This window comes from Amphiprion ocellaris, chromosome 10 (genome assembly GCF_022539595.1).
Source record: "Amphiprion ocellaris isolate individual 3 ecotype Okinawa chromosome 10, ASM2253959v1, whole genome shotgun sequence".
Lineage (NCBI taxonomy): Eukaryota > Metazoa > Chordata > Actinopteri > Pomacentridae > Amphiprion > Amphiprion ocellaris.
The window spans coordinates 16,281,910-16,421,573 of record NC_072775.1 but is presented as its reverse complement, the minus strand read 5'-3'; the positions used below and the strand labels follow the sequence as shown (position 1 = coordinate 16,421,573).

General features: G+C 40.7%; 10 protein-coding genes and 1 long non-coding RNA gene across 20 annotated transcripts; 5 read left to right on the top strand and 6 right to left on the bottom strand.

Annotated features, from left to right (window-relative positions):
• Positions 1–1,929: 1,929 nt before the first annotated feature.
• On the bottom strand, positions 1,930–2,933 carry arl14 (ADP-ribosylation factor-like 14). The gene has a single exon (XM_023276547.3). It carries the CDS (start codon positions 2,931–2,933, stop codon positions 2,334–2,336), a length of 600 nt encoding a protein of 199 aa, XP_023132315.1. The 3' UTR covers positions 1,930–2,333.
• A 3,430-nt stretch (positions 2,934–6,363) lies between these two features.
• On the bottom strand, positions 6,364–17,120 carry ppm1la (protein phosphatase, Mg2+/Mn2+ dependent, 1La). The gene is made up of 4 exons (XM_023276575.3): positions 16,247–17,120; positions 10,753–10,927; positions 9,143–9,304; positions 6,364–8,855 (listed from the first exon to the last, which is right to left on the bottom strand). Exons 1-4 carry the CDS (start codon positions 16,643–16,645, stop codon positions 8,500–8,502), a joined length of 1,092 nt encoding a protein of 363 aa, XP_023132343.1. The 5' UTR covers positions 16,646–17,120; the 3' UTR covers positions 6,364–8,499.
• A 102-nt stretch (positions 17,121–17,222) lies between these two features.
• otol1a (otolin 1a) lies at positions 17,223–22,597 on the top strand. The gene is made up of 5 exons (XM_023276570.3): positions 17,223–20,317; positions 20,423–20,901; positions 20,983–21,072; positions 21,220–21,291; positions 21,437–22,597. The coding sequence occupies exons 2-5, from the start codon at positions 20,445–20,447 to the stop codon at positions 22,330–22,332; spliced, it is 1,515 nt and encodes a 504-aa protein (XP_023132338.1). The 5' UTR covers positions 17,223–20,317; positions 20,423–20,444; the 3' UTR covers positions 22,333–22,597.
• Positions 22,598–26,481: 3,884 nt separating this feature from the next.
• On the bottom strand, positions 26,482–31,975 carry tal1 (T-cell acute lymphocytic leukemia 1). 2 transcript variants are annotated; one of them, XM_023276573.3, is made up of 4 exons: positions 31,818–31,975; positions 29,998–30,570; positions 29,451–29,569; positions 26,482–28,534 (listed from the first exon to the last, which is right to left on the bottom strand). In XM_023276573.3, the coding sequence occupies exons 2-4, from the start codon at positions 30,531–30,533 to the stop codon at positions 28,005–28,007; spliced, it is 1,185 nt and encodes a 394-aa protein (XP_023132341.1). In that variant the 5' UTR covers positions 30,534–30,570; positions 31,818–31,975; the 3' UTR covers positions 26,482–28,004. The 2 variants fall into 2 exon arrangements, with proteins under 2 accessions (XP_023132341.1, XP_023132342.1); XM_023276574.3 differs by having other exon boundaries at positions 29,481–29,569.
• Positions 31,976–33,321: 1,346 nt separating this feature from the next.
• On the bottom strand, positions 33,322–53,872 carry si:ch211-13f8.1 (uncharacterized). Its single transcript, XM_055014304.1, has 11 exons — positions 53,187–53,872; positions 51,422–52,644; positions 49,984–50,050; positions 48,716–48,868; positions 47,069–47,332; positions 39,625–40,790; positions 37,864–38,014; positions 37,279–37,498; positions 36,577–36,689; positions 36,229–36,419; positions 33,322–34,229 (listed from the first exon to the last, which is right to left on the bottom strand). The coding sequence occupies exons 2-11, from the start codon at positions 52,608–52,610 to the stop codon at positions 34,036–34,038; spliced, it is 3,708 nt and encodes a 1,235-aa protein (XP_054870279.1). The 5' UTR covers positions 52,611–52,644; positions 53,187–53,872; the 3' UTR covers positions 33,322–34,035.
• On the top strand, positions 41,415–42,386 carry LOC129349887 (uncharacterized). The gene is made up of 2 exons (XR_008603069.1): positions 41,415–42,051; positions 42,166–42,386. It is a non-coding gene; the product is annotated as an uncharacterized LOC129349887 (long non-coding RNA).
• A 265-nt stretch (positions 53,873–54,137) lies between the features above and the next one.
• rc3h1b (ring finger and CCCH-type domains 1b) lies at positions 54,138–71,055 on the top strand. 2 transcript variants are annotated; one of them, XM_023276569.3, is made up of 20 exons: positions 54,138–54,293; positions 55,562–55,978; positions 57,786–57,906; positions 60,123–60,362; positions 60,456–60,631; positions 60,905–61,105; positions 61,289–61,421; positions 62,025–62,143; positions 62,420–62,532; positions 62,663–62,908; positions 63,140–63,351; positions 63,481–63,890; positions 64,004–64,162; positions 64,315–64,470; positions 64,822–65,044; positions 65,550–65,640; positions 65,777–65,873; positions 66,219–66,437; positions 66,772–66,875; positions 66,999–71,055. In XM_023276569.3, the coding sequence occupies exons 2-20, from the start codon at positions 55,748–55,750 to the stop codon at positions 67,153–67,155; spliced, it is 3,408 nt and encodes a 1,135-aa protein (XP_023132337.2). In that variant the 5' UTR covers positions 54,138–54,293; positions 55,562–55,747; the 3' UTR covers positions 67,156–71,055. The 2 variants fall into 2 exon arrangements, with proteins under 2 accessions (XP_023132337.2, XP_023132336.2); XM_023276568.3 differs by having other exon boundaries at positions 65,547–65,640.
• A 1,247-nt stretch (positions 71,056–72,302) lies between these two features.
• Positions 72,303–77,508, bottom strand: zgc:110366 (uncharacterized protein LOC550476 homolog). Its single transcript, XM_023276578.3, has 10 exons — positions 77,477–77,508; positions 77,197–77,322; positions 76,963–77,064; positions 75,788–76,036; positions 75,477–75,578; positions 75,109–75,200; positions 74,048–74,230; positions 73,895–73,954; positions 73,180–73,294; positions 72,303–73,065 (listed from the first exon to the last, which is right to left on the bottom strand). Exons 2-9 carry the CDS (start codon positions 77,261–77,263, stop codon positions 73,199–73,201), a joined length of 951 nt encoding a protein of 316 aa, XP_023132346.2. The 5' UTR covers positions 77,264–77,322; positions 77,477–77,508; the 3' UTR covers positions 72,303–73,065; positions 73,180–73,198.
• extl2 (exostosin-like glycosyltransferase 2) lies at positions 77,467–81,368 on the top strand. 2 transcript variants are annotated; one of them, XR_008603068.1, is made up of 6 exons: positions 77,467–77,616; positions 78,194–78,639; positions 79,130–79,200; positions 79,318–79,433; positions 79,523–79,985; positions 80,183–81,368. XR_008603068.1 is itself a non-coding variant. In XM_055014671.1 (5 exons), the coding sequence occupies exons 1-5, from the start codon at positions 77,612–77,614 to the stop codon at positions 79,923–79,925; spliced, it is 1,041 nt and encodes a 346-aa protein (XP_054870646.1). In that variant the 5' UTR covers positions 77,467–77,611; the 3' UTR covers positions 79,926–81,368. The 2 variants fall into 2 exon arrangements, 1 of the variants encoding a protein (XP_054870646.1); XM_055014671.1 differs by having other exon boundaries at positions 79,523–81,368.
• Positions 80,986–87,629, bottom strand: parla (presenilin associated, rhomboid-like a). Of its 2 annotated transcripts, none has more exons than XM_023276571.3 (10): positions 87,512–87,629; positions 85,499–85,697; positions 85,275–85,379; positions 85,036–85,168; positions 84,806–84,901; positions 84,468–84,617; positions 83,014–83,084; positions 82,812–82,913; positions 82,358–82,455; positions 80,986–81,563 (listed from the first exon to the last, which is right to left on the bottom strand). In XM_023276571.3, exons 1-10 carry the CDS (start codon positions 87,589–87,591, stop codon positions 81,413–81,415), a joined length of 1,185 nt encoding a protein of 394 aa, XP_023132339.1. In that variant the 5' UTR covers positions 87,592–87,629; the 3' UTR covers positions 80,986–81,412. The 2 variants fall into 2 exon arrangements, with proteins under 2 accessions (XP_023132339.1, XP_054870645.1); XM_055014670.1 differs by lacking the exon at positions 80,986–81,563 and adding an exon at positions 82,547–82,604 and having other exon boundaries at positions 82,367–82,455.
• Positions 87,630–90,442: 2,813 nt separating this feature from the next.
• Positions 90,443–137,978, top strand: fgf12a (fibroblast growth factor 12a). Of its 6 annotated transcripts, none has more exons than XM_055014672.1 (6): positions 90,443–91,314; positions 94,707–94,798; positions 116,129–116,239; positions 121,625–121,728; positions 132,741–132,939; positions 135,008–137,823. In XM_055014672.1, exons 2-6 carry the CDS (start codon positions 94,780–94,782, stop codon positions 135,121–135,123), a joined length of 549 nt encoding a protein of 182 aa, XP_054870647.1. In that variant the 5' UTR covers positions 90,443–91,314; positions 94,707–94,779; the 3' UTR covers positions 135,124–137,823. The 6 variants fall into 6 exon arrangements, with proteins under 6 accessions (XP_054870647.1, XP_023132350.1, XP_023132349.1 ...); XM_035951140.2 differs by lacking the exons at positions 90,443–91,314; positions 94,707–94,798; positions 135,008–137,823 and adding exons at positions 110,411–111,613; positions 113,002–113,049; positions 134,845–134,999; XM_023276579.3 differs by lacking the exons at positions 90,443–91,314; positions 94,707–94,798 and adding exons at positions 110,416–111,613; positions 113,002–113,049 and having other exon boundaries at positions 135,008–137,978.
• The last annotated feature ends 1,686 nt before the right edge of the window (positions 137,979–139,664 follow it).

Sequence of the window (139,664 nt, the reverse complement as noted above, 5' to 3'; positions counted from 1 at the left end):
CATGTAGTCATTTTATTGATTGTCAATGTGAAGGGTACATGGCACAATATAAAATGTTGGCTTTGCTTGCCACTTCCAGTAAACTGATTAGTCACAGCTATATAGTAAACTCAAATTGGTGCATATTGGAACGTTTTTAGTGATTTAACACAGATTAAAGCAGTTTTATAGCTTATGCTGGTGACTGTTGGTACACAAAGTTGTGCTTCTTCAGCATTTCTTTGACTTTTCGCAAAACTCCCTGTTGACAGGGGCAGCACTTTGCACTTATGGCATCACATACACAGATCAGCCTAAATGGACGTCCACAAAACCATCGAAGCCTTTTAAGGGATGACCTCATTTGACCCGTGAATGTACAGCATGAATATTGCAAATGGAAGCTCTCTGTGCTCTCGTCAGCTACAGAGATGATTCCAAGTTATTTGGGTTTGGTTGTGTCAGCACCTCGGACAGCTCCCTGCGTTGTTTTGGGGCGCGTTGAACTCTGTCCATGGTGCTGAAACATCCAATAGCCTTCCTCTGGTATTCAGGACCTCTCCCACCCTCAGGGTTTAGGGTGAGAGGGGTCCTTTCTCAATGTTTCCAACAGGACTTGTCGATTTCTCGGGCGCCTGTTTGCTTTCATACCAAATGAATAAGCTGTTGTAAGACTGTGTTTACGAGTCGCATCAATATGCCCGTTAAGTGCATAATAAATCAGCGGTTCCCTCTGGAGTTGATGCCAAGCTTATCATCATATTCAGAGACTGCACATGCACATCCAGCTGCATGATCATCCCCAGTTGGTGAGCGTTTTTGCGCAAATATATGGACTTCTGATTACTGCCCATCACTTTTTTTTTTTCTACAGTTTTTATTTGTGCTCTGGGTATGCGGTGCGCTGACGATGGCTCTGCGTCAGTGTCTCAACCCAGGCATCTCCCAGCGCATTAACCACACGTGAATCGTCTCGCCTACATCCTGTTTTCCCATCCACGTTCACTGGATCATTTCATCCACAACAACAGCGACCATGTTTTCCCACAGATGCCAAGCGCTCACTGTGTTCGCTATTTGCCTCCTTGCGCGCACAGTTGTTTATTCCATCCGGAGATGCGGACAGGACCTTTGCCGGGATGACGAGATCTGCTGCGCGCAAGGAAACAACACCGTCGCCGTCACCTGTTGCAGGCGGTTCGTGGATAAGACTTACTACAACATCGCCATGGTCACCCGGAAACTTTCCGGGATCCTTATTATGCTGCTCCTCTTCGCGGTGGGATACTTTGTGCACAGGCTGTTGTGCTCCAGATCCAGGCAGCGCACCCCGCCGCCGAACGGACAGCCGACTGTTACCGCATCACAGGAGCTGCTCGTGGAGAGCTGCACCCCGGACAGCTCGGTGGATGCTGGTCCTCGGCTGCCCACATACGATGAATGCACACGGCTGCCGACATATGAAGGGACAGTCAGGGACTGGAGGCCCAAGTCTCCCGTGGCACAATCTACATGACGGCATTTGGATAAAGTGGAGCTTTACGCGCTATGGATTCGATGTTTGTAGTTGTGTTTTAGAAAAGAAAAACATGCACATACTGTACTGGACGTGTTTTTTTCGCAGCCTCATGGTTTCACCCACTGCTTTACCGCTTTATTACTCCAGCTGTTTCAAGGGATGTGTGTCCGAGCGAGTGTTCAAGTTTGGTTCCTTTCTCTCATAAAGGCACCTTGTCATCATGGCTACACTAATGTTAATAAATCTAATGCTTTATAGATCCGTAGAAAACAATACTGACAGCTCCTTTGGCTAATGTATATTTTCCTCCAGCATGACCTTTGCTTTGTGTTTTAGCTCCTTACTAAATTAAGAATATAATAATAAAAATAAACCAATTTATAACCAAACCCTATACCTGTAGACTTCATGTATTTTAATAAATAAAAAAGTACAAGTAAATGCGCATTTATTAAAAGATTATCAACATTTACAACTTGTTTACAACCAAAGATCGCTGACGTTTTATTGCTCATCTCTCTGATACTGTGAGATTCATCTATGAACCCTAGAGTCGTAATTGTCATATGATATAATTCAGTTTTATAACGAAAAGAAGGTATGATTATGATTATGCACACCAGTAAAGTTACCACACAGGAAACGATGGTTTTGAAGCACACTTGCATCTTTATCCATCACTAATAATAGCTTCAGCTACAATATGTGCTTACAAGAATCACTAAATTTATCCAAAAAGTTGGATCTCTTTGAATAGTTTGAACAAACATGTTTCAAAATTCCTTCATCATATTGCCAATGGCTTGAAAGTTAAAATATTTCTTTTGAATACATTTTAATGTTTGGTCTTTCTGATGTGGTGCACTGTCTCCTTGATATTGTCCTTCACTGCTCCAGGCTCTGACGGGAGTCTGACCATCTGTGCCACTCGCCTGAAGGCCTCCTCAACTCCAAATCCGACAGTTGCGGAACAAGGCTGAACGAACCAGTCCCGCCCTGCGCAAATCTTTCTCATGTTGAATCCGTCCTTGATTTCGGTGACTGTCAGCGCGCCGTTCACATCCTGTTTGTTGGCGAGAAGAACCAGCGGTCGGCCACGCAGCTGGTTGCTCTTCAGGGTGTTCTCCAGCTCCTTGCGCGCCTCGTTCAGACGATCCCGGTCCGAGCTGTCCACGACGAACACGACCGCCGCGGTGTCCTGGTGGAACTTCTGCCAGTGTTCGCGCATCTTCCCCTGACCGCCGATGTCCCACACGGTTAAGGAGATGTTCTTCCCGTTCTTTCTCGCGTCAATCATTTCCACATTGAAGCCGATGGTGGGGACGGTGCTGACGCTGATGTCGTGTTTCAGTTTGTAGAGCAGAGAGGATTTTCCAGCGTTGTCCAGACCCAGGAGAAGGACTCGGACTTCTGGTTGAGATACCCGTTGTCCCATAGCTACGTAAATAGAGAAAGTCTGTCACCTCAAGTGGCCCAGTCACATCTTTCACACAGCAGGCCACCTTTTTGGCGCAGTGTTTGTTTAGTGCGTTGCCCGCGAGTTTAATAGATAAACCATTAGCTCCATGCTGACAATAACGCACTGTTGACCGATACGGCTCCACATCAGGGGGCAAAGTTTGTGCCTGAGGCTCTCCCTTGTTCCACACTTTTATTGCCATCATAAAGCTATTTGTCTATTTCATTCCACACTGAGGTGCACATTTCTTATCATGAATGTTATCCTAAGATATTTCACTGGCATAAGAATACATTCTGCTGTAAGTTATGTGTTTGAAGTACTGAATCTGAATATTACTATGATTTAAATGGAATAACATAACGTGCCATTTGATTTTTTAAAAATTTAGTTTTACATAAGTCCATGGTACCATAATGCAACAGATACAGATGAGATGACAGTGATAATTTGACAAGAAAATTTAATCACATATTCAATTAAGGCCGCAATAAATACGTATATGTGACAGTCAGTGCGTAAACAAGATGTACAGTACAGATGTACAGTAATGGACACCAGCCAAAGAAAGAAATACAGTTTCTCACTGAACCAAAGACAACAAAATGTGTGGGTGATTTTCACTTTTATACACAAACAGTCCTTGTACTCAGTTCATCACTTGCCAATAATGTTACTATCAGGCGGATGTTGTGCACGTCACATGCACCAGTGTTGTCCTCTCACAGCTTTATGAATGTTTCCACTCCTTCTCAAAAATAAAAGGAGCCATAAACACACTGCAGCTATGACACGCTTCACATACCGAGAGACATTCGAGACATTCAGTCCTGATCTTAAAGATGGATCTACAGTCACTCCTAGTATATCGCATCCAAACCAACATGACTTTATTGGAAAAAAAATTAAAACATTTATTTGTGCTATAGTATCACATATATTAAGTCACTGAAAAGAAATCTTTGAGAAAACTATTCTCAGAGTTAAGATTTTAAGAAGATTTTATATTATATAGTATAATATACACATATATTAACAAAAATATTTGTAGAAATTAGGAAAAGTCAAATTAAAAGGAAGGAAAAATAAATTACGGTTGGTCAGCCATGGAAGGGTGCAGATTTTACCTTGGCACATGTCGCCAAACTCCTTCATTCCTACAGCTGACTGTCCAAGCTCCCTTCTTTTATTTGAGCTACTTCAATCATTCTTTAAAAGACACTCTTAAAACTTACTTAAACAGTCACAATTGCTTACAGTCAAGTTGGAAACAATTCGATAGCTCGGTGTTTTCAAAGAAAACACAATCTCAATGCGCTCCAAGCGACCCTTCACCTTCGCTCGCCATCTTCTCTCTCAGTCTGACACTGAATATATGAATGTCTCATATGAAAGAAACTTAATTCATTCCAGTGATCAGTCCAGCCAACTCTTCCACGTCGCGGAAACCCTTTAATTCTTCAGCTCCAGTCGCTGCTGTGTGGATACGCCTTGGTACGCGCATCTTAGCGCCCCAACCCAAACCGGTGGCATCTGCTGCTCCGGAGACACAAAGGTGAAGGGCACAGAAAGCATCCGGTCACAGGATGCTTGACTGATTCCACAGCCTAAATCGGTTGCACATCGCATAAAGAATTCATTTTGTATCAAGATCTGCACCATTTCTCTCCGGGCTTCACCCACACGCCGCCGGTTGGGTTATCCATCACGTACACCAGTCCCTCCTCGTCACAGCGACTTTGAGGCCATGAGTGGGGTGTTGACTTCTCCGTTGACCGGGCGGAGGAGTGAAGACGGGGCGACGGGTTGGCCACCTTCTTCTGAATGCGGACAACAGAGGCTGGAGTGGAGCATGGATCGGATTTTTGACACACATCCACTGCGCCAACACGCAGGAAAACCACCCGGGCTTCAATCGAAGATTTGGAGCCGTGTTGTCCCATGTTGCTTAGAACTTCAAAATATTCCTTTACAAGATCCGAGGGTATTGAAATAAAAGCAGAACAGTTCTATTCTTGCGTATTTCTAAGTTGGCTGGATGACACGTTTCTTCCACTGTTGTCTACACGCACTTGTCTCCCTTTTAAAGTGCCAAATCCACATAAAACGGGTGCTGTGTTCCCGTAAGGCTGAAGGGTGACGCACTTGATATTTTGGTCACTAGACACCAAAATGTTGCAGCACTGGTCTTAAGAATTCGGACCAGCTCATGTTCGAACTATTCTGAGTCTCTCCACCTGGTGCAGACTGTCACGAAACTGAGCGTCACCGAGAGACTGCGCGCTCCCGGTGAAGGCTGCAGCGGGGTGCAGAAAGTTATGGCATGGCGAAGAGCTATTTGTGGACCCCTGGAAGCATCCCAGAAACGCTTTGAGGTGTCACGTGCTTTCCCCCCAATCTCACTGTGATCTCAGCACCCTGAGCTTTTTACGATTGTTGGTGATTTACAGCAAGCAGTTTGCGCACAAGAGTACAACTGGTCGAATTCCAGGAGAGGTGATCAAGAAAGCAGCACGAGAGAACATTACCAGCTGCTTGCCACTTTCTTATGCATCTGTTTTTAGTGTGCACTTGAGCAAGGCATTTAAGACTGAAATGCACCATAGAACTGTACAATAGGGTCAGTAACAGGTGCTGAAATGTAAAAATGCATTTGGTATTTAATATATAAAAAGTGTGGAAATAATCATATAATCTATATATAGATCTGCTATATATCCTTGACCCACACAGTGAGGTGATTTAGTATCTCTGTTAAGCTGTTGGGGGGGAATTTTGCTGGCATGGTTTGGGTCCACTTGACCCCTTTAGATAGAAGAGTCACTGCAAATGAATGCAAAGTTCTTCTGATTGATCTCCTTAATCCCGTGATGAAACATTTCTATCCTGGTGTGAGTGTTCTCCTCCAGGATGACAATGCGCCCATTCATAGGGCACGTGAAGCTGCAGAATGGTTTGTCAAGTATGAAAATGATGTGAATCATATGCTATGGCCTTGGCAGTAACTTGATCGCAATCCAGCTAAACACCCTTGGAGGATTTAGGACCAACATGCCAGGCAGCACTCTCTGCCGCCATCATCAAAACACCAAATGAGGGAGTATCTTTTAAAAGAGTGTTGTTCCATCCCAAATACAGGGTTCAGACACTTCAGAATCAATGCCAAGGTGCATGAAAACTGTTCTACCAGCACATGGTGACCCAATTTCTCACTGAGACACTTTATGTTGGATTTTTCTTTGTCACTGAGTACATAAAACACCCTAAAATCACTCAGAGTAAATATTTTAATAAGAAACCTTGAAAATAAATGGTTGGTGTTTGTTGCAATGATCAAACTGCTGCACAGTTAACGCAGGCCAAAGTGAATCAGGCCTTCCCAGATAATAAAGACTAAAAGGGGATATACATTTCAGATGAAAGAGTTTGTTTAATACTTGTAGTTTACATACAGCAAGTTGTTTTTTACACTGAGCATCCACTGAACCTGTACGAATCATGGACTGCCTCCCACAGTAAAGTGATGGGTATTTATTTTATTGTAAACTTCTACAGAAGGACAAAAAAAAAAGAACATACAGTATGCTGATTTGGCAATCTGCCGGAGACATCCAAAAACTCAATAATAAATAAGGCATTAGGTTAAAACAAACAAAAAGAAATGTCATTTCCGTCAACTGATCAAAGATAATGGTACACAGTGGTAAAAGTTGAACTAAAAACAGCAGTAAATCAAGTATGGTTTACTGTAACTTTCCTTGACAGGTTGTTGCTGTCGATGACGTCAGTTGTATTGCTTCAGGAGCAGATCATGTTTCTAATTGCTCGCATTCTGCCTGCAGCTGTACAGTTCGTGTTGAGTCATCTTTTAGTCTGTTTCTCATGGCAGAAGTGTGTCTGTTGTCGGTTGCACGTCCTATTTTTGTGTGCTTCCCAGGTCAAAGGCAGCCTCCAGTGTCCATTATTACACACTGTAAGTACTTTTTTTCATGAACATGGATAAGCCAAAGCACATGCCCTGATACAGATGGTGTAAACCACTTTGACGAAACAGTTCACATTAGCTCCAAAAACTTGAGTGAATGTCAGGTTGCAAATTATGTTTTACGCACTTAAAACCCCCTCTTGCATTACATTGGCTGATATGTAAGAACTGATCATTCCGAAAAATAAACATTTGAAAAGTGCATTTTTTTCAGAACTATGTGTGTTTGTGTGCATTTATATGTGTGTTGCAGGTTTGTGTGGCATTCCACCCTTATTTTTTTTTTCTGAGTATCACACATTTTCTGCAGACTTGAAAGACATCTTTAAAAATATGAAGATTTGGCCTTCAAAATAAAGTCTGGATGATCATGATTAAGGATTTGTGTGGCGAGTGAAACAAAAATATCCACAGAAAACTCTCAAATTAGTCTGTCACAGATCTGTCACTGAGAAATCCTACAATGGTATCAGTTTGTAATCAGTGGTCACATTTAAGATAGCCAACAAGTCCCAATTTACTCTTAGTAAGTATTTTAAATGTGCATTTTTGTTATTTCAGTGTGTTATGTTACTGAGAAATACCCATATTCTCACACTACCATAGTCCCCCCTTTTAATAACATTTAATTAACATTTACGCTGAAGACAGCTTCTTTTCATTTAAGATGTATAAAAAAGCCTGCCAACTAAAACTTTCACAAGCCCACAGAGCAGCAATGACAGTTCTGATTGGTCAAACTCCAATGACATGACAGCAGGCCAATCAGATCTCCTGCTCTTTTACTCCATATTTAAACTTCCTTTTTCCACTGGAATAACTTTTAAAATCCATCGTACCTGCATGAACTGAAGCCTAACTCAGCTGAAATATGATACTACGAATCCTTAACAGGCACCTCTCAAGTCCGCAGCGGTTGAGTGTTTTATACTCAGAAGCTATATTTGGGTGTTGCATCACTTAATGTAAATAAAGGTATGGATCCACTGGGGTCTTCTCATATTTGACAAATTATCATTCCAGGTCGAAAAATGTAATAGACGCATACAATACTTTAGAGCATCATCAAAATGCAGCAAGCTTGGTGGTGTTTTTGCAATTGCATTTTCAGAAACATCCTGTAGTTGCACAGTAATTGTTGAGTAGGCACTAGTTGAAGCCTCCCCTGAAGAAGCCGCCAGTGGAGCTGTACCATTCGTGTGCATGTATAGTAAACAGTAGTAAAGCAATCACAGTCTAGTGTGTGCTGGTAAAGAGAAAATCCACCAGTGTGTGGTAGGCTTGAACTTCTGTAGTTTCATGTATTCATCTTTCGTCTAGCAGATGGTTATAATATCTGCATTGTGTTTAAATGCCCTGTTCTCAGTTAAATAGAATAAAACAGACCCTCACTTTTACATGTGTTTGCATGTGTGTGTACATATGTCTGTATGTGTGTGCAGTTCTCAGTGTCCATACTTTAATTTCCCTTCACCTGTGATTTTGTACTTTCTGCTTTACCCAGAACATGGGGAAAATCATACTGATCACATTGTGAGCTCTAACCCTGACCCTCACCTACTCCCCTGTCTTGCTGCTCCCTCCAGCTCCACTTTTGAACTTCACCACCATGACGGTGATGTTATCGGGGCAGCCTCGGTAGAAAGATTGGAGGACGATGCTCTTGGCGCCGAAGTGAGGCTCGTCGAGACGCTCACGGACGAACCGCACCGCCTCTTCGTTACTGAAGGCATCCCACAGGCCGTCGGACGCCAGGATCATGAACTCTGGCTGCAGTTTGTCCAGGTCAAAGGTCATAATATCAGGATCGGGGATGACTACGTTAAGGTTTTTCAGTGGGTAGTCCCCTAGAGAGCGGGACATCGCTAGGATTCCTTGAACTCTCCAAGATCCATTAAAACTGATGAAGCCTCCTGGAAGTGAAGAAATAAAAAAGACAAATTTTACATTAATTTCAGAATAAAAGCAAAACCTGAAAGTCTACTAATGCAAACAAACAAACAAACTGTCTATTAGTCCAAATCATGATAGATTTTGCATCTTTATTTGGCCCAAGATATCAAATTCTGACACTGTACAAGGTTGAACATGGTGCTATTCCAGAATAGACCAACAGATGGCAACCAAGGATCCCAAATTCAAGAGGTGTAGTGCAGGTACAGTTTTATATTAAAAAAATGTTGTGGTTCTCATCCTGTACCTGCCCTCTTGATCCTCTTGCGCTCTTTAAGCTGATACGGCTTGTGGTCATGTGATAGTGCAACAGCATTCCCGTCTTTGTCACACAACACACCACGTGAGTCTCCAACGTTGGCCACTGTGAGCTCTCTATCTGACAGCAGCGCCACCAGACACGTTGTTCCTGTAGTTCAAAGACAATCGCAAAAACCAGACGAGGTTCACAACAATTTCAGTGAATGTTCTGAACAAGCACATGCTACTCACTGATAATCTTCCTTTTTTTTTTTTTTTACCCAGCTGGGAGTAACATAAGCTCAGGATTTATAGACCACAACACTTTTAGCATCCTATGATGGTTCACAAAACATTGTGTTAAACTGCTTTCCTGTGCACAAATATGCTTTTGTAGTTATCCTGTCCTGTGATGCCAAACCATGACAGGCATTTGCAAACAGTACTTGTGCCAGATTTACATAAAACAACCATTAAACTGTTTTGTTTTGGGTTTTTTTTAAAGATTCGTTTTGGGCATTTTGCCTTTGTTACATAGAGATGAGAAAAGAGGGGACTGGGCTGGAATCAAACTTAGGACGCTGTGATAAGGACTGAGATTTGGCATTAGGTGTGCAGGCTCTAACAGGTGAGCTACTGAGACACTCCCTAACTTTGGGAGCCGTTAAGAGAATACAATAGAATGTTAATGTCTGGTTAACGTGATGTTGATCCTTGATAATGAAACTGTCTTGCAACTTCTTGGGAAAAGTCCAAAAACTACCTCTGCTCTCTGGTATGAAAACATCTGAAACCATGTTATTTAATGTAATAAACATAGTGATTTATAAGGATGTGACTTTGCTTGGTCTCCACAGCTCAAAGTACATGTATGATGACATATAGAAATGCTTGATGTTAAGATTTTTTTTGAAGAAGGCAACAATAGATCAATGGTTTTCCTTAATAACATGGTTGAACTGTGAGTCAGTAGGGAACAAACAGAATTTCTGTGTCTGTGGGTGACCTTCTATTGCGTCTTCAACATCCTGAGCTGACATTGGCATACTGTCACTCAACAAATCAATAATGAAAAACAATAGTAGGTCAAATGCAGGAGGGAAGTGTTGTTTTTTTATTGGATAAATCTATCAAACGCCACCAACCGATCAATCTGAGCATTTCTCTGAAATTTTTCAGCAGCATAATGTTACAGCATAGTAGTCGCGCTCTCCTCAGTCAGCGTTTCCAGTGGGTTGTACCAAAAGAGCCCATCGACAAGGTAAATGTCAGCTAAGAAGCACTAAGCTGGGAGGATATTATACAGGAAATTGTGAGATTTTATTAGATAGGCACAGTGCCGTGATGCAGAACGTCCTTTGAGAAGCAGAGAGTAGAATGAAAGAGTACTCAAATTCATCATTTAACATGTACATTTCGACTGAGGCTAAAGCGCTGCGTGATTTATGCAAATGTTGAACCGTTGCATGTGCTAACACTTCACTATGCATCTTATCTGGCTACTTTAATGTCGCAAAATTCCCATCCAGCTTTCCCACAAGCGTTCAAAGTCTATTTTTCTAACTTCTCTTCTTCTCTCTCTCTTTCCTCACACGCTTCACTCCTCCCTCTCCTGACCTGCTTCATCGTGGTTGGCAGAGAGTTTGTCCAGCATCTCGCGATCCACGGCCAGGATGCGCTGCTCGAGGATGCTGCCGTATGACAGAGCGCTCTCTCTCTTCTCCCTCTCAAAGGCTTGCAGCTGCTGCTTCAGGGTCTCGGGCAGGTGGGCCTTCACATAGTCAGCTGCAGCCTGGGAGAGGAAGACACAGAGAGAGGATTAAACAGAGGACAGAGGGTAAGTGAAGGTGGCACAGAGCTTTCTTTGCCATCACTGAAAACGGTCAGAAACATCAAGTCCTACTCATTTATGCCAGTAATGCACAGGCAAATGCAAGGGATTTGTTTAACTTGCACAGTAATTTGCAAGTGTTGAACACAACCACGACTAAAATGCATGCAGGTGTATCATTTTAAAAAGCCATTAAAATAAAAGATTAATTTTGGCATAGCAGCGGATTTTGCTTAACTAGATTTTTTAGAAAAGTTTGCTTGATGTACAGTAATTTCAAAGCAGCATTAATCGCTGTTATTATTTTAGCAACATATTCAATGTCTGTGAATAGTGAAAAAATGTTGCTTGTAGCACTGAGGTATTCTCTGAATCTACATTTCTCCTCAACAGAACAGAGTTTAAAAGCCTTTCAGCTCACTATTTCGGTTTTTAATCATACATTCTTAGTGAGAAGGTTTTAATAAACCCACTGGATGCTTTCTGTGAAGCACAAAATTGCAGCATTCATGCAGTAAAGTGTCAGATATTTCCCTCAGAACAGAGCAAAATGGAGAGTGATTTTTGGCAGGTGGTTGAAAAAAGAACTTCAGATAAATGCTAATGTTGCTCGCTGTCTACTGTTAACCCAGTCCAGTTATATATTCATCACATTATACATGCAAATGTATGTTGGAACCTTTACTCTACTACGCTATAACAGAAGATGGACTATGAGAATCCTTACAGTGCAAGTAGTGAACTTCTGTTTTTGCTTTGTCTAATGATTTTAGAGTGTAATTTGATATGGCATACAAGGGTGTGGCGAGGTAACCTGGGGGCTCACACATCTCATCCAAACATGCATGAAGGTCACTGGCAATAAAGAACATCACCATCTTTAGTGTTTATATAAAACATCTGCTCAGTGACACACAGAAGATTCTTACTGATACAACACATCCTGAATCCAGAACTTGATCCAAGCAAAAATTCATTCATCCCACCCGCCATCAAGATTTCAAATAGCAACATGAGGACTATATGATTTTGTCAGTATCAGACACTATGACTTAAGTATTTATTATAGTATTTGACTACATATGTTTTCCCCCCTCTGCAGAAATGACTGTCTTCTTCTTTCTTCTTATTTTACAGAATCCGGTTGATTTAATCTGTGTTTTATTAACTGAAACTATTTTCGCTTCATTTTTTGTATGAATTTTTGCATAATGTGTGCTATATGATGCTGTAGGTTCAATCCCCAGACAAGTTTCCTTGTAGGGCAATAAAGTACATGTCTATATTGATATCTATGTATGTGCATATACTATATGTCTGTTTTTCTCTGCAGGTGCCAAGACATCCCATCTTTCCAGTAATTTACAGAGTTATTTTTATTTTTGGTGCTATTACTTTCTACAAAACATGCAGTTCTTATACATAAAACTGCTCGCACTACATTACTGTTGAAAAAACGGATTTCATCACACTCTCGCATTAATTATCCTCAGTTTGACAGGTTTAAAAAGACAGAATGAAAAATGTCTTTTACTTTTCGTGGAGGGTTGTTGCCAGGCAATGTGGTCCAATACAACTCTAATTTAAAGAAGTGCTTTTTTGGTTACATACAGCAGGTGTTCTGCACTGAATTATTGAACAACCTCCTCATCCTCCAGCCCACTTGCCCTCCTCCTCCTCCTCTTCCTCCTCCTGGCTTTACTTATCTGCTTCTTCCCTCATTTTCTCTGCCAAGATTTCCATTACACTAATGCTGTCGAATCAAATCTAAAAGGGGGGAAATGTTATGCCATTTTAATATCCCTCGGTTGATACAGAATACATATTTCATATTCGCAGTTCCTATGGAAATTAAGACACTGGGCCATTTGGTGCACATGCTTTATTGATCTGCTGATGTGTTTTAGACACCACTATTAGAATATATGTGACTCCAACTTGAGTAAATTTAAATCCTGAAATGTTTGTGTGATCATACATTTCAGTTTTAATACCTAGAAAAATAAGCCAAAAACCAGATAACCATTAATCACTGAACATGTGGTTTGTTCCTAAATCTCTCTGCTATATTTTCATCATAACTGCTTCCTTCAAATCAATAATGGCATTTTTTAACCAGCACAGATGACATTTAAACTGACAGCCACTAAAAGTACCCTCAAAATGTTTATCACAAAGTCTATGGAATTGGGAATTACATGCAGTGAAGGAATATGAGCTGGATGTGAGGTATTAGGCGAGGTTATAACGTTCCTAATTATCAGGAGAGAAAAAGCATCTCCTCCTGCTGCTGCCGTCCCCTCCCCTTCTTTATTTCCTTTCAGCTGGACAAGAGTCCTCCATCATTTATTTAATTGGAGAGAGAGGCACTCAGGGAGCTGGAATCAGGGAAGGAGCTCCGAGTGTAAATTTCCATTTGTAGCAGAAGGCAGAAAATGCCAGAGTGAGTGCAGCTACAAGCCTCTGAAACGACCCACGTGTTGTACTGTCTTGACATATATTAAGTGAAGGCAAAATATGGGACCAACCTTACTGAAAATGGATTCAAATGTAATCTGAATGTCTTATTGATATTTCTGCTTTACCAAATCCATTGCCACCCCCACCCAGACTCTGCATGCAACAAAATTCAATCTTATAAAGCAAAGCCTGTTTTCAAAGTTCCTGCTTCAACAGCAAATAAGTCACAATAAATCAAGCTAAAAGAGGAGCAGCAGCAGCTTGTCCTGACTTTTATAAGTCTGGCCCATAACTCACTGCCTCCATATAAACTACAAAAAAGAACAGAGACGCGTTTGAGAAATTTGCTGCATATTTTCAGTCAGGACGAACTGCACTGAGAGGCAGTCTGTTCTGTTTGCCCATATTTGGCTTGGCAGGATCGCTTCGTTTAATATTGGTGATGTGTGTGTGTGTGAGTGTGTGTGTGTTTATAATTGTGCCAAACTGCATAAAAATGCAGCAGCAAACAAATGTCCTGGGATATTCATGCAATTTTCCTGACACCTCATTAGCTTTGACAAATGACCCTCGACTCATTTCTCACTCAACTAAAATGCACTTCCAGTTAGGACCTACTGTATAAACTGGGAATTGCGTCTGTGATAGTGAGTGTTTTTCCATGTTGCAGAATGACGTCTGTTTACTGATGCTAATGACCCTATAATAGCTGAGACAGATGTCAGAGTGACCCACTCCATGTCAAAACTCTAAAGCTGGACAATAAGTGAAGAATATATAAAAGTAGAGGACAAACAAGTAAACACACACACACACACACACACACACACACTGAGAAATACAAATTTGCACAGAGAAAGAGATTGATCAGAGAACAGAAGGAGAGTGAGTGAAAAGGAGGAAGAATTAGAGAGAGATATCAGGATGGAGGGGAAGGATAAATGTTTGTTTGCAGGACAGAAATAGACAGAGCGGTCCAGATGGGTCAACACCCTCTACTCTGTGTTTGTCTCACTGAAAACAACCCAATGGCAACTCTCGCATGTAATCTTATTTTTAAAGAGTGAATGGGCAGTGTGACTTTGTATATTTCTGAATAAAAAAAATGCGCATCATGTCACAGCAGTTCTGTTCAGGTTCACAATGAGCAGGAGAGCATTTACTTTGAGTTCCCAACAGTTGCAGCATCTTTGGACAGCAAACTAAACTAATCCCTCTTTACTTAAGACAGAAAATCAATTTCCTGTGTCTAATGAAAACCTTAGAATAGAGCTTAAAAGATTAAAATCAATCAGTGACTCTTTGGATAAAATGTTTTAGTTTATTTAAGCAACAGAAAAAGTCAAAACCTCACTGCTTACACTCTTAAATGATGGTTTTCTCTGCCTGTCAGTTACAGTAATCTGGGTATTTGAGGGGGGCTGAAATGCTGCTTACAAAACAAGCAATTTGAAGGAATCTGATTAAAAACTGATGGACATTTTTCAATATTTCCTCACATTTTCTAAACAAAACAATTACTACACTAGTTGAGAAAATAGCTGGCCCTACAGCCAGTGCGTAGAGAAGCTATCATTTGGAATCTCCATTTAATGAGATTTCCGACTTAAGCTCCACAATTATGACTTAATCCGCATTTCTGTTTTCCTTTACAACAACAGCAGACGACATTCTCAAAAATTAGGATATATATAGACAATCTGCTCTGTCTTTTCTCATAATTCATTGCTCATCTTTTCATAGCTGCATGGCATTTGTTTAAGAGTCTCCAGGCTTCTAATCTAAGCATATTCTAAAACTACAATAAAACACGAGAAACAGAATTCACAACCAAAAACTTAACCGCTGTCATTCAGTGTTGCGTGCTGTCTAATGGAACTTGTGGGGGACAGCGGTGATGGCATGACAGATGGTGTCCAAGACAAGTGGTCTTCAGGCAGCAATGAGAAGCCAGTGACCCCTGACAACAGGCAGTGGAGGAGAAAGAAACAGACAAAAAGCGCACACACACACACACACACTGCAAACCACTGTGCACACACACACACACACACACACACACACACACAAAGACACACACAAAGCTCTTTGTGACGAATCCCAAGTCAAGTCTCTGATTGGCAGTGGGATGGTGGAGGTGCTCACCCAAGAGAATACAATGCCAGCGTGGGGAGGGGGGAGTGCTCTGTTTGAGAATGCAGCGAGCGTGAAGCGAGAAACACAAGTGATGTAAGTTTGTGCCAGTCAAAAAGGCCACTTCAGCTCCTACGGAGACCTGACATCTCTATGAAGAGTTTAGAACGGCCTCATCCTAAGTTTTCTCATTTTAAACCTTCAATAATATCTGTATGTCGACTCTCATTCACCCAGGTTATGGTAGTGTCTTTAGTACAAAAAGAAAGAAGACTCTTCCTCTTTCAGATGTCTGGAATTCCCCATCATTCTGGTAGACATACAGAAGCCTCTGGGATGATCTAAAAGAACTTACAAGAGAAGTCCAGTTGCTTCATAGTGAAGTTGCAGGGCTTTAATAACATCAATTCATTTATTAATTTATTTAATGCCCAGAATGTTTTTACTGATTGCTATGGAGATTTTTCATGAAACAGCATCTGCATACATTCTAATATTAAAATGTGTGTTTTTGTGCATGTTAAAATGTGTAAGCCTGATCTTAAAAAACTTCCAGTCCTGCCTTCCTGTCTCCTGATCTGATGTGATGCTGACAACTGCAGCAGCAGCAGCAGCAGCAGGTCTGGATGAGTCCAAACTAAACGCACTGCTCCAACACGGGCCTGTGGAACCTGTCTCCCAGCCTACCTCTCCTCCGTGACCGTCAAATATCCCGAATATGGACGGGTGGCTCTTGTTGGTGATGTCGGTGAGCACTTCGAAGCGATCCTCCATGTGATCCCTCCTGCCCTGTATGGAGTACACGGCTACGTTGTTGTTCTTGAACTCCCAGGTTTTGGAGAACTCCGCATCCAGGACGCTGAGGCCTCCCAGCCGGTCGTTCTGCATCATCTCCGCCACTTTCCCCTTCACCATCTTCACGGCATCGCGGCTCGACTTGACGATGGTTTTCACCTCGTCGGTGTGGAAGAAGTAACTCCACAGCGCCAGACTGATGCAGAGCAGGAACAATGTCTCCGGCCTGAGGAGAAAATAGCGCATGATCCGACCCAGAAGAGACAAGAGCGTCATTGTGTCTCCTATCATCACACGCAACCAAACTGCGGTCTGTCTCTCTCTCCTTTTGCACAATTCACTCCATCCGCTCAGCGGAACTATGAGGAAATCGATTCACTACCGCGCTGTCAGACAAAGCCTGAATTTCAACATTGAGAGAGCTTCTCGTCTGCTCCGAGCGCCTTTACGCGCTGTGCACGGCAAGCTGCCGGACGCCGGCCACAGGAGCACAGGACAAAAGCGAGCAGGCCACAGTCACTGAGTCGCTCCGATGTCTCGGTCCTATCCTCGGCTCTGGGAACAGCTGCAAGAGGCTTCTCCGAGTTCACCCGATCTCCCACAGCCCATTGTAGAGTGACGGATTTTTTGGGTTAGACCCACCCAAGGGAGAGACATGGGAGTCACCTGGGGGGCGAGAGTCGACGATGTGACTCGGAGGTGTCCTCCTTCTCCGCCACTGACCCCGTTTCTTGTGTCGGATATGTGTCTATTCAGTCTCCGCATCCACATACCATTTTTCACACACACACGCCTCCATTCTTGAGAATTGTCAAAACACAAAACGGGGACTGAGAGCAAGATCGGAAGAGTGATGGTTGGTTTAATAAAGCAAGACAGGACCAAGAATTACACTGATCCACGAGTTATGCTTTTCGACCAAGGGCTTTATTTTGAAAGGCTGCAGCGGAAACGCTTGGTATTAGCGGTAGCTCGACACACACTCATTCTTTAAACGTAGTCGGCGCTGACGAGACTGCGCAGCTGCAAACTCACACCATGGACAAGCAAAACACTGGACCAATGGCGGGGGCTGCGGAATGAAATGATGTCATCCATAATACATCATAGAGACATTTCACTCCAGATGTCTTCTGCTGTCTTTTAATGAGCAATCGGATATTAATTAGTAAAACAGAATTATCCAACGCAGAATAATATCCACACATAAACACAAAGTAGGTGCACTGCATATGCAACTAAATTTAAATTTGAATCTAAATTTAATGTCGCAATAATATCTAATTACAGACTGCACCATATTGCCAAGCAATTAATAGGAGAAAAGGCCTTTGTTCCCTATGTTCAGCACAGCATCCATTGCACTGAGCAAATGCTGCCTCCTGGTGGCTCTCTGGGGTAACAGACCATCCATCGTGTGCATATCTAACATCACAACAGTTACTCTCAATAGCTATAAATAATATCAAGCATGTAAAAAGTGGGGTTTTATTATCTGTGAGATGAAAGACTTTTTCTAATTCGCAGTTCATTTCAGTGGTGAGCTGGGTACAGGAAACCGGTCTTTTCAGGTTCAGACTTGTATGAAGGAGTATTGCCACTTTGACCTCAACTAAGGTTGTTGAACTATTGAGCAATGGTTGCAGTAATTGCATCACGTCAAAGTTGAACAATAGGGTGTTTGTTGCTATGAATAATAAAAAATGAACAGTTAAAATGTACAGTTTACATGCTCCAAACTAGAAATTTAACGCAGCTAAAGTCAGTGAATTGTTTATTACTGAGATTCCAGTCTTTTAAACTTTTCAGTACTTTATATGTTCACTTCTTTTTTAATCCTCCTGGGCAAGTAGGACACCAGAAGTGCATACATTTTTGGATAAATGTTCTGCCATTCCTCCGAGACTGTTTTCTTTTTTCTTTTTTCTTTTTTGCTGCTCTTTGCTGGAGGGGTTGTGTTGCTCTATTTTTCTCTTTAAAATTCTCCAGTGGTGTTCCATTGGATTCAGATCAGGCGACATGAGCCTTAAGTTTCACTATTTGTTTTATTTTTTACCAGTGTTCTGGTATATCCGCAGGTATATCTGATTCCAGCTATAAATGTCACCTTGCCAACACCTTTGCATTCATGCAGCCCCACATCATCTTACTCCCAGCACTGTGCTTCAATGTTGGAACTATACATTCACTGTGTGAGTCCTGGCCAGGTATGTGACAAACATGCTGGACCCCATATGAGCCAACAACAATGATATATTTTAATCTTATCTGATCAAAGAATGTACTCTCAATAATAATGAGGCTTCTATTCATGCTGATTAGCAAAATTTCATCTTGCAGTTTGGTTTGCAAGGTTTGCTTGTTTTGTTTTTTTTTTTGTCTTGGACACTGTCCATAGAGCTTGATGTTAAGCAGTGTCCCATGTAAATATTGTAAATAATCCAACTACAGTAATGACCTGAGTGACACTCCAACACTGGAACAACATACAGTACAGTTATGGTTATAGTTTATCTCTCCACCTGACTACACTCACACTGAGTGTAATTCATTTGCCAAAAAGACACTCTCCACACATTAAACAAAGTTGAGATTAATTCAAACGAAAGCATAATTGTTTTTTTTGTTTGTTTGTTTGTTTTTACAAATTTTCTATTGGTATTGCAATAGTAGTGTTAATGAGAATTCTTTTCATCACAATAATAAGGTAGTAACTTGAATCGCAATGGCATCTATTAATGACATGCAGTGGCTTAACGATAGTGAAATAGTGCGACCATACTACTACTACTACTCTACTTATAGCCTGTTTTGAAAGGTGAGACAATGCTCTATTCTAGCCTATAAATAAAAAGACTGCAGTTTGACTGAATGAGTTTGGTGGAAGTTTTGAAGAGTCATCTAAAAAAATGCTAAATCATTTAGAGTTCATTATTGGAACTATTCCATTTTCACTGAAAGCACTGATCATAGTGGGGACATCGAAGTTCTACATTAAATTTAATGATCTGATAGCAAAAATACCATTTATAATTTCAGTTAGATGATTAGGAAATATTGTAATATTACAGGCGATGATTAGGTGATAGTTTGTCATTGTTCTCATTTATATTTACCTCATTTATCAACAAGAATTGCACAAAAAACATGCTATGATAAATAGTAGTGCATCAATGCATTCAATTTGCCAGGACATATTGACATGAATCACCTCAATCTCTTCAAAAAAAACTGAAATCAGATTTTCTGTGGAATCTTGGAGGTAATGTCAAGGTCGAAACTGCATCTAACACACATCCTGAGACATGTGAAGGTTCACTGGTGCCAGGTTTCCGTGAGGTTTTACTGGATTTACTCTTTGGGTTTGTTAGATCAAGGGGGTGAATGGCTGGATCAGTGTGGCCATGCCGCCTGTTACAGGACATTGATCCTTCTCCTACTGTGTGCATGGTGATCCTTTTTCTGCTTTGAGGTACTGCCAAATGGTGTGATCACAACACGGTGTTGCACTTGGTAGCTCTCATATGGGACGTTATTCATTACCGACAATGCGTGAGTTTGTGTGTATAAACACTATGTGTATGTACACATGTTGGGTGAATGTGTGTCTGTCTTTGTAACGTTATATTTTTTTCCTGTTTGTGTACAAAGCAAGCATGTGTGTGAACAACATCTTAGCAGTGTAGAGACTCTTGGGCCCTGGATTCATATCCCATATCACAAAGAATAAAGTCTTGCCTTGTATACAACCTGCTTTATTTCATATCCCTCAGGAGTCACGTAATCTCTTCTTGCCAGCCCACCTACCTCCTAATAACCCCCACTGTTTGCTGTCCCTTGTTCTGTCATTGGCTTAGAGGTGCAGATATTGGGCTACCAGGGCAATAAAAGGAAGGAGGCAAGCATCATCAATCACTCGTTGGTGGGGATGGAGTGAAGAGTCAACACCATCTACATCAGCAGGTAAGACCCACTTGTTGCTTTTTTCTACTATGTAAGCCCACTGTGTTGCAACAGCAATGACAAATGCTGCTCCTGTTTTGTCTGTGTTCCTATAAATTCCATCAGATTATTGCGTCAAGCCTTCAGTATGTCGTCCGTTCACTTTGTCTTCCTGATCTTTGTGGCACTGATGGCCATGCTGGCCTCTGGTGCCAGAACCACACGTTGGCCCAAACCACAGAGCACCAAGAAGCCCCCTCGAGCTGGGAGCAGTGGTGGAGGTGGGGGTGGAGGATTTGTACGGACCACCACCACCACAACCACATCCCCTTCCAGCAGCCTGCACACAGACGAAACAACCGAGATCATGATGGATGCGTACTCCCTGTCCCCCACAGACAGCACCACCTACCCCAGCGACACTTACCCAACTGAGTTTCATACTGATGCCATAGCACCGCCTGGGAACACCCATGGAAACTATACTCTCGACTACAATGAATGCTTTTTCAACTTTTGCGAATGCTGTCCACCAGAAAGAGGCCCCTTAGGGCCCATGGGAGAGAGAGGGCCACCGGGGCCACCAGGAGAGAGGGGCCCTGTGGGTAAGATGGATTTTTGTTTCCAGGAAAGTTACCTTTTTGTGGCCAAATTTGTCCTTCTTCCTACTCTTCTCTGTTTTTCAGGGTTGCTTGGAGAAAAGGGAGAAATGGGGCCCAGAGGACCTCCAGGACCAGCAGGATTGCCTGGAGCCAATGGACTCAATGGCGACATAGGTACAACGGGACTCATCACCAGGAGAGTTCTTGAATGTGTCTCGGTTTCTCTCTCTCTATCCCTGTCTCCTTTTTTGCAAAACGCTGCTTTCTATAAGTTCGTTGTGGATGTCATTTTCTACGCTTTATTTATCAAAACTGCTACAGGTGAAAAAGGGGATCAAGGACCTGTGGGTCTGCCTGGTACTCCTGGGATCCCGGGAAAACCTGGAGAAAAAGGTGTGTGGTTTCCAACAAGAACATGAATAGAGATATGTATAGAATTAAATTGCATGAATGCACTCCGTGAAAAAACCGAATGGATCTTGTTTTTGAAAATTAAAGATGATTCTTCCTTTGTGAACATAACCTCTCCACATACTAGGTGATCCGGGGCCCCGAGGAGAAAAAGGTGAACGTGGCTTCAGTGGTCTGAAAGGGGACCCAGGAGAAAGAGGAGAGCCTGGCCTGAATGGGACTAAGGGCAGCATTGGGCGAGAGGGGCCTATGGGTCCCCCAGGGATTGCTGGGACAAAGGGTCAGAAAGGTGAACAAGGACTTACAGGCGAGTGTTTACCGGGTGAGAAAGGAGAGAAAGGTGACGTGGGTGAGCGAGGGGCCCCTGGTCTGAGAGGTGAGATGGGCCCGACAGGAGCAAATGGAACTGGTGGTGCAAGGGGAGAGAGGGGGGAGCCAGGGCCTCCAGGAGGGAAGGGGGATACTGGGGCTAGGGGGCCCCCAGGACCACCAGGTGGGAGGGGCATGGCAGGGGTGAGGGGGGAGAGGGGAGCTAAAGGTGGGCGTGGGCCTCGTGGTCCTAAAGGCCCTCCAGGTGAGAGTGTGGAGCAGGTCCGCTCTGCTTTCAGTGTGGGTTTGTTCCCCAGCAGGTCCTTCCCCCCGCCCGGCCTGCCTGTGAAGTTTGATAAGGTGTTTTACAACGGGGAGGGGCACTGGGACCCGGCACTCAATAAGTTCAACGTCACGTACCCAGGGGTCTACTTATTCAGTTATCACATCACTGTGCGCAACCGGCCTGTGCGTGCTGCCCTGGTGGTTAATGGGATACGGAAGCTGCGGACAAGAGACTCTCTGTACGGCCAGGACATCGATCAGGCGTCCAACCTCGCTCTGCTGCAGCTCAGCGAAGGTGACCAGGTGTGGCTGGAGACACTGAGAGACTGGAACGGAGTTTACTCCAGCAGCGAGGACGACAGCACTTTCTCTGGCTTCCTGCTTTACCCGGACTCAAAGAACAAACCTGCCGCTATGGAAAACCTGTGACTGCAACCTCTTGACCTTGAGCGAGCTCTTCTTCTACTCCCTGTAGACTCTGCACAGCCTTCAGCCCTGTACTGCACTGCTCTGTCAAATTAATGTGATTCAGCTCAGTCTTGCTGCTCAGTATCTGCTTGGCTTCTGTTGTGCTAATCAAACCAACTGCTTTGCTTGCCTTGCTGTATTTGGAGATGGATGAGGCTTGAATTTATTTCTGTATGCAACATTTCAATTCTTTGTAACACTGCATTAAAAATGACTCTGCTTGAAATTAATGACCTTTGAGATTCATTTACTTAGAAACTAAGCTATAAGCTAATTTATGAATCATTTGTCGTTGCAGTGAGGATAGATAAGCTCTCTGTCAGTGAGCCACATACAAGTTTGGCTTCAATTGAAGTAAATGTTATATAATTGCATTTGTATTCCACTAGAGGGCGTACGATGTTCAAGTTTGCAAAGAAGCACTGGAGATAATATTACACCCAGGCATTAGAAAATGATGGTAATTAAAAAAGTTCTACACAAAAACTATGAAAGTGATATTTCCATCATCATGTTGGATAATCCAAAAGAAAACAGCTTCAAAATACAAGCATAAAAAATTCAAGATGTTCTTGTTCACATGCTGAAGGCAAAACAAGCCGAGGTGAATACTTAAGCCGTCAATGCAGATACCATTCATGGAGCATATTGCAGAATTTCTGGTTGACTCTCGCACACTATTTTTTACACTCCTGCTTGTCATTCACCACAGCTCTGCCTCCGCTCCATTTAAAAGGCTGAAATAGGTTCATGATGTGAATATGGTAATTTACTAGGCCTGTAAGGCATTACAGAAAAACAGCAGTAGGCAAGAGCAGGAGTGAGATGCTTGCTGTTTCCTCTAATCAATAGCAAACATTATTAGCAGTAGCGTTGGTGAGAAAGATTCACAGGAATGCCGAAGACTGATATGATTTTAGAAATCCATCACCCGAACTGATGTAAAAACTAATGCCTGATTGATGTTACAAGAGCCATAAGAGCAGATTAGCTGCCTCAGCCCTGAACAAGGAGGATAACCCTCTGCAGCAGAGCAAGTGCACCATAAATTACACTCTAGTGTCCCCACATTGTATGATGAAAAATAGCATTGACTTTTACAAATGCTATATCTCATTAGGCTCTAAACAGTCAAGACCTCTCACCAGATTACAACTGATAATAACTCATTTTCCTTTGCACAACAGCAATCCATTTATAAGATAAATTGCATTTTGTATTCGTAATACTGAGAGGCTTTGAGGCATTTTTATGCTGTGACATTTTTGTTAAATGTAGGAATTAGTGGGACTGTGTTGCTCTGTATTAAAAGTTTTTTACTGGTGCTTTGTAATTGCTACATTTGGGGGTTCATGAATAGTTTCTCATTACCAAATAAAAGCTTGTGTCTGTCAAACTTTACTAGTAATCTTGAGTAACTGGGACAGAAATATTTTATCACTGAAAATCTGTATCTTTTTACATGTGAAATGAGAAAATGTAAGAGATATGCAGTAACTAATATCATTGTTACCCTCCATTTTCATGCAATAATTTGGCTTTTATATCTCTTTACCTTTCTATTTGTGTAATGTTACGTTACATACTGATTTTGCAAATCTTCTTTTTCACACAAAATGATCCTCAAATTCCATGACAGATGGATGAATGAGAAAATACGAGTAATTAGATCTTAATTGATAATGAAGTGTGTATTTAAGACATCAGTTCTGCATTTGTCTATGCATCTCTTCAACAATGTAACAGGATATCAATTTACTCTTTTTTTTAAATCAAAATTGAGTTTAATACCAATGTCAGATTATTATCATATCTTGAATGTTAAATTATGACAAAGCAATAAACTGATCCTATATCAGGGAATTCCACATCCATTAATCAATGCAATATACTATAGATTATTTAGGAAATAATAATGTCAGATTTTTTTAAATGCAAATCTGCATCAGACTTGGATTTTTTTAGTTTCTCTACCAAACATGTATATTTCCCCTGTTTACCAGAGAGAGATGCATAGTTTATGATTTACACTTAACCAAGACTGCAGAAGACTAAACCCTTACTATGAATTATTATCATCTGTCAGACATTTGAGAATGCTATTCTTTATCATGTAGAATTTACCACAATTAATGACAGCCTGTGTTTTTGTCCCTTATTTATTCATGAAAGAATAATAAAGAAACAGGACTTTTTTTCTTTCAAATCTCTATGGGTCACAAGAGATAAAGTCAGAAGAACAGAAATCTGCCATGCAATGATCATTGTATGATTGTAATTAAATACATTATGTGCATTTTGCAGTGTGCAAATATGGAATAAACTCTCAGATGAGGGGAGGTGATTATTTTTGACATTTATTATTTTTCGTTACTTACTGCAGCACCGAAAAAAATGCTTTCTTCTCTCAGCCGAGGTTGCATCTTTTAAGCTAAAACTCTCTCTCTATTGGAGAGGCTTTATTGATTTGAAAATTGATTGGAACATTCTGAATTAATTAAAAGTTAACTTTAATTAAGGGAACACAATATGTATAATTTAGAGAAGAATACTGAACAGACACATAACAATGAGACCTGTTAAAGAGGAAAGCCCAGAGTGACATCTCCATCTACTGGTGAAGGACATACATTTCTGCCACTTTATTTATGCTGCTTTTTTTTGGTGATGGTGATGTGTATGTGTGTGTGCGTTTGTTGAAATGTTATTTTGCTTGTTTGTTTATAGGCCTATCTGCGGATATGTGTGTATGAGTGTGTGTGTGTGGGTGTGTGTGCATTTATGTATTTTCTACTACTCTGTGTGAAAATATAAATAACTACCTTGGCGGTGTGTGCCGTGTAATCTGCTCCCAGCAGGCTGGATTCCCACTGTGAGAAAGACAGTATATTGTTCCTGCAGCACCACAGATAACAACTCATTAGCATACTGAATCATTTGGCTGCAAGAGCCACTCTGCCACCCATCTGCACTGAGCTGATAAACACACACACACACGCCAGCTCACACACACACTGATCCATGCAGCGCGCACACACATACATACACATGAGCTGCTCTCACAAACACACAAACATGTACACTGACACACACACACACACACACACACACACACACAGCCACAATCTTCCTCTCACTCCCTCCCTTTCAATCCCTCACATACACTCCCTGTATCCCTCTCTTTTGTGAGTCTTTTTGGAGAGTCAGGAACACTGAAGCAGGTAAATGTTTGGCAGGCATTAACCCGGAGAGCCCCTCAGTGGAGTCCAAGCACAGCCGGAGAAGAGCACAGGAAGAGGTCTCCGAACACCTGGATGTTTCTGATGCTCTCTGGAAGCAATTATAGCTTTTGGTAAATGTCTAAGTGTTCATTCTGTTGTAGTAGTGGTACTGGTGGCATCGCCCACTGTGTAAAGTTATAGAATCTAGGGAGGTGGACTTAAAAAAAAAGCTGCATTCATGCTCAAGCTACAACAATTTTGCTTAATGTATATATATATATATATATATATATATATATATATATATATATATATATATATATATATATATATATATATATATATATATATATATATATATATATATATATATATATATATATATATATATATATATATATATATATATATATATATATATATAATGACCACAGATGGGTGAACATAACTTTTCAGTTGCGTAAGTGAATAACTTATGGGCGGAGGAGTCTTGGTAGGTATGGCTGTTTCACAATTTGTACAGACACAACAGCGGGCAAACGAGTGCAGTGGAGGCTGTCAAAACCACTTTCACAATGGCAGGATATCCTGCAGGTCACTGAGCCATGCTAACCTCCACGGGAAGTTGTCACTTGTTGGGGGAAGTGAGGATTCCAGCGTCCATAGGAGGAGTTTCTTGGAGGAGGTTGTGGTTTTAACTAAACACTAAGGTGGGAAACAGTTGCCTGGCATGAGGCTGTCTGCCACCATGGATTTGTCATTCAGGTTCCGCAGTTATGAAATATTGTTTAACAGGGAGGCTATTACTTATATATGAAGAAATGAGGGCACAAGACTATTCTATTGAACTGTATTGAATTTAACTGAACTGAATTCCAACCACAGCATGTTCAAGTGAGATCAAATACAAGACTTTTCCTCTGTGTGTTTTATTCAGGGGTTTTGTATAAAATTCATCAATTTAACATTGGATATATTTATAGATACAGCTATCATACAACAAATATGTCATTACCAAACGTACAATGTCCCTTTACTGCAATTCATAAAATACCATAGTTACCAAAGGTACCAATATAGGCTACTAGGTTCTGCTGAAAAAGCAGAAAAACCAACAATATTGATCAATACTTAACTGTCTTTGTCAGAAAACTGCTGGTGTTGTTATGATATTAACACTGCGTGACAGTGGCGGTGTGTGTGTCCATGTATGCCTCATGTTTTTATGTCTGTACGTGTGCATGTGAAATGCGGCAATGAAGGGATTTATTTGTGTACCTTACTAAACTACAACTGCATTACAGTTTTTAAAAAAATCAAACAAACACTGAAACATTCATATCAAAAGGACTGCATGAGTCATTTCATGATTTCATTTGACCCATATTTTGTACACTTTAAGAACACTGCATGTCTTGTACCTCCACAGCAATTTCAAATAGATATATTCATTCCAGGCAGTGAAACTATCTGTTGCCGTATTTGGTGTCATTTTCTCACCACCAAAGTGTAACAGAAGTAAATGGTACCACATCTGATGCACTTTTGCTTTCCATTTTGAGTTTGCCTGATCTCTCCCCTCCCTTTTGTTCCTGTCTCCTAAAAGACACATTTTGTTAGTAAACCCATTGACAAACACACTATGGTACATCTTCAACCACATGACTTGAATTTGAGTCACTGTTATTACACTGTGCAGTGGAAATATAATGCTATTTACAATACATACTTAATCGCATTGGCACAATTTGAGTCCAGTCCATTGATTTACGGCCTCCAACTGAGGCAAACTTTCTTTTGTGTCATTATTCTAACACATCAAACTTGTTTGGCATGAATTTCCAGGTTTATTTAGTGACATTTTAGAGCCATTTACTTGCGGGACTCTACAGCTAAAGTGGATCTATTCTGGCAGCACCATATTGTAATTAATAGTGTCACGTGAAACATTGATTCTCAATTTTACACAATCTTTGAGCTGAGTGTCTGTTAAATGATTATTGTTTTGTTTAGGGTTTTTTGTTGTTGCTTTTTGCGTCTTTGTGTGATCATTCTTTCACTTTTCTGTGGTTTTCGTTTATAGAATATCCAGTCTTTGGAATTTTCAAAACATGTAAAATTATAATCCGCAGGTCAGTCAAAGACATGAGACATGCAGAATTTACAAGTCTTTTGCTGGATCAAATTCAACCAAGCTATTCATCAGTACTGCCTCAGGTGTTGTGTGGAGACAAGAATGTACTCATGATCCATTCTGGACACCAATATCTCACTATGTGGAGCTTGATTCTCCTTCCTACGCTGATGACTCAAAGCTAACAGGGTCCTGAGCATATCCATCTCTTTTTGTAGTCCCTCTCACTGCTTCCTTTCAGCCTCAGGTGGTCTGTCTGTGGTCTGTCGGCGTCAGCATCATCGGCGACTGGAGCCATCTAATGGGCGTCCATTGCGCCTCAGATCCCTAGCAGCTAGATGCAGTGGGGGCCCACGTGATGCTGTTAGAGTCCTCGGAGCCGGAGGTGAGTCCTGGTCCTCCATAAAGCTCTCCGGGCTGCCTTCAGCATCGCCGTCAGGTAGACTTCCACAGCTGGAGCCTGGTGACATTGTCTCCAGAAGATCATCCCTGGCCAAGCCCACCACCGTGTCCTGATGTGGCCCACCCTGAGGTCCCCCCTCGTGGGCCGCAACCCCAACCAACAGCCCTGTTTCCCCATCAGTTGTGTTGCCAACATTCCTCCCACCATCCTGATCCTCCAGGAGGTTGGAGAGGAAACTAATGTACTTCATAGCAAGCCGCAGAATCTCATTTTTGCTCAGCTTCTTGTCTGGGGGGTGAGTGGGGATGAGTTTACGAAGCTCGGCGAACGCCCCGTTTACATTCTGCTGCCGCCAACGTTCACGGCTGTTGGTGAAGATACGACGTACAATCTTTGGCTGGCCAGCTAGCAGAGGAAAAAGGAGGAGAAAAGACAGACACAGAGAGAGTAAGGAGACAAAGCAAGGATGCTGACAGTAACATCAAACATGAAATGCTGAGCTGAAACAGAAAATGTGGTTTATAAAACTGTAGAGTAACGCAAGTACAAAAATAACAGTGAAGGAAGTATCAGCGGGAGAACAGATGCACAACGGTTTTGACTTAACAAAAATCTTGCACTAAAACATCAAAGTTTACCAAACCTAAAGAATTAAGTTGCAAAATTGTCCTCCGTGTAATCAAGGATTTTAGATGATGGAACAGAATCGTGCTTTACTTTGTCTGTGATGTGATACAAGAGAAATGGCTGGTTTGGCAATGCAAAAGGTGTTGGGGAGACTGTGCGCTTCCTATTCAGCATTCTATGCACTTTTTATTTATTTAGTCATAATAAAATGCTCCACTGCAGGTAGGCACGTCCTCCCACCCCCAACAATGGTGTCTTCTAGGCTATTGTTGCCCTTGGAACACACCCAGTCTATCTTAATCCTTCAGCCCACTCTGCAGTAAAACCTTGGCATGGAGGCAGCAGCACCCCCATCCTCCACCCCTGTATATGGCAGTGAGTGGGCAGCAGTGGAAAGAATGTTTCAAATGAAATAAACCCCAAATCTGTCTGAAAAGGGAGCTTTTAATGGCATGCAGGTACATGTATTTGACATTCAGATTAGCAGCATGTATTTATGTCATGAATTATGATGTGTTTATTCCTCAGGGGTTAAACACTGTGATTTTTTTTCTTTTTTGCAAGGCATCTTCTGCAACAGACAGATTGGGTACAGTATAGATCCATGTCAGTGGATGAATGACAATGGAGATGAGGGAGGGACGTTCAGGGGACTATATTGGCAGAAGGAGGACACAGCAGAAGTGCGTCTTACCATACTTATAAAGATCTAAAATGCGCCTACCCTCGTCGAGTTCAACCTCATAAGGCGCCGGGCGGCGCTTTACCCTGTTGCTGGGGTACATGCTGTACTGCTCCGACTCCCCTCCGAGACTACAGCAACAGAAAGGAGACAAAAGATGCACAGGTACATGGGAATACATGAGTTCCATCATACATCATTTCCTTCATTGCTTCTAGCTCCTTATACCTTTGTACCAGGAACACACACACACACACACACACACACACACACACACACACACACACACACACACACACACACACACACACACACACACACACACACACACACACACACACACACACACACACACGGGCCAGTTCTCTATGTCACACATGCACATCCTAAATATTGTAAACACAATGTGACCTCAGATACACCACAGCTATTTTCCTCTGCCCTGTTCTTGTGAGTCACACTAATAGTCATCAAACTTCTAACTTGCAATGGAGAACACTCACAATGATGCTACATCCATGAAACGGCGTGATTTTTCTGTTTCTGACTGCACCTTTACCTGTTGATGGCGGCGAGAGGCTGCGCCAGGTTGTAGAGCATCGCCCGGGCCGGGACAGGAAACGCGTTTGGGCTCAGTTGGACCATTCGAGCGTCGTCTCGTTGCGGCGGCGGCAGCGGCAGCGGTGGAGGTCTGCGAAGTTCCGTGATCGGCACCAAATGGCTCTCAGTCCTCTGCTCCACCGCTTTTATAGCGTCCCTCCTGGAGAGCTCGATCACCGGCACTTCCCTTTTCAGGTCAAGGGCGTTGTGAGAGGCAGTTTCCTTGGCAACGCCGTTGATGATGATGCTGATGCTGGTCCCGTTGCTCGAGTTCTGCAGAGGAACGTCATCCGTCTCCTCAACCCCCTTGAAGCTCCCTCCTCCTCCTCCCCTCTCGTCCTCTTCCTCCTCACCCTCCTCCTCCCCCCTCCTCGGCTCCTCGTCCTCCTTGCATCCGTTCTGTCTGGAGATGATGGAGGAGTCCTCCCGCTTTCCAGGACCGGAGCCTGCGTCGGGACTTCCAGGACAAAGCTCCTGCTGCCGCTTTTCCATCATTTTTACCCCGTCACCACTCGCTAGAGTCCACTGTGTCCTAGAGGAGATTTCCCTCGGTTAATTTAGCATTATTTGTGGAAGTCACAAACTAGAATACCAGATATTACCACGCATTTGTGGTTCTTATAACAATCCATAATTTATCATCATTATTCTTAGCTTCAGTTCTAATTGTTAATATTCTAAGAAATTGTATTTTCTACTAAAGAATTTCTAGCAACGTAGCTACATAACATGAAACTGAAAAGTGAAAGGCAATTAGTTGCTGGTTACATGAATGGATTTTAAATAGATAGATTTCCTTGTATTTTTAAAAATACAGCAAGAAAAGCTTGTACACATTTAACACTAATGCGACTATTATATATAAATATAGTTTAGTTTTACATTATTCTGTGGGGATTTCGTCTAATATTTTAGGTGTATGTGCTATAATATATTTTCTACAGGATCATAGTACATTTCTGAAATTGCCAATTTCGCCATAAATTATGAAGTTTAAATCTATAATATTTTAAATACTGTGGTTTCTCAAGCCGTGCATGTTTTGTTTTGTTGTTTTTTTGTTCTTCATTTTTCCTATGAAGCTCTTATCTAACGATTACTGGCCTTCAGCAGCCTACGGTTTATACCGTTAAACTGCAATCACGCACATTGGAATATAATAAAAGCGATTTTTTTTTGTCTGCTGTTTTATTTTTTTCGGTGATTTTCTTGCAGAGAGATTGTGGATGTCAGTACTATAAAGAGATAACGACAATTCTTCGTCGAAATAAAATCCCCCTTTGATTCTTGCCTACAAGAAATCCAGTGAATCTTCAAAAAAATGTCTGGATCTGATCATTTTATTTCTATCCATCCACAGAAGTCAGGAGTATTTTTTTAGTTTTATCGTGTTGAAGGCCATAACGCTGCTGCCGAACATCAAAGGTTTGTCACAGAATACACCACACGCCAATGTCAGCTGTTTTACTGCTAAATAATTCGATAAATGTCTCAGAAATATGATTTTTTACCGAGATGAAGGCGGCTAATTTTAAAACAAAAACGCACTATTTATTATTTTTTTTCCTTTCCTGGGAATTTCTCCAATAGGCCTCGCATCCGTTATTCCAGTCCGCATACAGCTTCAACGAGCCGATCTGACAATAGCAGAAAAATATACATCGGCTAAATATTTCGCTCATTACAACGGTAAAACACACAGGGTGGCGGTCCAATTACAAGCGTTTGGAGCGACGAATGCGCCGATTTGAAATAAAGAGATGTTTTTTACGCACTTACCGTTTCCAGCCGTGTTGTTGATGTTACTGTGTAAGTGGAGCCATTTTGTGAGTGGGTCATCCATGTCTGAGGTTTTTTCTTTTTTTTCTGCCAGTTGTGGAGCAGTGTGTGTGTGTGTGTGTGTGTGTGTGTGTGCGTGTGTGTGTGAGTTATTCCTCGCCGCATCCAGCGCGCTCCCTCAGTACGGGGAGCGGAACACAGGCCGCAATGTGGCCGAGCGAGATAAGCGCACGGCAGCGGCCTCTTCATTCCTGATAAGCGCCTAAACCCATTATTTATGAAATGATTCATTATTATTTGGCTGTCGTGGGCTATATAGTCTTGTGGAGGGCAAAGCTTTAAAAAAAGCAAACAGGCACAGCGCAACGGCTTGTAACAACGTGAGGTAGTGTACTGTAGCTTGAGCTATAGTTGAGGTGTTTTAAATTTTTTTTTTTTGATGAAAGAAAACAAAGGTACAGGTTAAGCTTTTGACCTGTTTATATTTTCAACTTTTTTTTGCATTAAGCCCATTTATCCTACAATAAGATAACTCCTTTTTATCCTAAAAAAAAGGGCATATCAATTAATCCATATCCATTTCTGCGCCTTGAGGATGCAACTGATACAATGGATTCGCAAAAAAAGGAAAAAAAAAAAGAGGGGGTCTAATCATGATGACGATTCCTTAATTGAATGTGAAGTAGTTTCTTTATCGACAAATAAATAATATTAATAATGCTAATAAATGTGCGTTTGTGTGCGCCATTGTTTGTGCTGGGGAGGCCTTGGCCTGCGGTTCTTCCTCCCTCGGGGGTCCGCTGGGGGAGTCATGGCTCAGGGAGATAAAAGCCCATCGGCTTCTGGTCGCATCAGATAAAAGAGCCGAGCATCAACGGTGACATGCTATCAGAGTCCGTTCAGGACAGCCTCATTGGTAGCAGGTACATCCTAACGGATTTTAGACACAATTTGTAGTCAAGTCATTTATGAAATGAAAGAATCTACCAATATTCAACAGAATAACACGGTAAGTGATAGATAGATAGATAGATAGATAGATAGATAGATAGATAGATAGATAGATAGATAGATAGATAGATAGATAGATAGATAGATAGATAGATAGATAGATAGATAGATAGATAGATAGATAGATAGATAGATAGATCCAGTTTTAAGGTTACACAATGAGTCACGACCTTAAAACAGGGACTTTGAAGCAGAAGTCACGACCTACTTCCTGTGCTTGACAACAGATTTCCCCCGAAATAATCCCTCTTAAGTTTTGTTTAACAGCTAAGCATCCTCCACTGAATCTGTGCCATTCAGCCATAATTTTTGCCCAAATTCCTAATTTAAAACATGCAAATCAATAACCTTAATAAACCTCAAGAATTAAGAAAATAATTAATCTTGACTGGAAATGCAGATATACTCACTATTTTGGAATGCGTGTCATAATTGTAAACTCTGAGCTGCCATAAATGTGAATAATTTTAAAAAATGGATTGCATCCCAGGTGGAAAAGTTGGACAAAATAAAACATTTTTATTCAGAAGCAAACGGGCATCAATCATGTTCATGACAGAACAGGTGATACAGCACAAGCATATATTATAGGGACCGTGCAGACCGTGATGCACTGAAAAAATACAAGACAATTATTTGTTTTTTGTTGCTTGTGCACACAGTGCTTTAATGAGGAATGCACATGCTAAAATGTGGCCTACAGATCATCAATCATTTGAAAAAATATACAATATTAATGGATCTGTACAGAGTTTAAAATATGCTATGAAGAATTTGGAATGTTATGTGATATAATGAGAAAACAATGGAGTTGTATAAATCTGTCCCTACTCATCTAAATCTGGTCATAAAAAACAAACCTGTGAACAGAAACACATTGTGCTGGACTTAAATTATTCTAGTCTTAGCTACTGATTAGAATTATAATAAATAATCAGAGGTTCTTACTAACAGTCATTGGTGCTGCTGTATTTGTTTGGTTTTGTACTTTTGCTATTGCAGTCGTTTGCAGTGGCACATTGTCAAGCATTGGTTTGCATTATGAGAAATTAACCTCTAACTCTGATATTCCGTGTAAGTGTATGTGAAGCTGCACTGTAATGTATACGGACTATGTCACATCTATATGGTACAGTCAGTCCGCTGTGTTTGCAGTGGTCGGTTACTATCCAAGAGCGGGGGCAGTATGCCATGTCCGTGCTGCCAGTCAGCGCTGAATGCGTCGGGCCGGCATGATCCGAAGGGAAGCAGTGCTTTCCCGGGTCATGAGCCGAGTCACCTGGTCCAGACTGAGTCCAGCCACTGCTTCTCCGTTCACCTGCAGAATTTCATCCCCAATGCCAAGGAGGCCGACGTACGGGCCTTCACCACTACCGTCACCCACTTTCTCAACATATACACCTACAGAAAGGAGACAGAAAGGAGGAATGAAATGAACTGGAAAGGGAATCAGAATTCTTTTCTATTCTCAGGACACAAAATGCAGTGGTCCCTTGTCTATCATGGGGGGTATGTTCCAGACCATCCCGCGATAGATGAAAGTCTGCGAAGTAGCGGTCATATTGTAACCCTTAAATATTGGTCGACTCACTCGTCTCCAGGGCTGTGGGTCAGGCGGGTTACAATTATCTTAGGTTTTTATGCTCATATCCTTTGCTGTCTTCCATGCTAAACATCCCCAGCACCACAGGACAGATTTCTGCAGGTTTTATTCACCACTCAGCACAACAAACAGGAACCACGCTCTTATCAACTCGCCCACGGTACCACAATTAAATCAGCTGTACCAAAACAATCAGAATGCAGAACCAACATCTGGGACACCGAGCAGGGCAATAAGCAAAAACAAAACAATAAAATATCTGACCAAGTAATCAATGAAATAAGATCCAAGGCACAACATAAATAAACACCAAAATATTAAACAAAATAAAGTAAATGCAAATGAACACAATCATACACAAATCCAATGCTACAATATTAATTTTATTATTACTCCGCCAAGAAACGGTGGAGTTTTGTAAAGATTGGCCTACGTTTGTCTGTAAATCTGTCTGTCCTGTGCAACATTACTCAAAACGCACTGATGGATTTGGATGCAATTTTCAGGGAAGGTCAGAAATGACACAAGGACCAAGTGATTAGATTTTGGCAGTGATGCGGCTTTTAGTTTGGATCCACAGATTTGTTAAGGATTTCCCATTGCAAAATACAGTGGCCGGCATGGCGTCACTGTAACCATGACAACAAGAGAAGCTGTGTCAGTTGCCTGCTGATGATCACATGATTTCGATACGAGTACAAATCCACTTAAAACCGACTTATCGGAAATGATACAAAGACGTTTGATTAAATTGTGGAGGTGTTTCCGAGTCCCATCAGTTCCCACCGCCTACTACATATTTAGGTCACGTGATTCGGTATCTGTACATAATGTACACATGCATAACACACGCCTGTGCTCAGCGCAAGGTCAGGGAATGAACAGTCTTGGCGGAGTACTGCGTTCTCTGAGTGTTTTTCTTATTGATATATATTTTAAGGCTTTATAAACCCTCCCCACACACCGCACATCATCGCAGAGCAACACTATGCAGTGATCAGACATCTGTGTGAAACAAACAAGGCCAGACGCTGAATGCTGCTACGCACGAGAGACAATGGAGATACTAGGGTTGCTGAGCCAAACAGAGCCCAGCGCTGTACGCTATGCATTTTAGTTCAATTAAATATTCTTTTAATATGTTTTAATTATAATTCTTTTCATTTTTTTGGGCTAGAAAATGCTTATTTTACTGCAAAATTATTTAAAATAATGGAGCGATAGCAGAGCCGGTCGCTATGACTGAACTGTTGTGCTGCAATGCACCATGGGAGTTCAGTGTGTTGGGGGTTTAAATGTCATTATTGTGGTTTATGTTAGTGTTTCAGTGTTATTAGTGTTTGTGTTTTATTGTGCTTTTGTGGTATAGTCAGCCTAGTTAGTTTGTTTAAGTGTTATATTGTCAGGACTGTGAGTGTGAAGTGTAGTGTCTTTGATTTCCTGCCACATTTTAAGTTTTGCTGATGTTTCTGTGTCAAAATAAAAGCATCTGGCAGTTGCACAGTGCATAAAAGGCAGATATCTGTTCTCCAGCAGCATTTTTGAACGCAGCTCGCCACAATAATAAAAATAGAAAAATATCTATACCGCAAAATTCTGCGATATAGCGAATCATTCGTGACACCGAATGCAATTTAAAATCCGCGATACAGTGATACTACGAGAAGTGAACCGCAATATGGCGAGGGACCACTGTCAAGTAGTTTAACTGTTGCAGTCTAAACCAACCCTATAATTGTAAAGTCAAACTTCAGATTTTAGACAATACAAAGAAAATATGGATTTAAAAAAAATTACCTGTGTCTGGTCGACCTTTGCCCCTTGAAATGACAAAACCAAAAGGACCATTTGGGGGTTTGATGAGCTCCAGGAGGAGAGTCCCATCAGGGAAAGCCTGTGTGACCCGACCCACAGGACGCACCATTCTAGAGGCAAGTACATCTTCAACACTCAGTGCTCTGTGGAGGTCAAGCTGAGGACTATCAGGGCTGTAGAGGCAGAAATGTACTGTTTCAGTAAAAGAGGCACAGAAATATATGTATTTTATTCAGCAAAACAATATGCATGTTGGTGTTATTAATATATTCATCAGCATTTCTCCCTCTTGGTCTGTTTCTCTCTATTTTTTTTGTTTTTGACACCTACCTGGGTGCCAGGCCATACGGTATCTGCACCTCTCCAAGTATTGTTGAACGCTCTGTTCTTCTCTCTAAACTCTGCACAGAGGAGGCTTTACGCAGTTGGGCCAGTGGCAGCACCTAGTGGCAAATGAATGGCACTGTAACGAATTGTCATACTGGCAAAATTCACCAGAACAGCTTTTGGAACTGTAATGCTTTGTCTTTGCCACCCCTGTAAAACTATCAAGTGCCTGCTTGGCAGCACAAAAAGAACACAACCACACACATGCACACACACACACACACACACACACACACACACACATTATGCTAATGCAGGTTGTGATTGGTGGGAGCAGGAAGGGGTTTAATCCTGTTTAGTGTATTCTTAAGCTAAAAAGAGGACAACAAAGTTGGCTTAGATACAAAGTTGAATATAACACGTATAACTTCAAATTTGTGCTCCAAGTGTCAGGCAGTAACATTGGTAACACTTAACAGCTTTGGTTAAGACTGTTGCAGTTAACTTTTTAAGCGTTTAACTTTCTTCGGGGAGAAGTGGAAGTTTAAAGACACCGAAATTACATGTATTTTCCCAGCTGCCTCCTTTTTTGGAGTAAAAAAATCACATTTATTTGATGTATAATGGAAGATTATACAAAGACACTGACAGTACAGCACAGCAGTCATGTTTTGAACAAAACATAACATCAAAAATGTTGCTCACCGTGTGCAGGGTCTGCAGTGAGGGTGTCCTCTGTATGCGGATGGTGGGCTGAGGTCTGCGTGTGGGGCTTGGTGAAGCTGAACTCGCCCGGGGGGCTGTGGGGATACTGAGCTGCTCCATACTACTGGAGCGAGCTCCTTTCACAAGTCGACCAACGCTGTTCAGACCAATGGAGGAAAAGAAGCGGCGCAGGAAGAGCTTAGGCCGTCCATCCATTTTTCTGTAAGAGAAAAATTTTAACTTTTTTCAACAAGACAGCAATACAGATTTAACATTTATTCATATAAAAGCAGTTATATCCCAAATTAAACTACCATTCACCACATCTAGAGATGTTTTAGGAATAAGTGTTAAAATGATTACTTTGGTAGTGATTTAAACTGTATTCTATCAACGGTTTTAATGATTATAGCTTCTCATTACCAAAAGAGGGCAGGATTGTCTTTGTATTTGTAAAATATCTCCAACAACAACAACCCGTGGATTGTGGGTTTATGCTACCACCGTAAGTCATCAAGGTACAATCCTGGAAGGGTAAGGATTTATAATCTAAGTTATGACTAGGACACTTTTATCTTGGCTTACCTAGACCCATCAGAGTTTTCCTCCCATATCGCCTCAGCTTTCAGATGTTCAGCTCTCAACAATTCTGCTCTGAGATCTTCAGCCCGAGACATCGCCAGGCCACGCAGAGCCCGGCAGTCTGAACCAGGACCAGCATCTCCACTCAGACCTGCTAATGGAAAATCAGGATGGCAATGATGTAACTAATATATTTACATGAGTACTGCACTTAAGCACTGTTTACAGGTATCTGCACTTTACTTGAGAGGTTTAAAGTAACATGACATTCCACTATTGGTCAAACAGACGGTGATGACTGCATGTTAATCCAAAAATATAGGCATAATGTGTGTAATATTATAACAATATTTTAGAAAAAATTTGATGTTGTGCTAATTATAATTGAGTACTTTCACTAAAGTAAACTTCTGATTGCAGGATTCCCTCTGGATTAATAAAGTATCTATCTATCTATCTATCTATCTATCTATCTATCTATCTATCTATCTATCTATCTATCTATCTATCTATCTATCTATCTATCTATCTATCTATCTATCTATCTATCTATCTATCTATCTATCTATCTATCTAGGAACAGTATATTTTGACATTTCGTCATTACTTTTACAAAAGGACTGGAGTACTTCTCCCACCACTGTTTTTCAATATACAATATCCATTTATGTGAAACTTTATTATCATTTCCATGAAACATAAAAAGTAGTGCTGTCAAACGATTAAAGTTTTTAATCAGAATAATCAAAGGGTTGCTGTGGTTTAATTTTCATCAATCACAATTAAATATCATTCATTTTTAATCTATATTCATCGCGTTTCAGTTTGCATTCACAGACTCAAGAAAGAAGAGAATATAAATGCACTTAACGTGTTTATTAAACATCTTTAAAGGTTCATGTTAGAATCTCAGACTAACGCATGTTTCATGTTAATGTTATTTTAAGCTGGAAGTGCTTCGGTGAAAAGAAAAATCCTTCCTGCAGAGTGTGCATATTACTGTATGTCGGTCGACTATTCCGTCTTGGGGGTTTTTTTGTATTCAAATTTCCAACTGAGAGGGCCAACGTACTGTTTAGTAGGGCCCAACTGATATGGATTTTTTGAGGCCGATGCCGATTCCAATATTTGGCACAAACATTCCGATAACCGATTAATCGGCCGATTAATTTTAAAAAATGTATAATGAATAAAATAACTTCTTTTTTGGTCCTTTAACACTTATAACAACTAAAATATGAATTACAGGCAGAACATTTTACTGTTTTACAATACTTTACCTTTAGTATTTGTTTAACTTTACAACAGAGAAGAATTTTCAAGTACAAAAAATGCAACGAAGCATTACACCTCCGGGAAATTATAGAACATTAAAAAAGTCAGTCTATAAATGAGTTATGAAATACTTCTTGTCTTGTACTTCTTGTTGCTGCAGATTAGAGGTAGGTTATATATGTATGCTATATAATAAGTAGCATAATGAGTGAAGTTACTGGTAAAACATTATTTATGTAGTCCTCTGATGCCCTTTAAGATTAAATCACATTTTCTCTATGCCATTATTTTCTTTGCCATGAAGTCAGGACTCATACGAACCAAAATAAAATCCAGAGACGCCTTTCTCAGATGTCGAAACATGTCATCTTTGACAAGGTTGCATTTTAAACTTATAATGGTCTCAAATACACTTACGACTTCTCAACACTATTTCTCAAAGGCAGTAAGAGCTATTCATGGCTGTGTTCAGTCCCTGTGACCGCTCACCTGCTCCATCTGGAGTGGCGTCCCAGAGTTCAGCAGCTGGCAGGTCTGAGGGGAGTCTTGCGGTGGAGTACCTCAGAGTGGAAGGCCTGATACAGGGCACTGGGCTGCTAGTTGCAGGCACCCCCTGGATTAAAGACACCGGAGACTCCCGTCTTGTATCTGGAGAGTCCAGGAGGGACTGAGATCCGCTCTCTCCACCCTGATTTGAGGCCACCTGGAACTGAACCGTGGACTGACCTGCCGCAGAGCGATTTCTTGAACTCGATTTTAGGGCTGATTTGATAGGCAACGATGGAGGTGGTGATTCCCTTAGTCCACCTGATGCCTCCAGCAAACGAGGCTCCAGAGCAATAGGGCTCCCAGGAGCAAATGAAACAGCTCTGCTCAGGTTGACCCTGTTCCTTGGATTAGAGTTACGCCGCTGAGCCCATGACGGACCATAGGGACCGTGTCCAGATTCTAACCGACTTTCTCCTTTCCTGCTCCTTCTCCTAAGTTTCCCAAAACCTGATGACTTCCATCCTGTGCTACTTTCTTTATTTTCACCCAGCACGTAAGCTCCGGCAAAGGTGACAGTCAGAGGAGCTTTGGGACGAGTACTTGCTTCTGGTTTGTTTGATCGAGGAGGAGCTTTCCCTCGGGGTTCTTCAGAGTTTCCAGACAGCAGCAGCTCAGAATTCTGTGGATCTGATGGGGAGGAGACTGGCTGAGGTTCCCTGACTACAGAACCACATGTCTCACATTTCTTCACCAGCACTATTATCTCTTTAATGACTGTTGTGGTTTCAACACTAACACCCACATCTTCCTGCTTCTGTGAAGGTGGCATAGAGATGCTTCTGTGGCTTCTGCTCCTCTCTGAGCCACTACTGCTAGAATCTGTGTTGCTTTCTTTACTCTTGGACTTAGGCATCCCAGGCCTTCCACGTTGCCTCACTCTATCCAAATAGCGAGACTCTGCGTCTTTCTCTGATTCGTCCTCAAAGCGTACACGAGTGGGCGAACAACCATACCGTCTGGATCGACCTCCGGAGTCACTAGGAGAAGTGTCTCTTTGAGTGGGGACCAGGAGGGGCCCAGATGCAGCTTGAGCCAGAAGGTCTTCTTTGGTTTGAACAGCTTTCTGCACTGTTGTGGGACTGGGAGATTCAACTTGCTGCTTCTTCCTGCAAGGAGTAACAAACACGTGCATATTACAGACATTGTAATGCAGCAGAGATTTTGTCACTTTGTGCACTTGCACATATTGAAAGTGAAGTAAAATTAAAGTAAAATAGAACAAGAGAGAGAAGTCGAACCATAGTTATCTCTTAGCATCAAACTACACTGACACAGATTGCTGAACTGCTCTAGTCTCCATTTTTACATTCATATTCTAAATTCACAGTAAAAACATTTACATAATAAACTGTAATATATGGAGGACTAAAAGTGCCAAAATTAAATAAATAAATACATCATTAAATAATTAATTAAATATGTCATTAATTAATTAAAATTGGAATTAAATATTTCATTAATTAATTAAAATTGGAATTAAATATGTCATTAATTAATTAAAATTGGAATTAAATACTTAAATGTGTTATTAAATAAATATATCATTAAATAATTAAATATGTCATTAATTAGTTAAAATTGGAATTAAATATGTCATTAATTAATTAAAATTGGAATTAAATACATAAATGTGTTATTAAATATGTCATTAATTTATTAAAATAACAATTATTTTAAGTAAAAAACATATTTCATTATTTCACGATTTAATTAATTATTTCATGGTCCTTGTGTTGCAGTGGATCATGAATTAATTTTATCTGTCAACCTCGCCCGTCAAAGTCGGTGGGCGGATCCTAACACCTGATTGGTTACCCTGCACATCAAGTCAAGGCAAATCGATTCCAGATAATGGATTGACGCAGAGCTTGTGAACACATTCCGATACACTGGGTGGCGCTATTCACCTCTACGTTGGTTTGGATACTCAATAAAACAAAACTTTATTAGCAACCGCTAAAGACTCGGTCCTCTTTCCCAAATGTTGATACATGCGGTGCAAGACAAATTTTCCTTTAGCATTTCCTTTAGCATCTACTCGGCGCGCCACGGCTCGTCTCGGTTTAGTTGTTTTTCCATTACATTGAGAACCACCTCATCGTGGGTGGAGTCGTCATAGCACGGCGGTCCGAAAGTCCCTTACCGTCATTTCTGTGCGACACAAACGCAATGCAACAATGTACATGGAGGCGATAGTACACCTGCTGCTCGGTCTGTGGCTTTCTGTCAGATTCAGAGTAATAGAAGAGTCGGAGAAAGCTGAGAGCGACGAGTCGAAACACTGAGGAGACACACAGGAGAGTTTGGGAGGCGATAAAGCAGTATCAAGCCGAAGACAAGAGGATATGAACGAGACGACATATGAGGGTAAGCTAATGCTAGTTCGCTAGCTATCGTGTATCAGTCCTGTGAACGACCCTGTAATGGCTGCAGTTTGTCGCTATTAGATATTAAAATATGTATGCTGTGTATGTGTTTCAGATGCTCTCTGATGAGACTTCATGGGATTTACCTGAAGCAGCAGCACATGAGCCTGCAGTGGCACAAGGTGTAGAGGAGGAGGACAGAGATGTACAGGATGCACTGATGCACTACGTGTCATGCAAAGTTATTCTTCTTGTTATACTTCTGTTTTTCGGTCCCCGGACCGCTATTGTTTTCTTTAATGCAATTCTGACAATAAACTTTTGTAGATGTGTCTATACTATTGTTTGTTTGTGAAGGTTAGCAAGATTAAATAAAAAATTAAACGCCAAAACATTAAAACAGCTGTTTTAAGAAAATTCCAGTTTGATAAATCAGTATTGCTTTGGTGTAATTCAGTCACCAGAATTATGAACCATAAAGGAGTTTGTGTTAAAACATGTTAAATCCCATTAAACACAAATACATTATTAGGGAATATAGAATTGTTTGGTTCAGACTGTTGACTCTTTTTCTACCAGTGTCTTAACAGACAAAATGAGAAGTTATGATGCAATCACATAAGTCACAAAATAGTTTATTAGTCAGCAGCAAAATCAAAACTATTTACAATGTGCAAAGTACAAACTGTGGTGGGCCTCTCCTACAGTGGAGGACTAAAAGTAAAACTATATACAACTACAGGTGCTGGTCATATAATTAGAATATCATGAAAAAAGTTGTTCATTATTTCAGTAATTCCATTCAAAAAGTGAAACTTGTATATTATACTCATTCATTACACAGACTGATATATTTCAAATGTTTATTTCTCTTAACTTTGATGATTATACCTGAATACTAACAAAAATCTCAAATTTGGTATCTCTGAAAATTAGAATATTGTAGAAAGGTTCAATATTGAAGACACCTCTAATCAGCTAATTAACTCAAAACTCCTGCAAAGGCCTTTATATGGTCTCTCAGCCTAGTTCTGTAGGCTACACAATCATGGGGAAGACTGCTGACCTGACAGTTGTCCAAAAGATGAGCTTCTTCATGATATTCTAATTATATGACCAGCACCTGTAAATCTCAAGTCTTTTGGAGGTGGACTCGCTCACACTCGCCGGCTGCCCACTGCCTACCCAGCTACCCCAGCACACCCAGGAATGACTGGTTGAAGGCAGTATTCTGGGCCATCTCCTCCCGCTGCAAGGCCGCTTCATTCTCTCTTGCCTCGCTGAGGAGCAACCAGATGTTCTCATCATGCTGGGCATGACTCCACTCCTCCTCAGCCTGCATCTCCACAAGTACGCTAGGAAGGTCCAATTTTCTGTGGCCCCCTTTCCTCTTGCCTAGACCAAAGACAGAAAAGTGATCAGAGTCAGCTTTAATGGCCAAGTAAGTACACAATATACACGGAATTTGGTTTCGGCTGTTGGTGTCATCCTAGGAATATGGAAGAGAATAATAAAAAATAAACAATAGAAAGAGGAACAGGGAGGAAAAAGAAATAGTAAAATAGAGCACAATATAAACAGAAATGTACAGCTAGACTGGAATGTATGAACACATTAGCAAAATGGTAATTGCTATAAACACAGTAGTGGTGATTTTTGTGTACAGGGCTCTGTAGTCCAAATGTCCAGGGTGAGTGGGGTCTCTGATGATGTTTTCTGCAGTCCGTACTATAGGCTGTAGTCTGTTTCTGTCCTGCTGTGTGGTTGATCCAGAGGTGCACAGGACAGATCGGATGACTGCAGTGTAGAACTGGATCAACAGCTCCTGTGGCAGGCCATGTCTCCTCAGCTGTTGTAGGAAATACATCCTCTGCTGAGCCTTTTTCAGGAGGTCCTGAGAGATTGTAGTCCCCAGGAGCTGGAAGGACTCCACAGCTATGATGTGATGTGTTTAGCCACCCGTCCATCCATTTTCAATCATGATCATGTCTTTGATACTTTAATAAACTTCTGGCACTCTTCGCTTTAACCAAAGCACAAGCAGTAACTCCTCCACCACAAACAAAAACGACGTGGTGTGAACTTCATTTTGTCTTGTGCACATTTTGGAGTTGGTAAGAACAGCTGTGTTTTCTCATTTTTATGTATATTTTCATTCAGTTTCACAGCTACCTAGTGACTATAAGAAGAATGGTTGCAATACTACACTGCACCAGAACGTAAATTAATTAGAGTGACTTACTTGTTAAGTCAATGGAAAATAAATGCAGCTGCATGTGTTCTGTTTATGTGTCACTGCAGCTACATGTAGCTTTCATCAGGCGTTCCTGAGCTGGCTGCTGCACAGTTTGCATTTACACCTGCCTCAATTCTTGGTCGTTGGTCTCACTGTTCTGATCATGCTTGCAGGCATTTACACCTGCAATAATAATAATGCGAAAATCAGCCATGGTCTCTGTTTACCGTGTCTTACCGGTGATAAGAAGTTGCTGTGACGTGCTGGAGGTTGATGTTGACAGGGTCGGTGTCGAAGCTGGTGCTGGAGAGGAGCTGCTGCTGGTGGTGGAGAGGAGGCAGGGGAGCTGGGGGCTCCGCGACGGAGGTGGAGTAGGCTTCGCATGTGGAAAGGGATTCTTGAACAGAAATAAACACTCACTCTAAGTACAAGAAAAACACGGTATGCTGACTGAAGTATTAGCTTCTGAGAGCGAAACGTTAGAAATAGCAGCACGAAATACAAGCAGAGCACGGAGTTAGCGCTGATGGCTAACTAGCTAGCGCTGATGGCTAACTAGCTATCTTATTGTCTGCTACAGGAGACAACGACGTCACTTTCTAAAAATACTTGTTTGCTTAAAAGAAGCTTGCCACCAATGGAATAAATGATGTATAAGTTTCTTGAAGTCACAAAACACTCACCGTCCTCGAACGTCTCCAACATGCAGCGGCTGAGTCTCCCTCCTGTTGCTCGCCGGTGCGGTGCCAGTAAATAGCTTCCATTAAACCTCTTCCAACACCTCCTGGTTGACCCACGCCGGCCGTTGTGGTCCTGGGTGGACCGATAGTCACTTTTGAGCTTTTTCAGCTTCTCCCTACACTGCTTCTGTCCTCTTTATATACAGTCTACTGTATATGTGAGCGGCCATCCGCTCAGAGACCTCCTGATAAACTTTCTCCGTCCAGCTCTCTCTGTATTCTTTGGTCCGCCACCAAAGACAAAGTCTCGACCTCTTCATTCACCCACGGTACAGGTCTGGCTGTCACATTAAAATTATGAAGAACAGAGAGTTTCGTGAAGAGCAATGCACACCGTCGCTGTTTACAGTCATTTTTTAATGCAGGATTTTGTTTTCGTGCTGAAGTTGCTCTGTGTCGTCACTCCCTGTCCAATCAGTGGCCTGCACTATGTAAACGCCACATTATCGGCTCATCTCAGCTCGCTGGGAACCTCAGCCGAGAAAGTGCTGAAAATTAGTCCGTATGGAAACGCTCGCAAAGATGAGACGAGCCGTACCGTGCCGAGTAGATGCTTGTGGAATCGCGGCTAAACAAAGACGAGCGGAGCCGTGCCGCGCCGAGTAGGTCCTAAAGGAAAAGCGCTCGACACTCCGAGCATCGCTGCAATTTGACAGGCTGGTAATCCACAAAGAACGTGATGTTCCAGAACTTCCCTCGGTATGCCAAACGCCCTGGTCCCTGTGTGTGCTCCTGTTGCACCCTGGTACCAGAAAACCGGCGGAGTACTTCCTCTAAATTTGCAGTCACTCTACGGTCAACATCTTGGTCGGAAAGTGCGGAAATAACTTCAACAACTTCAATAAATTCCTCTGCTTTACACGCTACATGCTCGCGGTCAGCAGGTCCTGCTTCCACATACTCTGCAAGGTCTAAAATATCTCTCACGAACTCTCTAGAAAGTTCACAGCGACTCTCCCTCAACACAGCCTCCATGTTTAGAAAGACTTCTACTTCCGGTTTCAAGGCAGACAAAAGCAGTGGATTAGACTAGATTCACGTTAGTCCCGCCCACGGACTTTGACGGGCGAGGTTGACAGATAAAATTAATTCATGATCCACTGCAACACAAGGACCATGAAATAATTAATTAAATCGTGAAATAATGAAATATGTTTTTTACTTAAAATAATTGTTATTTTAATAAATTAATGACATATTTAATAACACATTTATGTATTTAATTCCAATTTTAATTAATTAATGACATATTTAATTCCAATTTTAACTAATTAATGACATATTTAATTATTTAATGATATATTTATTTAATAACACATTTAAGTATTTAATTCCAATTTTAATTAATTAATGACATATTTAATTCCAATTTTAATTAATTAATGAAATATTTAATTCCAATTTTAATTAATTAATGACATATTTAATTAATTATTTAATGATGTATTTATTTATTTAATTTTGGCACTTTTAGTCCTCCATAGTAATAAGGCATACTGTACACGTAGTGACCACGTCTGTCACAGAGTGGGCTTGTTATGCAGTCATGAATGTAGGATCCATTGCAAATGCTCCTAATCCTAAATTAAGTGAAATCTTCCAGCTGGTGTAAGGGGATTTCAGGGACAAAACTGCATTGTGCATAAACTATTACATAAACAGAATAAAGCAAACATTTTAGTGACATTGTCCGCTATGTGCCTGTAATTACAAAACACAGTCAGGTTCCAAAGGTTTAACTTATTGTCAGTTATGCAACATTAGCCTTGCCAAAACAGGCCAAGTGCAAGAAAACGATAGACAAAGCAGAGAGGAAGTTTTCCGAATAGCAAAGAGAGATGTGAGGGTCGAAACAAAGTGGTAAACAAACACATGAAACACACAGAAAACTGCAAAGGGAACTTTGTTTTTTTATCATACCACCAATTCATATCCAAGCACACATACGTAAAACTGCATCAGTATAGTTCATAGTCTTTAAAATGTAACTTCTGGAGATGTTAAATAAGTTAAAGCACACATAGGCATTTTATTCAACTCACACAGTGGATCTCTGATCAGAATGAGAGCGTCTGCACGGTCGATCGCCTTTAACATGACTGGAGCGAGCTTTGAGCCTTGCTCGCTCCAGAAGACGTTTGGCCTGCTCATGTCTTGGGCTTAGAGGTAGATCATCGCTGATTACAAGTAGCGACCTGATGATCAAGAAATAGAGAGAGAAAGATGTAAATGAGTACAGAGATAAAAATCTAGCAGATGAATAAACAACAAAGGGAATGGATAGAGTTGAGTGAATTTGGCTACATTGTCATCTGTTTGAGTAGACTGAATATTTGATGAAGTGTTCAAAAATGTAACGCTTATTTTGTGTTGAGAAATATCTGGCAACATCAGATTGACTTAACATAGAGTGAATCAAGCTGCATCTTCCTAAGCTGTCTTATGTAATATCAGATAGATAGACTAGGGCGTGGCCATGGCGGTGAGCAGCAGTGACAAACGTCATCCATCCATCTCTCCTTATGCCCAGCAGCTAAGCTGCTCTGCATTGTGCTTCATCGTCTGTACTCGTCTTTATCCCCTGGCCCAGTGATAAAGATAGCATGATACACCAGCCATGTGGATTATCCTTGCAACAGACTGAGAGTGATTCATTCTCTCCAGTGTGTCAAGACGAGAACATATTGTATTTCACTAGATTAAACTTTGTCAGTGTCTTGTTCAAGCAGTGACATGCACAACATAATTAGGACACACTTTGGGAATGTCACGTGCACCTGTTTCATTCTATAGTTTGTAATAATGGTTAAAAAAATACACCCTGTAAAAATAATTGCTGCTACCTTTGCAGAAGATACTACAATGAGCCAAACTATGTGTTACAAAACTCAGAAATTTGTATTTGTATTGCTAGGTTTCAAAAACATTCAAATTTAAAGTATGTTGCCTTCAAGGATTTTCTTTTCTGGTTTCTCACCAACAATAATGAGGCTGCAAATCTCTCATAAAAGAGCTTCATTTTATAATCTTATTTGGATAACATATCAGCAGTGTTATTATACGGTTATTAATATTTATATTTCTTAAGAATATATTCTATTTCCTACCTACATTACCTCTCATCTCTCCCTGCTGTAGGCATACTGTACACGTAGTGACCACGTCTGTCACAGAGTGGGCTTGTTATGCAGTCATGAATGTAGGATCCATTGCAAATGCTCCTAATCCTAAATTAAGTGAAATCTTCCAGCTGGTGTAAGGGGATTTCAGGGACAAAACTGCATTGTGCATAAACTATTACATAAACAGAATAAAGCAAACATTTTAGTGACATTGTCCGCTATGTGCCTGTAATTACAAAACACAGTCAGGTTCCAAAGGTTTAACTTATTGTCAGTTATGCAACATTAGCCTTGCCAAAACAGGCCAAGTGCAAGAAAACGATAGACAAAGCAGAGAGGAAGTTTTCCGAATAGCAAAGAGAGATGTGAGGGTCGAAACAAAGTGGTAAACAAACACATGAAACACACAGAAAACTGCAAAGGGAACTTTGTTTTTTTATCATACCACCAATTCATATCCAAGCACACATACGTAAAACTGCATCAGTATAGTTCATAGTCTTTAAAATGTAACTTCTGGAGATGTTAAATAAGTTAAAGCACACATAGGCATTTTATTCAACTCACACAGTGGATCTCTGATCAGAATGAGAGCGTCTGCACGGTCGATCGCCTTTAACATGACTGGAGCGAGCTTTGAGCCTTGCTCGCTCCAGAAGACGTTTGGCCTGCTCATGTCTTGGGCTTAGAGGTAGATCATCGCTGATTACAAGTAGCGACCTGATGATCAAGAAATAGAGAGAGAAAGATGTAAATGAGTACAGAGATAAAAATCTAGCAGATGAATAAACAACAAAGGGAATGGATAGAGTTGAGTGAATTTGGCTACATTGTCATCTGTTTGAGTAGACTGAATATTTGATGAAGTGTTCAAAAATGTAACGCTTATTTTGTGTTGAGAAATATCTGGCAACATCAGATTGACTTAACATAGAGTGAATCAAGCTGCATCTTCCTAAGCTGTCTTATGTAATATCAGATAGATAGACTAGGGCGTGGCCATGGCGGTGAGCAGCAGTGACAAACGTCATCCATCCATCTCTCCTTATGCCCAGCAGCTAAGCTGCTCTGCATTGTGCTTCATCGTCTGTACTCGTCTTTATCCCCTGGCCCAGTGATAAAGATAGCATGATACACCAGCCATGTGGATTATCCTTGCAACAGACTGAGAGTGATTCATTCTCTCCAGTGTGTCAAGACGAGAACATATTGTATTTCACTAGATTAAACTTTGTCAGTGTCTTGTTCAAGCAGTGACATGCACAACATAATTAGGACACACTTTGGGAATGTCACGTGCACCTGTTTCATTCTATAGTTTGTAATAATGGTTAAAAAAATACACCCTGTAAAAATAATTGCTGCTACCTTTGCAGAAGATACTACAATGAGCCAAACTATGTGTTACAAAACTCAGAAATTTGTATTTGTATTGCTAGGTTTCAAAAACATTCAAATTTAAAGTATGTTGCCTTCAAGGATTTTCTTTTCTGGTTTCTCACCAACAATAATGAGGCTGCAAATCTCTCATAAAAGAGCTTCATTTTATAATCTTATTTGGATAACATATCAGCAGTGTTATTATACGGTTATTAATATTTATATTTCTTAAGAATATATTCTATTTCCTACCTACATTACCTCTCATCTCTCCCTGCTGTCACAATGTTTGTCTGACTGTACACAAAACGGGTTCTTTGGCACTGAAGTTGCTTCAAAAACTGACTCCAGATTCACACAAGTGGAGTTGTGAAAGTGAAATTTATGAGGTGAGGGTATAAATAGTCCATAGGGATAATATGTCACCTTCCCTGCCAAGCCGTTGCATTGCTCACCTTAAATAGGGTTCAAGTTCCTGAGCAAGAATGACTGAGTCTGAGCTGTCCAGAACACCATGGGCACCTGCAACCAGCAAAAAACAGGGAGGAAAAATACAAATCTGAGCAGATCTAACATATATTTCACATGAAAAGCTGTTTTTAAAAAAAAGTATATATATTTTACCCCCATATAGCAAGGATCTCTAGTCTTCATCCAGATACCGTGCTACACTGCATTAAGTATTTATTCCCAGTGATGTCCGGTTCTTATTTAGTGCCTGCTTGGGGCAAACACAGCTGCCAAGAGAGCCATCGGCAGTGACGTGACCTACAGGGACATCTGGGTGTTAAAGTAATTGGGTCTGTGTATGGTCATAAGGATTTTCATAAACCGTCATACCATTAGATTTCGTGATATTTTCATAGGTTATCCACGACTGAGCCTTAATGTAACTCAGAAAAAAACAAAACAAAACATGGGTTATGCAACCACCAAGAGACAGATAAAAGCAGATTTCCCAGAGACGGGGGGGGGGGGGGGGGGGGGGGGGGATCACCTCATATTATAGACTTACCTGCATGTCTTGCACTGAGCGTCAACCACACACTCAAAATACACACATGGCACATAGATACAGTAATACAGATCTGTTACATACTTAATCTGTCATATTACCAGCGTACAAAGGCATCTATTAACACACAGACAGAGATGCAAAGGCTGGGACACTTCCCCCACGGTTCCGACTGCTAATAATAGCAACACCCTCGTGCACATCTGCACAGCTGACATCGGCTCGCCGCTGGGAATCAGCCAGGTTACATGCTGCATTTCAATACAACATCCTAAGGTAGACAGACAAAGGCTTGGATAAAGCATTATGAATGGCCGCAGCAACTGGGAAGCACTCTAAGCAGAGAATGTGGATAAAAATGTTAAAAGTTTTAAAAAGCTTGGGGAAAATATGCAAATGCAAAAAACACTATATCTTCTATTTCCATTCAAAATGCTCAAACCCGAGCCTGTAAACTGCTGCACAAATATCCAGCTTACAGTTGTCTACTAGACTGCACAAGGACGTTACAAGAGATAATCAAGAGCTATGACTAAGCCACTTGAAGAAAAAAAATAGGCGTGTATGATGATCTGTCTTCTCAAGTGTATGTCCATTTGTTTTTGCTTGTTACTTTTTTTTTTTTTTTTTTACAGACACAAAGCTAAAAGTCATAATAGTCATAATGCAAACCCAAAGTTGATAGTTTCATGGCATGGTTGAAAGCTTTACAACACTTTCAGACATCTTCTATTTTATTCAATCAGCTCATCAACAAACTAATACTGAAGCCACTTTAAGAGTGATTTTTAAGTTTTGACCTTTAAGTCAAACTTTTGTCTCATTTATGGTCTGTACATTTTACATTAAATACAAATGATTTCCCACAAGAGACTTACCTTTATGCTCCACTCTATATGTTGCATCTCCATAATAACCAGCACTCTCTCCTCCATGCTGTTCTCTCTCCTCTCTGCAGTTTTGTTGTCTTTCCCTTAACTTTGCATAAGCCCGTTCCTTCACCTTCAGTCTCTCATCAGCACTGGGCACTCCACTTTGTGAACACATGCTTTCCCAGCTGTCTGAACTGCACAGCTCTTTACTGGGATCAATCATATCTGTCTCCTTCTGCTCACACCTGTCCAGGTAGCATTCCACACTATCCGAGTGTTTAATTTCTGAAGATGCTTTGCAGTCATCCGCCAAAGTTCCCACGTCATTCCTGTTGCCTGTTTCGGCCGCTTTAGCCTTCCTCTGAGGCTCTGCCAGTGTGTCGATCTGAGTGTAGTCCTTCAAAGGTAAAGTGGAGGGTATGTTGTGAGGGCCGACCCCATTGAGAAGCAGTGTTTCTGGACGCGCTACTCTCCAGAAGCCCTTTGGAGGGGCCCAGTGTCGGGTTGAGGAGGAAGCCGTCGAGGAAGAAGTTGTAGGTGTTGTAGAAGCAGAGGTGGCAGCAGGAGTGCAGGAGAGCACAGGTGGAGGAGGAGGAGTGGACGGGTCATCTTTGCTACTGCTTGAGTTGTCAGACAGAAGACTCTCCAGACTGGTGCCCTCCCTGAGCCCACAAGGCTGCCCTGTCTGGAAGCCGGCCTGGCCCTCATCGTTTTCCGACTTCTTCTCTTCCTCTCCCCCCGGCTCTGTTTGTGCTTCAGCCGGAGGACTGTGGATCTCCAACCTCACCAGCACCTCGACTTCCTCCTCTTCATCACTACTGCTTAAGACCTTTGCTGCACCTGATCGCCATGCAGAAGCAGGCAGAGGTAGCTGACCTTTAGCTCTGGGTCTTTGTCTGAGGAGGACTTCAGACGAAATCTGCCCAACTGAACTGCTCACTGGCACCTCTGGGTCCAACCTGTCTCTGTCCCTGTCCCTACCTCTTGCCCTCCTCTGTGTGAGCGACTTCACCTTGGTCTGTAGTGAGTGCACGGCTGAACTCTGAGAGGGAGGGAGTGAGGTGTTTAAAGAGGGCGCTGGGAAAACCGGCTCAGGAACCGGGCCAGTGATGAGCCCCCAGTTAATGGGAATCCCGGTGGGTGAAGGGGAGCTGGATTTCGCAGGGATATTTTCAGAGTCTTTCTCTTCCTCCATGAGCTGGTCATGCACAAAAGTGTCCAGACAGATTCTAAAGATAAAGGAAAAAATGTTACCATTTTTGCACACAAGAAAGACAAAATAATTTCCCTTACACCTGTTCTACATGTCTGTAACTTCATTTCTCATGTACCAGGTATGAGATATGTAATGGGGATTCAGTCACGTTGCCTTATCCACTGATTACTTTGCAGGGCACAGGATAATCCTCTAGTATGAGAATAAGGGACTGCTGTCTGCAACTGAGACTCTACACAAATAAGCAATATCATATCTGAATATTGGTATTTTTGTCAAGCAAAATCAGTATTAAACTAAAATATTGACTGCAAATCTATCATGCATTCTGTTGAAAAAATTAGAAAACATTATATGTAATAATTCAACATTAGTTTATCAAACAATTTTAAAATCCTCTGTTACATACTATCAATAGTTATTCGAAACGCCTACATATAAGTCAATTTAACATATATAATTAACGTTATAAACAAATTAACTTCTCTCCACTCTCACATAAGAGAGATTAGCCATCTATTATTATAAAGCTGACACATACAATAAACACCGTACCTGGATATTTCGTGAGGACTTTAAAACACAATTCCAGCGTTGTCCATCACGAAAAAGTTGCCATAAATTCTGGTTTAACTGCACAAATTAAAGTTGTCCTCCATGTTAAAAAACCTGCGCCAACCGTGCAGATATGGCTGCACGAATCCTCAGGTCGGTTAACAACATAAGCAAGAACAACAAGGAACTGTCCCCACCGGGTGATAAAAATAAAAATGAAATCAAACAAGATTCCTCCACATCCTAGGTTGTGTTCCCACTCAGAGCTCCCAGTCCGAGCAGTGTCAGGCGAGCCAGCGGTCTCTTAGTCATGATTGGTCCGGTAATCCCTTCAGAAATCAGTGGGATTAGACAAAAATGGAATACAAAAATGCCTGCTTTAATTTCGTCCTTGCCTCGCGAACCCGCTGCCGAGTGATGCTCGCTGTTGCGTAAGTACAGTGCACTCACACCGATTCCCTCCAACCAGTAATAAGCCAATGAAAAGAGGAAGAAATAAAACTAAAATGGATCTGTGGGGTTCCGCCTGCATGGGGGTATTCCCATTTTTTGTGCAAATCCTGGAATGCTTCGAATGATCCTGATGTATCTAAGTACACTGGTGTATTTCACAGAATACAGGCCTATATTGTCTCATGAAAACAACTGTCAGCTGGTTCTTATTTGTCAATACAGCTGATCCCTCCCTCTGTCTCCATGTAGCTATCCCAGCTCTCCCTTTTATCTCTCTCTGTGTTCATACACACGCGTGCACGCACACGCGCACATGCACTCGTGCACAATCAGCCTAATTGAGTCTATGTTCTGATGTTGTCAACAGTCCCCAGATGTGCACAGACTCCAGCAGATGCTGCTCAGTTTATGGCTGCACATGCACTCTCCCACCAACAGAGGACGCCACGTGCACATACACACGCGCGCGCGCACGCCAACACACGCACATACACACATCTTGCTCAGCTAGCTGTAACCGGCTAGCGAGTCTGTCGTCGAGTTGACACCCTCCCCAAACCTCGGCAGCAGCTAAGCTGCACAGTCGACATGGCAAGAAAATATCGCAACAGTTTCCTAAAGAAAGATGAAAAACTTCCAAGTCTTTTGGAATAAGTGAGTAGTAGCGATGAATATGATCTGTGTACCACGCGGGAGAGTAATACGAGAAGTTGCATGTTAAGTTTTAGTTACAATAATGACGCATAGCGATGGTTAGTTGTGGCTAAGCAAAGATAGCTAGCTAAGGAGCTAATGGCTACTGTAGGGAGGAGTAACGTTTGTTCGTTAGCATGTTAGCCTTCTGTGCTTATCCTGACGAGATCGTTTGAGTTAGCTTCTTCTCTAAATATCACTAAAGCGACACTGCTGTGATTCTGAAAATTTAACAGCTATTGCATTGAAATGAGTCTGCCTGGTGAACATAGTTACAGTTTGAAAGCAGATGGGGTTCTTGATAGTTTACAATGCTAACGTTACATAATATCACTGCAAGTCAAACGGTTGTGTCTATGCTACGCCTCGGAGCTATCGTTTCCTTGACCAATACTCGAGCTAATAGCTACTGTTCTCGGTCGTGTAATGGATTAATAACCGTGACTATATTTAGAATAATATATGTGCGCTTGTCAACCAACATCAGACTTTGGATTATTAGGAAATTATTGTTTGATCAGACGACGTTTGCTCGCTAACCAAGCTAGCAAACTAGCCACCCATAGCTTAGATTGCTAAAAGTAAGCTAACGTTACCAACTATTAGCTGGCTAACGTATCGCTTCGTACGAGATATATAATTAATGGATGTATGGCGAAACATCGAGATGATTACAGCCAGTATGGCACAGTCATTGATCAAAATAAAATAAATATTTGTACTTTAATGTTAGTGTAATATTACCAAGATCTATTAGCAAACGTTAGCTTCATATCAAGTTAGATAGCGCACAGGGACTTGGTTGTTAGCCTCTTCGGTACCCTTTGTCCATAGTCATAGTGGTAACCAGCTCTTGTAAGTAGGCCACACAGCAGTTGTTTTGATCCATCTTCTCGTATGTTTCGTTCGTATCTTACAAAAGTGTGCTGTCAGCTCATATTTCTTTTAAAATACTTTCGTTACGGGTGAACGACGTGTACCATCGAGAAAAGAGAGACATATTTTAATGTAGAATCGGTTGTCTTTCCAGAAATCTAATTTGTCATCCCACTGCCTGGAATGCATTTCTCAACAACGGATGTGCTCATACTCAGCTCAGCCATATTTTCAGTGTGCCTAGATACAGTTAGGACAGAAGTTAAAAAGCATTACAAAGACACGTTTAAACATGTATGCACAGTGGTCATTGTTTGCCTAATTTTAATTTACTTTGTCTTTCTCTTTTACAGTATTCATCACGCGATGTGATCCAAAATCCACAATGTGTGAGGACATTTAAGAACGATTGAGTTCGGAAGAAAAAAAATTTGATTCCAGTGGAATCTTCCATATATATATATATATAATTATTATATTTTTTCTCTGTGTTAAAGCTTACATACATTTATACACACCCATCCCATCAACATATAACCATGCCAGTGCAAGCACCACAATGGACAGAGTTCCTGCTGTGCCCAATCTGCACACAGACATTTGAAGAGACTGTTCGCCGGCCCATCAGCTTGGGCTGTGGACATACTGTCTGCAAGATGTGCCTGAACAAGTTGCACCGTAAGGCCTGTCCCTTTGACCAGACAGCCATCAGCACAGACATCGAGCAGCTACCTGTCAACACAGCCCTGTTGCAGCTCGTGGGAGGCCAGGTAAGACGTGTGTCTGTATGTGTTTGTCATAAATTGCACAACAACTGTACAGAGCTCCCAGTTCTCATTATATCTCCAGAGCCCTTGTTGACGCTAAGTTGTGATTAAGGACAACATCTCATACATGTTTTTGAGTAGTGGAACTTTTTTAGGCTTGACAGAATGATGTCAGCAGTAATCACTATTTGTGGATTGTATTAGAGTGTTGCACTTTTGCTATTATGTGATGCACATAGCTTGGGGATTCCTTTATGAGTCACACTCAAGTCATTGAGCAATGACTTTAATGTTTTTGGTTTACTGAGTGCTGCTGGCACAATCAGTAAAGCTGTATTTGTCTGAAGTGGTGTTTGATCAACAGGGTGAGGCACAGCTAATGGTGTTTTGACTGTGTTGGCCAAGCTTGCAACATGAGACTGAAGTAATGGATAATGTCAGTGTATCTACTGTAATCCTGAACTGTCTGATATAGTCAAAGCTGAGATGTTTTGTTTGTTACATCTTTTACTGGTTTTACAGGCGTTTACAGGTTAATAGTGTACTATGTCTGATCAAATTAATATGCCCTGACAAAGATGGCAATTAGTAATCAGTACCAATGCAATGTGAATTTTGCAATTCTTGATAACCAAAAAGGAATACCAGCCCAATGAATGTATTGCGTATTAATTATAATAACAATAGCCTATAAACACTGTGAGCAGCATTCTACTCAGTTATAGACACTCACTGTATTAACCTAAACAAGCTAATATTAACCTTTGTGGACAATGCTTCTGGAGCAGTGTTACAACAGATTTGCAAACGATAATATTTCAGAGTATGAACATTCTGATGTAATGTTTTAATTATTAAGTTAACAACTGAAACTCACTCACTGTGAATTCAGTGTACCCATTATGATGCCCTGTTCCATAGGGGCTTGGATAATTTTGCGTTGTTGTTTTATTTTATTCAGAATGGACTGTGACATTGATTATATCCCATCTTTTGTCTGCAATGTGGTTGCTCTGGTCGTTATTTATACAAAAGATTAGCAAAAAAAATGGTATATAATTGAGGGTGCCAAATGATTGCTTAAATCAGCCATTGCTTTTTACAAAGTGCATGGCCAGCATTTCCTTGTGTATGGCAATACAAACATGATGTACAAACAGTTTTCTCCACTTACCTGCCTCCATTTTAAATTGTAGTTATTAGAATGGGAACAGTTCAGCAAGCCGTGACATACATGCAGATATCTGATCAAAAGCCTGTAATGCAATAACGTGGTTATTTAACCATCAGATATGAAATTTATTGTCAGCCATTTCCTTGATTTGATAGTCAAAGTATGGTCTGGGAAAACTAAATGGTTAGTGGACCTTTGCTAATCATCACAGAAACATCACAAGATTGTGCTCTAAAAGATAAAGGATTCCTAAAAAAAATGTTTCAGACTCATTTTTAGAATTGTATTGTACATTACAGATCGGTTCAAGTTAAGATTGTTTTTTCTAAAACTATGATTTATTTTCAGTTAGTAAATGTGTGGTGTAGAGGATGGCACTTAAACAGTTTCAATGGATATCACAAAACCATCTTAGTCACTGAGAATGTATGCTAAAACTTTGGCACACATTAAAATGTATCTAATATTAATTTGTACTCAGCACTGTTTAGCAATTTTATCTACAACATTAGACAATGAAAAGAAAAAGATGGCACTAAAGCCTCTGCCATTTTGTTGAAACATAGTTATACTTAAAGATTTCAGTTTTTGCTGTCAGCTGTCCTAATTTTTTTTCTCCTCCATGTTCTGTTCCAGGTTCCTAAGGCTCAGCCAGTTGCTTTAATAACCAGTCCTGAGGACTCACAGCATTATGAGGAAGCCAGGCAGTGTGTGGAGGAACTGGCCCTCTACCTCAAACCCCTCAGCAACACCCGGGGTACTTGAAAACATACAAACACATTCTCATTGCCTCTATATTTTGTTCTTCCTTTATTACGTTTTTTTTCTTTATCTGTTGACATACTTGCTGCCTTTAAATTCAAAGCTTGAGGTTGATTTTAACCTGGAAAATCCAATGTAAACACTCCATTTGTTTAAAATTTGAAAATGTTATAGGCAGGTCACTCTTAGTGGACTTGTGTCCTTCTTGAAAGGAGTGTATCTGTTTGTTTTTTTCATGGTAATGTCATACAGGGAACAAGAAAAGAATAAAATGTTGTCAGCAATATCCATAGAAAACCCCATTTGAAAAAATCAGCATATGTGAAAACTCATGAAATTGTAGCTGTCTGAAACTTCCACTGATCAATTTGTTAATATGACATAACTAGGTTGTTATGGGGACTCTGTTGTCCATGGAATTAGATTCTGTTTTCAGCATTAGCTAAAGGGGGATGACGTGTGTGTGTGTGCACAGAAAAGGCACACATGCTTTCTTCTATTAATTAGTATAAAAAATATGGCATTTAAGGTGATTTACTGCAAATATGTCAATATATTCAGCGCTCCATTGTTTCAAATTGTGTTAAATAACATTGTATATATATATATATATATATATATATATATATATATATATATATATATATATATATATATATATATATATATATATATATATACAGTGCTCCATTGCTTCACTTTCTGTCAAATATCTATAAAACTAATACCTATGGCCGAGGCTGTTTTTGTACTTCCTCAGAATGAGGCTTTTTGGGTCTCTTGAAAGTATTTTTCAGTTTTTGTCTGGGTTAAGGGATCAAACTTTCAGTGTAAGAACTGAAGAAATCACATTCCCGTTATCCATTTGCAGATGCAGTCAATGTTGACTAGCAGCTATGTACTGTGGTAACCTTGACAACCCAGCTGTGCTCTAACATGAATTTGTAAGAATCCTTACTAGCTAGGCTCCTTGCATGTTTGCTAATAACTTAGTTCAAGAGTTGCATCATCAAGATGGACAAATACCATAGATTATCTTGACACAATTAACTCAAATATGTCACCTTTGCACAAATTTGTGCAGTGGTGTTCATAATATTGACCATTTGTGAACTCTTGATTGATTTTAATCAGGAATTTGCCAAAGCTATCCTTTCAGCAAGGAAAGGTAAACAAGAATTCTTCCTCCTGCACATGATCATGTTTTTATTGAGAGTATTCATGGAGAGGAAGGACTATTCACAGAAGAGAATGTTGTGAGAGAAAATGAGTGAGAGGGTGACAAGGAGGGGTGAGCCAATCAGTGTTGCCCTGAAATAAAGTTTAATTCATTTTAAATAGGAAAAAGAGTAAAAAAGTAATATTTGACACTACTGTTGATATGGTGGTGAGGGCCACAATTACATCAATGTGTGAGAAACACCGAACTCTTCTAGTAAACACAGATAAACACAACCCTGTTTTATCATAAATATATTGCACATCTGTCAGCTGATTACATTTTTGCCAATTTGAATTGAAATTGTGAACATGGTGACATACTGCTGGGCTGAACGTCATGAAGGCTGTTAGCCATTGCCCTAAACCAACTTAATAACACAATTTCTCTGTGATTAGCCTGTTGTATAGAAAACCATGTGTGTCATGCCCACTTCAAACCAATATAAGGATTCTTATAGTCACAAATGCTGAATGAAGCCTCATTACAAATCTCGCTGTTGAAAACATCCCAATGTCCTGTGGTGCACATATGATGCTGCTAACCTGGCATGTTTTAAATGCATGCATGGTCCATTTACATTGTTAATGTTGAGTGAAAGATTATCAAAAAACTTCTGCATTCATAATAACTCTATTTGCCTTCATTTTACAGTTTAATATCACTCAACTTTTTGCTGTGTGTTGCACTGAGAAATTCTGCTGGCGAGTTGTGCATGTCTGTAGCATGACTCAAGAATGAACACAGTGATATCTGTGATTTCATATTTATAATATATATTTTTCCTGTTCAGTAGTTACATTTGTGCTCTTAGTCGTTTTAGAGAGCTGTCAATCCAATTTCTAAACCACTTTTGAAAGTTTGGAGACTTGCTTTGGTGGCACTGTCGAAGAATGTTGCATTGTACTGAGAGAGGGTTTGTAAAATCAGATATCTTGCATTGATGTAAACATGGTGCAGGGGTATATCATAATTCTCTCGTTTCTTACCAGGTGTGGGTTTGAGCAGTACAGCCCAGAGCATGCTTAGTCGACCCATGCAGAGGAAACTGGTAACTCTGGTCCACTGCCAGCTGGTGGAAGAAGAGGGCCGTGTTAGAGCCATGAGAGCTGCCCGCTCTCTGGGTGAGCGAACTGTCACCGAACTCATCTTGCAGCACCAGAATCCACAGCAGCTCTCTTCCAATCTGTGGGCTGCTGTCCGTGCACGAGGATGTCAGTTTCTTGGCCCAGGTAGGTAGTTGTTCATTACCATAAAAGTGAACCACTGAATCAGCCCATTTATTCTCAGCTTGGTTGTGATGGTTTATATGTTTCCTTCCCTAGCAATGCAAGAGGAAGCTCTAAAGTTGGTTCTCCTTGCTCTAGAGGATGGTTCTGCTCTGTCCAGAAAAGTTTTGGTTCTCTTTGTAGTTCAGAGGCTTGAACCACGCTTTCCCCAGGCCTCTAAAACTAGCATAGGCCATGTGGTGCAGCTCCTCTACAGGGCCTCCTGCTTTAAGGTATGTCTCTGGGTGCAAATCAAAAGAAATTTCATGAATTGTTTTGACGTTTGTGAGAAATATTGTAGGTTATATGGTGCTGCTTCATAATGGGGCCCATCTACTCCATATTATTACAACCCTGTCCATGTAAGAATGTGTGTGTTAAAAATGATTGTTTATTCAAGGTTGTGATGTGTATAAAACATTAAAATGGTATTAAAGGCTTTCTAACATCTAATCTTTGACAGGAAGTTTCTTTTAAGGCTAACTCATTCTTTTGTTCCAATGTAGGTCACCAAACGTGATGAAGATTCATCCCTGATGCAGCTGAAAGAGGAGTTCCGTACTTACGAGGCTCTGCGACGTGAGCATGACTCTCAGATTGTTCAGATTGCCATGGAGGGTGGACTGCGCATTGCACCTGACCAGTGGTCTTCTCTGTTGTATGGAGATCAATCTCACAAGTCACACATGCAGTCTATCATCGACAAGGTGTGTGAAATAACACTTTTTCTTCCATGTCTAGTTGTACACATTACAGAGAATGACTTGCGTGTTCAGCTACACATTTCTGAGCTTGATATATCGTAACTTGTTTGTACATACAAAAGCCTATCTGCCACAAAACTGATAAAGCATTTAATGGTTTTCTTTGTGTTTATGTCTGTGCCGTAGCTGCAGACCCCAGCATCTTTTGCTCAGAGTGTGCAGGAGCTGACGATTGCACTGCAAAGGACCGGAGACCCAGCCAACCTCAACAGGCTGCGGCCTCACCTGGAACTATTGGCCAACATTGATCCCAGTCCTGGTAGGAAGCAAACAAACTTCATACTTGATTTTATATTGATGCAAGAGCTGAATATCAGTTGAAAGTGCAGATTTCTGCCATGCACTGCTGCCGATTAACACTCAAAGTCCATGTGTGGTGTGGGTTAGTATATATTTAATAAAAATGGCATACGTGTATGCCCAGCTTTCCAGGCTGCATCTGCTACCATTGTACAGGTAATGGACACCAACTAGTACACTGCCAAAAGATTGCAGGTCAAGTTTGCACTTAAAAATTTTCTCCCTGGGACCATAAGAGTGTTTACAATCATACACTTCTGACAGTTAATGTTTGGCTCATGAGGCATACTGAAATGAGGAAATTTCATACCAAAACAAGAAGCACTGTGTGGTAACTGCCTTACCCTCTGACCTCCCAGTGGAGAGAAACTCAGTATTGCACACCAGACAAAAGCATTTATGTTCAAGGCTGTCTGCTGAGGACTTTGTTGGCAGTATGCGCTGTCAGTAGTGGTGCTTTGGAGCCCAATGCAGATACACCTCACATCTTAGACAAAAAAGTACAGTAAATGAAAATACAAAAAAAAAAACAAAGGTTCAATATCTTTATTTGTCTTCATAGATGCTCCTCCACCTACATGGGAGCAGCTTGAGAAGGGTTTGGTAGCAGTGAAAACAGTGGTACATGGCCTGGTGGACTTCATTCAGAATCATAGCAAGAAAGGAGCGGATCCTCAACAGGTCAGTGTTTTCCTTTGGACCACAAAAAGAGTTGGGAGTAAGAAAGGTTGCTAGTTCCTCCAGTCCCAAGATGGTACCAAGACATCTGATGATGTTTTTCTGTATCTATAACACACCTTTTGAATTTTGAGGTGTTTAATAATTGATACTGACAGTTCCTTTTGTTGGTACAACCCCTAGATGTATTTATTGTAATTACCAGAATAGTGTTAGACTGCTGGGCTTTAGCCTTTTTTTTAATCATACACAAATGTTAAGTTCTCTGTCTCTCATCAGCCTCCTCAGCACAGCAAGTACAAGACATACATGTGTCGCGACATGAAGCAGAAAGGAGGCTGTCCTCGTGGAGCCAGCTGTACCTTTGCTCACTCTCAGGAAGAACTGGAGAAGTGAGTCTAACAGATATCAACATCGAGAAATGTTCCTTTTGAAAATCATTTGTCTGATTTCTTCCTTACCTTTATCCACTGTCACCACGGTGTTTCTTATGGATTTTGTATTGTGTTTTGTTTTTGTCAGGTACCGTAAGATGAATAAGCGTCTTGCAGCTCGACTCCCCGGTGCAGGAGGGCTCTTGTCAGATGAGGGCCTTCCTCTTGATGTAGCAGTGACCCGGAAGCCTTCACCCCTCACCAATGGGAATGTTGCACCCTCTTTGCCCCAGCTCATTGCTCGTGGCACGGACACCGTCTCATACGAACTATTGCGCAAACCTGTCAAGATGGATGGAGGGAATCCCAGTGCCCCAGGATCACCACCTGATGTGTAAGTATGGTGTTTCATGGAAATTAATTTAGTTGGCTGCTTAAAGCAAGCAATGTTGTGCCATGGAGACAGGTTTTTCTTCTGATTGACAAGTTGACTGCACTGATTTTCTTCCTGTACTTTGGTGTTCGTGATGTTCAATGCAGTTACCTGCAATGTATATAACAGAGCAAGATAGCATACATCCTTTGAATGCTGCAAAGTTTTTTTTAATAACATTTGTGTTTGTAGCCTGGACCCTGTGCCCAAACCCGGTATGCCTCTGCCACCTCATGCCATGGCACACCCAAGGATTGCAGCAGATCACCTTTCTGGAGTGAAGCACATGCCTGTGGTAGCTAGAGGTTCACCAGTGTACCCCCAGCCTCAACTCCCTGAGATGTGCTATGACACTCGCCCACCACCTTCTGCCTCTCAGTATGAGCCCCCACAGTACCCCACAGGCAAGGATTAAACACACTGAATAATACATAATTCTGTGTGTGTGTGTGACAATGTGAAAATGTTGTACTTTGTAATTAGAATTAATAAGGAAAAGTAATTTTGATTATATTTTGATATTTGTTTCTCAGGGTACCCCTACCAACAGCCACCACAGTATGTTCCTCGGGATTACATCCGTAACCCTCCTCCCCCCGGTGAGTCAGGACCCCCTTACCAGGACCCTTACCCTGGCTATGGCCCTCCTGAGCGCCCCTACCAGGCCCCTCACTCTGGCCCACCCTTCTCCTATCCTCACCCTCCACACTATGACAGAGGTCGCCATGGGACCTACGCTGGTCCACCACCTCCCCCACAGCCTTACCCATCTCAGAGGGATGGCTTGGTTAGAATGAGTCCAGCACCTTTGGATGTTCCCCCACCATCAGCAGGACAGGCTAACTCACTCTACCACCAGGAGCACAGTTCCCGGGATAGATACCCCCCAGATGCTTACTATCAACCAGGTGCCCAACCTCCACCTATGAGGACTTATGTCAGGGTGAGTTTGATCATTTACGTAATTTGCCTTTTTACAGTTTTTGTGGTCCTGCTAGATACAAACCACTAAAATAACAGCCAGCAGCTCAGCATTGATATTTCTGTGTATCATAGGGGCCGTCATATAGTGGTTCACAGCCCAGCCTGGACTACCTGCATCGACGTCGGCAGGAGCTGTTATCCCAGCTGGAGGAGAGGAAGGTTATTTCCCCTCCGCCGTTTGCTGCGTCACCCACTCTTTCACATCCCTTCCCCAGTGATTATCCTCCTGAGGTTAGTATGAAGTCAATTTCATTTGTTTCTGATACTTTTTAATTCCAGGTTTCAGAATGATAAAATGACGAGATGGTGCGGTGAGTCAAAGAAAGTTTTGATTGACTGCAAATATATGAAAGTATTAATGATCACATGTTCTGTGTCTGCAGTATGGTGAGGAGAGCTCCAAAGCTCTAGTTAAATGCAGAGAGCCTGACTATGCAGGACAATACTCTCCCTGGTCTTGTGAAACTATTGGCTCGTACATTGGCACAAAGGATGTCAAACCCAAAGATGTTATGGTTCCTGGCACCATGGAGATGATGGTAAGTTAAGATGGATAACTGTTCATAATTACATCAGTATTTCTCGCTATAGACCTTGGAGGTGGAAAAATTGATAGATTGTATGGTGAATGATTTAGGACGGATACATTCAATGTAACTGTGCTATAATAGACTGCGCAATTGAGGTGATGTTAATTAACTAAAGCTATTATGCTATTTGACCTTATGTTCACCAGGCAGAATTAATTAATGTTCTTTGTGTTCTACTGATAAATCCAATATTTGTCAGTATATCAAGTGAGAAAAGAACATGAGGCTCACTCTGCCTCTTCCTGAGATCTCCTTTTATCATAACCTTTACTCTCTTTAATCTTCCGTCTTCCCTGCCAGAATGTGGAGGCTAAAGCTCTGAGGGAACCATCATTGGAGGCTCCTCGGAGGGGTGCAGAAGTAAAGGATGATGACCCTATTATTCCATTTGGTCCCCAGCCTACTGTGTCACGCTTTGGTGCCATTTCCCGCACTTCAAAAACAGGCTACCAGACCACTGGTCCTGTGCAGGCTATGGCAGCCACTCCCCAGAACCCCAACTCTAAACACATGGCCATGCCAGGTAAAAGACCATGTATATGCACAATCACCTATTAATGTCTGATAAATATTGTCATACTTCTGTTTGCATATAGGAAGGCTTCTAACGTAGCATTTGTTATTGCATTCTTAATATTTCTGTTTGACTGATGCATTTCACATTAGATATGATGTATTTCGTGGTAATAGTAGAATAAGTAGTGTGATGTATTATCACTCCTGATATGAACCTTACTATATACCTTTTCACAGCTGTATTAGGGCACTACTTATTAAGGTTAAGCAATAATTCATATTGTTGCTTATGAGCTCTCCAAAATACTCAATTCTGTTATCTTCTGTATGATGAATCACACATAAAAAATATCTTTATATATGCTATAATTACTGAAAACTATTAAACACACACCCATACCTCTTACAGTGAATTTTGCAACATGGTAATTTCACATAATTGTGGTGTTGAAACATTCCAGTCTGTCAATAGCATATTTCGGTTTTTCATTTTGCTGCTATGCCTACAGCAGAGTACACATATGGAAGCCATGGAGGATGGGGTGGAGCTTCATACCCCTCCCACCAGACTGCCTCCTCCTCTCAGGGACACTTCAGTGAGCGGTGAGCCCTTTGTCTTTTTTCTGTGATAATGCTAATCCCACTTTTAGGAAATGGCACACATACACACATGAAAATGAAAGTTTGTGGCCTGGAATGATTGTAAAGCAGTTCTTACTATAATTTTTTCCACTCACAGCCTGCCTATGGCAGCCTCGGACAGAGAACAGTTAAAGATTGAGCTGCAGCAAGTCAACCAGCAGATCACTCAACAGACCCAGATGCACAGCATGGAGGTATGTATGATCTCTGAAACTAAAATGAGTATTTATGAAAGTACAAAATTGATTTGATAGATTTGACCATACCAAAGATTTAGAAATGTCTGAAGAGTTTTTCCATTTCTGAGGAGATGATGTCATATTACATATTCATAGCTCCTCTATCTCTTCACATAAAAATTGATGGGGTGAAGAAGAAAAGCGGTTGGCATGCAGCTTAGTCACTATTAAAATAAAATCAACATTGAAACATAACCTCAATAATCAGGCTTTCCATTTTGTGCTGTATTTCTTCAGATTATTGCCAACAATCTCCAGATTGCACACTCACCCCCTTCACTTCCTGTCTCACTATTACAGGCTGCCAGTAACTCTTTACTCCTGCAGAGGGAGGCCAGTGCATTGGCAGGTCAGCCTGTGCAGTCCAGCCAGGTCCAGGCAGCAGTCGCCCCGCAACAGCAACAGCCCAAGTGGCCAGCAGGGGGAGCAAGTGCAACAGCTGTCTCCAGTGAACAGCTGAGCCTGGAGCTCCACCAGGTGGAGAGAGAGATTGGCAAGAGGACCCGTGAGATGGCTATGGTAGGGAGGCCTTGAAGCACCAGTAATGGTTGTTATAGCGTGGCAGTGTATGTTAAAAGAAGTTTGAATAAGGGGGGATTTATTGATTACAGCTCCTGTGATGGTTGATGGAGGAGAACATCCTACTGAGTCCCTCACAAAATGCATAATATCATATATTCTTGCACAGCACTTGCACAGACAAGAATAAGTGAAATGTGCCTTTGCTCAAGTCTTAAAAAATAACAGACAGTAGTTCAGTTTGATCAGATAGCGACATAATTTTGTCAAAACAGACTATGTTGGTGAGGGGCATTCCATCAACCAAGCAAATTTTCTCCACTTTGAAAACCAGGAAAACCAAGTAGCTCATGATGTGCAGCAGTACAAGATGAAACCTGCAGAGAATGGACAGCCAGAGCACAAGACTCAGCTAGAAGAGATCTCCCTGGCTCTTGGGTGAGTAAGAACAAATATTATGACATAGTATAGATTTCCTGAATATGCATTACATTATTGGTTTGACCCCTTTGTCGTCATTTCCTGTTCTGACTTGAGGTTTCTCCTGTGTTCTTAATTCAGCGAGGTGTCAAATGGCTCCAGCAGTCTGCAAGAAAGTGCAGTGGGCGGGTCCATGCTGTCACTGACAAATAAGACGTCTGCGCTGGGCCTGTGTTCTGACCCAGGTGCCACTGGTTCAGAAATGCAGAAGAATGGTGTTGTCCATTCCTGCTCTTAGGAAGTACACACTTACACACCCGTGCCCACACACACACACACATGTACATGCACGCAGCCACATAAACACACACACACACACACACACACACCACACACACACACACACACACACACACACACACACACCAGGATGCTCAATTGAAAAGCATGCACAGGCACACATACACCCATTCTATTTAGAAGATGAGCAGTATCTGCCGTGATGAATTTTCTTTCTTTTTGTTCTGTGAATGAGCTTTTTTTAATGACTTTCCTTGCCTGGAAACCAGGGCATATGATAACATTTCTTGTGTGTGTTATTTTAATTTTTTTTGTACTGGTATTAGATTAACAAGGCTCACAATAGATATATCAGGAGGATAAAATGGTGGTGATGCTGACAGTGTTATTATAACTTGATTCAAAAAAGGATACACGTATTCCATCCTCAGTAAACATAAAAGTATAAGCAAGTATTTGATTCTCCCTTTATAAGACTCTCGGTTTAGTTCTATCAGCATACATGTAATTGAGCAGTTGGAGCTGGTTAACAAGTACTATCACATCACAGACTCTGATAAACTTCTCTTAGGATCTCTGATTTATGAGGATAATGTAGGAAACAGCAGAAGTGTGTCGCTTGGTACTCACCCCAAAAATCGTAACAAAAAAAAAAAAAGAGGTTGCCCAGATCGAGATGTCTGAGGAGGGAAAAACTACAATGTTTAGCCAAAATGGACATGCAAGGTGTTTAGAAATGAGGTGATGCACCACATGCACTTCCTCACCTGTCACGAGAAGTATGATTTTTATTATTGAATTTTATGAACACATCATGTGTCTGTTTCATACTTGAAAGCAGTATATTATACATTTAATTGGAGCATTCTGTTTTAAAGATTGCAACAAGTCTATTTGATAATGAGCTTTCCATGTTTTCTATAAGGGAATCTACTATGTACTGCTCTGGGTTGTGATGTAAACCTGATGTGGTTTTGTTGCGATGCCTTTTGCCTGTGCTCCTTAATGTGCTGCATTCAGTACCGAGCCAATTGTTATGAAATTTTTCAACATTCACAAAAGTAAGTAGATTTTTTTGTTGTTGTTGTTTTGGGTTGTTTTTTTGGGATGGTGGGTGAATGCACATTACCAGGCTGAGAGAGAGTACATCTTTCTGCTTCAGGAGTCAGGTGATTATGTGTAAACTTGACTTTATGACATCAGGGCAAATAAAGATTTCCCTCCTCAGAGCTTCTCATCTGGCCACACAAATGGCCTCCCCATTGGGATTATCTTGTCATTTGTTCTCCTAACTTCTATGAAGTTGCCTTCCCTTGTGTCTTTTTTGTTTGATTTAGTTTTATTTTTTCATGCTTTACATTGTTACGATTTTGGGCGGTGAAGCTTACCTTGTGAAGGCTTTGTAGCGCTTAGTGGATGACATGCCCTCCTCTTTTTCATGAGATGGTTGAATTATGTGCAGAAGCCAGATTTAACATTTGTAGTAGAAGGGTTCCTGTTGTAGTGTTTTCAGCTACACAGTCAATTTGAAACTGTTTACAGCAGAAGATAGCAGTATTAATTACTGAGGAGTAAACGAAGCAAACTTTCAAAAACACCTCTCCTTGAATCATATTCGTTATGTTCATTTATATTGCATTGAGTATATTTAAGCATCTTTATTGATGCCTGGTACAATATTCATTTCTGTTCACTGTTATGTTCATAACTTGCTGTCATCATCACCATCATTACTACTGTTATTGCTCTTTCTCCATCATATAAATTGTTTACTGCTGATGCTCATGGAGCTCTTTGCCTTCCGTAAACAATTAGCATGACTGGCAACAGTTTTACAGCTCTGCTGAGAGCGAGTGAGTCCTTGTGCTTGAACGGTTGAAGGATAGAGAAGATGCTCTGGGTCAAGTTGTTTTAGTTCAATGTTGAGCCTTGGTTTTGGTCAGATGAGGTGTACTAAGAAACTGACAGTTTGACAAATCCCTGATAACTGATGAGTCATAGAACGACACAAATGTTTTTGTGTCCGACACCCTCATCTGAATAGTTTGATGGGCATCTCTTCCAGCTTGTCAGCGCCATAATAGCGAATGCTAATTTGGATTTGTTTTTTCCCTCCCCCCCAAACCACACTTAAGGCCTCTGGCTGCTCCTTGCTACATTTATTGTTTAGGTACACAGCTCACTTATACATATGAGTATGTATACATACATTAATATACTAAAGCACTATTAACGTGCCACCTCTTATTCTACTCGCTCAGCATTTATATTAAATGATCTCTACTTAGAATCAGCAAAATTTTTTTTTTTTTTGATTTGTTCTCTGTCCACTGGTTGCCAACACAGACTTTATCCTTTCCCAGACGAAGGACTTCTGTGTGCATTGATGTGTGTTCACTTAATCTTTTGTGTTCAAACAAAGATGTTCTTTATAGACTATGCTTCCGAAGAAGACAAAATCTGTAACTTTGGAAAATTTATGGAGATGTTTTGTGTGTGCTAGATTGTATTGTAGAAAATGTACCCTAAGTTTTTTTTTTTCTTTTCCTCTCCCTCAAAGTGTGCTGTACTGGGTGATAGTGTTGAGGTATTAGAAAAGTGTTGGGGTTTTTGCCCGCCATTGCCCCCAAAGAATTGGCAGGAAGTCTCTGATGAAAGGTTAGCCTTAAATCCTCTTGTAATGCTCCTTTACATTGTCTGTTTTTGGAGCATGAAATGATCTCAAAAAAGAAAAAAAACAACTAACACTGAATTGGCATGATTTAGGGTCAAACAGATGGACTCTAGCAAACTCCACCCCTTGACACCCTTTCAAAAACTGTCATATAAAACGGCAACAATGCAATAATGCAAATCTCTAAAGATTTGAGTTAAAAATGTATATTTTTATTGTTTTTTTAAGGTAATGTTGTTGACCTAGCTGGGTTTGTAGTTTTTGCTTTCCATTTTTTTTTGTTTCTGCAATAGTTGAGTGAAATTACTGACCTGCAAGTCTTAGTCTTCAATGCATCATCTGACCTGATGTGTAGTCAACAGCTTTAAGACTATCCAAGTGACTTTCACACCAGTATTTTTTTCTTTCACAACTATTTACAAGAAATTGGCCCATTAGCTAAGAAATTCAGTATAAAGTTAAAAAGAGGGAATGAGGATGTAGCCATAAATTGGCAACATTTAATGATGTTAATTCAATATGTTGTTTTTCACTCTTCTAAATGCAAGACAACCAAAACTACCACAATGCTGATTCTACCTGATAGGTCACTGCAGGACTGAATGAGCCTACAACGCCTTTAGCTTAGCAGAACTGGCATACTATGACGTATGTGGTGGTTTACTATATAGTAAATAGCATATATGTTCATTTCAATCTCCTGTGTGTTTTCGTTTCTGAGTGGAACTGCTGCCTGTACCCCTCATTTAACCAGTTAATCCCTCCACTCCCACCCTTGACCACTGAACTCTGTTACTGCTGTTTGAGGCTCACATTTTATTCCTGGGCTTTCTGGGGAAATTCGCAAATGGATTTTTTATATGATTACTCCCTTGTAAAATATCTCTTAAATTAAGGTACAGGTTTGATTTCAGCAAGAAAAAAAGTTTTTATATGTATATTATACTCCATTAAGGAATGTCTAGAATTATCTTCCTCCAATGTGGATGTAGCCATTATTACGCCATTTTATGACTTTGTAAGAGAATTCACTGTGTGAAAATTGGTTTGCATTTTTGTATAATACAATCTGCTTTTTTTTTGTTTGATACGAGAGGGAGGTCAAACTGGAAGTTTGAAGAGAGAAAAAAAGTACCTGTGAAATTGAGAAAACAAAACGTAACTTATGTACAACAGTGATTCTAAGCTGAGGGGGAAAGATTAAATGATATTGCTAACTCTGAATGTTTGTCTTGGTTTCTTTTGTTTTTTAAAAACATCATTCAAGAGTTCTGAGTTTAAGAGCAGTGTTGCGTGTTTCGTGGAAGTTTCTTTTAATTGTGACATCTGATGGTGAAGTTGTGATCCTCCTACAATGGTGTAAAGCGAATTCAAGGTGTGGTTGCAGGCACAACCAACACCGATCTTTAATCTGGTCTCTTCCATTTAAATTAAAGGTGGAGTCTGCAATTCTGGAGAAAGATACTTGATTATTTTGCTACTTAGTATATTTAGAGTTAACATGTACCAGATTTACCATCCCTCTCACTCCCACTGCCTCTTTCTTCCCCATCTTCCCCTCCTCCCACTCTGTCACGCACAGGACTCGCTGAAATAGTGCTCAATCTGAGCCACTTTGTTTCCTATTAACAGAACTAGGTCTGTGCAGTGCAGGAATATTGTTCTGCTTTCAGCAAACACACACAGAACAAATATCCAGTGAAACCTGAGAAAACATGAATCTGTCAAAAATTATTGTGGATTGAAATCACTGACTTCACCTTTAATACATTCACACATTTTTACCACTTTAGCTTGGCCTGGGAAAACGCCACATGGTATACTCCACAGTGGCATTTGGACATTTAATTTAAGACAGCAGAAAAACACACAATGTTTACAACTTGCTTTCCTAGTATAGTGTGTGATTAATCCAGGGGCTTTTTCTGTACAGTCTGCCTTAAATCTTTTTTTAACCAGCAACTGCTTTTTCTGAATAATAGTCAAATGCTAAAATTATCCATCTGAAGGTACTATTGTTTTGAGCAGACAGTCTTTGAATTGGACATTTCTGTCCACTTGAATGAATCATTCAATAACAGAGACCGTCTGAGAGGATGAAAATCTGCCTTTGAAAGATTAATTATTAAGCCCTCTCAGCTTTTATTGGACAGTTGACTGAAGAAACAGATGGGTAACATTAGTCACAGACTGGACTCAAATGTGGACTTTGCAGTCATGAGCACCATATGGCTGTCAATGTGTTTTAATCTATGGAAAGAATTGAGGTTATTGCATGTAGTGATACTGAGTGGGGAGTTGTCAAGACACAAGAATCTCTGGAGTTCCTCTGTAAACAATAAGCTGGTTTTATTAAGAGTGTTTCACATGCAACATTTTGTCAAGTTAAGTCCTGATCTAGCTCTACTTCATATCTGAACATTGCAAGATACATCCTGAAAATTTGAACACAAACTCACATGACAGCTGTATTTTTGCAAAGGCAAATATTTATTGAGATTTTGATTCACTACTATCATCTGTTACTTATGTTTGCCATATCCAGTCTGCTTTACAGAGCCTATAAAGCAGCATTTCAAAACTGAATCATGGGCAATTTCACTAATTTTCAAAAAAGTCTTTTGTGTCAAAGTGAAAACAGATTTGTATAATAAGTGCTTAAGTATTCACCCTCTTTAAAGTGACTCACATAATGTAACACAGCTGTAGCCATAATAGTACATATAGTAGTAGATAATAGTACAAAGTTGCTTGTACACACATGGACAAAATTGTTGGTACCTCTCGGTTAATGATTGAAAAACCCACAATGGTCACAGAAATAATTTGAATCTGACAAAAGTAATAATAAATAAAAATTCTATGAAAATTAACCAATGAAAATCAGACATTGCTTTTGAACTGTGGTTCAACAGAATTATTTAAAAAAATAAACTTGTGAAACAGGCCTGGACAAAAATGATGGTACCTCCAGAAAAGACTGAAAATAATGAGACCATAGGGACATGTTCAATCAAGGTGTGTCCTCTAATTAGCATCACAGATGTCTACAAACTTGTAATGTAGAGTCAGTCGTCCTATTTATAGGGTTACAGTAGTCACTGTGCTGTTTGGTGACATGGTATGTACCACACTAAACATGGGCCAGAGGAAGCGAAGGAGAGAGTCTACACGTAGATTTATACTTTTCATAGGAGGTTGCTGAGATGAATAAACTTCACATCATGGAGTCTCCTAGGAAAAGAGTTTCATGCAAAGAAAATGGACTAATTCAAATCATTGAAAATGTATCTCAGGAAGTTCTTCAACCAACTGTTATGAACAAAACTGGTTCCTGGTTAAACACACCTCATGTTCCCACATACTGTTACTCCACATTTGTTGGATCCCAAGAAACATGTCTTCCATCATGCAAACTTGCTAAAGCAGTCATGTCATCGTCCTCCAGCTGGAACCCAAACACCTGTGTGTGGAGCAGGAAGCAGTGGGTGAACTAAGCAAATGAATAAGTGACACGACTAATGACAACTTTGACTTGTAATGTCCAGCTTAGAAAACACGTCAATGATTTTACATTAAAATTGTACTGGAAATTACAATACAGCCAATATTTTTTCTTAGATTTTTTTTCAGATTGACACTCATAATAGTGTTGCCTTTGTAATGACATAAATCTTAAAGTGAATTCTAATAAGCCATTTTTTTTTAAACCTCATATATAGTTATCCATAGTGGCATCTGGGTGATTTCTGCCAACCAAGGCAACAGAGTTTAGACTGAACCATAGCTTCAGATGACACAGCTTTGACCAGGTTTAAACAGGTTTGAAAGAGAATCATCAGTTTTATGGTCTGCTTGCGGTTTCAGTTCACACATAATATAAAATATTCTGCTTCACTGCTTAAAAACTATTTTGGGGCCAGCGTAGTAACTTTAAAATGACCAATAACTACATTATATGCCATTATGCTTGGTCTGTCACATCATCTTAAATTTTATCAGTTTTGAATGCTTAAAAGCTTTCTGAACATTGAAAAGACTTAGCAACAGACTTAAAACTTACTTCACAGTTTTCTTGTACCCTGGTCTTTTTGGTGGATTTAGGGATTGTGACAACTCCATTCTGAGGAAAATTTAGAAAACAATGAAATTGCAGTTTTATTAAGAAATACACAGAAAGTTAAGTCTCAAAAAATAATGTGAACAATGTGAAAACCTGAATACTCCAGCGGATGCAGATCTGAGCAGGTGTCCGTTGGTGCTTTTCTGCTATCTGGCAAACTATGGGGTTGCTTATGACTTGACCCTTGGCCAGAGGACTGAACCCTTCAAACACAATCCCCTCCTGGTGACAGTAATCTATCAGCTGTTTAGGCTGCTGGAAAGGATGGTACTCCACCTGATGGGTCAAATCAGTATATCAATCAAACAGTCATGTTTGGAAGCATGTTGAAGATATAATTCATGTCTGATTATGAAAATGCACTCTTTGGGGACTGTAGAAAAATAACTAGTGTCGGGATAAGGACAACACAAGATTGTGGATACAAGCGGCAGAAATCTCTGCTCAGAGTTGAACCGCTGTTCCTCCATATCACCCTACGTTAGAAGTGTTTTGGTGTGTCCAACCAGGAGGCGATCCAGACCAGGATATACTGGAGATTTTAAATCTCATCTGGCTTGGGAACACCTCCGCATTCCCGCGTGAACAGCATGCAGCTCTGCCTAATGCTGCTGCCCTTATGACCCAGACCCAGAAAGGCAGTAGAAGATGGATGGATGATGGAAATAATCTCACAATGCAGTAAATCTGACTAACGACGAATGACATGGCATTTAAATCAGGAATGAGTAAATAATAAAACATCTTCTCTTGTTCTTAAAATACAAAACTATCCCCTTATTTCCTATTCCACTTCCCTAATAATGCCCATATAGTCCCTAACTGTATTATTAGTATGATGAGATGAAGTAGTAATCATATTGGTGACTAAAACTACAGTCAGTGGCAGGCCTTATCATTTTATATATGGAAGCTATTTATAAATACTGCCAGTGTGGGTACAGGGGCAGACCTTCATGAAGAGGGTGATTGCTTCTCACTGCCATCTCTAAATAAGTATTTATCTCTTCTTTTACATATTTCAAGTTATCACTAAACTGAGCCATTCCTCTCCCAAACTTTGCCCGAACATCTCTGTGTGTTTTCCAGCAAAATAAACACCTTCAACTGAATCGAAGGCTTTCACAAAAGAAAAAAAAAACCAAAACAAAAACCTGGTTAACATGTGGCACCACACTACAGTCTTCCTTCAACTGTTCCAGGTGGCGGATCACAAAGTTGCTCACCCCGATAGCACGGCATACCCCTGTAGTGACAAACAGAGGTATTTATGCTCTATAAAATACTCTTTTATTACTATATTTACTGTTGTCACAAAGTCAGTGATTACATGACTAGTGATTCTCAGCTACCATATTAGATCTGGTCTTTTCATGCAGTTATGAGTATAATTCTAGGGGTTGAAAACAAAGCAATAGTTCTATGTACTATCATCAATAACTGGTCTGGCAATCTGTTGTCAACCTTGAGCTTACATTTGTTTTACTGGAAAAAACAAAGTTATAATCAAGTCCACAATGACCTTCTTTGTACAGTTCCTCTAAAGCTCTCCAGGTCTCAGCTCTTATCTCCCTGTTGGAACAACCAGGTCTCTGTGGGTCTGGCCAGTGCATCAGGTAGAGATCTGAAAAAGGAGGCAGGTGAGGATTTAATGACTCACATAAGACAAGAAGAAAACCAACTGCACATAATGTTGGAGAATAAAGATACTATTTTATGGAAAAAAGGGCAAAGAACACTCATTACTAGAAAAAAACTTGGTCCATCTACCATCACAGGTTCAAAAGGACAGTACAGAAAACTCTGCTAGGTTTAAGTTTAACAAGACTTTACCAAAATATTCAACCCCCATCTCAGAGCAGGAGTCAAGGCAGGCCTTTTTTGCAGCTTTGTATCCGTAGTCCCCAGGCCACAATTTATTGGTGATCCACAGATCACTTCTTGGTAATCCACTTTCTTTGATAGCTTTGCCAAGTTTCTCCTCACAGCCGTAATGCTGTGCTGTGTCAATGTGACGCACGCCACAGTGAGTGAGTGCATACACAACAGCATCGTGACAGTATCCGCCTCTGTGGGATGTGCCTGACAGACAGAAGTTATTAGACACGATACAGTCAAAAAAAGAATATAAATTCATCCATCCATTATCTATACACCGCTTAATCCTCATTAGGGTCACGGGCGGCCTGGAGTCTATCCCAGCTGACTCGGGCGAAGGCAGGGGACACCCTAGACAGGTCGCCAGTCTGTCACAGGGCTACTTACAAAGACAAACGAGCACTCTCACATTCACACCTACGGGCAATTTAGAATAATCAATTAACCTCAGCATATTTTTGGACTGTGGGAGGAAGCCGGAGTACCCGGAGAAAACCCACGCATGCACAGGGAGAACATGCAAACTCCATGCAGAAAGATCCCGGGAAAGCCGGGACGCGAACCAGGGATCTTCTCGCTACAAGGCAGAAGTGCTAACCACTACAACACTGTGCAGCCCTTAATATAAATTCAGTTCAATCCATTTTTAAAAATTTAGTAAGTGTTGCAATTTTGCTGTTTGAAAAGTGACACCAATTTATATTAAATTCAGATCATTGTTAAGAAAGTGAATATTAATACATAAGTAAAAATCAATAATCATGGAAAAAAACTAATGGAATTAGCAAATATCCAATTGCCATGTCTGACTTTCTGCTTTCAAAAACACACAAACTCTGCATTTAAACAAAAAAAGACAAAACATTAGTGTGAATGAGTTTTTGATAAACTCTAATCCTAATCATCAGAATTTTTCATGAATTCGCTAAAATCAGTTTACAGCCTGTTTGGATACTTGCTTATTTATTACGATTTGATAAATGAATGGATTTTAAATAACTTTTGATTCACGCTGCACAATATAAAGCAGCACATATGTTTCTTTACAGATAATCTGAGGGTTATGTAATGCTTCTATGAACATTATGTCATCATATCACATGTTCAGCATTTACCAAAGTAAAACGCACCTAATCCCAGAATTGGAATGTGCAGACCATTAGAAAGTGGGACTGTGGGACATCTCACTGCAGTTAAAGACATGTTCCTCCAACTGGGCAACACTGACCAACCTGAATAAAAAAGAAGTGTTATTCTTAGTTTTCCTGCTGTAACAATCAAACAATCTTTATTCTGCATTTTGCCACTACGAACAACTTACATTACATTAACATTACTGTTGCTGAAGCATAACATCAACTTACCTGAACTTTGCTGTGTGCAGTTATAGAAGACTGTTCTTGCTTCTTTCCAACACAACCGTGTTAACATCTCTGCTGAGGGTGAAGATGAGCCTCCAAAGATCAATCCAACCCTCCCGTTTGTGGAGCCTAACAAAAATGGCGTCGGTTTACAATGATACAAACAATACGTAAGTAAAACATTTATGGGACACTGTAACTTCCAAAAGATAAGACTACGAAATCAGACAAGTCACATTTTATTTTGAAGTAGTTGGCAACAGTTGTAGTTGCTTTTTCCTACCAGCACGACAGGTAATTTCCACACTCTTACGGCGGATATTATCTTGTCAGCGCTCTTTGCTTTTAGACTCTTTGGTTAGAGTTAGCCAACATGGCGACTGTGTGAAGTGAGCGGATTGTTTGCAGTGCCAAGAAAATGAGGTGAGTTCTGATTTACGGAGGGAAATACAACATAGCCTTCGCTGTGAAATGTTATAAACTAGATATATTATGAGAGAGTTCGTTTAACTCAAGTCGTGGCTTTGTGTCTTTCTAAAGAAACACCGAGCTAACATCACGACAAAGTTAGCAAATAATTGTTTAATGCAACAAGGCTGCTTTGAGTAATGTGTAACTACTTTGCACAACAAAGTTAGCGTGTGCTAGGAAAATAGCTGGGGTTTTGGACCATGCCCAAGAAAGCTATGTTCGAAATCTTGATTTATAGCCTATTCTGCTAGGTTTTTTGCTCCTGTCCAGCTGTGGACCTCCTATATTTACCTACGGTTTCATTCACACTGCTGATAACAAAATGGTTCATGTGCTCCAGGCTTTCATCTTTGTTTGAACAGCCAATGTTTTCAGAATACCATACATATTGGGATTAACATGTTTTGTCAGAAGTTTTATATTTCCCTGCATCATAGTATGTGTTCAGCACATTTTATTTAAATCATGCTGGCATTCAGATGGAAATATTGGTTCTTCCTGCTAATCTGTGTGTTTTTCTGTAATTCAGGGTACCCCGTTGCTGTTTTGGGGTCAGGCGAACCTATCTGGTGTGGCCAATCCTGCTGATCCTCCTGGTTGGAGCAGCTTTGACAGCTCTGCTGCCACCTGCTGAGGACCAAGGAGCTGCTGGTGTCCTGGGAGTGCTCCGCAGAGCTACAGCATCGAAGGAGTTTCCGGCACAGAGCCTCCACACTGACAGCTCAGAGGAGGACAAATTCACTGTCATCATCCAAACTTACAACCGCACAGACGTTTTACTCAAACTCTTAAACCATTACCAGGCAGTGCCTCATCTTCAGAAGATTATCATTGTCTGGAACAACATTGGGGAGCAGACGCCCCTGAAGTTATGGAACTCTCTGGGGCCTCATCCGGTCCAGGTGGTCTTCAAGGAGCAGACTAGCAATCAAATGCGCAACAGACTACAATCATTCTCTGAGATTGATACAGATGGTCAGTTTATCTGTCAGCTTGCACAGTATTCACTGATCAGTAATATAAAAACAGCATGCAAATAGTCTCCTTTTCTGACTTACCAGTAATTCATGTTGTAGTGGTTAAAAATGGTTATATTTAGCCAATTGTACACAAAAAGTCACAGATGTGTCTGGCACAATATGATGCAAATGGTGGACACAGTGATCATTGGCTTATGATTTGTGGTCTTTGACCCCACTCTCCATCTGCCCACTATCATTTCCAATATAATCGTGTTGTTCCATGATGTCCATACTGCTGTAGAGATGAAGTATGTTGGAACAACAAATACTTATTCCCCATATGTTGAAAGTAATTGATAGCATTTAATAAAGTATCACATGCTGCATTTTTGTTCTGTATAGATTCTTTGATTTAGTTATTGAAAGAGTTTTATACTGACATATATTTTGTTTGTGTGAACAATTTTCAAGTGTAGTTAGTTTTTTTTTCTCTGATTCTTTAGCTGTGTTGATGCTAGACGATGACACCCTCATCAGTGTTCCTGACATCAGTTTTGCTTTCTCAGTGTGGAAGGTAAGAAGATTCAGTAACAATGAAAATACAAAACTGACATTTAAGCTTTATGTGATTATTTAATTTCACCATATATAATGCTGCCGACATAACCAACGGTCATTTTTGGTTCCACAGCAATTTCCAGACCAAATTGTTGGATTTGTTCCACGGAAGCATGTCTCAACACCAGGAGGAGTGTACACTTATGGCAGCTTTGAGTTGCAGGATCCAGAAACAGCTGGTGGTGACAGGTGAGTTGATGTTTTCTTTTGCTAGGTTTGGTTTGATGTGAAAAGCCTTTTTTTAAAAAAAAATTATTATTTTGATCCCCTCACTACAGATACTCCATGGTGTTAATTGGTGCTGCTTTCTTCCACCGCCGCTACCTGCAGCTCTTCCAGGAGCAACCTCAAGCAGTACATGCTTTAGTCGATGAAACACAGAACTGTGACGATATCGCCATGAACTTTGCAGTAGCATTATATTTACGGAAACACTCCAAGGCGACCAGGGTCAGTAGACCCTCTGGGGTCTTTGTCAAACCTGTGGATCTCCGCAACCTGGAAAAGGATGCCAGCAGTGGATACCAAGGAATGTGGCATCGCCCCGAACACCTTCTCCAGAGGTCCTACTGCCTGAACAGATTGACACAGATCTACGGCTTCATGCCACTCTGCTTCTCCAATCTGATGGTCTCCCAGTTCGGCTTCCCCAGCTACGCCAATCACAAGAGTAGGGGCTGAGGAGGTGCCACTTTGCTGACTGTTTTGGATTGAAGGAAGACGGGTTCAAGTATCAGGCTGGTAAGTCTGCGTTTAGCTTACATCACACCACACATCCGGGCTGAGAACTAGTTTGAATTGAGTGCTGGAGTGATCTGTGGATGGCGCCCAGTCATTAGCATCTGACATCTTCAGCCGCTTTAATTTTAGAAAGCTCAGACAGTCTCAAGGTAATAAAAACAGTTTGTTTTTTGGGTGCTTTTTACGATCCTCTGCAGTCTCATCATGACATCAGCGGGACAGTGATGGACTTTTCATTTGGAAGAATTTTCTGCACATGGTCCACTTTGATGAAACGTCCATATTTGATAAGGTAATCTGTATTGCTGCCAGAAGCGGCCTTTCCTCCAGCATGAACAAGTCCCTCAGTGGATTGTAGCGCATTCACTTTGAAGCCAGCAGGTGTCGGTCTTAACTCTAATCTCGCCTTGTTTGTAACTGTGATTTAAAGAACGTTTACATTTTCTGTTGTTCCATTTAACTGACATATCAGTGCAAGAAGATGTATTCTATAGTAATGTTTGGCCCCCAAAAAAACTCCCCACCACAGTGTGAATCTGGGAATAGAAACAAATGTTACTGAAAGTAATAGGTATATTTGAAAGCTATATTTATATCCAGTACTATGCATGCCTAGACAATCATTTTTTAAAATGTATGCATATATGTTTGTAATACTCTATCATGTGATTTTAATTGAATAGAGTTGTCCTTTTTTTTCTAAACAAAATCTGAGGATGAATTCATATAATGAGGAGTAAATGAGGATTAAATCTGGAAACAAGTGAACAGAGGTCAAGACACTGACATATAGTGATTGAAGAATTAAGTGAGGGCTTCCTGGAAAACAAATCAACAGAAAATTTTTTCCTAATTTTAGAGCGTGAATGGATTCTAATTTCTAGTAGGTAGAAGAAGGAATAGCAGTTTGTCCAAAATAATTAGATATGTTTTTATAACAGATAATCCCTGCAATTTGCAAAAATACTGTAACCTCAGTTGTAATAATGACAAAAGATCATCCTGTTAAAGTTGATTTAATTACTGAACTGCATCATCACTCTGGCATTTCCATTCAGTGACAGACTAATGCAGTTCTCTTTGATAATATAAACAGGAAAACATTGACATTATGTGTCCAACTTAAACATCTGGGAGGTAGGAGAGTGATATTTTCATTTTGTAAGTGGAACAGCTTTCAGGGAAACAGATGTCATCAGTCAACACAGTAAACATCTGGACAATAAAATCTGATGTGAGGTCTGACCTGTTTTTAAATTTCAAGTCTCTGCATGCCATTGAATCAGCAAATGCTCATTTCTAACTTAGGATGGAAATCTATATTTATTAATGAATAATAACAGCCCACTCCATCTCAGTGAATAAAAGTGTCCTTGCATACTCCGAGGTAATTGGAGTCCAGTTTTTTCAAAAAGGATTCCAGAGTCCTATTGTGGTCCGGGTCCGCTACCACCACTGACAGCAGGCCCACCTCCAGGCCTGGATCCTCTGCTGCCTGGGGAACGCATGTCGTGCCACAGCTTCACAAGGGGCTCCCTCTTCCTCCAAATTAGTTTGTGACCATATGCCACATACCATCTGCAGGATGAGATATATGCAGATGGTTAAAATTTACACACATTTACAGCCCAATAACATTAACATAAGACTTCTACTAAGATTTAGGCTGGTAATTGTATTGGATTTCTTACTAGTTAGTGTCAAAATATCGACTACAGAAACATTTCATTAACTAAAATGTATCATTGCAGCATACAGTATACTGTTTTAGCTGTTTATAAACTGATCTAGATATGAATAAGCTTTTAGAATTGACTTCTTTCCTCCTCAGCGTTAATATGTATTATAGTCAGGTAAAGTAGTATTTAATTTTTGTAGGGTTTCAATGCATAATGTATAAATTACTCAGGTAAAATCACCATAAATAACAGATTAGGGTCTTTACCCCAAAAGTTAAACTTGATAGGTTAATTTGTAACAGCAATAATAATCTTTACTTTATATTTTTGATTATTTAGTTGGGATGCAAAAAGACTAAAGCACAGAAGTTCAGTCTTGACCTTATAGTCATTCAGCAAAACAATCTTCGCTAAACACCTCACTAGCTTTTCCCAGAGCTTTCAGCTGCATCTCAGACTTCATCAGGAGTTATCACATGACCAAACTTCCATAATTAGGACATTTGATAACAAATAAAATATGATCTAATGGAGATATAGAAAATTGAGCAAACTCCACCTGAAACTGTGAGACGTTTTTCAAAGCTCCAGAAAATGAAAGCATATCTTGTCAAACCTTCACTGTATTTCATACCATTCAACCAGGAAATATATATTAAGAACAGAGGATAAAAATCAGATGAGAGAACTCACACTCCAAAGAGGACACCGCCAAGGTGAGCTGCATGGTCAAACAACCGCCATCCCATCAAAAGCCCTGCTGCATCTACAGCCACAAGTGCTTTCAGAACCTAAAGGCAAACCAATCACACAAACCTAAAGTTACACACAATGCACCATAAACAGCTATTCTCTACCGTGCATTCAGACATGCATACTTACACATTCACTCATTCATACACTTGTTTGTTTTGTTCATGCACAGATTTACATCTCTTCCCTGCAGCAAAAACACAACATGAGGACATTGACGTGATTTTAAATGTATGAATAAGCAAACAGTATGTTCAGATTATGTTCCAGAGGTGCAAATCTAGGTAGCATGAAATCTTATAGTTGAAAACGTGCATTTTGCGTAGTCAGTACGACGAATGCACACAAATACAAACTCCATTTACAATCACAGTTTTAGATATGCATCACTTACATTTCCTGCCGTTATAGTGACCATAGGAAGGAAGATTATGCCGAGTTTGGCCTCTGGCACCTTTGCACAGACTGCAGCAAGTACTGCCATGACGGCGCCTGACTGTAGAGCAAACAAAGTTACAAGTCAAAAATTGGTCTTTTATTTGTGTCAAGTTTTAAAACGATTTAAAAAAAAAAAAAAAAAAAAAAAACGATCTTACCGCCCCTAATGATGGATAGAGACGCCCAGTGGCTGTTTTGCACATGTAACTGACCATAGTGGAAATCACACCTGAAAATACATACAAATGACAATTAGATATTGTTCCTTTTTCTTGTTTAAAAAGATATTCTGTGCCCCCTTTTTTTGTACATCTTATGACCTATTTTCTCAGTCAACTTTCCAACCAAATGCATTACAAAAGGGATACAACAGTTGTTGTTTACTGTTTTAACAGGTGAAACAATGATATAAATGGAAATTTTAGTCACATTTGAAGCAGCAGAGATAGTTGAAGTGTCTGGAATGCTGAAAGTAGCTAAAATATCAGTTGAACTGCCATTAAAGAAGTGGAAAATTCAACTGAAGATAAAGCAGTGGGAGGTAGCTGATGTGTATGCACTGTAAGCAGCTGAAGTTACACCGACAGTTTAAGCATAAGAGCAGAAAGAAATTAATTTCTTTGTGTTTTTGCTTCAAGACATTCTCTAGTGAAAATCAAGGTTTTTTTGTCTTTGTTTTTTGCTTGTTACCATGTCTATCTGGTGCTTTTTATATATTGTAAGATATATCATGAGTAAAATGAGTAAAATAATGTCCTGGTTTCCAACTGACGTGTATGTCTAAATTACTCCAATTTACAGCTTGCCATTTGCAGAGGAGTTTCATGTTGTTTGAGCAGAGTTGTCTGTGAGCTGGTGTGAGTGCAGTGAGTGGGGAGAAGTGGATGGAGACTTCATAGATCTACACCTTCTAGAGTTACATCTAAGCAATTTTAGGGCGGGGGGGGGTATTTTCATTGAAAAGCTTCTAAATATGTAATATTGATACAAAGAGATGAATTTTACGCTTTAATAAAGTTTAAGATGGATTTTTTAAAATGTAGCATGTTAGTAGATGTGTAATTATTGAAATTGCTGTTTGGGAAATGCTAAAGCGGTTAAAATATCAGTTGACATGTAATGGGTGAGGAGAGATTAAATGAAGGCCTATGAGATCACATTGAATTCGATCTGAAGTGGAATTAAAATGACAACAGCAATGAAGTGGAAGCAGTAAAAGAAGGTAGAAAGTTTTAGAAGCATATTGTTACCCAGACCTGTTAAGCACTCAGTGTGTCTTCTTAAAAATTGGGTTTATTGTGCTCACTAGAGAATATGTAAACAGTACAACATGTCGCTTTAGTCCTGTAAATGACACTCTTAAATGTAATTTAGGAAAGTTTACATTTTCTGAAGGAAATATAAGTGGACTGACTATAACAGTTAAGGGTGCATGTTCAGTATAATGACATCATTTCTAACTTGTGTTACTTTAAATGACTGAACGCAAGTCTTAAAATATTTTTAAACCCATTTTAACAGACGTAGCTGTTATAAATTCAGCACTGATCAATACTGTATTCAGAAGTGTTGAATGTCATCAGATGCTAGTCCTATTGTTTATTCCACTCACCAGCAGACATGTAGACTGCAAGAAACTGCTCTCTCCCTAACAGAGAGACAATTCCAGAGGAGAAAGTCCATAGGACATACATGTTGGCCACCATGTGAATAATGGAGTAGTGGCTGAAGGAGGACAGGACCATTGGAAGGCACCGTGTTTCTGGTGAGGGAGAGAAACAAGGATTTGGACATTTGTGCTTTGGAAACACAAAGAGAACTTGATCATAGCCTGTAAATCAAGCTGAAAATCTTCCTCTTGCAAGAAACTCAATGCTCTTGTTATCCTCAAGTAACTACTTATTACTCTTTATTCATTCTAATTTTCCTAAAAAAAACAGTGATACTCACTGGAGGCTGGGTTTGACGTGAAGTACTTAATCATGCTTCTCTGCATTGAAGGGATTCGCCAGCAGCACAGGACTGCAGCATTTACTGCAATAATACCTAGAAGCCATGAATAAGCAAAACTCCTGACTGTGAGGAAATTGTGGATTGTATTAAACACAAGCAAAGATGTTGACATTGGCCACATTTGAAGAACAACAAGGACGAAATGAGTCCGCTGCTGAATAAGCTACCCGTGACGGTCTTCTGTCCCTCTGTGAGGCTGCTCCAGAAGTCATCCACCATGGACATCAGAAGGATGAGCTGTCGCTGGAAGCTGGACAGCTGGCTCCACCAGTTGTGCCAGTATGTCATGTCCTGGGAGCCCTGGTAACAAATGTATCATTCATCAAGTCACTGGAGGAAGCTTCTTGGTTGAACTGGCAATACAGGTTGATAGCAGTAGAGGAAATGTGTATCATTAAATCCTCACCTGCATTAATTTTTCAGCCTCCTCTTCATCTTTTGCCATCTGAACTCTTGCCTTCAGGGTCTCGTATTGGAGAATGGCCGCCGCACCAAAGGAGCAGCCTGTAAACTGACATGGAATCAGACAACCGAAACCATCCTGCTGTCCTGAACATCATTATAGCATGCACTTATTTTCTCACTTCGCATAAAAGAAAGGTCATTCTATTAGAAAGCTGAGGGACCTACCCCCACTGTGAACATCAGCGGTGAGAACAGTGTCGGTCTGGGGACTTTGGGAGGTGGAGGTGGTGGTGGTGGAGTTGGCCCCGGTGTGGCAGCCTCAGAGGATGAGGCGTTTGTTTCTTGGCTGACATTTCCTTTCTTTGTGTCTGGCCTTTTGGCATCCCGACGGAAACCACACCTCTGCTGGTTGTAGGGGTTGAGTCTGTCAGAACAAACAGGACAGTATTAAAACCTACTTTATACATAGTCAGTTTCAACAAAATTAAAATTGCAGCATATAATATTAAATTGTAAATGTTAAATTGTATTTATTCTTTTTAACATGGGGAATACGTATTTATCGTTCCAACTCGTGGCATTCCTGTGAGAGAACTGACATCATGAAACAACCAAGGGCGACTGTATTGGAAATGACAATGGACAGATTGAGAGTGTGGTCAAGTTGTCGATGTGGAGTGTTGTCCCACTCTTCTGAAGGGTTTGGTGAAGCTGGTTTACAAGGTCATGTTGACATTCAAAGCATCATGTGAAAGATTGTCTGTGCCATAGATGACAAATGGTGGAGGTATGGACGTTGTAGACACTAGTGGAAGGAGTGTGTGTACTGGTGAAGCTCTCTGATCGTCGTCCTTTAAAGCCACTCCTGATTAGAGTGTGGATTAACTTAGTGGTCGACAGTCTGTTACCAGCTGAACAGCTAAAAAGCTTGTTCACAATTGTCTGAATTTGACCTTTTTGTAATCATAACGATAGAAATGTAAATAATTACTTTTCTGTAAGTCAGAGGCCATTTGCAAGCAGGATTTGTATTTTTGCTCAGTGTATACACATGGAATGACTCTACCAGTTAAACAATATCAGGCAAAAAGTAACATAACAGTCCTGCTTTGAAAACCGAGAACCTTGAATTGTTGTTTTTGTCATATGATTTATAAAACTGTTCCTAGAGACACAATACGATGTCAAAAATATAGCAAGAAATCTTAAAATTCTTTGTTTTGTATGATTTATAGTCTGAAATTAAAACACATTTAGTTTTATATCACTTAAGACAAAGGTTTAATCCCTCACAACTGACCAGCTGGGGTCAATGAATATGACTGATTTCTTTATTTTCATGTCATGCCCACAAGCGTGCCCAACCCTCATAGGTTTACAAGACACCAACATACTAGCATTGCAGCAATACATCCAAAACACACAGATTATTCTGCTGCTCGGAGTAGCATTAAACCTCCCAATATCTAAAGCTAATGGCAATGTTCCTGATTCTAAGTGTGCACACAAGGATATCTGTGTTTTGCTTAAGATCCCACACTATATCTATCCTTTATAAGACAGTAAGTTCGTAATTTTGGTTTATGCCCAATATCAAAAGACCATTTTTCTCTAAACTTAAGAAACATGTTATTCCTAATCTCCTGAAGATCACAGAGTAACCTATTATGAAAAATAAATGATGAAATAAAGATTTCAGCACATTTGCCCAGGAATGACCACTGGAGATGTCCCAATTAAACATCTTTTTTTGTGATATATTGTAATTTCTGCAACAAAAAAATGAGTTAAAATAATCCAATCAGCCATGAAAAGAACTGTTTCTGTATATAGTTATTAAACTATATATTATAGTGTACAAAGCTACTGCTATGACCAAACCCCTTGTTTCCTGATTATGCAAGCACCATCTACAAAATACCAGAAGATATAAGCTGTGTAATTGCAGGAGTGCAGCATGTCTGACCCTGGTTAGCCCCTTGAAGCTCTGTAACAACAGCTGTGCATCCAGCAGGGAACAAAACACAAATAACCCTGATGGTGGTAGTACTGCAAATGTTATTGTTTCTTTCTGTAAATAACTGACACATGAAGCAGCTTCAGCTCCGTGGATCTGCGTACAATGACAGTGGGAACGGTTAGGTAACACACACTGCTGATCGTGAAGCAAACACACACCAGTCAGAGTTATTTTGTTTGATCAGACCCTCCGAACTGAGCGACGCTGTATTTGCTCACCTGGAGCTTCGTGGAGTTGTGTTGTGGGGTCTGATGAACTCTGTTTTGGCCCATTTCATTACAAATCCTCTCCACGCCATGTTTGTGATGACCTCCTGCCCGAGGCTCCTCCCACTGCCTCTCTGGAGCTAATGCTGCGTTCACGGACCCTTCGAAAAGCTGCGATTTCTCGTGGTTACTTCAATGTTCGTCCTGCCGCGTACATTTGCACCGTGTTTCGCCCTGTACGCATAGTTTGCTGTTTAGATCTTACCAGCATATAGAACGTGTGTTATTATATTGTTATTACCAGCTTTTTGTTCAATGTGCTTGTAGAGAGGTGCCTGAAACCAAAGACGCCAAATTCATTGTATGCTTAAATATACATAGAGGTGCAGTAAAATAGGCCTCTCTTTCAGTCTTTTTTGTCCCCATAGACAGAATTTCACTTCCCTCTAGTGGTGTATTATAGTACAGTTTTGTCTAGCCAGTAAAATCACATTGAGTGGTGGAAAGTAACCAAACAGTATAATTGAAGAAATGAACCAAAGAACTTTTTGTCATTAAAGTTTCTATGCGTTTTTCTTCAATCTAACATTCTGTGCACATACATTTAAGTCACGTGTTATCATTACTTAACAAGATCACTTTTCCACTCTTCCAAGACGATCAGTCAAACAAACCAATATAATGGGAATAATATTCTTTACTTCAAGAACACTTTCCAAAATTAAAATTAAAACTGTTTCCCAAGTCAGAAAATTAGCAAATTTTAAAATACAGATGAAGACATAACATGTTGTACAAAAAGCATGCTTTGGAAAAGGTTTTTTTTTTTTAAAGAGAAGGACTGTTTAAATGAAAAAAATGTAAAAATCAAAATGTGTTTGAGAAGGAGACCACTCAACACAAGAGAGAACTCTCAGTCAACCTGATTTCCTTGAGGACAGCCTCAGGGTCCTGATTGGAAAAACTCCTCCCCCTCTTTGTTTTCAGGTGAGCTCTGGAGAAGAGAGGATCACGAAGTGCATACTGGTGCATGTAGCACTAAAAGGTCAGAAGTATAAAAAGGAGAGAGGCCACAAAGGGCAATAAAAATAATCAGTGAAATCTGAAATTCTCTCCAAATGTTTCTGATAAAAAGTAGGAAATGACCTTAGACATTTGCGTTTGTTGTGCTTATTCTAGCTATTGAGTATTAAAAGGATGCAGGTTTACTCATGAGTATAGCCCATACAGAGAGTTCTAATGCTGTTGTGTTCTTTCAGCTTTGCAAAACAAATCGCGCTGCAATAATGAAGCATGTAAATATGAATCCAAACCGTGCTTTGGTGACATCTGGTGGAAAAAGTATTTTGTCCTCAAGAACACAGAGGTGAGAGGAATCTGGCAGGACCTTTTTTTTTAATCCACTCTTGGGGTTTCACCAGCACCTCCTTCCAAAAAAGTGGAACCACAGAGCATTCCCATATGACATGTGAAAAAGTGCAACTTGCCTGCTTGCATTGTCTTGCATAAAGCCACCCTAAATCATTTCTAAGTTGTGCAGTAGTATCCCCCTTAAATGGAGGTATTTCAAGTATTCTGTCTCGTCTTTAAACTCAAACTGGTCAGCGAGCACCTGTATGTGTTGTGTCTACGGCAGCTAAATGAAGAGGGGTTGTTCCTGTAGAAGAATATCTTTATGTTGAGATTTCCACAGCATCTTATGCTCCTCAGTCCAAACCCACTCAGAATGCTTTATAATGGGTTTTCCGTCTCAATCTATCTGTTATGCCCGTGAAAGAGCCTACATGGGTTTGAAATGAGCCATCATATGTGTCTCTATTTTTATCCAATCCAAGTGGGAATCATATCCTGCCCAGTGCCCAGGAAGCCTGGCCATTTAAAAGAACAGATTAAATATTTCCATATATTGAATTGCCAGTGCCGTGCAGGAGTATATCGCTTTATGAAGCTGTTCCTCTGCCTTTTCCCATTTCAGAGATAGTTTGATTATTTTATTTGTTGTTGATTGATTATTCTGCTCACATATTATTATTACTCATTAGGTATTAATAGCGCTAACATCATATGTAGTTAAAATGAGAGCTAGTTGGTTTTCTTTATAACCAAGGTAAAATCTAAGGTAGTTGTGCCTTCTTTTTTTCATTTAGCTGTTATGTTTTACTTTAATTTGCCTTTTCATTTGTACTTCTCACTCGAGTGTATCTACATGACATCCAGTGACTATACAAATCTGATGTCACATTTATGGCTTCTAATCAATTTGCACGATATACTGTACAAAGTAGGCCTTTTATGAACAGGAGATATTTTGATACATCACTGTAAGAAATACACAGATGTGTTATTATAATTAATAATGAGTGAATTCCATTTTGCTGCTTTGGCTTCAGGGTCCTGGTACTGTACATGCTGACTCACTGTCACAATGTCATAGCGTACTGGAACACATAGTCACTGTCAATGCTATTAGTAACACCTTTGCTTTTCTATGATGGCAAGTGAAACCTCTGACACGAGCAAGCCCTACTGTTATAGTTTTAACTACCAAACATCACACAAAGCAGTCAAAATATAAATGCACTGATAATAAGAACCTGTAATCAAAACTGAAACTATGTGTAATTACTACTTTTAACATTGTGAAAGCTGATGAAAGAATATTGAGAAAGTGAGAACACGTGTTAAAAAAAAAAAAAAAATCACCCACAACATATGTGTGAAAATATAATTAAAAGCAATTCTTCCTGTTCTTTTTTTCTACTTCTTATTGAAACCTTTAGGCAGGCACACCAGAGTTTGTTTTTATGAAAACAAGAGAGAAATAGTGGATGCCTTGGACAGTGTCTGAGCAGTATTGATGGCACTAGGTGTTGCTATTGGCATCTGGACAAGTTCCACGAACTTCTCCCAGGCTTGCCGGTGAGTCCAGAAATAGGTGAAGAAGGTAGAATTTGCAGGGAGAAGGCTGCACTGCAGTGTCTGCGGAGTAGGGCTCTCCTCCAATGCAATATCTGCACTTAGTGGGCTGCTCTGACACAATATTGCATAGAGAACGGCTATAATAGAGCTGGAGGGAGGAAACTTCAGCAATAGGTACACAAATAATTTATCTTAACTAAAGCAGACAGTGCATCTTGTGGACGCATTATAATACAAACTCACTTCTGCAAGAAAAATTATGTGTTCATACTGAGAAGAGAGGTTTTAGCTGTTTCGGGGCAAAGATACAGTGCACAAAGACAGCAGAGCAATATGCCTTTGCCACTGTATGAGGCAAGGACACACTGCCAAGTTAGATGATATCCTATGGGTGCAGGTCTGGGGCAGGGGAGGACACAGGGATGTGGGAGAGGAGTTAGAGGAGGAAGAGAGCAGAGGTGGGAATGACAGTGATAGGACAGGATAAATCGAGGTGGGGGGGCCGAAGAGAACAGAAAGAGGGAAGAGAGTAGACGGAAAGAGGTTGAGAATCATAAATTATTGAGTGGTCACTGAAGTAAACTTAGGTTGAAGCTGTTGGTGGTTTTTATTTTAATTAAAGAGACATATGATGCTGCAACTCTGCTATGAAACAGCACACCCCCCAAGACACACACACATTCATCCCTCTCTGAATCTGTAGAGGACTTTAGGTTCCTTTCTGATCAATGCACTTCATTTTTCCCCAGCAGAGGTGTCCTCTTTCAGGTCCTCTCATCGATTCGCAGTGAACCGACGCCAGCCAGGATTCGCCTGTGTCGGCAACCGGGGCAGCAAAGGCCTCGGCCACGTGACAGGAAGTGTGACGCCTGAAATCAGAACGACTTATCATTCAGGTAGGGCAACCTCTCATCCTATACTGCAACTATACCCACATGGAGAAATGAATGAAGCATCTCTGACATTTTCCTTCCACATTTGTGCTGTGATTTGGATCCAGAGGCGGACGCATGATGCTGAACGTCATTCGGCCTTGAGGCTTCTATTTCAGCACAAAGGCTAGAACCATCTTATACCAGCAGCACAGTCTTTTTATACCATCAGAGGAAACTCTAGCTGTTGTCATAGCGTCCCATCAGGGTGCTGACAGGGCGCTTTCCAAGACACTGATCAATGGGCCAGTTAGGTAATACCACACTTGTTTTCTGCTTTTTTTCCTGCGTGGTTTTTGAGACTTGGTGGCCAGTGCATGATTGTGGTATTCTATGGTCAGCTGATTTGCAGAATTGTGCTGTGTGAACTGGACAGTGAGTGGGATTTCAGTCCTGATGTTTGTTTTGCCCAAAATACCGCAGAGGACAGCAACGACATGACAGCATCATCAGCCTTGCACTTCTCCAATTGATTAAGAGCATCACAATAAATGTGTTTATGCAAAGTTTATTTTTCAAATATGGGATGAACAAAGTCATCACAGAACAAGAGGGGCACTTGAATAAATGTGAGAGCAGCACACTCTACCTTTGTGTGCATATCTGCCCTGGCAGTTCACACTGACACGATTTGATTACACAACACTGACAACTTCCTCAGGAGCTTTTTGTACCAACCCATTACACTGGAACATCTCATTCTGAATGCGCAGTCTTTGTATATACTGTACACAATATCTATCAGAATTATACTGCAGTATAATCAAATAACAGGCACAATAAAGCATCAAATGCTCAGGACACGGCTATTGATTGGAATCATTCATTAAATATTTATGGATCTCAGCAAAATATCATATGCCTTCGCTACCAGTAAAGCAACATGGTGCACTATGTGGTCAGCAAGTGTGTGAAGGAGTTGTAGGGTGAAAGACGAACTTCATTACTGTTAATTTAGCAGAGAATGGTTAAAAACAAAGAATGCATGCAGGGTGGACTGGTGCTTTGAGAATGGTTGATAATTATCAGTCATGAAAGTGTGTTCTCACTGGCCTTAATGGGGGGGTTTGCCAGAGTCTTATATTTCCCATTAAGTGGCTCAACATAACCTTGAAAAATTCAGTTGTGCAGGTGACTGTGGCTGTTCGGATTTGATGTGTCTAAGTTTGCTGAGTTAATTGTGAAAGCCTGGAAAAGAAGGCAATATGGAGTGTTTTGTTTGTGTTCATCATGTTTGTCCATCATTGCGGTTGTCAACAAAAGTTTACAACACACGATCTTGTAAAGACCATTTACTGTATGTCATGACAGTCTTGAGTTTCTAGTGACTCCTATAACTCTTAATTTTTTATGATGCAATGACTGAAACACATTCTACTTTGTCACAAAAAACAATCTTGCATTTTGGTTCTTTCATAGATTTATTGTAGGTCTTCTGGAAATGTGACAAAATATGCTGTCAAAAACATACATACAGCAATGCTAATATTTGGTTAAATGCCTCTTAGCCATTTTTACCTCATCTAGGCAGTTTTGGTAGCCATCCACAAGCTTCTGGTTGTATCTTTGACAAGTACTCTTGAGAGAATTTGGCGCAGTACAACTTAGTTTGTTGACTTTCTGACATAATCTCAATCCACAGGTTATCAATGGGATTTAAATCAGGACTCTGGAGAGACCAGTCTATAACCATAATTCTTGCCTAATTTAACCATGTCTTTACTACTTTAGATGTGTGTTTTGGGTGATTGTCTTGTTGGAACACACAACTGCATCAAAGATCCAATGTACTGGCTGATGATTTCAGGCTTTCCTGAAGAATGTGGAGGTAATCCATGCATTATTCCATTTACTTTGTATAAAACACCAGATCCACCTGCAGCAAAACAGCCACAGAGGATAATGCTGCCCCCACCATGCTTGATGGTAGGTTTGGTGTTCTTGGAATTAAAGGCCTCACCTTGTCTCCTCCAAACATTCTGGTCATTGTAACCAAATAGCTCATTTTTTGTTTCATATGACTGCAGACATTTCCTTCAAAATACCTTTTATTTGTCCATGTTCTCAGCAGGAAACTTCAGTCAAGCCTTTAAGGTGCCGCTTCTGGAGGAAGGACTTCCTTCTTGCATGGCAGCCTTTTAGCCAATGGTGATGTAAAACACGTTTGACTGTGGTAACTGACAGCAGCTTCTAAATCATTGCAGACCTGCTTTTTGGTGATTCTTGGTTGACTCTTGATCATTTGTAGCAGCAGGTGAAAGCTTCTGTTTTCTTCCTGATCATGGCAGCGACAAAATTGTACTATGCACATTATACTCATAAAATAATAGTATATAGAGATCATTTCTGGATCTGTAGCTGCTTTGAAGTGGCTCCTTGTGATTTATGTTCGCACAGTTTAATGCTGCATGAAAAAAAAGTTCTCCTAACTTGTTCATGTGAATGATTTGTTGTGCTCCTAGCTTTCACACTGGAGTGTTGTTGCAGACGCTAATAAGTGTATCAAATGGAGCCTATTTAAATTGTGTAAGAGGAGTCACCAGCTGTAGTCAATCGCAATCACTCATTAGAAATTAAGAGTCCATGCCACTCAGACCATTTGATTAACACAGCTTTCTACACCACCAAAACTCATAATTCAACTTGCTGCATGTTTTTGTCACATTTTCAGAAAATAAATTTTATGAAGATACAAAAGACACAAGTGTTTGAGTAATCCCAACAGAGAAAATTAAGAGTCATAGGAGTCATTGGACAACAAACAAATGCATGTAAACTTTTTGTTCGTGTCTCTTGAGCACAATTGGATTTCTTTGAAAGCGTGATCTAAAAAAATATCTGTCATGTTTTAACAATTCTTTTACATTCTATGAACAAAAAAATGATCATTGCCAAGTTTCTAAAGCCACATTTAAGTGGAGGAAAAGCTGCACAAAATCCTGTCACTACAAGCACCAGGACGAAGTGAGGTCTCACAACCAGTTAATTCCTCTGTTTCTGCATCAAGACACAATGCACACCCTGCATCCGCTCACCCCTGCAAAACACACACACACACACAGACACAGACACAGACACACACACACACACACACACACACACACACACACACACACACACACACACACACACACACACACACACACACACACAAAGTCCCACCCCTCCCTCACTCTTCTCCTCTTTACCTGAGCTCTCAGTCCACCTTTCTCAGAAACTCTCAGAAACACCAAGGGGTAAACACGAGCTCCCTGAAGAGCTCTGCATCTCCATCACCTGAGGTCCCTTGTTGGATCTAATCGACAACAAATCACTTTAAAACAACCAACTTGCCTCCTTGTGCTCTTCTTAAGCAGAGAGCGCGCACCGGGCAGACGCATTTCCTCCAGCCTACGTCGGCAGCGTCCAACTTCAGCACCTCGAGGGGACATGGGTGATAAAAACGCCGGTAAGAAACTTCCACGTGCTTGTTTCTGAATAACTTATGAGCTCATTTTTTGTTTTGGCTATTGCCTGGGCGCTGCGTTGCTTGTTAGTGGCGTGTGGATTCTTTAAGAGCAGACTGCGGAGCGCCCCCAAAATAAAGGCTCATTCATAAGTTTCAGTTGCATGCAGCAAAAAACACCACATGCAATAAAGGCAGGAGGAATGCACTAGAGTCTGTGCGGGAACTTGAGCCAGAGGATGCGTGTAAAGGAGCGTGTAGGTGCGTTAACTAACCACAGATCAGCACATGCTTCAGTGCTGCAGGGCGATGCTTGTGCTGCTGATGCTGCTGCTGCTGCTGCTGCTGTAGTATCTCGGCTTCCTTGCACCGTCCCACCGGGTAGTTTGTGCACCTGTACAGCACTAAACATTCCAATATCACTCTTTTAGGAAATCAAGCAAATACAACTTGTGTAAATATTATTCCCGCATGCCACTGTGTGTTTCACTGTGTTGCGCATGGCAAACGCTTCCGTCTGCCTGCTCCCCAGCTTTCCTTTTACTCCATCAGTGCTGTCAGCTGATTTACACAAAAACTGCTGGCTCTCCACTTTTTTTTCGGCGAGATGAATGTGCTGCTGTTTTCCGTGCAGCGGCGGCCTCAACCATCAGCATGCGTGTTGTTGACAAAGCTTTTCAACTCTGCCAGTAAATGAGTACAGAGCCAGTCATTTATTTAGAACCATAGAATGCAGGATTCTGCTGCATGAGAATCTCTGTTGCCTCTTAGTCACATACTGCCTAAGATATGCAGTCTTGCTCGGAAACACTGTGGCAGTGTAGCATTGCTGAGCTCAGTAGAGCTTTTTTTATTATTATTATTATTTAAAAGATGCATGGGTTAAAGCACAAAACAAGCACATTCTCTGCATAAAATATATTTGGATAAGGGACAGAGTGCCCTTGTTTAAGTAGGGTAACCTTCTCACATGGTCACCCTGTCCTGTTTTTACCTGAAAAGCAAAGTGTTACAGTGAAGCAGAATCCAAAGTCATGTGAGATATGCCAAGGTAGCTGTGCAGAGGCCCCCGGTCTCCTGCACTGTTTACATTTCTGTTGCATCATTTAGGCTGGAGAGGTTCACCCTCCTGAAACCCCGTTCTAGGAGCCGCACACTTCATGGCCTCATTCACTCATGCAAAATGAAGCCTTCACTGTACAGCAAATACAAGATGCTTTATGTTTCACAGTATATGCATCTTTGCATTTCATGAGAGGCAGAGTAGCATTATGACTCATTCCCTGTCATTTAGTTGGTCTTTTTTTCTTTTCGTTCATCACTCTTCAACTTAACTTTTTTTTCATGCCGCATTAAACTGTGGAAGCATAAGGCTGGTGGTGACAGTACAAATCAGTTTAATCTGTCTTAAACTGTCTGTCTCTGAATATCCACAATAAAAAAGCTTGTTACAGTGTCAGTCTGACCTTTTAAGGCATCCTCCTTCAGACCAAGAGCTTGTATTGTTTCCTCTTGGTCTATGAGGCTGTGACAGACACTGCGTTTGCATTTCTGGCTGATATATTTACTAATTTAAGTCATATTTATTTCCTGCCTTCTGCAACATAATTTAGATGTCTTACTTATTAACAGTGTTTGTTAACTGTATTGTGTGGCTGTATGTTTTGGATGTGTTGGACTTAGTGGATATTTTGTTATTTGTTATTGGTGCATGGCTGAGGATCAATAGTTTTCCAACCTAACGTACAGTGTCAGTGGTCTTAAAATGGGCCTTAAAGGGGGTCCTGCTTTGCTAGATGACCACAAGGGCTTGAATATGTATCAAAAGCTTGTTTTAAGGTGATGATTTTGTTTTCATGGCATGTTTCTCTGAATTTGTCTTGAATAGAATTACAACACATCAGATGTGGGGTTATGTAATTGTTGAGTGGAGGAATAGGGGGTTAAAAAAGGACCCCGGGTAGATTAATCCAGCTCCAGGAGACAGACTATATATACTTTTGGTTAAACACTGGTCCTTGATTTGTTACAACAAGCCCTATCAGGCTGTACACACCACATGACAGGCCAATGCAGAGCCCTGTTCTGTTGGTGGCATTTCTCCCTGACCCCTCTCTCTTTTAAGAAAGAAGGAAAAGCTCTTTACAAACAACTACAAAGACGCATTTATTGCAGCTGCTGATTCATTTTTTTTCTTACATCCATCTCCCCAAGTCTCAGTCGCCTCACCTTCTAAATCCCCTCTTTCTTCATCCTGCTCATGACAGCAATCTCAGCCTCTCGTTTCCCTCGTGTTTGCAGTCTTGCCTATCCAAACACAAACGTGCTACTCTCTCCATCATTTCCTTTCATTCTCTCATTCACTAAGATGTACACGACAAATTCTTAGCAGTATAAATGCTGAGAGCTGCTTTGTCAACATTTTCAAATGCATCTGAAGTTTTGCATCGGTGGGTGTTAATTTACTATAGATGTTACTGAAACCTGAGTGATGTCCATTTTTCATTGGGATGCTGATGCTTTATCTGTGACAAATATCTTGTTGCTGTGTTGTTGTACTCCTACTGAGCCCCGAACCTCAAGTTTGCACACTTGTCATTTTCTAAAAGATTTTTGGCAGCATTAGTTGGTGCAACCATTAACAGTTTTGAAGTGTTGCTGATTTTTGCAACATGTCTTGCTTTAGCTTTGCAGAATATGAGAATGCTTTCTGACATTTCAGCAAATGGTAGTTACCATCAGCAGTGTGCTGTTGTACAAGACTGTGTATATTTTACTCCCTTCTGCTCATTCAGATCTCTTCTTCATGTTCTTTTCTGCATCGGCTGCCGTAGTTGAACACCAATCAGTATTGATGTAATGCCAATTATTTTCCCTCACATGTAGAATAAATGTGAAAATTCAGTTTGAAGAATGTTAGTGTGCCTGCAGGGCAACAAATATGGTTGTTGTCAAAGCAGTTCAGAGGACTGTATCCATGTTTTTTCTTTAAACTTGAGCTTTGTCTGTCTTTGTGTCAGCTTCTGTTTTACAGTCTTAATACAGATGTAGGCAATATTTTGGTTGAATATGAAAGTGCAAAGCATCCCCCTGTGTCAGCTGGGACATCCCTTCCACAACCCTCTGCAGAATAAAGCAGGTATAGCAAATGGATGGATGGATAAAAGTGCAAGGTAGTGAGATTGTTGTAAAGGTCTGCTATACATTAAAACACAGAGGTAATGCCACTTTCGGAAAAACAGTAACAGACAGGATGTTTTGCGCAATGGATTATATATCTCTCTGGAAAATTTCAAGACTGTGATCACATTTTTATTATGCAGGAAAAGAAACTGAATTAAGTCGTGTTGACCAGAATACCAGCACCAGAAAAGTATCACAGAATCCTGCCATTTACAGTGATATGCCATTTTAGTATCGGTGCTTAAAAAATTACAGTGTTGTAGCAGAAGCTATAATTTACGTGGGTTACGTCGCTGTGCGACATACTGGGTGTGTCAACTTCTTTCTTGTTTTAATACATTTTATATTTCGTGGTGTCACAATGAGAGGCATCCACAGACTATTCACAAGTCTGGCATTATTTTGCTTACAGCTGACAGGCAGGGCGATTTATTATTTTTTTGTATGTTCAAGTAGATGGTTCGCAAATGTGATAAAGCAATTATAACATGCCCATTCTCTGGATATAAGTCAGACATGTGCACCATATTTAGTGAAAAAAGTGTACTTGCTTCATCATCAGAGTTTGACTAAGCAATTAAGGGCAATCATAACTATTTAAATTTGCTTTATCTTTTTAGCTAACTTCCCAATGTGGCAAATGTTTCTGTATGAAAACACAACATTTATACTGGTAACTCACAATACTGCAAGATGCTAAAAGTCAGGTGGTCCCAAGTATACAAATTAATAGCACAGCTTCTAAATAATTAATTGAATTTTTGCAGAAAGAGGGAAAGCGACTGTTTAAAATGTCAGCTAAAGTACTGCTGTACTTAGCTCTGCAAGGATTTAACCTTTTGTAAGCAGCAGTGTGACATGAAGGTGGAGGGATGTGGACGTGTAAAGAGCTGATTTCCCCCAATTCTGGTTGGATATTAAAATGTATGAACACACGCTATGAGTAGTAATTACCTCATGCTGTTTTATGTCTCCTTTTCACTTCCTTCACTGCTTTGCATTGACATTTTCAAAATATTTTTGGGTTTTCTTTTTTAATTGATAAAAAAACACAACATTTTTTAAAGTTCCATTTCAATCATCTATTTTTTCATTACTTTTCTTGATGTGTAAGGGTTTTGCTGTTGCACTATTCAGTATTTGCATCAATTTATTTAAGCAGGGACTATGTCAATGTCTACATTTTGGTCCTGTAACAACACGAGCAACAACCAATCTGGCACATACAGCAGAAATAAAAGACACAAAGAGGGTATTGGAATTATAGAATTTTGCTAAATTGGCTAAGACACACAACAAAACTAGCAAGCTAGTATAGGGACACGAAGAAAAGGATGCCTCAGGGAATTTAAAAATGATCCTTTAACAGAGTGACTTCAACTCCATTGTTTACATTATTCTCAGCACTGTGTGCAGCGCATATAGCAGTGCTGCAGAGTTTGGTTATACCTTCATGTTAAGTCACTAGCTAATTTGTTAAACAAGTACCCCTTCACTTTCTGTTTTGACAAAATTCCAATATATGCATAAATAATATTGATATCAGAATATATGCCTAAAGTTGGTATCAGCATTTGCTCCAAAATTCCAATATTTTGTCACACTACCGTGAGAATATTCTACATAACATAACTCTTATGTACCACGTATTAAATGAATAAGAGTCTCTTTTCATATGTTTGGTAGCTATCTGTTCCTCTCATGCACAATGACCCGCTGCAGGCAGCTCTGCAGTAAACACTTAAACAACTGAGTCATCGTCACTGTAATTTTATTCTTGAATTAGCTTTCACAGTGTGCTAACTAAGCACTGTGCCTAAATGTAATGTCAGTGTTTTAAAGCTATCATTAATAGATTTATTAATGTCTCTTAAATAATTTAGGGAGGCTTTATGAAGTAGTTACAATCCATTAAACAACTTTTGGGCTACTAGATTGTGGAAAACCCTGTTGCAGTTTTAGATATTTATGTCACCAAAGAGACCTTTTACCTTCTAGAAAATGCTGCAGGACATTTGGAAATAAATCCCTTAACAAAACTGCTAAGTAACAACTGAAACTGCAAACCAGTTAGGGTTCAAACATCTTGCAAACTCATCTGCAGCTGTTTCATTTGTTGGTGTGTGAAACTAGAAAGAGTGAGGCATGTGGTACTTGTGAAATACTGATGATAGGAACAGTTTTTATTTTCAGGTTTTTCATATTTCAGCTAATAAGCTCAACATTAGTGCAACATTAACAAAGAATGTTGGTGAAGGTTTTCTAATGAGGTTAGTCAGTCATCCGCAGTTTTCCAGCCTATGTTAATAAATCATGGACTTGCATTTGTAAATGTTAAGAAGAAGTCTATAAATTGATTTTGGTCCGGATGCTATGCAGTCAGTTTCTAGAAAGTAAGAGAGCGTGACTAGAGAATTCTCTAGTAAAAATGAGACATCACTAAAATTATGTGTCAAGATGGAGTGGTACTGATACTGTATTTTTCCACTAAACAGTAGTTTTGTGTCCTAAACAAAACCAAATAATCATGCCTCCTATTAATAAAAAAAAAAGATTACTCAAAAAAACACATTATTATTTATTTATTCGGGGAGTTTTATTAAGATAAAGATCTGAGAACAAATTAAACATACAGAAAGTCACAACAATAACATCTTGCACTAAAAATATCACACACACATACAGTCATATTAAAAAAAAATCACAAATGGTGTTTGTAAATATAAGCTACTAAATCTTTAAAATCTGTCTGAACATCTCAAACTTAGTGCTGCAGCTCATTCCAGTAGTGAGCTGCAAAGTACTGGAAACCAGTTTTCCCCAGTTCAGCGGTAGTCTTACTCACAGGCCTATCTTGTCTGTGATCTGGTGTCGAGGTTGTTAGCTCTGATCTCAACCTCAGAAGCTTAGAAAACACATGCATGTTGATGCATTCCAACGTTTCATGTAACTCACAGAGGTGCGTGCAACGGTCGTCTGCAGCCTCGACCTGAATAACATTGTGGCTGACGGCATCTAATGGTTTAAGCGAAGGAGAAACAAGCTCTGTGTTGGTGGAAGAATGAGTGGTATGAGAAATACAAGTATTTCTTGTCATTTTGAAGTTTGGAGCTCTAAATTAAGTGCAAATGTCTGCAGTGATCAGTCTAAAATTTGAGATTACAGATCCGAGTTGGAGAATAACAAGCACGTATGTACATGAGAAAATAGCAGTGGACCTATTAGTTATGCCTAAGAGGAACCTTTATTAACTATCTTTGGACTTGATTGAACAAACTGGACTTTGTCAGATAGATTTGAACCAGCAGAAGCATAACAACCCACAGCTGTTGTCATCAGTAGTATCAAAACAACAGCACAGTGTTGCTGAGCATGATTAAAAAAAAAGCACAACAAATGCAATAGATCTTGTGTTATAACCATTGTCATCATTATTATTATCCCACACTGCTAGGAAGCAATGTAGCTTTGAGTTGATTAATGTTTCTAGGATTTTGGATGGACAGAACAAACTGATAGCAGCTGATAGTTGTTAAACTCAGTGTCACCACCTTTATGCGACAAATACACCTGAACATTCTTCCACACTGAGGGCATTTTTGACATTTGACCAAAGTACAATACATTCATATATGATCCCTTTGACTGCAGTTTCAGTCAATGCTCATATCTGTTTACAAGGTGAACATTTTAACCTCACTTCTGTTGACATATATCGGAAGGTGAAATGAGAGAGGGCTTGTCCAGCATCTTTCCATGGTGTCATCACACACAGACCTGAGTTTGCTTAAATACAGACAGGATGCATCTTTTTTTGGATGAGGTACAGTTACAACATATGTTGGAGAAGGGTGGAGACATATCACATGGATATATGAGTGATTGGAAGAAAGGAAATTAGTACAAAATGTAAGTCCTTAATCTGTTATTTTAGCATCATAATTGTGTAGCAATTGAGTGTAAGACTTGTATCTATTTCATAGATAGGTTCTCTGCTATTGGGAGTAAAGGATCCACCTTTTATGTTTTTGTTTGTAAATGAAGCGTGTATCCAGAACTTCATCAGTTTGCATTCTTCCTTAATAGATCATCTGTAAATGGGAAGGCAGCTAATTTTATCCATGTGTAATGCATATTATCTTCTTTTTTTCATTAAATGTTAAGACTGTTTTAGCAGTTTAGAAAACAAAAATGATTTATTCAAGTGCACTGACTGATCTATTATCTGAGATCTGAGAGGACAATCTGCAATTTTTAAAAGAGCATCATGCTTTAACCGTTCTGTCAGTGTGCACTGTGTCATATTGATAACATGAAACAGAGCAGTGCTTATTTGCTTTGGTAACCATCTGAATTTATTGAATAAGAATTAGAGAAATTAACAAATGATCTTACCTTGAACCGGTATCTTTTTCTTAAGCCTGATGTGTTTTGTCTACTTTCAATTAAAATGTATGCTTAAGAAAAGGCAGCCTGAGTATTCTGTGGTTCAAATTCAAGTTTAGTTTGGATCACAAATCCTAAATGTTGCCTTATCTTAGCGCTGCTGAGTTCCTCTGTGTGCCCTCTGTGTCATAGCCCCATTTCCTCTCCTCTCTGATCGCCTCTGCAGTGGGGCAGTAAAGTGGGAGCCCGATCCACAGTACAGCACCATCACCATATCTGTGACTGGGTCTGATGCCAGCTCCCTGGCTCCCTCCAGCCATTCTCTCTTTATTCTTCTCTGACCTTTTCTTATTTGCATGGATGCTGTTGTTGAGGCATTTTGCTGACCTAATATGTCCTTTTATGTACATTGTATATATTATACACAGTGAGGGCATGTTCCCAGGGTAGTTGGTGCCATATAATTTGTTGTCCTTGTGGTGCAAGGTTATACAGCACAGGAATAAAAAAAAAAAAAAAAAGATGTACTGTAAAATACTTCAGTTGCAGCAGTGTGCTGAATTAGTGCTGCAGGAGAAGTTGTGCATTATGTTTTTATTTGGCCTTGAGCCAAAAGAACATTCTCTTTCTATGCATGTCAAATAGCTGTGTTATGTCTTGAGTAAATCTTGTTGATCGGATTTCAGCACAGATCCTTCTCTCTCCGCTACTTGGTCATGTCTTTGTCTGTTTTACAGCTTATTTTCATTTGGGTGTTTTATGTTGTGGCTCCCTCTAGTGTGGAAAGTGGCACAGAGTCCTGTTAGTCTTGCAGCTCAGGACTGTTGGTCATTGTACGCCAAAATTCATGAAGAGATGTTGAACTTTGGGTTATGGATCATGAGTCATAACTGAAATATGATCTTTAGAGCACATTATAAGTTAATTACATCTTAAGTAGCAGTACTGGTGATATTTGTCATGATTGTAAACATTTTTGAGTTGCTACAACTCCATGGTTACATTATTTCTCAATGTTTTATTTGGGTTAGCTCTGCACATATGACACTGTATAAGTGTTGCCTGTGATTTGCTCACAACCCTGAGCCCTAGAAATGTCCTAAACGTGATGAGCGACACAGCTGACTTGTCCCTTTCATATAACAAGGCATACAGCTCCAGTGATCACTCATTAGTTAAAGTGCTGCTGTAGTAAAACAAAGTTTTGTCTGAGTTCTGTTCTGTTGTTCTTGTTCGTGTCACTGTCCCGTCTTACTAATTATCTATGTTCCTTTTTTGTTGGTTTTTTTACACCATGAAACACTAATGAACTTTTTTTTAACATAAAGTGCTTGCCTAGTTGCTCAAAATAACTGTTGTAACTTCACATTAAGCAGTTACACAACTACACCCTTGCACTTTTAATACTACCTTATACTTCCATTCCACTGCAATCCAGGGGGAATTGTGTATTTTGTTTACTCCACAATGTCTGTTGCACAGCCTTAGTTTGTTTTACGATTTTAACATTTGATGACCATTTATTGTAATAACAACTCAACCATAGCCTATCCAAAGACAAAACTAATCATAACAAAACAAAACAAATAAATCAAATCAGATTCCTAACTTTCTTATTGCATTTGGATATTCTCCATAAAATAATACCACTGCAGCCTGTATATCATAGTCAGGTAAAATTGTATATCTGGTACCTTTTGTAGGTTTTAATTCCTAATATGTAAATTGCTTGGGGAAAATTGCACCATAAATGATACTGTAGGACTTTGACTCCAATATTTGACATGCTAGGCTACTTTGGTAATCATTTTTGTTGGAGGACACTGTGAGGTTTAGTGAAAATAAAAAGTAAATGAAAAATAAAAAAAACTTTTTCTACTATATTGCATTGAAAGGATCATATTTATTTGATTAAATTTGCTTTATACTATTTGTATTATTTGGCATTTTTTTATTTAAAAAAACTTTGTTTTCCCAAGGTATTATGAAAATAAGGTTCTTATTTTTCTAATTATGGTGATTATTATTTTTTTAAAAAAAAACTCTATCTTGACTAACTGCAACATTAAAATGCTGCTTAAATATGCATGAATCATATCTCTATGATATAATAAAGGCCCAGCTGTGATGCTGGAAGGACTCTGATGTGTCTGACACCTGCTCTTCCATAACGCAGTGACTGAGCCTTAAACTTTCTCCTGCGCGTTGAGAAAACACCGTTGACTTTAAAGCTGGTGGGCTGCAAGCTGACGTAGGCTTCTGCGTTGTCCTGCTGGTTCCCGATAGGTTTGGAGAAAAACAGAAGAAGAGAGAAGAAACTATCGGCTCCTAGAAGGTTTCCAACATCTGTGCGGCCACATCGTGCAGCCTTCACTGTCATCTCCGCATTACCTCACTCGTGGCCGGCCTGCCACTTTTACCCCTGCAGTTTAACTTTGGCGTGCAACCTCCCTCCCTCTCCATCTCTCTCCCTTCCCTTCCCCTCTCCTCTCCTGCTATTACGTCCGCAGCTGGTAAAGACGCGGAGGCAGGACGGGAGGGGGGCGGTGGGATGTACAGTTAAGAGCACATTGTAACGTCCTTGCGTTGCCTGCTGTGGCGGAAGAGGAGTGTGCCGTGAACGCGGATGACCGTCGGTGGACGAGAAGAGGATAGACAGAGAGAGATAGGGCTAGAGGAAGAAAGAGAGAGAGAGAGAGAGGGTGAGAGAGAGAGAGAGAGAGAGGGGGGATCACTCAAGATGCCTCGTTTTAGCGTAATTTGTCCTGCAGACTGTGCCCTTCCGGCGTTTTGAGGGCTGCTGTGAAGCCTGTAGAGAGAGAGAGGCTGCTGGCTGGCTGGGCTACGCTATGCTGCCTGACCCTGCTGTGTTGTGATAGCGTTGTCCGATTGTTTGGATTGAGGAAGGCTCCCATCAACCCAAATCAATGAGGATTCTGAGGCCATTCCTTCAGAAAGGAGCGCATATGCTGCAGTGTTTCTGTGGACAACGATCGAAGTCGACCACTATCACCAACGGTGAGAGACAAAACACAGCAGCACCATAGCTGCCTTTTGCTTTGCATGCTTTCTCTCTTGAGTGATGAGGGAGAGGGAGGCGAGAGAGGTAGAAAAGAAAAGATGTATAGGGAGAGGAGAGGATGGAGGAGGAGAGGGGGTGAGTGGTTTCATTAAACACTCGAGTGTGTGAGTAACATCTTTTCCGAGTCTGCAGTGGAAAGCGAGAGGCTCTCCTTGTGCATCTGTCCCGAGTTTTGTGTGCAGTCTTGTTGCCTCAGTCGCGAAGGGAGAGCTGTCGGCAGTCAGGGAGAGGAGAGGAGGGATACTTTACCACACCGAGCTATATTTGTAGTGTTCAGTGCTGCATCTGAAGCGGGCCAAAAAAAAAGGACAATGCAGGGATCAAGTCATTAAACTTCAGAGGCCCGGAGAGGCAGCGTTTCGGCTTTTCGGGCCCCAAACAACAGCATGCAGTGCGTTTCAGCACCACGGATAGCGCCATAACAGGCGTACAGGGCCAAACTTTCCATGGCCTTTAAGAGATTTTTATGAAACCCTAATTGATTGATTATGTTTTCTGTAAGAATATCTCTTAAGTTAGTTTGAAACTACCCGATTCGAGTTGGAGAACAGTCCCCAACTTCACTTTGGCTGTAATGCATATCATGATACAGTCAGATAACTCGTCAGGCATTATCTCCAAACTGGACTTACTTTCTAACAGTCCACGACAAACTATGCTACACCTACAAATGCAAAAACTACATGACTTGCACATGCAGGCCGGCACACCGCCACCACTGACCAGCCTTTGGCAACCAGCCTAAGATCCCTGCCATGTCCTCTACTCATGTCTCAGGCAATTCACTGCATTGCCACTGCTGTTCACTCATAACACAACTCTGCCATCTCCACAGGCGTTGAGGAAAACAAGAATGTCATTTTACTGCGAGACAAAATGCAAAACACCTTCTTCTGGCCTCCTCTAGCAGCTAGCTGGCGCGGTTCTCTCAAATTCAGGGCAGACAATTAGAAACTCCATTAAGCACAGTTGATTCCTCTGAGGTGGTTGGACCAAAAGCAGCATGCACACTGGGATCTGTGGGGCTCAGATATAAAGTCCTATCAGTCCTTATCCTGCATCTCTGTTCACTGTTACATGAACCTTCTGACCTCAATCAAAACTTTATGAGTCAGCTCATAGATGTTGACGAAAAATGATTAAAAACAAGGATGCAAAGCGAGAATGCATCAGTTTAGCTGCTTTAAAATGAAGCTGTATCAAGCAGAAAGTTGGCTCAAAATTTGCTTTTACTCCAAACTTGCATTTACAGGTTCATTATGGCTGTTTGTCAAGAAGTCCTAAAGAAGAGTTGGAGGGATATGTTTCAACTAAGAGCTAAAATATGAAAGCATGCTTCTTGTATTTCAAGCAGACATTGCCCCGTCAGCGATTACTTCACTGACTCTCTGATTCTACAAGAATATTCTCCATAACTGTGCACATTTTTAACCGACAGAGCAAATTACTGGTAAAACAAAGAGCTATCGGACACCTAACTGTCTAGAAAAAGGAGTCCAAATCAGCATTCTGCATGCCAACATCATCTCCAGTATACTTTTGGCCAGTGAAAGTTCATGGAAATCCAGAGGAGCAGAGAGTGTTTTGCACTTCAGGTTCAGGCACTATGCCAGAATTACCTCCCAGGGATTTCCGGTGGAAGATGTTTTTGAGTAGGCTTAAATGTTTGCACCTGCTTTCCTTTGCAGTGGTAAGACTTGCACCTGGCTTTTCTTGTATCACAGTTAACCCTCTGGGGTGTCTCCTGTTGTGGAAATGCACTGCCTGGGGCAACAAGTTTGAAGATGGCAAACACAGCTAGTTGTTACAAATTCTGTTTTTACCCTTTTAGCTATTCATAATATCATGTGGTAATACAGCAGCATACATATTCAAGTAGACCAGGTGTTCTGAAAAATGATATGGTTTTATCTTCCTGTGCTGAATTTATACATTTTTAATATGGTAAGAAAATCCAAGGCACCAGCATAATGAAACCAGCGGTCAAGAGCACAGAGGGTCCCCAGTGTTGTAGCTGGGGTGTTTGAATTGCAGGATATTTATAGTTCGCACTTTATTTTTAACCTTAGCAGGTTCAAAATGCTATACATTGTTTGTCATTCACCTATTCTCTCTCACATACTAATGGTAGCATTTCTGGTGGGTTGCATATAAACATGAGTGGTTATACAGGTTAGTTGTAATAGCAATATAATGTTTTATAGTTGTCATTTCGGTAGTTTTCAGTCACTGTTTACTTGATAGCACATCAGATTTCAGTTTAAGTACTTCTGGGACAACTTTTATTTAGAATCTTGTAAGATATCAGCATGCATTGTTCTGCAAAATGAGCTTTAACGCAGTAAATGCTGGTTTTGTGTCTGTTCGAACATTTGTTTGGAACCAGAGCGTCTTTGCCTCATCTTTTGCTGCATGAAATGTAATATTTAAATGGCACTCAGTTTGTTGTTTTTATCCCCACAGTTTGGGCTTTACACTTTAAAAGCATATTCCCATCTGATTTCCATGATGATTTGTGTTACAAGTGTAGTAGTGAGCATTGTGAGCCATAGATCTGTCCCATTTCTACTCTTTGCCTTCTGCAGACTTGGCAGAAGAGTTCAGCAGACAGCACACTATGAAAACTAGTTCCACCTATTGTGAGTCAACAAATCTGTGAGGTATTTCAAGGACACACAGAAGTGACTGTCTTCAGAGGATGGAAACATCCACTAGTTTGTCCCCTGAACGTTCATTTATTCTCCACTTGGGGGCAGCAACCATAAAGAAATTGCTCTGAACAAGTCGGTGGACCCTTTGGCAAAGCGACAAGAGACGCTGAGGCTTTGGTTTGTTTCACTTCATTCAGTTGTCATGCTATGTTGTGATATTTCTTCATTTACCAAGAAAATATGGAATACAAGGCTGTTTAATAGGATCAAAGCAAAAATAGTGCAATTATTACATTCAACACAACATATTTGCTTCACTTTTTCTTAAATTTTACCCCCTCTTTCCTGTGAAAACAACATTGCAGAGCAAACACATTCAAAGAAATGTACAAATCACAATTGCTAACTGAACCAGCCAACCTGCACAGTCAGAATCATTTCAGCTGACAATTTAAATAATTGCTTTATATTATCTGCAGTGCATTTCATAGCAGGAGTGTTTTATTGCTTGTGGATATATCTCTACCGGAATGAAGTGAACATCAATTGTCTCTGGTAGCAGGTGGAAGCTTAGCAGATCCTCATTAGGGAATACTTTATCTTTTCCTGACAAAGATGTATGTCCATGTCTGTAGCGCTCTATACACCACTACCAGGTCCCTCCCATTTTTGAGAAAACTCCCTTTATACTCCCGACCACTAGCTGATTTTTTTTTCAAACAAGTACACAGTATATCATGCTGCTGCATATCATTCAGAATGATTAATGTTTTATTGAAATTTTTATTGATATTTCTTTATACCGCAGTGGCATATTAATTTATACCACTCACTGGAAACTCAATGGGAATACAAAGCTGGATTAGAGGTTTTGATTTAGAATCTGACTGTTGGACCCACAGATTCCAACTATTTTTTCTTCCCAGCTTGTCTGACTTATTTTGGGACAACAATGGTTTTATCTGCTCTCCATCTCTCTCTGTCTCTGTCCCTGTCTCTCTTTCTCACACACACACATTCAGAAACCAGCAAATAACTAACCAGGCTATCAGCACTTCACATTCAATCCTTCATCCATCATATCCAAATCTTACATAAAGGAGACAGACAGTGACAGTCAAAAGCAAATTTCTCTCTCTCTCTCTCTTTCTCTGTGTGTGTGTTACTCTCTCTCTCTCTCTTGCTGTCTCCACGGATTCGGTTTGGAGAGAGAATGTCAAACCAAGTCCTAGAAAAAGCCTCTAAATGTTTCATGTGGTTTCATCATGGGGACGAGAAATGTTTGCTGCTTGTGTTCTTCCTCCCACTGTGTGATTGAATGTGGTGTGTGAGCTCTTTAATGCAATACCTGACACGAAACCAGAGGCACGCTACATGGAGGTGCATACAAATACATGTCTGCAGGCTTTTTCATTGATTTACCTTTTCTTTGGCATAGTAACAACCTTAATTGAAATGAAGACATGGCGGTTTTAAATTGTGAAACTGTGAAAAGAATCCGTTGGTTTGCATTAGTCCCTAATCAGATGTGACATATAGGATAGAAATATGCTCTCGTTTTGTATATGCACATAAACCAAAGGGCCAAGAGGTGTTTTAAAGGCAGTTTTCCATGTTTTAGTGTTTTGGTGTTTCTTGTTGATGACATTTCGATATATTTCATTTCATTTCCATCATCACATTAACCCCTGTCTTGTTGTCTTGTGTCACTGCATCTTCATCACTGCTCCTACTGTGTGCACAAACCTGTTGCAGGTAATCTCTTTATCCAGACTTAATATGTTCTCCATAACACGTGTGTACACGGGGTTTTACTAAATAAAAATGCGTGCAAATGCCCCTTAAGCATAAGCTGTGAGGGTGAGAATATACACTGTGCAGCATAAGCTAAAGCTGATTAAGATTTATCTGTTTTCCATGCAAGGAGGGGGCTTTCTTAACAGTTTAACGCAGCCTTCTTGCTGAAGTGTAATTGAAACAGACAATTGTGAGATGACCCGCTCCATTTTAGACGTGCACCCAAAGGACTCACGTGCACGAGCACCCATTTCTCCCCCACCCTTTGTAAAATCCAGCTGTTGCCCCCCACCTTTTTGCTGGTGCTTTATATGCACAACTTTCCTCCCATAGAGATCATGCATCTTCCCCTGAGAATTCCTAATACGAACCTCAATCACGTATGATTGCGTTAAAAGAGTTGGAGAGGGGGAGTTGGAGGGGTGAGAGAGAGAGAAGAGGGAGGGAGGGAGGGAGGGAGGGAGGGAGGGAGGGAGGGAGACAGCAAGGGAGAGAGAGAGAGAGAGAGGGAGAGAGAGGGGGGGAGGCTATGGACCGCGACCATTCACTCGCAGCATCCATTCGGGACGCGCTGGAAATAATGCTCCGGCTACTTATTATTTGCGCGCTACAACAAAAAGCACTTTGGCGTGTGTCAGCCTCAACTAATTGTTGCTTTCCAGACGAGAATCGCTCCCTGCAGACTTGAATTACATCTCTGCAGCATCCTTTGCAGAGTGGCCTCTGCTGCCGATTCCATTTTCTTTCTTTCCCCCCTCGTTGCATTTAAAGAGGGTGCCATCGACGGAACCGGAGACTGGGCTCACAGATCTGGACTCTCTCGTCCTGCACCAGCATCCCGGACTATAAACCAGCGGACGCTCTCATTCATAGATGGAGTAAATAATTAGAGGGGAGGGAGGAAAAAAAAAAAAAACAAAGTTATCCAGTTACGCACAAGCGGGGTTTTTTTTCTTCTATTTTACGCGTGTAATCGGGGTGATTATTAGAAGGGATCCGGAGGGATAAGGCTGGTGTGCAGATGAGGAATACGAAGTCGTGCTCGTCAGACGCGGCGCTGTTCACCTGGAATACCTGAAGCTTCTCCAATGACACGCAGCTGCAGCAACTTATAAACACTGTTGCATGTTCCCACGGCTGATTTCTCGGCCCCCCGTGGCCCTATAGCATTCTAGATTCATGTTTCCTTTTACGTCGGAGCCTTCAGAAACTCGCAGCAGCTGAATTACATGTCCAGCACCACCACCACCACCACCACCCCTCCTCCTCCTCCTCCTCCTCCTCCCCTGGATGAGGATGCTGCCTTGAAGCGCAATGATGCCCGGGACTCGAAGGATGTTCTGATCAGGATGACATTTGGTTGAAACACCCCGAAGCACAGACTAAACGTTCCTTTTTAAAATTATTATTATTGTTATATATATTTTTTATTAGGATTATTCATTTCGTGCGCTGAGAGGCTGCATCAAGATCCGACCTCTGCCGAACCAGACTTTCGTTTTTTTTAGACTCGGTTCGGGGAGATGGCCGCGATCGCCAGCTCCCTGATCCGGCAGAAACGCCAGGCGAGGGAGTCCAACAGCGACCGAGTGTCGACTTCCAAACGCCGCCCCAGCCCCAGCAAAGACCCCCGCTCTCTGTGCGAGAGGCATTTCTTGGGGGTCTTCAGCAAAGTCCGTTTCTGCAGCGGCAAGAAAAGACCCGTTCGGCGGCGACCAGGTCAGTGCCGTAGATGTTTTTTCCCCCCTTTTTCCCCCTCTCTTCCAATCCGATGTGTGTTATGTGTGTGTATGGAAGCGGTTTCCCCCAACCCCCCCAACAACACCGCACCCCGCCCCTCTTTGGAGCATTATACTGCAGTCGAGGGCTTCAATCTGAACAACCGAGAGGAGAAGGTAGATTTTCCTCCGCGGTGCGTAAAAGGAAAGGGGAAAAAAAATCCACCTGTTTCCATTAGGTCTTCTCGTTTTGTCTGTCGATCCACCACTGCACGACACAGCCCCCTCCCTCAATGTATAGGGGATAATGATGTATATGCTGTGACGTTCCCCCCCCCCCCTCATTCTGATAGTGCTCTGATCAGAATAATCAATCACCCTGAGGCAAAAATTGATGCCACTGTTTCCCCCAGTTGTTCTCCTGTCCCAGCAGCCCCGAATAATATATTTAAAGCCTTCGATTTGCACACTTAATTTTTCACCCCCCCCTTCCTTCTCCCTCCTTCCCCCTCCAAACACAAAATACACACGCAACTTGAATACACACTCAGGAGAAGAAGGGAAAAAAAGGCCGCCTTAAATTGCTTAATTCAATATTAATGCAGATTGGGGCTACAGAGGGAAGATACAGAAGTTGCACCGCAGTGCACCAAGGCTCTTTTGAGATTAAATGTTTTTAATGGTTAAATGTTTATTGCAGAGAGGGGAGCTTTTTTACTGCAGTGAAGGGAGGTATAGCTTTAGTGATTAAGGGCTACTCTTGGCCGTATTGATATATACATAGGGCTCCCTTTCCCTACTACACCTCATGGTATAGCACCCTATTTTTTTTTTTTTTTTTTTTATTCTACTGGTTGTGTCCTGGTGCACAGATAACAAGTCAACAGTACAAGTCAACCTTCTCCCTCCCTCCCCTTTCCATCCAGATAGGTACTGTCATTGTAGATGATCGACAGTCAGAGCCCCAAAGCCTGGCCAGACAGACGGACAGATGAGGAACGAGGCAAAATCGGACATCAATTTTTTAAGGTAGAAAAGGAAAGGCAGACAGTCACCCAGCTAGCCGGCCAGACAGACAGACCAAATTAAAAAAGCCTCGCAGAATCTTAGTTGTCAGAAATTGTTTAAACAGAAGGCGTAAGCAGACAGACAGACAGACAGGCAGGCAGGCAGGCAGGCAGGCAGGCAGGCAGGCCTCCAGACACTGTTGGACAGGTAGGTACAGCCACCCCCCAGACAGACCGAGCTGTATGTCCTCTAATTGATTCTATTTCCACTTGATGCCTTTGCCATATATTTGCTTATCAACAGCCGATACACTGGAGCATTGATGAGTTCTGCCTGTTTAAAAGACTGTTGTTTTTCCTTCTATCCTCCCCCCTTCGTAAGATGCACCCTCGAAACCTCCACAGGTGTCCCATAAGGGCTGCAGGCTAGGTCAGTAGCTCAGCCTCCATCCGTGTGTGCTGTGTTTCTTCTCGTCTCCACCCCATCTCGCGCCCATGTCGACTTTTACAAATCCCTCCCCCCTCCTACCCGGCCAGGGAGGGAGGGAGGGGAGGTGGGGAGGGAGGGTGGGAGGTAGGGGCTGGGGGCTTCAACACCTGTCTGACAGCCGACGACCCTCTCCCTTTTGCTGATCCTCTTCTTCTGTATTTTTCTTTCTTTCATCCCTCCTTCTGTGTGGCTTTTCTTGGATTTTTTTTTTCCTGGCTTAATTTTGTACCTGTCTCTCCCTCTAGCTCACCAAAGCTTCCCTCTAGCCAGTTGTCTGCTGCACCTCTGTCTCTTTTTTTCTCTCTGCCTCTCCTTCACTTTTGTTTCTGCCTCATTCTCTTTATCAGTCAATGTCGGATCAGTCCTTATCCTCGCTCCTCGTTCTTTGTCTGTAAATCTGTGTAGTAGAGGTTCCTTTGCTGTATAGTGTATCTTGGTGTATTCTTCCCGTCCAACACTATATCAGAACGGGTGATCATTCACCATCTCATGGTCATGACGCCATTTGTCAACGTACCTAAATGTTGTTGTCCTTCTGTATTGGTATGAAGTAAATCTATTGACGTTCTATAATGGCCCATACACTCACGGGATGATCTCATGTATGTTACCACAGATTTTTTTTCACGCACTAACACATGTTGCAAGCTCTGGAGTTTGCCTTGTAGCCAAACACACACATGCAGACACACACACAGTACACGCTCTCCGCTAAATGATTGGAACTGATGAGCCGTCAGCAATTGCTCGGCCCGTACGGAGGCCTTAATTTATGTAAGTGTAGTTATCACATGTGATTTACTGATGTGTACACTCCCGTGTGCTTTCACACACACACACACACACACACACACGCACACACACACACACACACACACACACACACACACACACACACACACACACACAGGAGCACACACATATTCTCCTCACCCCTGCCCGTGATGGATGATGAAGGGCCTGTCCCAGGAATTGATGGCAGTAACCCAGGGGTAGGTGAGTTGGGGATTGATGGTCAGGATGATGTACAGTTGAGCAGACATGAACCCACTCTCACTGGGGGTCACTACTTAGCCTAGTCTCTCTGTGAGCTCTCGTCTCGACGCTCTTGTCTGGGTACAATATAAATAGAGCTCATGCTGTAATTATTGCAGTAATCAGCTTTCAAGCAAAGACTTAACATCTGTTATTACTGTTGAAGACAGATCTAAAACTATCTCTCTCTCCTGATACCGAGTTGGAAATTGTTTCTCCCCAACCAAGTCATTTGGGGTGTTTTTGTGCCTGACTGGACTGAAATGAATTGCTTGTCCTCCAAATGTTGTTATGACCTTGGAGAACGGTCAGCCTCACTCATGTTACTTTATTCCAATCACATACATGATTTATCAGAGCATGTATGCCTGTGAAGAAAGCATTTTTAGTCACTCAGTATTTACTTAGGCACTTAAAATGAAACTAAGCACCAATTAAATTCTGACAAAATGCATAATTTCTTCCTTTTGTCAGACAAGCTGAGAATAAACAAAGATTTGTAACATCCAGCGTCTGTGCCGCTGTCGGCTTTCAATGGATGGTGTCTCAAAATCTCAGCCTTTGGAAAAAGCAAATAACAACAGTTTCATTATTCATAGTGAACCTTTAGAAAATAAGACTGCATATATTTACTGTCTACCTTTTCTTTTATCTGCACTGGAAATGAGTTTCATTGATCTCAAAGCGGTTTTCAAGATACATCAAACAATACAATTTATCCCTCAAGCGTTTTCTTGTTAAAAGTCGCAATCCGGGTCTGATTTTTACTAACGGTGTCATCCGATTCTGTCTTCTTCTTCCTGCTTTTATATACAATCAAAAAACCCGCTGGACATTTGACAGACCGTGGAGACTGTATGTACATTTACCCTCAGATAAACATAGCTTTCCCAGGAATTGCCGGAGGGTGAGAAGCTTTCTCAGCCCTGAGCTAATCCTCGTTTCCACCTGCTTCCCTGAAATGTGGAGTGCTTTGAGCAGCACTCTGGCCAGGTGCCAGAAGTCATACCCTCCAAAAGTTGGAGGTCGGTTCAGGGTTATCGTAAAACTCCAAGAAACTTTAGGTCAGTTTAACCTAAGAAATACCAGTGGGATCATTTGGAGTGAAGCATGTCAAAAGCTGCCTGTTAAAGAGAGTAACTTCATCCAGTGTCAATCACATCATCTCCAAAATGCACAGTTGCTTCATACCAAATAAAGAAACCACTGGCATGTCAGTGTGCATTAAATGTGATTCTAAAAGTGTCTCCAAATGGTGAAAACAGTCACATCCCTGTACTGGATACACTAATTCATTATGAGAGGGGACAGCATTCTCATTGATTTTCTGTTATGGTGTTCTCATTGTAAAAGCCTTCGGTCGAACAGCCCTTTTATGGGATTATGTGGTGTGATAGATGATTCATGACAATCTGTCCATCCTAGTATTACTGATATTCAGCAGCTGGTAAGAGTTAAGCAGAATACTGAAGTGTATGTTTAATTTTTTTATTTGTGGGCAAATGTGGAGGCTGGATTGAACCATGAGAATGATTAGACTGCTTCAAAAAGTGATTCATTCTAAATGAGTATTTACTTTTTATGTTTACAAACAAACTGTATGAATAATTATTGAATTCAGTTTTGCAGTTTTAAAGAAGTTAATATATATGGCAAAAATGGCTTTAAATGAATTATTTTCAAAAGATTGCTCCCCTGGTACTCTCCATCTTCCACAGCCAAGTTGCCACATTTTAATCAACTATACATAACATTGTATGTCTTTGTGGTTTGAGCATTTAAAATAGCTTGATATAAACATCTGGGGGTGTAAAAATACAGAGGTATCTACTGAACTGTATGTTGTCACAATTATGAGACCGCTGTTCTGACATATTCTTGTTGGGGATGGGGCTGTGGTTTGGCCGACGGTTTGTGTGCATGTGTGCGTGTTTTCTGTGTGTGCGTGTGTGTGTGTGTGTGTGTGTACGTGTGTGTGTTTCAGAGCCACAGCTGAAAGGCATCGTGACACGACTGTTCAGCCAGCAGGGCTTCTACCTGCAGATGCAGCCGGATGGAACCATCGACGGCAGCAAGGACGAGAACAGCGACAACAGTGAGTGGAGCATTATGGAGGCTACAGCTTCCAGCATAAAACATTTAATGGCTCTGAGTCAGTTGGTTATGTAATATATTACCACATTTCGTATGCTTTATCATTTTTAATTCTTATATAACCGACGCTGTTTGGGCAGCCTAAAGCGCACCGAAATTAGTTTAAAATGCCCTCACTAAATTGGATTATCTATATAAAAATATGTACAGTTTTTAAAGGGAACTGTTCAACAATTTCCACAAGGCAGAAAGCCATCTCTTCTACATCTGGTTATGCAATAGTATGTGTGGATATAAATGTGTGAAAACCTACTCAAGTGGTTTATGTATTCTTAGTCTGGCTTCTCAACATTGTACACTGCAAATGGTGGAGGTTCCGGTATCATAATTTGTACTCCTAGGTAACATAAATTCCACGATCCCTACCAAGGCCTTACTAAGTGAACCATTTCTACTGTGTACACTGCGTGATTCCAAGTGCCAAATTGTGCTGATTGATACAGCTCCAAATCATATGTGATTATCACAGCAGATTTTCCTTCCTGGAAAAACCCATCGCCTGAAACAACTGTATTCCCACAGCTTCACTCCTTGTTACAAAGCTCCCTCCCTGAGCCACTACTTTGCTATATTTCACCACCAATCGACTTTCCATAGTGGACTGCAGTGGATAAATAGTCTCCAGGGTACAGTCCCTGAAAGCTCACAGCCCCCCCAGTCCACCCGTGTACGAAGAGAAAAGGGTGAAAATCAGCAGAGTCTAAAACATATATGCTTTTGTAAGACTTTCCCATGAAGGTTCAAGGAAGAGATATATGTCAGCGGAGAATGGTCGTCAAAGCGATAATGATGACACTCGGAGACTGGAGTGAAGCCAGACAGGAAACCAATCACGACCTTTCTTCTCTGAAACATCCTGCCAATCTTAAAGGAAGCCAGAGCCAAAGCTGCTGGACCGTAGCAGTCATGCGGTGAAAAGAACGGCCTCTCCCTGTCACTCGTCGCTTTATATTTTAGCAGCCAATAGATCCTTACTGAGAACTACTTATAGCATAAAGAAAGGTCGTCAGGACAAAATGGATTAGTCAATGAGGGGAAAAAGTATGAAAACAAGATCCACGTAATGCTTTTTCCTCTGTGCACCTTGAGCAAATAGCTCTTTTTGGGGCCTCCATTGTGTACTAAAGGGGTTTTGGCTAGTGGGGTTTTTGTTGTATGTGAGGGTTTCCCCACCTCTAGGTAATCCTCTAGTTAAGCAGTCCCACTGGCCAAAGGATGGAGGAATGCAGTGAATAATTCAACCACAGCAAACTAAAAATACCACCTTCTCCGTTTGTACCCAATGAATAATTCTTTATATGAGATGCCTCAAGCTTACAGACAGTGCGAGGGAAGACACAGAGAGAGCAGGAGATGCTGCAAGAAGACTCTGAAATGTTTCTGAGCTGAACATGGAGACAGGAAGAGTATTAAAAAAGGGGAGAGTGATTAAGAGTGAGAGAAATGGATGAAGATTTGGTATTCAGGTCTTGCACGGAGCTATCGATTGTCTGGCTGGATTATTAGAATAATAGATTACCCCCACCCTTGAACCATGCCACCCTCTGACCTGCAGCATCCTCAGAAGCAGCAGCAGATGGAATACAGTAATTTATTTTCAAGGGGTGGTTCGCTGGAACCGATGTGAACGAGGAGCATGATGCAGCCAGCATACTAGGTGTGACCTGAACCCAGAGAGCACGTGGATTCCATTTCTTATTATTTGCTCTATTTCTGCGTGGAATGACAATAAGTGCTGGGACAGAGCAGAAAATATGGGGGGGAAATGCATAAAAAGAGATAATGGAATTCTGCCTTAATCAAACCATGGCTTTTGGAGAGTGAGACCTTATTAGATGTTCAGCAAAATGTGAGAAGCTCTGCATAGAATACAAGAGAAGGCTGCTGCTTCCAGCCTCGATATACGGTACAAGTATGTAAAATTACTGAAGGGTAAGCATGACTGACTGGCAGAGCTACGCTTAACTAACCGCAAGGGCTGTGTAACACCATCCAATTAATTAACACCCATGTTCAAATTTGAACAGTTATTAATTTGATTGTCATCAGTTGATCGCCTGCAGTAATTACCTGCACACTCTGAGGCTGCAGAAAGATACTGCTGGTTATGAGACACCTGCAGTATCAATCATTCACACTCTCTCCCTGATGCTCTGAGCTTGATGGATGGGATGAAGAAAGACTTTTATTAACTGAAGCCACTAATTTCAAGCACTTTCAAGGAGGCGTGAGGGAAACATAATATTAAGTAATAAACTAATAAACACATATAAGCACACTCTCTCAGCTTTAGATTTGTGTTTCTCTCTAGATTTGGAGACGTGCCCCTGGCATTTGAAATTTGCCTCGGTGTCTTTTAAAACCTTTCCTGCAGGGTTTATTTCCTGCTGCGCCAGTATTCCTCACATGAGACACGCTTCCTTTGGCCTACCTGCAGGATTTGCTTGTAGCCGATTACACCACTGGAAGAGCTGCCGTGGAAGGATTTTGCTTTATTGGGTTGTTTGAACCCATTTCATCTGGCCCCTTTGACGACAGAAGATCCCTGCAAATCTTTTAACTCTCCCTGCAGCGGCCGAGCTTCTGCCGTTTTCTCTGTGAGAGATAGGGTTGAGGTTATTACGGCCGAGGAATCGACTTCAGAGTAGCCATCAGGTACTCCAGCGGCAGTCAGTGCAGCTGTAATTATGGAATCCATCAAGTGCAGGAGCTGAAAATAGAAAAGCTGCGCATTTAGAAGGTTGCCGAATGACGGCTCTTGTCAGTTGTTTAATTTTTTGGCAGGCAGATGAGATCATGCACAGCAGATTGTAATTATAGCAAAATAGTGTAGTAGGATGCCGTATTTAATTTTTTTCCCTCCCACTTCTCAGGCCAGGCTGAAGTGTGGATGGTGGATGACAGACATAGGAGAGGTAAAGGCAAAGCAGCCATGAAAGTGAGGGAACAGAGATGACCGAAAGTAAGAAACACAGAATCAATGCTGCTAAAGGACTCATATTCTGTCATTATACCACAAATATCTGGACCTCAAGAGTATCTGTAAGAGTGGCCGGTGTGTATCAGCCACACCGGTGACCCGAGGGCGGGGTTAAACCATTGGCAGGCGAAAGCAGCACGTCGATATTTATTGAGTGAAATTGAATCTGCTCGTAGGACAGACCCGTGTTGGCACGTCTCCTCTTTTCCCTGCCAGCTTTATCTGATAGTCCCCATCGGCACTTGCAGAACAATCATTCCAACAAAACAGGGAGTCCGCAGTACGTAACGCGTGTCCTGACATTCTCACCAAGACCAGAGCCAATGAAAGTCACAGTTCAGTCCTCAGACACAGAAGAAGCTGCAGAGATACAGTATGATGATGATAGATGAGGGTCTTATGTGGAAACAGTTTTGGTTGTTTCCCATCAGACATTTCTGTCTGTGCTGTTTTCATCGGCGCTCTTACACTGGAAAAACTGCCCCTCTCAAAACAAGAAAAAAAAACTTATTTCAATTAACTTTTACCTTGAAATAAGTGAAAAAATCTGCCAATAGAACAAGTGAAAAATGGCTTAGGAAGATTTCTTGAAATAAGATATGATATTTAGAGTCTTGAAATCTCAAAATTAGCTGGGAAAACTTATTTTAAGCTATATTTTTTACCAGGAATGTCAAGCTTAGGTGTCTTAAAATAGCCAGATATGCTAAAAACAAAGCAGTTTTTCACACAATATAGATTTTCGCTTTGATGTAACCTCCTAATTTGAGACATATGAACCCTCCTGTTGTCTTCATTTACGGGCACCAAAAATTATTGTTTCTATTATATTCTATAATATTGTCTGAAAAAAATAAAAAAAATCAGCAAAAAAATACTCAAAATTTGCAAAACCTTCATATGTATCTCAGTTAAATTTTAAACTTTCTCTGATCTCAGGTCAGTTTTAAACTTCATTTGATCTCAGGACAATTAAAACTTTATATTGATCTGATCTCAGTTATTGACCTCAGGTCAGTTTTAAACTTTATCTGACCTCAAGTCAGTTTTAAACTTTATCTGATCTCAGGTCAGTTTTAAACTTTATATTTGACTTTATGTTGATCTGATCTCAGGTCAGTTTTAATCTTTATATTTAACTTTGTATTGATCTGATCTCATGTCAGTTTTAATCTTTATATTTAACTTTGTATTGATCTGATCTCAGGTCAGTTTTAATCTTTATATTTATTTGATTTTTTGTGAATGTTCTTAAGAAACATTTTTAACATTTCTTTTTTTCCACCAAAAAATGTTCAAAGATTTCCCAAAAATGTTGAACATGTGGACATCAGAAGTTTCACTGTGAAAATAATTTTTTCCCACATTTTCAAACTTTAAAACGGGTCAATTTTGACCCACAGGACAACACGAGAGTTAAACTTATTGGAGTTTTCTTGTAAAATTCAACTCAAAACAAGACAATTTCAAGATTTGACTTAACAAGATATTTAAGATGCGTTGTCTGAAAACAAGTCCCTCTATCTTGCTGAAATGTCACTTGTTAAGTGAATTTATCTTAAATCAAGTGGGATGAGACATTTTGACAAAAAACAAGACAAACAGACTCAGTCAGATTATGAGTTTTTGCAGTGTAGAAGGTGATATCTTGATGCACCATTCAGCAATAACTCCATCAAATGTGGTGACCACTGTGGGTTTGCTGTTATTTTACAAGGCTACTTTCAGTGAAATCTGATCAAACCACACTCACCCAGGAGCGATGAGGCAGATTAGCTCACTTAATCTCTTAATAAATATTGTCTATGTCTGTGTCTTCTGAACTTTAACATTGATTATTAATGTTTAATGAATATTTAATATTGCAGAGAGGATTTTAAAACAGAAGACCAGCACTTTAGTAACTGTTGAACTATGCACTGCGAGTAAGCCTCACTTCTTACAAAGTCACATAAATGGTAACTAGTGTGTTGATTTTGCAAAATCTGCATCATCTATGAGAATTGCATTCAACTATAGAGGGCTCTATAAGGATGTGCAGGATGTTCTGCCATCTTTTCTGTCATCATTTCACTCAGCTGTCAACACAAAATTTTGGATTTCTGCTTTAAAGTTAATGCTTCACTGTGAGGTACGTCAGTGTTCCCGCTGTCCACGTCCTGTACTGTTCACTTTGCTGCTGACAGATAGCCAAAGAACAGAGATCAGAGGCTGTTGTGTCTACAAGAGTTAAGTGAAAACTCAATTGTCCTATTCTATCCTTTCTGTCTGACGTCTCTCTTTTGTCTCTGCCTCTTTGTAACTGTCTGTCTCTTCTCCTCTCCCTCTGCTCTGTCTGCTCTGCAGCCCTGTTTAATCTTATCCCTGTGGGTCTGAGAGTGGTGGCCATCCAGGGGGTGAAGAGTGGCTTCTACATTGCCATGAATGGCGAGGGCATGCTCTACAGCTCGGTAAGACGCGAACCTCTCGCTCCAGTCGCACTGTTGGGTGGGTTGCTTGTGTGTTTGCGCCGCCAGTGCGTGTTTGTTCGTTTACACGTGTTGTGTTTTGTTCTGGCTGTTGTCTGTTTTAATATCCCACTGCAGTACAGACTCAGCTCTTCCAAAGCCTTTCATCTCTGCTCAATTCAAGAGCTCTTCAGATGTGCCTTTGTGTTGCTGTGCAGCACTTATTACCCCCCCCCCCACCCACACACACACACACACACACACACACACACACACACACACATACACACACATACACACACACACACCCCTTGTTGTTGAAGCAGCACTGTACATGTTTTACCTTTAATTTGACATCAACTTCAGTACTCAACCCTTTTTAAAAAATTGCTTTTTCTTAATTTTACTCATTTTACTGGCTCATTATGTAGCTGCAAAAATGAATGTCTTTGTCTTTTTTTTGTTTTGGGTGCTGTTGTTTTGTTTAACTCCTCTTTGTTTCATCTGTTGAGTATTCCTGCTGTTATGAAAGGATGCTACACTGCAAAAAATGGCAATTTTACATGTAGTGTTTCATTTTTTTCATATTAGTCAAATGCACTGCATGATCGCAGTCTTGCCAAAAGGTAGAATTATCCCATCCTATGAGCATTAATATTTAAAACTCATGAGTAAACACAGAAGACTGATATTTTACTACTATATAGGCCACTGTGGTTGTGCACGTGAGCATGCAGCTAACATGGATGTCAGCTGGGAAAAGCATGAACACATGCGTCTGAGGAAGATGAGTTGTAGAGGGAGAGAGCGTTTGTAGGAGAGCAAGAGAGAAATGGAATGGGAGTCTATCAGAGAAATAGAGGCAGGGAGATATCCCAGTTGGCATGGTTATATAACCTCAAGTCTTATGGTTGGCAATCCACTTGATAAGGAGAAGATAGTGTTACTGAAGAAAGAAGAAGCTGGGAGGACTGCATTAACCACAAAGCTCTGCTGTGGGACTCGGTGATGTCAGTCTGATTGCCAGACAGCCGTGATGAATGACTGGCGAGAGTTGGAATTCACAAACTGCCCATCAAACTTTTTCCCTCTTAAAACACTCATAAAATACTTGAAGGACACGGCGCGCCGGCGTCTGGTACATTTATTGATAAGGGAGGCGCTTTACTGTGAGGGAGACGATGACAACGGTTCGATGCGGGCCAGCTAAATGTGTTGCTTTATTTAAAATATGCAGTTAAATAATGTTGTCGTTTCAGTACAAGAAGCATTTCTCGCTCAGTACAACTTGAGCACAAGTCGGTGCTTCGGCAGATGTATGAGCCATTCTCGGGTTCAGGGAAGGACGTACAGTAAATGCGCAGGCTGCTATGACTCACCCAGGTGGACGGATTCATTCATAACCAAAGACTCATAAACAAGCACACAATCCACAGCCCTACTATGAAGCTTGTAATAACCCTCCACCCACCTGTCTATGTCTAATTAAAGTTTAATAGTGCCCAGACAAGCAATCTTTCCATTTATCAAATTGAATTTAAGTTGGGGATGCTCAGTGACCCCCGCATCCACACCCACCCGTTATGAAATCATCATTTACATCAGAATACGCAGTTATTATTAATTACAAGTGATTCAGTATGTCAGTGTCAAATGACAGCTTTCAACGTGACAAACATGACTCCCTGTTTATCATTTTAACCATCATTTTTATGGGCGCTGGAGCAGATTTTTGACCCGTCTATTACAGGGAGAGAGGTTGTTCCATGGAAGCAGACATTTCTGCAGTACTGGCTGAAAGACCATTTTAATCAAAGCCACAAAGTCAATGCACTCTCCAGCCATCTGGAGGAGGTCCGGTTTTCTCAGATGTGAAGCTCGGGAAATTAGCATTGGTAAGCAGAATGTTGGCGGTAGGTTGGATCGGAGGGAGGCTCATAAGCCTTGGAGAGCCACAGACTTCTCAGAAACAGATGAAATTAGCATGCAAAGCACTGGATGAGAGCACAGATCGCCTCTGTTTCTCTCTAATTCCCGTTATTTATCTGTTTAATTTAACACCACAGATTATGCATGTGATAGACAATATGAGAAAGTGTTTCAAAAGTGAGGATGGCTGAGGGGAGCATTTCAGTTCTTTATTCCCACTTTTATGAGAGCTCTCATGGTGCAATCACAGCTATAAAATAAGTCCTTCACTTTCATTCTGCATATTCACATTTACTTTTATTGTTATTTATCCAGACCTTTATCATTTTCCCCAACCTCCTGTTATTTTCATCCACTCTTGCTCCCTTCTCTCTCCTTCAAGGTCTCCATTCCACTCTTATGCCTCTCCAAACTAAAAAAAAAGTTTCTCCCTGCTTGTTTGGTTGTCTTGTTTTGTCTTCCTTACATCTGAGAGCAGAGATGCACAGCTCTCTCTTCCCCTCGCTCCCGTGGGAGATAATTACTGAGGGATATCCTCCTACCTCTCTAACGCTCCCTCCCTTTTCCTTTTTCTCTTCCTGATTCTTTTGCACCGTCTTGTTAGTGAGGGAATGCGACAAGCTTCATCTGCTGCGTGTTCGTGGTGATTCTGAGGAGTTGTGTAGCCACTCGGTGAAGCCTTTCTTTCATCTAGGCGTCGGGTATCTTAGATCTCAGTTTACTATTGCCGTTGATCAGTTAAGTGGTTACATATGTGCCGGTTGCTTTTTGGCTTTTCTTGCTTGGAGTGCAGAGCTCAGTGTTGAGGCTGTTGCTGATTGGAAGCTGATGTAGCCGAGGGTGAGCAGGGTGATGCTGCTTATGTGGAGTGTTTAGCGATAAAGTGCGTGGGGGCTGAGCATCTACAATGAAGAGTTCCCCTCCATTATTTATAACACTCAATATGACCTACTTTACAGCACAGCAGGAACCACTGTTCTCTCTCTGTTTTTGACTGTTTCTAACTCACTCACTCACTCACTCACTCACTCACTCACTCACTCACTCACTCCCTATCTGTCTATCTATCTATCTATCTATCTATCTATCTATCTATCTATCTATCTATCTATCTATCTATCTATCTATCTATCTATCTATCTATCTATCTATCTATCTATCTATCTATCTATCTATCATCTATCTATCTATCTAATCTGTCTATCTATCTATCTATCTATCTATCTATCTATCTATCTATCTATCTATCTATCTATCTATCTATCTATCTATCTATCTATCTAATCTGTCTATCTATCTATCTATCTATCTATCTATCTATCTATCTATCTATCTATCTATCTATCTATCTATCTATCTATCTATCTATCTAATCTGTCTATCTATCTGTCTATCTATCTGTCTATCTATCTATCTATCTATCTATCTATCTATCTATCTATCTATCTATCTATCTATCTATCTAATCTGTCTATCTATCTGTCTATCTATCTATCTATCTATCTATCTATCTATCTATCTATCTATCTATCTATCTATCTATCTATCTATCTATCTATCTATCTATCTAATCTGTCTATCTATCTACAGGTACAGGGGTGTCTGAGCTGTTCATATCCTTTCTCTCAGTCGACTACAAATTTCACTTCTTATTATTTATGTCACAGAAACAAATAATGAGTCACAGTAAAACCGTCACTGAGGGCCCTGAGAGAGCAGTAAGAGAGAGAGAGAAAGAGTTGTGGAAGGTCAGGCAGAGGTTCAGATTTTGTTTGACAAACGACAATGAGCATTTGTAAGTAGGCTGTGCTTCTCTGCCAGGCTTTGCTCTTTTCCTGTCTCTTGAACAAAACGTCATCTGTGTGTATGTGTTGAAGTGCAGTGTTGGTGCAACTAATTGGTAGATATTGCACTGAACAAAAATATATAATAGGGCATGCAAATTACATTATTTTCTGCTTTGAAAAGTTAATTCTCATTTCAGCTGCTCTGGTCAGAAAAGCTGTTCATCTAATCATAGATTCCCAACCATTGAGGTGATTTACATCCTGGTCAGGTATGGCTTTAAAGGACAGTGATCTGACAGCATGACCAGCACACAGACTCTTCTGTCAGCATAAAAGGCCACCTTAAAACGCAGCTTTATTCAAGTGAGACGCTGCCACAACAGCAAGAAAAAGATGGGAAAAAGGTTGTTGGCGTACTGGACGCTGGCACGTCAGTTAGAGCCAATTAACATATTTGCTCTGTATATAGATATTGCTTAATTGTTTACAAAAATGACAGAAAATTTAAAAAAATCCAAACACCATTTGTAAAGCTAGTAACAGTTAGTGTTTGGTATCTTTGCTTGATAAATGATTCAACTGCTAATTTATTTTGAAACCTTGATGAATAATCGTCTGTCACTCTGCTAACTCATTACTTGACCAGCATTTTCAGTGCACGTACTCGCTGTAGTTGCATGTATGTATTGACTGTGTGACAGGTAATGGATTGTCAGTGTGTCTCTAGAATGAAAAAGAGAAAAATATAAGAAAGTAGGAATATACGTTAAGAGTATAGAATACACCATTAATGTCCTCTTTGAAAGAAGTTTAGGAAGGACAGAAGAAAACCTTGATCCAAAGTGATCGACTTTCAGAGTGAGGCAGAGAAAAAGATAAACAGGGAGGGGAGGGCAGAGATAGAAAAGTGAGAAAGAGATTTTTTCAGTTTAAGTAATGTCTAGACAATCCCCGACCCGAATCTCTCGGAGAATAATAATAAGCACACCGGGAGTTCCATGGCAGGCCTGGGATTGTCACAGAGGCCAAATCTCTCAGATACACCGGTGGCTCAGGCCCATATTTAAATTGAGGTTCTCCCCATTTCCTCCACATCTTTATCCAAAGTCAAAGGACGCTGTCGGCAGCTCCTTAATGCAGAGCTGGAAAGCTGCCTCCCTCCTCACATGGAGCCAGTAGCTAATTTGGATTCAGCATGCGTTCAGCTCAGTTCTGTTGGCAACCCAGTTTCATATCCATTACATCTTGTTCTCCTTCTTGGTGTTTCATTTTACATTTCCTACACTTACACCCCCACGTTCTACAAACCCCTAACACACACATGGCCACACTTACATCTGTATGAATGTGCGCAATCACTGGGTGTAGTTGTTTGTTTTCTCGTGTTTGACCTTTTATAGCAGCTGGCTCCAAAAATTAAGTTAACCTGAAATCAAGAGAAACAGATGATGCCCACTATTACAAAAATGATAGCTGACATTAAAATAAATGGTAGAAACAGCCAGCTAAAGGCTCCCTGTGGAGATGCTGAGCTCTAGTGGTGCGTTGGAGCTGGTTTTCTGTCAGAGTGGCCCCCATTTTGTTTATCTTGAGCAGACAAACAAGGACAAACATGCACGTGCACATGCATGTGTGTGACACGATACACGGTCCTAGCAGGGATGTCAGAGGCTACATGCAGAACACATGCATGAATGCGCCATCAGAGGTGTGGAAGAAGAAGACTGCAAACTGCTACACATTTGATATACACAATGCGGGATTTATTTTTAAAAATTGGGTTTGCAAATATTTTATGAGGAAGGAAAGGAGCCCTATCTTTATAGAAAGGACCATTTGCTGAAGGAACTACCAGTTACCAAGATACCAGCTGATTTTAATGTGCAACTTTTACTGATTTTTAAATTAGTAGCTACTCTTTTATGTTTTGATCCACTACCATTTTGCATCTCTGCCCTGTGTAAATGCAGACAAAATGGGAACTCGGTCTTCAAATTATGGCCTCTTGGTTGGGCTGACATTACAATGATTTGTTTTCTAGCAATACAGACAGTGATATAAAAAAAAAACAGTTGCATTTTCACCAGATGAGTCACATAACTGTGTTTGGAGAGAATAATGATTCAGGAGTGATTGGAATGACTTTTTTTTTGCGGGAGTGTGTCTGTATAGAAGATAAATTATTTTTAAAAAAAAGCCGTCTGGAACCTTTCTCATGGTGTAACCAAAACAGTTATTTGTCTTGGATAGCATTCAGATCTAACTTTTCACTTATCATGCAGAGGTGTGTGATGCTGTCAGACAAATATGTTGACTCATGTAGAGGCAATAATTGCAAGACGCTGCAGACAGAGTACCTCTTTCTGGTCAACATCATACTTTCTGACGCTACAGTATTTCCACACAACTGACATTTCTTTTTGGACTCAAATCTTCCTTTTCAGTGTTTCCCCCTGTTCATCACTGATTTTGCTGTCCGCAAGTCAACAAACTTGGTGTCTTGTGAATCGCTTTAGAAAAAAAAAATTAAGAATTTTATCCAAGAACCCTTAAATTGGAGTAAATTGTGTTCCATCACGCATGTATTTTTTTTGTAACATCACCCCTCCTGCAATGTGATGACTCCCGATGTGCGCAATAAAATAACGATTCTGAAACAATATATTGTGTAGCCTAACCCCATTGCATCAGTGATGATCAGAAACTCTAAAGACTACCTATAAATTATTTCTCCTGTGAATGACACCTGCCTCCTTCAAACCAGAAGAAGCAGTAAATTCAAATGGCGCCCTTTTGTGAAAAAAAAATGGTGTTAAGTGTGCTGAAACGGCTGAAACATTTATATTCAGTCCACAGTTTGTTGTTTATTTATCTTCAGCTTCATGCACAGACTCCTAATGGTGCCATGTGAGCTGTCTCACATGGCGATTTTCACTAACAAGTCCTTTGCTTTTCTCCTTCAAATCACGACAGAATACAAATAAGCATCCCTGTAATTAGTTCACTATCACTAAGCACAGGCTATTAGCCCTGAAATGTGGCACGTCTTTGTTTTCCAATTTTTCTTTCTATTGTGGCACTAACAGCTGTGATTGATTATGTATTCCTGGCAGGGGAATTGACAAAGCAAGCTTGTTGGTGTGCATTTTAATGTCTAAGCCCATGTGTGTTGTGTTGAGCTTGTGTGCACATGGTCGCTAATGTGTTTTTTCGTGCTTTTGTCGTGTCTGTGTGGTTCTGCGGTTCGTGTCCATTAAGGAGATCTCATTAATCACACTAGTCTCTGACCCCTTCTCTTCACCCTATATTTCTACTCAGTCATCCACAAACAAGGTACTCTGTCAAAGACTTCAAAGTCACTTACATTCCACCCCTATCATTCCCAAGCCACAGCCAGGGTGCTTTCTAAACTGCTCCAAGCCTTTACATGGACAGTAACAGAGCATCGTCCTTGTGAAGAAATTTGGAGGGGAATCTACAGTGTGTCAGCAAAGCAAATTGGCTGATTGTGAAGGGTAGTAGAATGCACCTATATGTTTCTGTGGGGGTTAGTGTGTGTGTGTGTGTGTGTGTGTGTGTGCTAACAGATGAAGAAGGGACGGATCCTGCTGGTGTGTAATGTATCACTGTCTGCCCCCTACCCACTCTAACACATATGTTCACACACAGACACACACACACAGCCAGACAGCCACAACGTGACCCCCAGCGCCCCGATCGGAGAGAGATGTCTGCTGCCTGACAGTGTGTCAGCAGGCCCAGATAAACTCCGCCACCAGCTCTTCACAAAGCTTGTCCTCCCTCCTGCTGACCAGCGAGACGTTTCCACACCGCTGACCATGCGACCTCACCTTCCCCGAGTCCTTTGCACAGCCTGCTAAGCACTGCTGTATCTTATAAATGAGCGGTCACGCTTTGGCTCGTGCTGCTGAACCATGGCGTGCCATGTGAGCAGATTACACACTCTTCAAAGTGCTCTGATTTTGACTGGGATGGATTTAAAGCCACACAGATTCATTTTATGTGGACAAAGATTCAAAGGACTGTGTATATTAACGAAAGTGTCAGATGGAGAGCAAAACAGGCCTAAAAAGGAGAGTGAATATTAGATTTGCATTTGTCAGGTGGCCAGAGATGTAGCTTCAGCTCAGCACAAATTTACAGTGTCTATGAAAAGTATTCATTCATCTTTTGTTGCCCTGCATTGAATCATGGCTATCATTTGAATTATTATTATTGTTATTTTACTAAATTTTCAACAAAAATCTTGTTCATGTCAAAGTGAAAACATATTTCTACAAAGTAATGCCAATTAAGTGAAATATATATACTGTTAAATAAATGATTTCATAAGTATTCACCCCTTTAAAGTGACTTATTTCATTGAACACAAAGGTGCAGCCAGTTGGTGCTAGAAGTCAGACTGTTAGTTAAATAATGCTCATCTGAGTGCAGTGAATATGTCTCAAGTGACTGCAGTATAAAGACGCCAGTATCGTGAAGGTCCAGTCAGTGGTGAATCAATACTCCTGGCTGACAAACGAATACTCCAAGCAACTCTGTGAAAAGGTTACTGAAAAGCAAAAGTCAGGAGGGTGAATACAAGAAAAATTTCAAATCGTTATTTATCCCTTGGAGAACAATTAAATCCATCATTAAGAGATGGAAGGAATATGGTACGTGTGTAAATCACTGCCTCAAGCAATCCATCCTCAATAACTAAGTGAATGTGCAAGAAAGAGACTAGTGAATAAGGCCACCAAGACACCTATGACTCCTCTGAAGGAGTTACAAGCTTCAGCGACTGTTATGAGAGAGACTGTGCATACAGCAGCTGTTGCCTGAGTTATCCACAAGACAAAGCTTTATGGGAGAGTGGCAAAGAAAAAGTCACTATTAAGAAAGTTTGTATTAAATCCTTGACTGGGGTTCACCGGAAGGCATGTGGAAGTCTGAAGTCAACGGGAAGAAGGTTCTTTGGTCAGATGAGTACAAAATTGAGCTATTTGACCATCAGGCTACATGCTATGTTTGGCAGACACCAAATACTGCACATGGTCACAAACACACCATCTTTACCATGAAGCATGGTGGTGGCAGCATCATGATGGATGTGGGGATGCCTCTAGGCAGCAGGTCCTGGAAGGCTTGTAAAAGTAGAGGATAAGATGAATGCAGTAAAGTATTTGGAAGTCTTGGAGGAAAACCTGATATGGTCCACAAGAGAACTGTGACTTGGGGGAAGATTTGTTTTCCAGCAAGACAGTAACCTAAAGCATACAGCCAAAGCTGCACAGACATGGTTTATCGACAGTAACGTCAGAGTCAGAGCCCAGACCTTAATCCAACTGAGAATTTGTAGCTCGACTTGAAAAGGGCTGTTCACTTACAATCCCTGTTTAAACTGCAGCAAAGGCTTCATCTACTAAATACCAACTTGAAGGGGTTGAACATCATCATTATGCAATCATTTATTTTGTTTCAAATTTGTTATTAATTGACATTCCTTTGTAAAACCCTGCTTTCATTTTGACATGAAAGAGTAATTTTTGTAAACCCTTGTCAAAAAAGCTAAATTACACTGACTTTGATTCAATATTGAAAAGCAATAAAAGGGTTAGGGTTAGTTGCATGCTTGCTGTATGTATAAATAAGCTGAGAAATTTGTCACAACAGCTATATATATATATGTGTGTGTGTGTGTGTGTGTGTGTGTGTATGTATGTATGTATGTATGTATGTGGATTTACATATTATGTCATTGTTGTGTTTTTACAGATTGCTGCACTGCCTCTAACTGACCAAAAAATCAATTAACACTTACTTTGATTTGTTTTCTGCATAATGTGGGTCCTGCACCTTTTCATGGTATTTTTATATGATATTTTTTACCTGAATTACAAAAGCAAAACACACTGTTATTGGTGAGGAAATATGTATTTTCTCAAAAGAAATCCTTCTTTGGGACACTTGCCTCCTGTTCAATACAGTGGAAGTGAATGGGAGTGCCTTAAGCATTGAAAATAATAATGAAAAAATCAACACAAACAACTATTTTTTTAGTGTGAGTGCAACTCTTACTTGCTTTTCATGACTAATTCTTCAGTGGCCACAACCTGAAAATTGCCAAGAGCACCCCATGACATATTTTCTCCCAGCTTCTCCTTGGTTCTTTATTATTCACTACTTTATTTTCTCTCTCTCTCTTTCTTTTTCATGCACACACACACCTACCTCCAGTCACCTCCAGCGGGAAGCAGAATTGGGTTGTCTGTCAAATCGACAACCTTAAAAGGGCACACAACCCTGTAGGAGATATTAATGAATGAAATACAGCACTGACACAAACACACACACACACACACACACAGTACAAAATCTGCCTTAACTGAGATGGCCCAACACCCACCGAACCAGCTGTTCTGCATCACCTGCATCTATTTTGGACACACGCGACTTCCCCGCCCTTCAGACTGACTGTTAGTTTTTAATTTAGCCTCATGCACTCAGGAAGCGTTCAGACGAGGAGGGGAGCAGGGACGAGGAGTCAGGGTGATGAATTTGGCATCCACCTTGTCAGCGCGTGTTAATCAGTGCACCTGCCTCAGTAAATATAGATTTTGCATGAAATTGTCAGTTACACATTGACTTTTCAGATTTTTAAAACAGTGCCACCATTATCCTCATTAAAATGTAACAGATTATCTACATTACTGTGGCTTAGATATGTAATGGATTAGAGAGTCAAGAGCATTCTTTCCTCTATTGCACTGTCATAGCAGAAAATCTGGCAGCGCACTTGGTCCTGACAGCGTATCCAGTATCTGGTTCTTTCCATTTTTCCTGTCATTCCTCTCCTCCTGTGTGTCCCCTTGACTTTATCCTTGACTTATTGCTTTGATAATGAAGCCAGGAGATAAAAATCTCCCATTGTTCACCGTTATTCTAATAAGGCGATGATTCTCATTACTTGGATTTTGTGTGTGTCTGTGTGTGTGTGTGTGTGTGTGTGTGTGTGTGTGTGTGTTTGCATGAATACAGTATGTTTTCTGACCTTGGCAACATCCACATACTACTCATGAGAGCCAATATTGGCAGAGTGAAACAGACACAGCTTTCTGTTTTTCTTTTTTTTTCTCCAACAAGACTTTAAAAAAAAAAATCGTCCGTCTGTTTCGCTGCTGTGTATTTGTGCATGTCGCCTTGATATTGATGTGGATGCAAATTTGTTTTCTGTGTATACTAATTCTGTATGCAATACCTGAATATTTGCATCCATGTCCCGATCTTTTTTTGTAGGAGATGTTCACGCCAGAGTGTAAGTTCAAGGAGTCGGTTTTCGAGAACTACTACGTGATCTACTCGTCCACTGTGTACCGGCAGCAGGAGTCAGGACGGGCCTGGTTCCTTGGCCTCACCAAGGAGGGACAAGTCATGAAGGGTAACCGGGTCAAGAAGACCAAGCCCTCATCACACTTTGTGCCCAGGCCCATTGAAGGTAGGAGAAAATCTTGTAGAGATACAGTATTGTATTTGGAACAGCTATGGAAGTGATGATTTTAATGCTTTGTTTGTTGTTGCCTTTGTTCGTTTATAAATATATTTCTCATTATGCTAGAATTTTTTAATTTTTATATATATATATATATATATATATATATATATATATATATATATATATATATATATATATATATATATATATATATATATATATATATATATATATATTTAGTGACAATATGGCCAGTAAAAACCAATACAACGACCAGTATGTATATACTGTATGTAGGTATCTGTCTTTGCACAACAATCATTAGTTTTAAAGCAGCTCTCCATCGGTACTAGTCCGTCTGTGACAAAAAAAAAAAAAGTCTAAACTTGTCTTCTCCGGCTTTGGAGGAACTTCCCAAAGTTTAAAAAAAATCAATTTTCCAAACTTTTTAATCGTGGTTGGCCTGAGACCTGAAAAGTGTAATAAAAGATAATATTGAGTTGTATTATGAGAAAGTTGGCTCAAATGGTTTTGGAGCTTGACCCACGCTACAGAGTAAAGGCATCTGCTGTTTCATTTACAGCCATTGCTTTTCAAACATGTCTCTTGCGAGTGTTCCAGCTTCACGGAGGTGCAATACCACACTGAACAAAAATATCAACGCAGCATGAACAACTTCAAAGCGAGACCAGTGCACAGACTTGGACCAGTGATGATAAAAGGTCACCTTAAAATGCGGTTTGTCCAAATGACACGATGCCACAGATGACAAGAGAAAGACGAGAAGGCTGCTGGCAGTCAGTTCGGGCTGGAGCCAGACACTTGAATGTCCACAACTCCATTTGTCATCTAAGAAATAGTTTCAGACAGCTCTGGATAGACGTGTCCAACAATGTTATTCTGTCCCCTAAAATGTCTGCCAACTTCACCGAGTCCTTCAGGGAGAGTGGGACAACACTTCACAAGCCAACATCAGCAACATCATCAAATCTATGTGTTACAGGTATTTGGGACTATGCAATTCAAATGGTGGCTACATGTGACGGACTTGCGATTTCTGGAGTTTCTTATTATTTCCAGTGTAGTGCATACTTGGTTGTTTCATAATATATGTTCTGTTCTCCAGATGCTGTGTAATGGAACAAAAAATCCTTATTCCTCAACATTAAAAAGAATGGATAGAACTTGATAAAATATTACATGCTGCACTTATATTTTTGTTCAGCGTAAATCACTGAAGTACCTCTTGAAAAGCTGTATGAATTCTAAGGTATAAGGTTGTATTGAGATTTGGCTAATTTATCGCATAACATTCACAAGCGACACCGTAAAACAATCCATTAAAAACAGTGGCAATATGGCAGCAAGATGCCAGAAACAGTACCTACGAAAACGAAGGAATAGTGTAAGGTTCAAAAAAATTATAAAAACTGTTACAATAATAGCAAAAACAAATTAAAAAATCAGTATTTTTAGCAGATTTAAATACAGAAAACTGTAAATTTGCAGTCGTACACTGTAAAAGACTGTTTTTTTATTTGTTAAAATACAGATTTTTGATGTAAACAATAAGCAATTTTTTCTGTGATTTTGCTATATATTATCTGAAATTTTACAACACGGAGGAAATCTGTAAAATATCAGTAAAATGTCTTTAAAAATCACAGTTAAAAATGTTCATTTTTTACAGTGTATATTCATTCAACTAACTCTGGTTTTCAAGTATCAGGCTTAGGAAGTATCTCTAACTTTTGTTTAGCTGTTGTGGCTACAGATTTATTTTTAACCTCCTGTATGTTTCTTGTGGGAGAAGACTATTATCCGACAGATATTATCATGAAAACCTGTCCAGCAGTGTGATAAAAAAGTGCTGACATTGCCCTAATTCCCTTGTCTTATCCCTCTCAGCCTGGTATAATTGTCCCAGCCTCACTCCTGACCTTGTCTCTGTCTGCGCATCCATCTCTTCAATCTGCTCTCCATTGTCCTCTTCCTGAGCTCCTCCTCTGTTTGTCCTCCCCTCTTCTCTCCCTCCATCGCTTTCCCTCTCTTTGCATCTCTGCCCACACAGTTTGTATGTACAGGGAGCCGTCACTGCATGAGATAGAGGACAAGCACCGCTCCAGGAAGAGCTCAGGGACTCCCACCATGAACGGAGGGAAAGCTGTCAATCAGGACTCCACATAGCACCAGGGGGAGGGGCTTCCAGCTGGGGGGCGTGGCCTCATCCTGACTCAGGGGAGGGGGCCATAGGAAAACTCACGACCCCCCCGATATACGCACCACCATGCCCTCTGATAAAACCAGAGGGTGTTGCGACGACAAGGAGCTATTACTGTACACTCAAGACAACAAAAACTGAACTCTTGCCTGTGAAAACCTTTTAGATGAATTAATATGAAACCAGAGGATATATATGAAGAAAATAATTTTCAATCAGGACTTGACCAACATTTTATGCAAAAAAAAGAGAAAAAGCTGTGATAAACAAAGTAATGGTGGTCTCCCTTCACACAAATACGAATATCTCTCATTTTCAATTTATGCTGTGAAAAACAAGCTTTAATACATGTTCAATTTTCATACACTGAGTTTTTTTTTTTCTAAATGCTATTGCACTCTCATATGCTTTGTTGTGTTATTGTTGTCAGTAATAACTATACCATCATCATTATCATTATAATCATCATTACTAATCCGTTTATCTTATCATCCCAGTTACTATCATGGTTATTCTGGCTTTCTTTTTTGTTTTGGGGCCTAAAAGAAAGTATTTTTTAATTACTCATGTTTTTTCTCTCACAGTTTGATCTCGAATGCACTGTCACACCACTTTATTCTGGTGTGAGGTTAAAAAAAATGAAAGTATCGATAGTTCTCTATGTTGGACTCCAGTGGAAACAGAGTGTTAAGGGTGGGATGTAATTTACTCAGGTGTGTACTGTAAGTTAGACTAATGTGACTAATAGGACACAAACTCCCCTATGTTGTCCTGCTGCTGTGGCAGGACAGGACTGATACAAGCAATATAATAGAGAGCAGCCTAGTAAGTCTCTAAATAATACTAATAACAGCTGACAAGACATCGCCGTGGTCGGTGTGTTTGTCGGTAGAAAAGACTGACAAAGAAAGTTGCGTAAGTTGGTAAAAGTTGGAATCAAAGGAAACCTGTTTTGATATAGCTTCCGTATAATCTTAACATTTGCCAGGACTATAAGGTTAGAAGCAAAGAGATGTCCACACTTGTCAAAAATGACAAAGAAATAGTATTCTCTCCAGAAGCTGAGAGGAAGATAATGACCAGCATCAGCACTACGAGCCATGGCCAAAAATGGTCACCTCACATTTGCACCTCAAGAAACACAGACCCCTTTCTCTGCTGTTAGCTATAACAACAACTCTCAAAATATAACTATATACCAGTATTCATGCTTTTGAACTATATGGACAAATCATGAATTATTCTTTGATGAAAGACTTCTGCTGTTTTTCTAAGCGAGAGATAGAAATGGACATTGTTTTGGCATGCCTAGCAGCGGAGGGTTGTGTCGACTAATTTTTAAGAAGTTCTACTGTTTCTGTTACTTTTATTGTGAAATCATTAGTGGGTTTTCAACACTGGTGGACAGGGTGCCTGACTGTTTAATAAACCGATGACCTGACATGTGGATATTTTCAATGTAAGGTCGCAATCATTTCAGCTTTCCCAGCACAATGGAAGCAGAATGTTTCATTGAGGAGCCAGTTCATCTGGATTTAGCCAGGTGTGAGGAGGATGTTTTACCAGTCTTGGTGAGGTAATCTCACAGTTTATTTTTTCTGAAATGGTAACACATGCACTCTCCATCCCTCCTGGTTTTGTGACCCATGAAATGAGCCATTTAGCTGCATTGTGGAGGAAAGCTTCTCTTTCATAAATCAACATACTGACAGGGCTGTATAAACAAGGTTAATTGACTGGTACACCACATACGCCGTGTACGCTGCCTGCTGAGCTCATTCCTAATCCCCAATTAGTTTGTCTAACTCAGGAAGTCCTACAGTTGTTCCATGAATGGGGCCAGACATGAAGGCTGGTCCGCCCATTTGTCCAGCGCTCGTTGCACAAAGGCTGGCACCGGTGTGGTGTTTAAGGATTGGGGTCAATGGTGTTTTTAATCATCAAAGGTGATACACAGCTAAGCCTAGCCAGCTGGCTGAAAAAGGAAACAGGCGAGACAAAGCATGGCCATAGCATGACTGTAAGAGTTGATGTAAGTTTGGTTTATGGTGAGATCTAATAAGAGAATTTGGGGAGAATAGGTCTAAAACTTTTATATGCAACGTTTTGATCAGTATTTTAGCGAGAGTTTATATACCTCTCCGATATCTGGTTGGAAACCATACGCTCGGTTGGTGGTATGTACAGTAAATAGCACACATTCAGTTGCACAGAGCAAAGCGCAGTGATATACCATAATGGATCTGGAAGGGTCTTCCACCTCTGGCCTGGGTCCACAGCTGATGCAAGTTATCTGCAAGAGCTAATGGTAGATTAGTTCAACTTCCACAGCACCTACTGCATAACAGTGATACATACAGTATATTAGACGTGACACTGAGAGTGAACAGGCAAGACCAGCATATAAATATCTTTTTACAGAGGTTTATATTGGTGCAAATGAGGTACATGTGGATTTAAAGCAATGCATGTAATTGGATGTACTCAGTGTCAACTGTTGACAGCAGAATGGAAGGATTTGAGAAAGGAATGCATAAAGCGAGGTGGTAAAAATAGCTGATGTGAGAGAGCAGTAAAGCAAAGCACTTTTAATGTGGGTTTATTGATGTATGAAAGGTTGAACGAAGGCTTCGGTCGTATGAGATATTAAATATAATTTAATATTTTTCTGTTTGCAGATGATTTCACTGCATTGGAACACGCTCATATATGCATTATGAATTGTGAGATGACATAAAAAAATATGCATTGATAATAAAAATCAGAATGAAGTTAGTGATTGTTTAAGAATAAAGACTATGTTATCAAAAAAAACTTTTCACCTATGCAGTAATTGATTGTGTTGTGGATCACGGCTGACTTTTTTTTTTTTTTTATATTAATGTTGCGGGGCTGCACAGTTGCGTAGTGGTTAGCACTTTCGCCTTGCAGCGAGAAGGTCCCTGGTTCGCGTCCCGGCTTTCCCGGGATCTTTCTGCATGGAGTTTGCATGTTCTCCCTGTGCATGCGTGGGTTTTCTCCGGGTACTCCGGCTTCCTCCCACAGTCCAAAAATATGCTGAGGTTAATTGATTATTCTAAATTGCCCGTAGGTGTGAATGTGAGAGTGATTGTTTGTCTCTGTATGTAGCCCTGCGACAGACTGGCGACCTGTCTAGGGTGTCCCCTGCCTTCGCCTGAGTCAGCTGGGATAGGCTCCAGCCCCCCCCGCGACCCTAGTGAGGATTAAGCGGTGTATAGATAATGGATGGATATTAATGTTGCTCTTTACAGCTTGAGAGGCGGCAGAATAAGCAGACAAACAAATCCATCAATGTGTGCTGTTATGCGCTTCAGATTCAGGAAAGTGCAATCTGTTTCCTCTATCATTCACCGGGAGTGATTTATCTCCTCACTAGCCCCTAAATCCGATGTGTCATTTTGGGATGGCGCTCCTTCGCCCTTAATTCTCCTGTTGTCATGGAAACAGACCTTCCGTGCCGTCTGAAAGGAGAATGAGGAGGAGGAGGAGGAGGATGAAGGCTCCCTTGACTTTCAGGACGTGGCTTGTATTCTCTCCTGCATGATGGCTGCAGCACAGAGCAGCAGGGTGTCATTTTTTTATTTTATTTTTTTCCATTCTCTTCTATTTTGGTGTTTCCTTCAGTTACAGTCAACAGCTGACAAGAGTGCAGGCCTGTAACCTGGGGGACAATATGTACTCACAATAAGATACAGACAAAAGAACAAAACGATAGAGAGAAAGGAAAAGAAACTACTACCACTTTCTCCATCTCCTGCATTGAACTAGGGATGTTATTTTTTTATTTTTCTTTCTCCCCTGACAAATCTACTGTTATACACACACTTGCTCACACACACCAGATATGTTTTCCCATGCACATCTTGTCATTCCAGTCCTGGGTGTAATTTATCTAGTGTATTGATTCATCTTTACTTCAAAGAAAGCTCTGGCATATACAGTAATTGAATATGTCTACAGTGGAAGAAGTCTTCAGCCACAGAGACTCCATGAGACTGTATTTGAGAACAGCAGTCCTCTGAGCTAAATGCTGATGTTTGCATCAGGCTCCCAGTGCTGGTTCTTAGCCTGTATGTTTACCAGGTGCACTATCACAGTATGCTATGTTGGTATGCACCAAAATGAAAATACTGTAACTTGTAATTCTGATAAGAATTACAAGTTTCAAAAAAAATATAGACAAATCAATATTTTGACTAGATGATGGATCTAGACGAACAGTTAAGTCGACATCTGAGCCAATAGTTGTTGAAACATTTAATGGAAAAGCACAAATGTCAACATGGTGGTACTACAGAAAAAATCATGGAAAGTCACTGGATGTCCAAGTCATTCAGTTTTATTGTGTGAAAATGATGAATGTCTTGCGTCAATTCACCCAGTAGAAAATGAGATATTTACTAAGATAAGGGAAAACTTTGCACACCTGATGGCACAAAAAAAAAAAAAAAAATTTGAAGAGGATCTGAACTCTGGCAAACTCATC

What these genes read in the sequence shown, in the direction of transcription:
- arl14 (XM_023276547.3), bottom strand. Translation starts at nt 2,933, where the DNA reads ATGGGACAACGGGTATCTCAACCAGAAGTCCGAGTCCTTCTCCTGGGT.
- ppm1la (XM_023276575.3), bottom strand. Translation starts at nt 16,645, where the DNA reads ATGATAGGAGACACAATGACGCTCTTGTCTCTTCTGGGTCGGATCATG. An exon ending in TTGACGGTCACGGAGGAGAG is followed by an intron (nt 10,928 to 16,246) that starts GTAGGCTGGGAG and finishes TTCCTCTCCCAG; the next exon opens with GCTGCAGCTGACTATGTGAA. An exon ending in TGCCAACCACGATGAAGCAG is followed by an intron (nt 9,305 to 10,752) that starts GTCAGGAGAGGG and finishes TTTGAACTACAG; the next exon opens with GAACAACGTGTCTGGTGGCG.
- otol1a (XM_023276570.3), top strand. Translation starts at nt 20,445, where the DNA reads ATGTCGTCCGTTCACTTTGTCTTCCTGATCTTTGTGGCACTGATGGCC. An exon ending in AGGAGAGAGGGGCCCTGTGG is followed by an intron (nt 20,902 to 20,982) that starts GTAAGATGGATT and finishes TCTGTTTTTCAG; the next exon opens with GGTTGCTTGGAGAAAAGGGA. An exon ending in GGGAAAACCTGGAGAAAAAG is followed by an intron (nt 21,292 to 21,436) that starts GTGTGTGGTTTC and finishes TCCACATACTAG; the next exon opens with GTGATCCGGGGCCCCGAGGA.
- tal1 (XM_023276573.3), bottom strand. Translation starts at nt 30,533, where the DNA reads ATGATGGAAAAGCGGCAGCAGGAGCTTTGTCCTGGAAGTCCCGACGCA. An exon ending in CCTCTCGCCGCCATCAACAG is followed by an intron (nt 29,570 to 29,997) that starts GTAAAGGTGCAG and finishes CTGTTGCTGTAG; the next exon opens with TCTCGGAGGGGAGTCGGAGC. An exon ending in TTTAGATCTTTATAAGTATG is followed by an intron (nt 28,535 to 29,450) that starts GTAAGACGCACT and finishes TTCCTCTGCTAG; the next exon opens with CTGGCCAGCCAAAGATTGTA.
- si:ch211-13f8.1 (XM_055014304.1), bottom strand. Translation starts at nt 52,610, where the DNA reads ATGGAGGAAGAGAAAGACTCTGAAAATATCCCTGCGAAATCCAGCTCC. An exon ending in ATATAGAGTGGAGCATAAAG is followed by an intron (nt 50,051 to 51,421) that starts GTAAGTCTCTTG and finishes TGCTGGTTGCAG; the next exon opens with GTGCCCATGGTGTTCTGGAC. An exon ending in GAAAACTCTGATGGGTCTAG is followed by an intron (nt 37,499 to 37,863) that starts GTAAGCCAAGAT and finishes TTTCTCTTACAG; the next exon opens with AAAAATGGATGGACGGCCTA.
- rc3h1b (XM_023276568.3), top strand. Translation starts at nt 55,748, where the DNA reads ATGCCAGTGCAAGCACCACAATGGACAGAGTTCCTGCTGTGCCCAATC. An exon ending in CAACATTGATCCCAGTCCTG is followed by an intron (nt 61,422 to 62,024) that starts GTAGGAAGCAAA and finishes TTGTCTTCATAG; the next exon opens with ATGCTCCTCCACCTACATGG. An exon ending in CCAGGATCACCACCTGATGT is followed by an intron (nt 62,909 to 63,139) that starts GTAAGTATGGTG and finishes TTGTGTTTGTAG; the next exon opens with CCTGGACCCTGTGCCCAAAC.
- zgc:110366 (XM_023276578.3), bottom strand. Translation starts at nt 77,263, where the DNA reads ATGTTAACACGGTTGTGTTGGAAAGAAGCAAGAACAGTCTTCTATAAC. An exon ending in CTGCACACAGCAAAGTTCAG is followed by an intron (nt 77,065 to 77,196) that starts GTAAGTTGATGT and finishes TTTTTTATTCAG; the next exon opens with GTTGGTCAGTGTTGCCCAGT. An exon ending in GATGGGGGTTGAATATTTTG is followed by an intron (nt 75,579 to 75,787) that starts GTAAAGTCTTGT and finishes CTCCTTTTTCAG; the next exon opens with ATCTCTACCTGATGCACTGG.
- extl2 (XM_055014671.1), top strand. An exon ending in CTCTGAGATTGATACAGATG is followed by an intron (nt 78,640 to 79,129) that starts GTCAGTTTATCT and finishes CTGATTCTTTAG; the next exon opens with CTGTGTTGATGCTAGACGAT. An exon ending in TTGCTTTCTCAGTGTGGAAG is followed by an intron (nt 79,201 to 79,317) that starts GTAAGAAGATTC and finishes TTGGTTCCACAG; the next exon opens with CAATTTCCAGACCAAATTGT.
- parla (XM_023276571.3), bottom strand. Translation starts at nt 87,591, where the DNA reads ATGGCGTGGAGAGGATTTGTAATGAAATGGGCCAAAACAGAGTTCATC. An exon ending in GGGACAGAAGACCGTCACGG is followed by an intron (nt 84,902 to 85,035) that starts GTAGCTTATTCA and finishes CATGGCTTCTAG; the next exon opens with GTATTATTGCAGTAAATGCT. An exon ending in CACGTCAAACCCAGCCTCCA is followed by an intron (nt 84,618 to 84,805) that starts GTGAGTATCACT and finishes CTCCCTCACCAG; the next exon opens with AAACACGGTGCCTTCCAATG.
- fgf12a (XM_023276579.3), top strand. Translation starts at nt 111,418, where the DNA reads ATGGCCGCGATCGCCAGCTCCCTGATCCGGCAGAAACGCCAGGCGAGG. An exon ending in GGACGAGAACAGCGACAACA is followed by an intron (nt 116,240 to 121,624) that starts GTGAGTGGAGCA and finishes TCTGCTCTGCAG; the next exon opens with CCCTGTTTAATCTTATCCCT. An exon ending in AGGGCATGCTCTACAGCTCG is followed by an intron (nt 121,729 to 132,740) that starts GTAAGACGCGAA and finishes CTTTTTTTGTAG; the next exon opens with GAGATGTTCACGCCAGAGTG.